The 144,179-nt window shown below is 31.5% G+C and overlaps 13 protein-coding genes across 18 annotated transcripts; 5 read left to right on the top strand and 8 right to left on the bottom strand.

Annotated features, from left to right (window-relative positions):
- Positions 1–10,498: 10,498 nt before the first annotated feature.
- Positions 10,499–12,746, bottom strand: LOC105646628 (transcription factor DIVARICATA). Its single transcript, XM_012232513.4, has 2 exons — positions 11,507–12,746; positions 10,499–11,255 (listed from the first exon to the last, which is right to left on the bottom strand). Exons 1-2 carry the CDS (start codon positions 11,938–11,940, stop codon positions 10,784–10,786), a joined length of 906 nt encoding a protein of 301 aa, XP_012087903.1. The 5' UTR covers positions 11,941–12,746; the 3' UTR covers positions 10,499–10,783.
- A 10,957-nt stretch (positions 12,747–23,703) lies between these two features.
- LOC105646629 (laccase-4) lies at positions 23,704–26,402 on the bottom strand. Its single transcript, XM_012232514.4, has 6 exons — positions 26,205–26,402; positions 25,756–25,907; positions 25,428–25,672; positions 25,206–25,334; positions 24,175–25,101; positions 23,704–24,052 (listed from the first exon to the last, which is right to left on the bottom strand). Exons 1-6 carry the CDS (start codon positions 26,298–26,300, stop codon positions 23,922–23,924), a joined length of 1,680 nt encoding a protein of 559 aa, XP_012087904.1. The 5' UTR covers positions 26,301–26,402; the 3' UTR covers positions 23,704–23,921.
- A 3,861-nt stretch (positions 26,403–30,263) lies between these two features.
- LOC105646631 (laccase-4) lies at positions 30,264–32,806 on the bottom strand. The gene is made up of 6 exons (XM_012232515.3): positions 32,625–32,806; positions 32,322–32,473; positions 31,992–32,236; positions 31,768–31,896; positions 30,728–31,654; positions 30,264–30,621 (listed from the first exon to the last, which is right to left on the bottom strand). Exons 1-6 carry the CDS (start codon positions 32,715–32,717, stop codon positions 30,491–30,493), a joined length of 1,677 nt encoding a protein of 558 aa, XP_012087905.1. The 5' UTR covers positions 32,718–32,806; the 3' UTR covers positions 30,264–30,490.
- Positions 32,807–38,678: 5,872 nt separating this feature from the next.
- LOC105646712 (protein NRT1/ PTR FAMILY 8.1) lies at positions 38,679–41,616 on the top strand. The gene is made up of 4 exons (XM_012232633.4): positions 38,679–38,784; positions 38,876–39,093; positions 39,452–40,005; positions 40,791–41,616. Exons 1-4 carry the CDS (start codon positions 38,679–38,681, stop codon positions 41,608–41,610), a joined length of 1,698 nt encoding a protein of 565 aa, XP_012088023.1. The 3' UTR covers positions 41,611–41,616.
- A 4,191-nt stretch (positions 41,617–45,807) lies between these two features.
- Positions 45,808–50,622, top strand: LOC105646632 (protein NRT1/ PTR FAMILY 8.1). Its single transcript, XM_012232516.4, has 5 exons — positions 45,808–46,006; positions 47,838–47,973; positions 48,110–48,327; positions 48,829–49,379; positions 49,638–50,622. The coding sequence occupies exons 2-5, from the start codon at positions 47,868–47,870 to the stop codon at positions 50,467–50,469; spliced, it is 1,707 nt and encodes a 568-aa protein (XP_012087906.1). The 5' UTR covers positions 45,808–46,006; positions 47,838–47,867; the 3' UTR covers positions 50,470–50,622.
- A 492-nt stretch (positions 50,623–51,114) lies between these two features.
- Positions 51,115–56,115, bottom strand: LOC119370607 (Pentatricopeptide repeat (PPR) superfamily protein). Its single transcript, XM_089718325.1, has 5 exons — positions 53,946–56,115; positions 53,127–53,803; positions 52,953–52,997; positions 52,016–52,134; positions 51,115–51,622 (listed from the first exon to the last, which is right to left on the bottom strand). The coding sequence occupies exon 1, from the start codon at positions 56,042–56,044 to the stop codon at positions 53,972–53,974; it is 2,073 nt and encodes a 690-aa protein (XP_089574451.1). The 5' UTR covers positions 56,045–56,115; the 3' UTR covers positions 51,115–51,622; positions 52,016–52,134; positions 52,953–52,997; positions 53,127–53,803; positions 53,946–53,971.
- LOC105646633 (8-amino-7-oxononanoate synthase) lies at positions 51,285–52,318 on the top strand. Its single transcript, XM_012232519.4, has 2 exons — positions 51,285–51,620; positions 51,761–52,318. Exons 1-2 carry the CDS (start codon positions 51,285–51,287, stop codon positions 52,196–52,198), a joined length of 774 nt encoding a protein of 257 aa, XP_012087909.1. The 3' UTR covers positions 52,199–52,318.
- A 4,223-nt stretch (positions 56,116–60,338) lies between the features above and the next one.
- OPS (LOW protein: UPF0503-like protein, putative (DUF740)) lies at positions 60,339–62,927 on the bottom strand. The gene has a single exon (XM_012232520.4). It carries the CDS (start codon positions 62,620–62,622, stop codon positions 60,580–60,582), a length of 2,043 nt encoding a protein of 680 aa, XP_012087910.1. The 5' UTR covers positions 62,623–62,927; the 3' UTR covers positions 60,339–60,579.
- A 14,755-nt stretch (positions 62,928–77,682) lies between these two features.
- LOC105646636 (Transducin/WD40 repeat-like superfamily protein) lies at positions 77,683–88,381 on the bottom strand. Of its 3 annotated transcripts, XM_089718170.1 has the most exons (21): positions 88,207–88,381; positions 87,874–88,092; positions 87,028–87,136; positions 86,557–86,913; positions 86,400–86,455; positions 85,775–86,027; positions 85,643–85,698; positions 85,220–85,469; positions 84,842–85,005; positions 84,546–84,688; positions 84,369–84,470; positions 83,760–83,898; positions 83,443–83,529; positions 83,185–83,346; positions 82,250–82,600; positions 81,468–81,664; positions 81,251–81,369; positions 80,084–80,415; positions 78,858–79,058; positions 78,188–78,323; positions 77,683–78,100 (listed from the first exon to the last, which is right to left on the bottom strand). In XM_089718170.1, the coding sequence occupies exons 1-21, from the start codon at positions 88,249–88,251 to the stop codon at positions 77,844–77,846; spliced, it is 3,735 nt and encodes a 1,244-aa protein (XP_089574296.1). In that variant the 5' UTR covers positions 88,252–88,381; the 3' UTR covers positions 77,683–77,843. The 3 variants fall into 3 exon arrangements, with proteins under 3 accessions (XP_089574296.1, XP_089574292.1, XP_089574295.1); XM_089718166.1 differs by having other exon boundaries at positions 77,683–78,323; XM_089718169.1 differs by having other exon boundaries at positions 77,683–78,323; positions 85,787–86,027.
- Positions 88,382–98,138: 9,757 nt separating this feature from the next.
- PHT4;2 (phosphate transporter 4;2) lies at positions 98,139–105,421 on the top strand. The gene is made up of 8 exons (XM_012232523.4): positions 98,139–98,843; positions 103,525–103,751; positions 103,838–104,186; positions 104,285–104,329; positions 104,441–104,587; positions 104,671–104,808; positions 104,911–104,944; positions 105,028–105,421. Exons 1-8 carry the CDS (start codon positions 98,454–98,456, stop codon positions 105,195–105,197), a joined length of 1,500 nt encoding a protein of 499 aa, XP_012087913.1. The 5' UTR covers positions 98,139–98,453; the 3' UTR covers positions 105,198–105,421.
- Positions 105,422–117,828: 12,407 nt separating this feature from the next.
- Positions 117,829–118,826, top strand: LOC105646638 (transmembrane protein (DUF962)). Its single transcript, XM_012232524.4, has one exon. It carries the CDS (start codon positions 118,258–118,260, stop codon positions 118,594–118,596), a length of 339 nt encoding a protein of 112 aa, XP_012087914.1. The 5' UTR covers positions 117,829–118,257; the 3' UTR covers positions 118,597–118,826.
- Positions 118,827–119,837: 1,011 nt separating this feature from the next.
- On the bottom strand, positions 119,838–125,777 carry DEX1 (defective in exine formation protein (DEX1)). 2 transcript variants are annotated; one of them, XM_012232525.4, is made up of 13 exons: positions 125,377–125,777; positions 125,128–125,238; positions 124,964–125,046; positions 124,661–124,778; positions 124,380–124,540; positions 123,195–123,685; positions 123,021–123,091; positions 122,602–122,858; positions 121,818–121,999; positions 121,201–121,484; positions 120,997–121,114; positions 120,666–120,848; positions 119,838–120,576 (listed from the first exon to the last, which is right to left on the bottom strand). In XM_012232525.4, the coding sequence occupies exons 1-13, from the start codon at positions 125,520–125,522 to the stop codon at positions 120,259–120,261; spliced, it is 2,523 nt and encodes an 840-aa protein (XP_012087915.1). In that variant the 5' UTR covers positions 125,523–125,777; the 3' UTR covers positions 119,838–120,258. The 2 variants fall into 2 exon arrangements, with proteins under 2 accessions (XP_012087915.1, XP_089574114.1); XM_089717988.1 differs by having other exon boundaries at positions 123,195–123,679.
- A 1,255-nt stretch (positions 125,778–127,032) lies between these two features.
- LOC105646640 (mRNA capping enzyme family protein) lies at positions 127,033–140,872 on the bottom strand. 3 transcript variants are annotated; one of them, XM_012232529.4, is made up of 19 exons: positions 140,524–140,872; positions 140,229–140,320; positions 139,882–140,112; positions 139,061–139,199; positions 137,759–137,910; positions 137,476–137,559; positions 137,321–137,383; positions 136,945–137,073; positions 136,649–136,855; positions 134,670–134,789; positions 134,229–134,278; positions 130,956–131,118; positions 130,711–130,848; positions 129,138–129,260; positions 128,944–129,042; positions 128,538–128,627; positions 128,325–128,409; positions 127,796–127,926; positions 127,033–127,716 (listed from the first exon to the last, which is right to left on the bottom strand). In XM_012232529.4, the coding sequence occupies exons 3-19, from the start codon at positions 140,008–140,010 to the stop codon at positions 127,588–127,590; spliced, it is 2,031 nt and encodes a 676-aa protein (XP_012087919.1). In that variant the 5' UTR covers positions 140,011–140,112; positions 140,229–140,320; positions 140,524–140,872; the 3' UTR covers positions 127,033–127,587. The 3 variants fall into 3 exon arrangements, with proteins under 3 accessions (XP_012087919.1, XP_012087920.1, XP_012087918.1); XM_012232530.4 differs by having other exon boundaries at positions 140,251–140,320; XM_012232528.3 differs by lacking the exon at positions 140,229–140,320.
- Positions 140,873–144,179: the final 3,307 nt, after the last annotated feature.

The raw sequence follows: 144,179 nt of genomic DNA, 5'->3' as shown, positions 1-144,179 counted from the left end.
TTTAGTTTGGGTTCGTTTTTAACGTATTAGATTCTATTTATTTTTCATAGAAAAATCAAAATCTTTTTTATTTGGTTTGATTTAATTTCATGAAGCCTAAAACCCATAAAAAACTAACTATAAAGAAAAATAAATCAATTTAATTGAACTAGTTTGGTTTGGTAAATATACACAATTCGATTCTATTCAAATTTCATATTTCATTTCAAACAATTTTTAGTTCGTTTGGTTCATATTCAATTTGAACCAAATTGAATGCTCGCCATCAATTTTCTGTTAGGTTTGGGATAGGGTTCGATTTGATTCTTGTATTGAGAATTTGAATTAGCTGAAAGTGGCTAGACCGGTCTATTTTGACAGTAAAACTATAAAGAAAAAGGAAATGACACTGAAACTAGCCCTTGTTGAAAACGACATTGAAATCATATTAAAATTGAAATCGATAGGCTGAAACCAAAACTACCAATTTAAGTCTAGATTCCAATTTTTTTGGGAACAAAACCGTTAGTTCATTGAATTAAAATTCACGACTCAATGAACTAGTCACATCTATTGTTAATCATTATTCTTTTAAAATTATTTTTCTCAATGAACTAGTAATGAACTAAAATGAAAGAAATCAACATATCAATTTTGAAGTCACTATCCGAACTCTAAGTGCTTTCTACGAATTAACTGTTTTCTATGGAAGTAAAACTTTACGATAATCAATGATGTAACCAAGTGATAGATGAGAACTATTTAAAATTAGATTTTTTTTTTCCCTCTTCAATAATGTTGTTTCGAGTTTGGGTTTAAATTCTAGTTAAATTAACCAAGCTCAGTTATAGGTCCCATGAAAATATATTTTTTATTGTAAATCAACCCTTATTTTAATTGTGGGGTGTCAATATACTCAACCTTTTATTTTTAAAGTGTGGTTGTCACAAACTTTAAATTAGAGTATAAGTGCAACGAACTCCAATGTTTAGGATATAAATATATATTAAGCCCGATCGTTTCTGCTAAGCTTTCTGGAGCATTAGTGGTAGAAAAGACTAAAAAATAGAATTCCTAGAATTAAATTCATGAGAGAAAGATAGAACAAGCATGTATGGCGTGCGAGAGACAGAACCATGGTGGCGATGGAGGCTATAAGGAAGTTTACAGTGCAGCGATGTTTCATTAAATAGAGTTACGGAGATTTGTAATGGTGGTTTAGTTTCCTTTTGCAAACGATGTCATTTTGTTAGCATTGTATTAAATTAACCTAAGGTTATAAAAACTCAGCCTACTAACATATTATCCACTTTAGATCAAGCATAATTTCACCTATGCTGATTTATAGAAAATTCATACAATTTTATTTTCAAGCAGAGCATTAATGCTTCACTTAAAAGTCCTTGCAATGTTTTAACGCTTATTCAATTTTTTATCCGCCTTATCACTCACACACTGACCGATGTAAGATTTGCTTTAGCGTTTTAAAAAGGTATTGATATGAAGTGTACTTTAGTATTTTTTTTTTTATTCAAAATCTTAATCCTAATAAATATTTGATGCTAATATATGTTTAAGGTTAAAATTGCGACGTCCATAATTTTCAGTAGTTTTATTCTTATTAAATATTTCAACTCGTAAAATTATACTCATTGAATATTTCAAGTTATAATATTATACTTATCGATAGTTTTATCAAACCATTAAAAAATGTAAAGTGGGACAAAGTAAAATGTTTATTTATTACTATTAAAGTGAAATGGAAGGAGTATTATTTAGCCTCCTTATTTACTATCTAATTATTTATTTCGTCTCTTACTCCGCCGATAAAAATTATAATATTTAGTTGATGGGTAGAACTAAATAGTTTGACGGAGTTCAATCTCAAAGGCGAATCAATTATTTTGTCAAACAATAGGAATGTAATAATAATTTGAACTAGGAGTTGGAAACTAAATGATTAATTACCCCTTCATTGGAGTTGATTGAAAATGTTCCAATTTCAGAAACTGCAAACAACATATGGCCAAGTCTGCATGATTGGACTAGCTAAGCAATAGCCTACCCAAAACCATCATCAGCTGCAACAACCAACAACTATTATATCCATCTGTTATCACTAACAACTAAATAAATTTAGCTGATAATGAAAGAATATTCATTAACTTATTAAAATTTAATTTAAATAAGTATATCCTTAATCATAATTTAACTTCAAGTTAAAAGAAAAAAAAAGCGCCCCAAAACCCTTCTCTTTTTTTTTTTTTAAAAAAAAATTTATCCTTTAAAATGTTAAAAAAATTCAATTTTAATTTTATCTATAAAATAGTGAATTTTTAATTTTGCTCCTATATTTTTGAAAATTGTTTTCACCTCATCTCTTATGTCTGGCTCTGGTTACTAGCTGTAGCGACTCTTCTTCACTAAGAACAGCTGCTGTGGAGAGAAAGTGTGAAAGATAAATGTACATGCAGATTTAAAGGTCATAGTGAGAAAAGCATTATTGAGAGAGATGATGGCATTTCATTCAACCCTACAACTTATAAGTGACAATAAGGGTCCATGTGGGGCTAGGTGGTTGAAGCTTTCTTATATAACCACAGGCAAGTTTTTTTAGCTTTGCTCTTACAATTTTGCCAGTTTGAGATTCAATGACTCAAACAAATAGGTGATGATGAGCACATACAATTCACCATTTTCTCTTCTCTATCTCTCACCATATACAATTGAGTAGCTGGCAACCTGGCATATCCCCTTCTTCTACATGTGCATACCTTCCCTATAATTGGATATATTATATGTGTAAGCAAGTAGGAACTCTCTACCTACATTAATCCTTTCTTTCCTTTCTCTTTCTTAGTTTTATATTACAGTTATATGTAACATCATCTATGACTGCCATTATCCTCCTAATAAATTAATTTACTTTATGGTGTTTGGTTACCAGGATTCGATATTCTTATGGATGGAAATTTACTTTTCTTTTTAGGAAACAGTCCTATAGTAACATTAAAATATCATGTTTATATGATTATGAAATTTTTTAGAGAAAGTAAAACGGTTACCTGCATGACTGATAAAGTCAAGAATTTGATTTTATTTTTCATGATATTCCGGTAATCAAATGCTTCAAACTACCGTATCAGCAATAGATTCATTTAATGAAATAAAGTCACATTAGCAGCTTGTCTAATTAAGACTTAACAATAACGGGTCGATCAAGCTAAACTAAACCAATTGAATGATTTATTGTTTTGATTTTTAAGATTTTCGGTTTAATTTTGATTTTAATAACAAAAATGAAATTTTTTAAATTTTATATCCTAAAAATCAAATTCTTTTTAATCCAAAAATTAGGTCAATAGTAAAAATCAAATCAATCAATTTAACTTTTTTTATATAGAAATTTGATTAATTGAATTTATTCTGGTTTGATTTGGTTTTCAAATCAAATGCATTGAATGGTTGGACCACCGTATCTATTTGCGCGCGATGATATTTTTTTTTGTGAGCTCAAGTTTGGGCCACGTAGCCGAAGTAACATATGATCAGAGAGAGGCGCCACCGATTTTTGACAAGTAATTGCTCTGCACCAAATTTTGGCTAATACATGTCAAACGCTTGAGTCCATAGAAACACATTGAGATGGGAAACTCCACATCCATGTCTTCTTATTTGTCGTTTTCTCTGTTATGCTCTCTGCCACATTTATATCTCGTATGGATAAACATGTTAATTTATCTCTGCCACTTCACTTCCTTTTCACCATGTTTTTCCTTTTTTTTCTCCTTCTTTTTTCTACAGTAGAATAACATTACAGGCCAGTTTTTGAATAGGCTTGTTCAATTCACCCCAGTTGAACCCGAAATAAGCTTTTAATATTGGCTTTTAGGCGTATAGGAAGGAATGTTGTCCGCCGGAATTTTCTTCGTTTACAAAGATCGACTCAACCTCTTATTTAAGAGATCTGAATCCTTTTCATTCAGACCAACTCTTATTGGTTTGGTTTTCAATTTTTAAATATCACTCTTTTTATATGTTTGTATTCAAACGATAATTATATATCATGATGTAAATTGGATGAAATGGACTTGACTTGAACAATTTTAGTGGCTACATGAATGGTACTTCTACCTCGAGTTCGAAGACACACATGTTAAAAATAATACTTCATTTCACCTATTTTGTTTGCTTGTAATTTTTTTTAAATGTCCTAAAATATTTGTAAGTCTAAATTTAGATATATAGATAGTTTTTTTCCCATAATAACCTTTGTGATTATTCTTTAAATCGACTTTTATTAATATCTTAATGAGTTAAGGGTAAAAAGGGGTAAAATAAGTTTTGTTAACTAAATTTTTAATATGTGTATTTTGTCAAATTATACAAACAAAATGGGATATGCAAACAAAATGGGACGGAAGATAAGTTACTATTTTTATTCTATAATACTTTTCACATTTGGAATTTCATGTCCCTTAACAAAATCATTAAATTTGTCTAAGTTATAATAAATTACTGAGTAATTGATTATATTACCCTTAATTCAATATATCCAAACACCAAATTAAATTTTAAACTCTTCAATTCTCATGTTTTGTCCAATTTAGTGGTGAAGAGATTTTGAAAACACAAAGAGGTAGAAATAAATAAAGAGAGAATTAATTATTGGTCATACACAAAAGGTAATCACGAAAAAAAAAAATTATTACTCCTTGAAATCACAAATGTGATATGTAGTTTAGAACAAACTACTATTTTCTTATATATGACAAGTATTACGGAACGTATAAAGTAATATTTATATTATAATTAAAAATATTATGATGCGACTTTGAGAATTCACTTATAAACTAATCAACTATTAGAATTTTTTTTTTTTTTTTTTTTTTTTGAAAGAGAACTATTAGAAGTTTTTATCATGTTTTTGTTGATGGGAATTTTGGTCAATTTATGTTGGCTAATTAATTAATTAATTAATTATGTCCAAAACTATGAAATGAGATATAGAGCCGAACAATGTGGTGGCGGCGGCGGCTCATTAGTCTTTCTCTTGTCAAGTGGTGGATTTCAGTTCACAGGTGCTTTGACCAATCACTAGGTTTGTGTTTGGCGTTTATACAAATTAAAAACGTGAATATATATATATACAATTTGAAGTGTAATTTTTATCATATGAAATTTAACCTAAATTCATCTTACAATTATCCTTAAATTTTATTCCGTATTAAAAGAAATGTATAATATTGGAACTTAGTACTAAGTTTAGTGATTGTATAAGAAATATATAATAATTTTTTAAAAAATAAATATATTATAGTTTGTGACATGGGCATAAGACCACTCTCTTAAAAATCAGACATGAAACAAATTATCATAAACCATAAAAAGACATAATAAAGTTCTCTATTTTATAGAAAATACAAATGAAAATTTAGATGACGAGGTTGAGAAATATATATAAGACCAAAACATAATGTTGGATTAAGACCAAAACATCAAGGATTATGTCATGCCTCATCCGTCCTTGCAGGTATGGTTTGACTATGTTTCTCTTACATCATGCAAATTGATTTTCTTTTTTCCATTTGGTTATGATGATAGGGTTATTACATCGTGTAAATTGAGGGAGGCTCTTAGTTGGATTAAGGTTTAAAAAGAAACACACACACACACGTATGATTATATATACCCTTTTGACAATTTACTGTATTTAACAAATAAATAAATAAATGGTAAAAACATGCTTCAACACGTAGTAGTTCAACTATATTACAAAACCCTACGTGTATTTTAAAAGGAACAAAATACATTTTTGGCATTTTCATTACTCTCCACTGATAGTGATATTTACAGCGTAAAAGTGAGGTTATGAATAAAATAAATAAATTATCATGTCCAACTAATATGTTAATTGTTTTTCATTTTTACACTAATTATATTATGGTAATTTAAATATTTCTACCCATAAAAATATTTAAATTTCTCTTATGACAAATTTAAATATTCACTAACACTCCTATAGGACTGGACTTGTGGCTTTAAGCCCACTAAAGTAACTTACAAAATGGGACAACCAACCCAATAAAATTATTCGCAAGGAATGCACTCTAAATAGTTAAGTTCATATTTTCTTCTCTGGGCCTCTTGTAAGTTTCATATTCTCGTGAAACCGTTGCGTTTCCGAGGGGAACTATACAGTGCGTTGAGTGTGTGGTTTTGGTCTTGCCAGTTGCCACTATTTTTATTTCGCACTGGGCCTGAATCAAATGGCTCATAGGCTAATATCATCTTCCCTAAGCCCACTGGATTACAAATCTCACGTTGGGCTTTAGTATCCATTGGGAATTTTATTTTATTAGTTTTTAGATGCCATTCAATTTTCTGGGATTTGTTTTGTTTTTATCATTTTTTTTTTTTTTGGTAATAGAAAATAGGGATATTATAGTACATGTCATATTTTGAAACTTTATTTTTTAAAAATGTCAGTTTGACCTAAACAATTAAAATAATGTCAGTTATATTATTTATTTATCTAATTACCCTTTTAACTTACCGTATATTGCATTCTTTTTCATTTCTTCTTCTTCTACGTTCTATTTAGTTTTTTCTTTTTCTTGTTTCAATGGCTTCTTCTAATTCTTGTTCTAATGGCAGATGTGAACTTTGTCTCTGGCAGCAAGACCGGCGTGAGAGTCGTCATTGCAGGCGATTGCTTCACCGAATTTGATTCTGTTTCTGTTCTTCTTCTTTTTCTTTTTATTGTCCTGATTTGATTCCATTTTATAGGATACATTTTGTTAAGTTGTCATATGCATTCTAAAATGAACTTAAGGTCACGAGTAAACCAAGTATTCTAACTAAGGGTTCAATTCTCAAAAAATCATAGCTAGAACCAATCACATACAACTATCGTTCGTTTGGAATAGATGAATCATAGTTATAGAATTCATTTGCAAATAAATTTATCATGTTTGATATGCTATAATTAAAATAAAGAATTTAATTGAATTTCATAAAATTATGTTTGAAATAAGATTTTAAATGAAAATTCATTTGTCTTTATTTCTTATAATACTCTTGACATAATAATTTAATAAAAATAAATAACAAACACCAATTATATTTATTATATACAATATAATAACTTATCATTTTTTTATTAAAATCCAAATAATAAATTTCATATAAATAAATACACTAATATTTTATATTAATTAATTAATTAATTATGTAAACAGTAACATTCATCCGAACCGATCTATTTAGATCGAGTCAAATCAAATACTGGATCAAACAGGTAAAATGAAGCATCCTTGTCCAATATCTAACAATGAGCATGTGTAATTGTATGTATAGTTCGTTGATGTCAAAATTCTAATGTCAAGTCATCAAGGCGTTGTATATCTCACTTGATTGTATCTGAAACAAAATCAATTAAATCATTATCTGACAGACCAATCAAAACATAGAAACTGCCAATTATTCATTAACCGTCTTTTCGCACTTTGCTTTTTTTAAAAAAATAATTGATGGTAAGAAAAGGAATGAAAATAGTAGCTTTCACCCTTTCTTAACTTTTATGTCTAATGTTGTTATGTAATTGGTTGTACTAATTAATGTCCAAGTTCCAATAATTAGTGTCTCTAAAGAACTAATACCTATCCACAGATACTCTTGTCATAAAATTACACTGCAATTTTTTTATATGATATAAAACTAATAACTTGTAGTGATTTACCAAATGCAGTTGTTTTATTATGAGCCAACATTCCATTTGTGGGGTAGTAGCTTTCGGGTTTGACGGTGTTTTTATATGCAGTTCGAAAAGAAAATAAGTTTTTTCTTAGATGAATTTTACGTGTAAAATTAAGAATTTAAAATCAAAAATCATTAGTGTTGAGAGTGTTTTACACGAATAATTGAAATCACTGTAGATTATTTTAATTAGTATCCCAGAGGGAAGGCATAGAAAAAGATTCATGCTTACATTGCCTACTCTAATCGAACATATCAGTACTCATATAATTGACTTTAGAATGCATTGGTCTTTCCCAACAACCACTTTTTGTGGTTTATTTTTAAAATACGTATCAAATAATTGCTGATACAGCAACCCATCATTTTGTGTTTGCATATAATGCAATGCATATGTGAAATTTGTTTCTTTTGTTTTGATACAAAATTTAATAAAGTAAATTTTCTACCTTTCTGTCTTCTTTTATTGTTACCTTTTCTATTTTCTTTTTCTGTGCATATGCATCAAAAGAACCCATGGGGGCTATTTTTATATAAACAATGAAAGGAACATGATGATGCACTACTTGAAAATAAAGAAACAAAGATAAGAAAAAAAAAAAAATGAAATGGTGGCTCCATTTAATCTTTATTCAATGAACTCAATTTCTTAATTAGAATATAAATTCGTTAACGAAGAAGAAAGGATATTTGCTATTGTATCAGTAATTTAATAATCGAGCGCCTGATTCTATATAGAGAAGGTCAGACATTTATCTAAAACTTGCCGATCCATCTCATTTATAAATTTCAGAAATAGTGTTTGGCGCAATGTATAGAAAATCACACATTTAAAACGTGGCAATCCATCCCATTTAAAAATTTCAGAAGCAGCGAAATAAAAGATAGAGAAGGAAGGACTGTGTGGTTTAAATTCAAAACAATGGGTGACAAAAACCAGAATAAAGTATCCAAAGTGCTCCCTAATGCAAGTTGCAGAAAAGTTGTTCCTTTTGAAAAGAAAAGTTGGACAGTTTTGTCATTTACAAAAGAAAAAAAAAAAATCTCAAAGACCTTTTTTTAAAGAATTTTTTTTTTAAAAAAAAATTGGTCATATTGCCCTGAATTGTTGTCTAGTGGGGGGACCATGCATGAATAGGTGCAAGCAGTGTAATGGGGCACTAGGCTTTTTTCATGAAAGTATTGCATAAAGAACAAGGATGTTAGTGCCAACAATTACCAACATCAACAACAACAAAAAGAATGGGACAAACAGAACATGGAAGGGTAAAAAAATACCTACTGCAACATGGAAAATGTTGTCATTGGTTTGTTCTAATGGCTTCACATCAATTGATATTTTTTCATATTTTCTTCAAGAAATTTAATTTTGCCTAAATTTGTGTCGAATTTTATAATGACAAATCCAATTAATATTGTTAAGACAATTGCCTAACATACTCTTAAAATACATTTCAAATATCTAAAGTTTTTCGGTAATGAAATGATAAATGAAATCTATTAAATGTTGATTCTGGTTCTTTACTATGACCCTTTTGAGCTAGTTTTTAGCGTTTCGATTAAGATAAGACTCTATCTTTAATAATTGAAATGTTCCGTAATATAATTTTTAGAGACTGAGTGAGCTTTTTATGAAATGTTAAATATTATTTAACAACTTTAATATTTAATCCAAATGGGGTAGCTTAGTTGCAAAGAGCACTCATAGGTTTATCACCATGACTTAGATCATGAGTTCCATCATTTGCAATGCAAATTCTCTCGGACCAGTCCCTTTGCCTCCGAGTACGAGCTATGCAAACCGCATAACCAAGAGAAATATTCTTGCTATGAACTACTTTGATGAAAGTGACAAAACATCACTAACAGAAAGACAAGAATCTTCAAGAACTTTTGGAGCATTGGTAAATTAAATTTAACTAAGAGCTTGGAAATCTCATCAGCATCAAGGAAATAGTTAGATTCTATTTTAACGAACAAGATCGTAAAGAGAGCATTTTCATACTTAAAAAGAATCATAAAACCATGATTCTCTTGATGACTAGTTAAGTGCAGGAGAAATCAAAGTCTTTGCCACAATTGATATTATGTTTGAAAGATATCATAAACAAGAGAAAATAAGTATAATTTTGCTAATTATTCTATTTATTTAGTAATTAAAACGTCTTAGGGGATCTTCCACCTTTTTTTTTTTTTTTTTTTTTTTGAAAAGGAAAATTGTCATCCTCACAAAACAGAACAAAGCAAAAAGAAAACAGAATGACGCGTGAGATGCTTGAACTAGTGGCCCTTAGACTCAAGCTTTGGTCAAGATTCCATTGTCAAATTTCAGTCAAACTCATAGAATCAGATGTTAAACCTTATTTAAAAAGGCATATGATAAATAATATGTGAGATTATAAACATTAAATTATGTGATTAGGGGAAGAGAAAACAACACTTTATGACAAAGCAAAATTTTGAAATCTAAGCTTCTAATACCATGTAGTGTTTATTGTCCAAATCAATTGCTTCAGCTTGCTTTATATATATATATATATATATATATATTAGGAGTCCAATAATTGATTAATTATTAAATCAAATTCTACTTTGTATGAGCTTGTATTTAGAATCAACCAAAGCTAGTGGCATAATAATTGGAGGGTGTACCTTTTGGTCTTGACTCTTTCATTCTCAACATAACAACACAAACAAGTTCAAAAAGAAAGCTCATTGCACATGGAATCAATTGCCAGAAAACACAAACAGGAAGGAAGCATTATTTAGCAATCAATCAAAAGATGAGAGCTTCACATAAATAAGCTTTTCTTTAGGTTCAATGATCCAGACTTTTATATGGAATCACAACATAACTAACCCATAAATCTGTGGGAAAAAAGAGTAAGAAAAAAAGAGAAAAGGCTAATAACTATGGACTAACATAAGTCCTGATTAATATATTCACATAGATTCATGATCATATGGTATAGACAAATGACCGTAACAGCACTTTGAATAACATTTTAGCTACCTCAATACCTTGAGAAGTCTAAGTCCTCATAGCTTATTGAGGTTGCATCTGAAATATCAAATTGTAAGGCCCCAGTTGGTATCCTGGAAGAGTTCCTCTTAGCAGATTTTGCTCTTGTAGTTTTGGCATCCCACAAAAAGGTGGCATCAACAGATTCCCATTTGCTGCTGCTGTTCCTGCATCATTTTGGGGTTTCCAATCTAAAAATCCTTTAGCCATAGCACTCATTTTTGGCTGTGCCTGTGAGTTTAGACTTGTGGTGGTAGAATGATCAGGAGATAAGGATTTCTTATGATCTGGAGAAGGTGATTTAGTATCTGGCAAATTGACTGTAGTGATATCATGAATACTGGATCTCCTCTTGTCCTTCCCTCCAGTGCTTTGCCTTATAAAATACTTTTGAGCATGACTAGCAACCTGAGTTGGTGTTCGAGTAGTCACAAAGTTTCTTGATATATTTCTCCAATCTCCTTTACCATACTTTTGAAGACCCATTAGAAACTGTCTGCAATTAACACCAAAATGTATAGAAAAGAACATAAATTACAAAACAGATACACTATTAAAGTACAATTCCAAATTCCAACATTCTCAATCTATGCAAGATCTATTGTAAGCTAATAATAAAATGTACAAACATGTTAATAATAATGACATTATCTCATTATAGCACTGACCACCGACCTAATTAATAATACAAATGTAGATTAATAGCTCTACAAACAATTAATATGAAAGAGAAATGAAAAAATTTACCTATGCTCCTCTTCAGTCCAAGGAACTCCTTTCTTCCTTTCTTGCTCACAAGGGCGAGTAGCAGTGGTTCTTTTGCCTCCAGGAGTATAGAAATGTTTGAATTCACCAAAACTATGATCAATATGATTATTAACCCATTCTAATGTAAAAGAATCACTACTATAGCCAGGAATTGGGATAAGGCCTGCTTCAATATCACTAACATCTTCTTCCAATTCTCTGTAATGTTTGATTATATCGCCTACAGTCTTGCCTGGAATGACAGAAGCTACTTTGTGCCATCGATCAGGATCATCTCTGTCATATAAAGCCAAAGCATTTTCAAATCGCTTGTTTTCTTCGGGAGTCCATTTTGTAGCTCTGCTTTCTGGAAATAACCAGTTGGAATTTTGAAAATAAGAGCCTGGAGAGAGGATTTCAATTCCCTGATTCATAGTTTAAACTATGCAAAATAAAAGCAAATAACAGCATATATATAATTTAAACAATAAAGGTTATGCTGTATATTTCCCTCTCCCTTTGAAATTCAAAGAGAGAGAAAATACAGATAGGAAATGAAATGTAGCAGAGAGAAGTGGAGAATTTTATGAGTGAAGAGTAATCAAATCAAGAAGCATTTCTTGAATAGAATCCGAGAACATTTTTTCTTTTTTTTTTTTTTTACATAAGCATCAATTGAGGAATCTAAAAAGTCCCAACTTTCCAAAATCCGAGGAGAATTTGGGAAAGGGGAAAAAGCAGATCTTAATTATCTGTTTTATATGATAAAACCCTAGATTATAATTCAACAATTGATAAAAAAAAACCAGGAAAAATAAGCATCAAATCCCATAAATTTTACAACTTTGAACCTCACAAAATGAATGAGATTTAATCCAATTCAATTAAATTAAATTCAGAAAAACAGAGAGAGATGGTAAAAGGCCATTAAAAGTAGAAAGAAAGGAAGAAAGGAAGCCAACTGAGAAAAATAGAGAAAAACAGAGGATTCAAATGGTGGAAGTGGCAAGCAATTTATGCTTTTGTTCCCTTTCGGACTAAAGGCCAAAAAAGCAAAGCAGTGGGGTGAAAAAGGAAGTCAGTACAAAACATATGCCAGCTCCTTTCTTACTACTTCAAAAAAAATTATAAGAGAGAGTGAATTTTGGAGAGGATCTATAATAAAACAGGAATGACAGAGCAGAGCAGAGAAGAGAGAGAGAGAGAGAGAGAGAGAGAGAGAAGAGAGGTCAAAGATGTTGAGTTGTGATTGGTGGATATAGTGTTTGTGGGCGCTGTGGCCAGAGAGAAAAAAGAACGAAAAAAAAAAAGTAGAAGCTCCCTAATAATATGTGAAGACACAAAAATGGTTGGCCCAATGCAAGACGCGAATTGTAAAGGCTAGCTTTGTGATTGGCTAAATTTTCAAGTCTTCTAAAGAAGGTAGTTATGGGTATTTTTGTAATTTTCTACAAAAAGGTAACCAAGTACCAGCTTTGACATTGTTGACGTTTAGCTCAAGCATGTCACGATAAGTTTTTGTTTGTCAATAATAATGCTCTCTCTCTCTCTCTCTCTCTCTAAGTTCATTTTCAATAATCTCCTATCAAAACCCATGAAGGTACTACAATATTAATGTTACCTAGCTTGTATCTTGCACAGAATGTTCCTATGCCCTATTAACACATCTATCACTACTATAATGAGCTTTGATTTAATAATACAACCCATTAAAAACAGTCAATGACTTTGTGAGATCTTGAAATTTCTTTTATGCAAAAGGAAGATATCTTTTTATCAAACTACTAGTTAAAATGACTTCAAACTGTAAACTTAACTCAGACATCAAATTTAAGCTAAGAAAAAAAACTCAAGATCTCAAAGTCAGTTTTGCTACAATATTAGAAATTCAAGTCCGATATTAAAATTTAGGTGTCAAAATTAAAATGGCTCATAGGTTATAAGAAGGTTTTGAAATTTTTACTTAGGTATAAAGAAAAGATAGAATAAATTTTTTAGAAAAATGTTTTAAATAGGAAATTTGGAGTTACTCACAAGATGAAAAGTCGATCAAGATTCATTTCTTTTGTTCTTTGTTTCCATTCTATGAGAATTCAAGATCTTACATACGTAAACATGGCACCTTTAAGACTTTATTAGATTTGCTTAAAAGACATGAGATATATTGTAATAAGCCACAGTTCACTATTTCATAATCATCATAAGCATGGAAACGTGAATATAAAAACAAAATCAATCAAATATGTGCATTAGAATTCAGTCTTTTCATGGAAATACTTTGAGGGAATATTAATATGTATCGCATTAATCCAGTGCCTTCTTTAGGAATATCGAATCATGATTGATGAGAAAAAAAAAACATTTTATTTTTAATTACCAATTGAACTTGGATAATAACATTTTTCTTTGAAATATCATAAAATTAAAAAAAAAATAATAATTTTTTTTTTTAAATTTGAAAGTATTGAGCCAAATTTTATGACCGTTTGGATCTTGGAATCTATAGAACAAGTACCTTCCCAGTTAGTTCCTACATCAATAACCAGACCGCATGAGGCAAATATGGGGCTCACCATCTAAAAAATGACAATAATGCATTTAACACCACTCCCTGTAATGCAATGCTAGGGTTCATCGATCATTTATTTTCCAACTTCTATTTCTTGGCTTTTCTCGATTCCATCAAATGGCCCATTCATTTCTCTCTTCTTATCTTTTTATTTTTTATTTTTTGTATATCTCCTCTCTAGAAGCCAGATTTTGTACCTTCCGGTACTTGTTTATCAATGAAATAATAAGCATGCATGCAGCAATATAATTTTTCTTTTTTTCTTTTTTTTTTTGGTGTTACCACGGGCTTGTCTATCATTAGTCTAAAACTCAGTCATGCTCGCATCGGATGGGACCACTAAAGAGTAAAGTGCTTCTAGCCAATATTTATTATATACATAAGTATCAAATAATCGATCTCACTTAAGGAACAGAGTGCTGAAATACTAATCCTAACATATGACGATATAATTATTCTTTTTTTGACGAAGAAAGAAAACAACAATGAAAATGCAAAGTTGTATTTGATATGTACAATTTTCCCCCATGCATGCTTGTAGTCACTGAAGGTAAGACTCTGTTTTGAGTAAACCATGTTATAATATAGAATTGAGAATCTTTTTAAATGAATTTATATGTTGGTTATTGTAAGTTCAAAACTGTTTATGTTTGATATAAATTTAAATTTCAATTCAATATATGCTAATTGTCTAAAATATTTTTAAAAATATAAATAATAAAATAAGAAAGAAAATGAAAATAAGAGTTACAGATGGGATAGAAAAGAAGAAAAGGAAAGTTAGAAAAGCAGTAGGAGAGGGAAAAAAAAAAAAAGACAAGGAAAACATGGGTAAAATTAGGATAAATTTTAAAAGTATAAAATTTGTGATTTCAATTTTTAATTTGGAGACTTTTAATTTCACAAAATTGAATTTGTGGAAATTAGATATATATTTTGCAAAAAACTAAACATTCAAAATTGGGAATTCAATTAAATTTAGGTATAAATTTTTTTTTTTGAGAGGAAAAGTATAAAATTTATTTATACTTAAAGGAGAGTAATATTATTTTAGGTCTGAAAATACATTCTATATTTTTCTAGATTCAAGAAATATTCCATATATGGATTCCAAGTTAATATAGTTGGTTTGCTCAATAGATAAATTCTGCTTGGTAAAAATGGATATTTCTGGCTGTTCAACAAATTGATTTGAACTACATTATCTATCTATCTATAATGATAATAATAATAATATAAACTACATATAAAAATAAAAAATGGGTGGGAGAATATTTGGATTGCTAAAAATGCCCCTACTAAATTTACGGATTGACAAAAATATAATTAAGAACTTTAATTTTATTAGTTGAAAAATAAATTTAATTAATCTTGATTGGTCATGTTAATTTTCTATTTAAATCTAAATTTTATTGTATAAAATAAGAAATTATATTATATACTATATAAGGTATATATTAAATATGGTAAGAATATTAAATATAATTAATTTTGATTGGTTATTATTAATCTTCAATTTGAATCTAAAATTTATTGGATAAGGTATATATTAAATATGGTAATTATATACTATTTTTAAGGATTTTAATTGTATTGTTTGAAAAAATAAAATTAATTTAATTTTGATTGGTTTTTATTTAAATATAAATTTTATTGGATAAACAAATTATATTATATAATAAATAAGAAATATATATCAAATAATTACATTTAAATAATAAAAATTTATAAAAATTATATTATATTATTAAACTTTTTTATTATTTTTCTAATTTACAATAGAGATATTTTTTTATTCATTATCATGGAAATATTATTTTACTTGAGTTATTATTATTTTTATTTTTTCAATAATTTTTTTTTTACCATATCTATTCATTTTGTTTATAAACATAGTAAAAAATTATAATATAGTGGAATGCAAATAATCTATTATGTGTCATTAAATATTAATTAATACTCTCTCAACCCCCCCCCCCCCCCCCCAAAAAAAAAATAATAACAAGTTAATGATGCTTAATTAAATAGAATCTTGCAAAAGCCTTATCCATTAAGAGCCTTAATTTTGGTTATATAGCTTAATTAAATAGGGGCCCAGGGAAGTGAACCAAAAATTGACAAAGTGCATATTTATAATTTCAGCCAGCTGTAGCATAGTGACGGTCATTTGGTCAAACTAACATTTAATGCATTTTGTTCAATGTCAAATTGGTGGAGAGGATGTATTATTATTATTATTATTCTTTTATTAATCTATTTCTACATTTCTACATTTTTTTATTACCGTCAAACCACACGTTGATTCCCTCATGAATCGACAACCAATAATCAGGTTCGCTGTTTTTAATCAAAATAAAATTAAAAAAATACTTCCAATTTTTTATTCTGATTTATTTTGCACATAAATTAATATAATTAAACTATTATTTTTATTTTATTTTATTTAATATATCATTGTATTAGTATAATTAAAATTAATCAAACTATAATTGTTTATCTAATAATCCAGCCAATTGGTTAACGAATAAGTGGAAGATTAATTGTTGATCTTTAGTTTTATTTATATTAAGATTTAACAATGATAATTATTATAGTAATTTGATTAATACAATATTTATCGAGAAAAATCATATTAAATTAGAGAATAATAATAAAAATTCAAAATTATTGACTTCTGAAAAAATATGACAATTTTTTCAAACTGAAAAAAGAGAGATATAACAAAAATTATGAAATGAAAGAAATATAATATTTTTTATTATTTATACGACACGTGTCTCTAGTTCATTAGACTATAAAATTCTCTCTATTCATAATAATCTAATACTCGATCAATTATTTAAAGGATTCATACCGACTCCCGTTGATTTAAATACAATATTATTTTATGAAATGGTTGGAAGAATCGATTAAAGAAAAATGAAAATGAAAATTACCATAATAGAATAGGATACACATAACAACTATTTGGCAGACAGAAATAAGTTGGACTCCACAGTAAAATACACACAAATACATATATAGTAAATGTAATTTTTGGCCTTTTCATTTTACGTTTTATTGAATGGGAGATTGAAGAGATGAATTTAATCAAGTGTCAAAATTGTCAATAACATAATCTTTCCATATAAATTTATATATACAAATTCTTTTCAAACAATAAGACTAATTAATAATATATAGTAAAATTACCTTACAGCTCCGTCATAAAATTTTGTGGAATTCATTTATTTCAAACAAGGCCTAAAGGTGTAATTACGTGCACGGCCACAACTTATGCATTTAACAAAACTCTATTAAACTGATATTGTTACAAGTTAATTGAGCTCTAACACAATAACTTCACATCAATACAAACTACCGTTGTTAAAACCTTATGCCTTTAATTGTTAATAAAGTAAAATGAATTATTTTTTAGTTCTTAATCTTTTTCTCATTATTTATATTTAATTAAGAATATATTCAATAGAATTTAAGAATTATTTATCAAGGTTGCAAATTTTAACCCCCAACACAACAAGCTCAATGCATAGTTAACCTTGATCATTTTTCAGTTTTCGTTACTCTTACAAATTTTTTTTTTCTTTGGAGCATTGGAAGAGAAAAATTTGAAACTAAATATATCTTCAGGTCATATATGTATTTACAACTAGATTATATTTAAGATAAAACAATTAACTGTTTTTCTTTGTTGCAGCAATATGAGTTTAAAGAGCATAAGCTATCATTATATATATATAAAATAGAATCTAACGTCAATAGCATGAGATTAGGTAAAGAAGACTTTTCGATATTTTTGGCAAAGCATAAACATTGGCCTAGAAGAAACATATTAAAAACTAAAAAGGTTTCTTAAGGTTGATGTTTCTCATATATATATATATACACACATTCTTATTTATTTATTTTGATCATTTTTATATAATATTTTATATCAATCAATGGATTCCTTTTTATATAATAGTGAAAAAGAAATAATATTTGAAGTAGGTGTGGACGGTTCCACTTGTAATTATATGTATATTGGCATATGATTTTGTTGGTTGAATAAAATATTCCAGATTACTTTATTGAAAAATGACAATTAAAATATTAATTGATTAACCCACATATTCATTTCATATAATTAAACTATTTTTCAACTTTTACTATGATTAATTTTTGTGGGAACAATTATGTTTTATGAGTTAAATATAAAAAAAACATACATCATTATCAATTATGAAATATATAAAATAATTTTAATAACCGACTAACAAAACAAATAAGTTCGTGCTCCATCGTAAATTTAAAATGGGAATTTAAATTCATTTAAAAAGAAAAAGAAAAATTCCTATTTTATTCTTATATTTTTCTAAAACACATAATCTTACTTTTACATTTTTAAAAATACATAGCTTTATTCTTATTTTTTGCCTCATTTATACTGTCATATCATTTTTTTTTCAATTTTTTATGCTTTTACATTAAATATAGCAAGAAATTAATTAAATTGGACAAATATAAGGACAAAATTATGAAGAAATACATGGACAAATTGTTTACAGAAAAATATAAAAAAAAATGACAAAAAGATTTAATAGTATAACAAAGGCAAAAAAAAAAAAATCTAGGATAAAATTATATATTTCTAAAATTGCATGAATAATTTTTTTTATCAGCGAAATTAATTTATTTTATTATAATAAAACATATCAGGAAAAATTTAACTTATCGAAATAATCTAACCCGAGCCGACATACTCTCCAAAACACTCGAACCTAACCTGAAAAAGTTAAGTGAAAAAATCAGAGATAAAATAAAATACAGAGGTAAAATCATAATTTTTTCAAAAAAAAAAAAATCTTAATCTCAATAGCTATACAAAATCAGAAATTAAATTTACAAACTAACCAATAAAATAATATACAAAAATAACCAAACAAATCTAATTTCAATTGGATTAATGTGCAATATGAATGAAAATATGGAATTTTTTGGTACTAATCATCAAATAAAAAATGGACAACCACTTTCTATTGAAAGAGTCTTTTTAGGGTAGCGGACAAAAGAATTCCATATTACACATACATTTTTAGAAATATATAATTAGATTCCTAATTTCTACCTTTAGAAATAGTGATTTATGTTAATTAAATATGAGTATTTATTTTTCTAATGAGTTGCTCAGTGGTTTGACATTATTTGGTGGAGCCTGGAGCAGGGAGTAGTTATTTATTTAAGGAATTGTTAGATTTGTTTATTAGCTACAAAAAAAAAAAAAAAATGTAATCAAAATTAGTGCGTGCTATAAAACGACATCTCACACGAAATTCGATGGTATGAAAGTAATGGACACCCTCGTGGGGGTCCCCTACCGAGTTTGCACGCCCGCCTGCTTGCTGGCGCCTGGCGGGGTGGGGGCTCCAGGTTACCCAGATAAAACTTACCTACGTCTGATTAGATCTGGTGTAGGTAGGAGCATTATATCTACCTTGAATATTAGGGCCCACCGCCCCCAATTTCTCAAATGAGACATAATAATAATAATTTTTTGAAAAAGATACTTTGTATCCTTGATTATATAAAAATTAATACAAATATGTTGCTATTTTCAAATATTAACTTTTGAAAACTAACTTTGAGTACGGGGTTCTTAATTTTACATCTGTCTCAATTTAAGTCGTTTCATTCAAAAAGTGAATTTCTTTTTTCACATTATGAGTATAATAAAAAATTAGAAGTTAAATTGACTCAAAATGTCAAATATAATTTTTTAATTATTTTAAATAAATTTAAGGATTAAATTAAACTAAAAAGTGAAACCAGATCTTTTTAATCATTTTATATAAGTTCAATAGATAAATTAATCCAAAAGGTCAACTCTAACCCTTTTGATGCTGATAAACAAAGTTAAGAACCATATACCTTTAATCCATAACCATTTACATTCTTCACCATTTTAAGCATTTTCATTCACCATTTTCGAGATTCTTGAATAAAGATATATTTTTATTCATCATCGAACATTAATGACGTGATATTTTTTTTTTTAAGTAATGGAACTTAAGTGTTAATTTTAATATAACGAGGTTCATTTATAATATTTTTCTCCCTCGTCGGGAGTGGTTTATCTCTTAATAGACTGATCCAACGTGATCAAAATTTATTTCTAACTTAAAGATACTCATTTGGTTCATTAAAAAAAAAATTAATAAAAGCACTATTGCAACTAATTGAATTCAATAGACTATCCTTCTTTCCAAAGAGAATGAAATCTCATTTGATTTGCCTTTCCATAGAATTGGTATTAATTCTTATTCTATTAAAGCAATTGTTTTTAATAGAAAAAGGGAAAATGAATTAGAAATTCAAAAGAGTCTTTGGTAAAGAATCTTCAAATTTGAGTGCAATCTAATTGTCAAATTCTTATAAGAGATTGATATTCTAGGTTCAAGTCAATGAAAATGATACATGCACATTTATTTATTTATTTATTTAATAATAAAGTTATATCATAACATTACTTTTATATATTAAAATAAATTCACTTTTCTAATATAAATAAAAAATAAATTATTCATCTCTACCCATCCAATTTGAAAATAGAAATCTTTACCAATGAATTTTTGTCAAACATGAGAGAAATAAATACTAACTTATCTTTCTAATTATTGGCCCCTTGTGATTGGAGAGTTAAAATCAGATTAGTATCATTTGATTTTTGTTTATTATCTATTTGCTGATCTCTTGTGCAATGAAATTTAATATTAGTTGTGTTGTCTTATGTTAGAAGGAATGACCATTGTTTGACAAACAAAAAGTATTTCAACAATTTCATTTATTTATAATTATACATGCTAAATTATAAAATTGAAAAAAATAATTTAAACATTCCTAAGAGGTTTCCTAATTATTAAGTTTTAACATGTTAAATTTATGAATGCTTCATCGCATAAAAGTGAAAAATTTCATAAAAGTTACCTTCAACATCATTTGCCTTGATTTGAGAAATCTGAATTGATCCCTAAAATTTTAGTGGACTTCTTTTTTAAGAAAAAGAATAACAATATCAAATATATATATATATATATATAAAGAAAATTGAATGGGTTATTGAGCAAATCTGAATCATATAATTTATTAAGTTACATAACCTATAGGAAGATCACTAAAGAAAACAAATATTTCCATAATCTACAATTTCATTCACTAATTATAGAAATTATTTTTTGAAAATAGACTTTACTTAGTTGTCTACTAATTTCTTAAAATTTAGAAAAAGTCAAAGTCCCTTATTCCATTATATAAATTAAAATAACCAATCATATTTTATTTTTATTCTTTCATAATATACAATTTCATTCACTAATTATAGAAATCTATTATTTTTTATTTATTTTGGAGATTCAATGGGTTGAAAACTCATATGGTCAAAAGAAATCAAGTTCAAGATCTCCCACTAATTACATTAGTAAGAAGAAAAACTAGATCACTGCACAAAAATTAATTCTATCACATAACTTAAAATTACTCCTTATATTTTCTTTTTTATTCTTCCCTTCCACTTGTCTCAATTGTCAACATGTTCTCTCAATTGAATTCTTAAAAGTGCTTTAATCCAAACATCACAATATTTTGGAGGGCACAATATTCCTCCATCTATCACCTTTGCACGTTATATATCTATTCAGTAAAATTAACTGTTTTAAAAGTTATTAGTTGTTTTAGTAGTATTTAACTATTTTAGTAACTTTTTATAAAATGCTAAAAGCTAAACGTTATATGAATTGCCATTAAAATTTTATTTTCCTCTCTCTATTGAAACACAAAATCAAGCATGTAGATACGGGGAGAGGTTAATTTTTGTCTCTTGTGACAGTCCCTTCTCATATTTTTAGTATACTTTTAATTTTTGTTGCAAATTTTATGTTTTTTGTTAAATAAATTACAGATCTATGTATATTCTGATATAGATTCATGTTATTTATGTTTCTGCTACTTTTTGTGTTTTATCTTCATCTTGTGTGGAGTTTATGATCTCTCTATTTTACGTGGAGTTTTGTTTTGTTGTTTGCATTTGTTTGGTTTATTTGGATATGTTGCAATTTATAGAGAATTTTTCAACTATACAATGATTTTCATCTTTTGGAGTCTGGTAGTGCGGTTTGTTCCTCCATTGGATTTAATAATTCAAATCCTCTATGTTCGTAATAAGCAACTAATTCATAGATAATTACGCACTGTATAGAAGATTCAAGGAGTTCATCTAATCAACCACTTTTGAAAATCTATCTATTTTCTTCAAGTTCACCTTCTATTTTTTATTATGATTTCTTATTAGATCAGGAAACAATAATTATTTTATAGTTTTTATTCTATGTCTAGTTTTTAGGAGAGGGGACATGTCTTGCCTGTAATATTGTATTGATTTGAAGTTTTTTTTAATGAAATCCTAATATTATCTTAAAAAAAAGCGTTATATAAATTAACTTTTTATAAAATGATACCTTAAACTCTAAAAGCTATATTACCGAATGCTTTGAAAAACAGTGTTCAGTGTTCTGATCAAGTACTTAAAAAGCAATTGACGGACACGTACTACAGGCTGCAACCACATCCTCCAAAATGACGGTACGGATTGGAAAGCCATTTCGGGCTTTACATGTTTGCAAATTTATTCAACACAGCCCAGTTACAATGGGCCTAACTCCCATTCTTTGTCTCGGGCACTCAACTAATGAATAAGTCATACTTTTAAAAACGAGTTTATTGAAATAAATAAATAATAAAAAAAAATACTAATTTCTATTTTATATTTTTTCCTTCACCTATTATTATCATATTAGTAGTCCTTATAAATTATTATCCATCATATTAATGCAATGTATATAGTATATACCCATTGCATATAATTAGTTGGCAAAAGAAAACTTTCTTTAACTTTTTTTTTGGAGTAATTCCAAAATCATTAGAGAATTTACGTTTATTACAAAATTGATGGGATGACTATTACAAGTCAATAAGCAATATTCCATTTGTTTCCGCACTGATAGTTGTTTTAGTAGCTGTTAGCTGTTAGTTGTTCATATTATTATTTGGAGCAAAAATGTTCGGTGAAAATAACTGTTTGATTAGCCGTTGAATTTAAAATGATAAAAAAAGACATTTGAGTATTCAGTTAGAATTTTAAATTATGACCGTAGAAGTGAACTCAATATAATAATAAAAAAAAGAGATGATTTTGTGATGTGTTATTAATTTTTTATCAAAAGAATATCAATTTATAGTGTATAGTCAAGCTATATAAAAGGAGATATTGTTGCAGTATCATAGCAATCAGGTTTTGAACAGTTTAATTATTTCTTGACATTTAGCTAATTGAGAAAGGGATTCACTCAGTTATTGAAATAATAAAAAGAGTTTTAAATTAAAGGCAAGACTGTTAATAAATTTTCAATAAAAAAAAGTGAAACGCGTTTCACTAAATCCTATGTTATCCATTGAAAACTTTTTTGTAAACTACCTCAGCAAAGAATGTAATACATCAAAGCAGTGTTTTAAGGTAGTCAAAACTCTAAACATTCCTTCAAACGCTCTTGCTGAACAGAGCGCAATTGTTAACCATTCAACTTTTGACGCATAAAAATTCATTTGATTTCATTTTTTTATTAATAAGATCATCAAAATGCTCTTACAATTTTATTCAAATTTGCTTGAGCAAATTTTTTTTTTTTTAAATTTACTCAAGAAACAAATAGGACCTTCATATATATGAAAGTCTCAATTTCTTTTTGTTTTCTTTCCTCTCTCTTTCCGCATATTGTCACTTTTCCTGTAATTATGTGTATGAAATATTTAGCCGATTTAACATTTGGGAAGATCACTTGGAGGTGGTAAGAGTGACTCATTAGGGCCTTTCCCATTCTCCACCAAGAACGCCATCTTAAGTCCCCATGTCGTGTGTATTTCTAGATGGCAATGCATGAACCATACTCCTAATGTAACAAAAGAAACCAAAATTGAATTTGTTAATTAGTTTTCAAGAATGTGTATCATCAAACTATATTGTTTCTATCATTTTATAGAATGGGCGGAAAGTAGAAACTTAGAAATTTACCAGGATTATCTGCACGAAATCTTATGGCGACCCATCCACCAGTAGGAACTCCGACCGTATTTCTCTCAGGAGGATCAACAAGATTAAAATTCTGAGGATCAGTTTTTGGGTTATAGTTCCCAGTTCCTCTACCAATGGCGAAGAAATTGAATCCATGCAAGTGAACAGGATGGTTCTCAGGAGCTATAATTCCAGTATCTTGCATAACAAGCTGAACTGTCTCGTTGTACTTCAACCTATAAACCTTAGTTCCATTTTTTGTTTGCAAATTTGCAGGCCCTTTTCCAGTAAAATTAAAAACATGAGGTGGGTTCGCAGGAAAATCGGTAGTAAAAACCCCATTAATATTAAAGAAATGAGCTTGAAGAAGAGCAGTAGTTGGCATAACAAATGTGACATTGTTGATACTCGCAACAACCCTACTACCGTTGGCTGCCTTGCAAGTGAGGCAAGGGTTAACGCCCAAACCAACAGTAAAAAGAAGATTATGGTCAATTTTCAATGGGACCTTTGCAGGGTATGTTTTAGAATTTAAACTACGTAAGGAATTAGTAAACTTATTAGCGATAGAGGTGGCATTTTGGGGGGGTGGTTTGGTGAGAATGGTGGATGTGCTACTAAGCGCGCCGGAATAGTGAAGGGTGGCGGTCGCCGTTTTATTATCAACTGCAACTGGTGCGTCCATGAACGGTGCTGCTGCTACTAAGTATTTGCCGGAGTTTTGATCAGCTGTGATGAGAACATTGGTGGTCTGGCCTGGAGCAATTAGCACTGTATCTGTTTTAAAGGGTTTTACGTAACTGGCATCAACTTCTACAACTGTAAGTTGGTGCCCTGCAATTTTGAAGAAGAGCTCTTCATTGAGTGCAGCATTGACTAGTCTTAGCAGGTACGTCTTGCCACTTTCTACTGGCAAATTCAAGCCGTCTGCAAAAGATTTTATTTAATTAATTCAATTCAATGAGGCCTGTCGCACTACCTCAAATATATGTAAATTAATTATTAATGTTTGATTTTTTTTTTTTAAATACCTTGGGAAGGACAATTGGTAACAGCCCCAGGATGTCCATTGATAGTGTGGGCATCAGAGACATTAGGTGCTAATCCAGACTTTAGAGCTTCATTGATTACAGCTTCAGCGTCTGATTTCCACCATTCAGCTGAAGTTCATTTCAAAAATTTAATTAGTATCAAAATTTTATTACAGAATTAAGAGTAAAACTTTGGGAGTGTTTTTTTTTTTTCGAAGTTACCTAATACAACCACCACTTCCTTATGGGGAGCTGGGAATGGGTAAGGAACGCCACGCTTAGGCAAGATAACAAGGCCGCCATGGACAGTGGACCTTAGCCAAAGAATGTGTGCATGCCAAAGAAGTGTTCCTCTTTGCCCTGTAATGGTGAAATTGTATACATAATTTTGCCCCGGTTGAATAGGGCACTGCGTAATATATGCAGGCCCATCTGCCCATCCAGTTCGCAATTGTCTAATGCCATGCCTGTAAAAATGAAATAATAACATAATAAATTTAAATCCAAATATCACATGTAATAATCTGTTTTTACAAATGACAACTCTTACCAATGAATGGAAACATTATATTTGACCTTGTTGACTACCCTGACAAGAACTGTATCATCTTCCCTGGCATAAAGAGTTGGTCCTGGAAATTTCCCATTCACTGTGACAATTGGCTTGCTCGAGCATAATCTTGTAGTATTTTTCATCACCACCTGTGTACAATGTTAATTAAATTAATCTCGCAATTAATTTTGGAATATTTAAAGAGTGGATTATAAGGTTAATTAATAATTACAGTCTTCAATATAATCTTATTACTAATAACCGGTTAAATTTTATCAGTGATTTATTTTCTAAATTTTACATTATAAAATATGAATTGAATCATTCACGTTGATCTTAAACGATAACTTTTTTAAATAAAAGTATGTACATCATACACTTATATACAATAAAAGAATCTAAATGCATGTTCATATATATATATATATATATAATTTAAACTTTACCTTGAACGTGTAACGTCGAACCTTGCATTCGACAAAAGCGGTTGAGAGAAGAAGGAAAGCCAACAGCACGAATAAACGAAATGAGGATTCTTCCATTTGGTTTCTTGTTTTCTTTTTCTTTGTTTGTCTTTATCAGAACGTAAATCTTGGTGTTGGCCTGCTTGTTGTTTTTTAGGCTTGTTGCAGTCATCTATGACTAGCTAACTCAAGCTTTATAAGGGGAATAGGGTGATAAGGGAATTGCTACAATGTCGTTTTTGCTATGTTAGGTGGGTTAGTGGACTCTTCAAAAACAAGATTTTAAGCTCTAATTCTTTTCTTACATGTTACATAATGTTTTTGTTCCTTAAGGACCAATGTAGATTTAGAACTAAATTATCAAGGCCTTCCCACACCCACTCTCAACTAATTTAATTCTTAACTGGGAATTTGCCGTGTGTAAAACCTTAATTTGTAGGTACTTAATCGTGGAAATTGTCACTTTAAAATGTTTTCATATAATTAAAAAATTGAAATATTTATCTTATAATGCCAAAAATTTAAAATTTTATATAATATCGATAAAATTCCTACCTCAAAAAATTTACAGTTTATTAAAAAACAGGAAAGAGCTTTGCATTAATTAAACATCTAGACTAAATGTAATTAGTACTTTTTAGCAACAATTTTCATTTTTCAATCATAATAGCCAGTTGACTAATGTAAATTAAGTTGCCTATTTTAGTCTTTTCTGGTAATGAAAGTGACATAAGGTTTAGCATTTATCCAATAGGATTACATGCAAAAGTCCTTGAAAAGGTTTAATAGTCATTTACTCCTTTATAGATAATCAATTAAATTTACCTATAATTACTAATAATTACTACTTTCGTTCTATAATACTTGTCATATTTGAAAAAATAGCTTATTTCAAAATACTTATCACATTTGTGATTTTGAGGAGTAATAAATTCTTTTTTCCCATGTACACCCTTTGTATATGTGTTTCCAAAATCTCTCCACCACTATAATTGGACAAAACATGAAAATTGAAGAGTCTAAAATTTAATTTTGGTGTTTGGATATATTAAATTAAAGGTAATATAGTCAACTTAGTCAATAATTCATTGTAATCTAGATAAATTTAATAATTTTTTTAAGCAACGATAAAATTCTAAATGTGACAAGAACAAAGGTATTAGTGGAAGCCATCTTCTAACATTATTAATTTACATGTTTCTTGAAAGATTTAGACATTATTGTGTTCCAACATCCTAGGGAAATGCTAATTAATTTTCAAACAATGACTTTTCATTTTGTAATACACCATATTTATGAAAATATTTTCTTATTAATTAGTTAATTTTTTTATTAAAAAATGTTTTTAATCATCCTTTTTTTATATAATTTTAGAAAAAAGCTCTCTTCTAAAATTTTTATAACTCAACATATGTTTTTTTTACTTCTCTAATTTTCTTGAGATAAGTGATTTTTTTCCAGATAATTTCACCCTCAAGCATGAGGTTCTAATTCTTCTTTTTAGGTAACATCTTCTATACAAATCATGAATCTTTAATTTAAGTGGATTCAAAAGTATGAAACTAATATAATACATGAAATTGGTTAGGCAAAATACTGTGGATAGTTTGGTAAGGTGTGAAATGTTAACATACTAAAATATTTATATGTTGCTTGGAAGTGAGGATGTGAATGGGTCCAATATACTAAAATTAAATAATTTATGGCAGTTCAGGTTTTTTTTTTAATTATTATTTTTTGAAAAAACAATAAAAAGTTAATGTGGGTTTGTCATGTTTCTCTTGTTTGCTTCTTTTAGTTAGCTTTGGAAGAATGTCAAAGTGAAGCATCATTGTCAATGTAGTTTGAATGTATATTTTATAGGGTGTATATTTAGTTGGTTTGGTTAATCGTTTATTAAATTTTCGTTTTTCAATTTATCGATTGAATATTTATCGTTTACTAATCAATTTATATATAATCGAATTTATCATTATCGATTTATCGATTTACTAATATAATTTTACTGTTTACTGAATTGATCAATTTATAAATTATTTTTTCTTTAAAAAAATTAAAAAAAGATATTTACGGCCGTTTACTGAATTTTGTCTGAAAATTTATTGACCGTTTACCGATGTACCGTGTCATTTTTACCGAATAATTTCAGTTCGGCGCAGTAAATCGGTGATTACCGAAGTTTGACCACTCCTAATAATTTCAATTTGAGTCCCTCCAAGTAATTAATTATAATTGCTTTTTAGTTTTTTTATTAATATTTTTAGAATTTAAACTTCATATTATCATATATATATGAAAACGGAGGGCGGAGAATTTAAACCTTAGAAAAAAAAAGAGTGACTAATATATTAATTAAATTAATTAATTATGCATCAATTAAATTAAATTAATATTTAAATAATTTCACTTTCATGATAGAAATAAAATATAAGACTTTACTATTTATAAAAAAAGACAATATTCTCAGCTAAATAACAAAAATATAATACAAACCTAAATAGCGAAATGAAGCTTGAGTTTTGCTAAATTGATAGATGTAGTTATTGAATAACTAAACTAAACTAAATAAGGAATATAAAAAATATTTTAGAATAATATTCTAACATCCCCACTAAAACTCAAGATGGTAATTATTGAACTGAAATTGAGACTTTCAGAATTGTTGAAACAAATTTAAGACAGTTGACAGATAAAACTGTCCAATTGAAATTCAGATACCTGAGACTGTTGAATCAAAATTTGTTGAATTGAGATATAATATAAATAATTATCAAATAAATCCAACTTAGACAGACACAATAGCTATACGTCCAATGGGCCTAATTTCCATGTTTCATTCTTTGGATCATGATTTTAGCCTGTTTTGGGTTCCCATATATCTTTTGAAGAATAAATTTAAAACTCTCAACTGTTTTTTTTTTTTTGGTAATTCTAATGGATGTCACATTTTTTAAACTATGGTCAGAGATTGCTGGTTAGACTTTTCAGTTTAAATTATTGTTAGTTTGGGTTTGTTTTAATTTTTATACTTTTTGTTTTTATTTTGTTAGACGTTTGTGTTTTAATTTAGTGTTTCCTTTTTCATTAATTTCCTAATTATCAGTGTTTTAATTGTTTAGTGTTTCTTTTTTTTATTAACTTCTATATTCTTTTTCTGCTGCCGTCTTTTTGCAGCCTCCATTATTTTCTTATCGTTATTTCTCTCTTTGCTCTTATTATTTTCAGCCGTTAATTATTCTTCTCATTATTGGCATTGTTCCACGGTTTTTTTTTTATTTTTTTTGATTCTATTTCTCTTCTGCGATTTCATTTTTATATGAGTGACTTAATTTTTGCTGAAAAATTTTTACTGTCATAGATGTTATTTATGCTCTGTATAGATAATGTATGACTCTCGATTCTGTTTGGATTATTTGGATTGATACTGATACAATTGTCATCGCCGATCATCATCTTCAGTGTTGAATCACATAAATTGTATAGGGATTTGCTTTTACAAATTTATTGTTTCCCTGTGTTTCTGTTTACTTTTTGACCAAATATGTTAGTTTCATGTTATTTGAGGTTACTTTAGATATTTTTATTTTATTTTTATCAAATATATTAGTTTTTTAATATTTAATATTTTATGACATTTACTAAAAACTTAAACCTTAATCGCCTCACTCCCTTTTTTCTCCCAAATGAAGAAGCCCAACTTTTTAAAGCAGAGAAAATTTACCTATGCGAAACTCTGTGTCATGCACATAAATAATGGATGGATTGTAATTTAAAAATGAGTTCTATTGAATGAAACCTATATTTTTTTATATATTTTCTCAGTAGAAATTTATATTTTTTTTCCCTCTCATATCTGTTATCGTGTTTATCCCCATCACAAATAATTATTTGGCTAAAAAAAAAGTTATCCTTTAATATTTTAAGGAATTAATTGTTTTCGGCTAGAAAGAAATTAGTTGTCATTCAACAGGAAAAAAGAAAAGTTAAAACAAAGAAAAAACAAGTTAACAATTCAACTTTCAATATGTATAAAAATTCATGTAATAAAAAATTTTCATTTCTATTTCATTTTTAATAATCATCAAAATGCTCTTACAATTTTTTTCGAACTCCTTGAGCAAATTTTTTTATTTACTCAAGAAACAAATAGGATCTTTGTATATATAAATCTCAATTTCTTTGTTCTTTCCTTTTCAATGTCTTTCTCTTTCCTCATATGCTCTCTTCTCTAAATATACATATTTATATATATGAAATGCATTGCCGATTTAACATTTGGGAAGATCACTTGGAGGTGGTAAGAGCGATTCATTAGGGCCTTTTCCATTCTCCACCAAGAACGCCATCTTAAGTCCCCATGTCGTGTGTACTTCAAGATGGCAATGCATGAACCATACTCCTAATACAACAAAAGAAACCAAAATTGAATTTGTTAATTAGTTTTCAAGAATGTATAGCATATCATTATAAAAAAATGGACGGAAAGTAGAATTTTAGAAATTCACCAGGATTATCTGCACGGAATCTTATGGCGACCCATCCACCAGTTGGAACTCCAATGGTATTTCTCTCAGGAGGATCGACAAGATTAAAATTCTGAGGGTCAGTTTTTGGGTTATAGCTCCCAATTCCTCTACCAACCGCAAAGAAATTGAATCCATGCAAGTGAACAGGATGGTTCTCAGGAGCTATAATTCCAGTATCTTGCATAACAAGTTGAACTGTCTCGTTGTACTTCAACTTATAAACCCTAGTTCCATTTTTGGTTTGCAAATTTGCAGGCCCTTTTCCAGTGAAATTAAAAACATGAGGCGGATTGGCAGGAAAATCAGTAGTAAAAACACCATTAATATTAAAGAAATGAGCTTGAAGAAGAGCGGTAGTTGGCATAACAAATGTGACATTGTTGATACTCGCAACAACCCTGCTCCCATTACCTGCCTTGCAAGTAGGGCAAGGATTAACGCCCAAGCCAACAGTGAAAAGAAGATTGTGGTCAATTTTCAACGGGACTTTTGCGGGGTACTTTTTAGAATTTAAACTCCGTAGAGAGTTAATAAATTTATTGGCAACTGCAGTGGCATTTTGTGGTGGTGGTTTGGTGAGAATGGTGGTTGTGCTACTAAGGGCTGCAGAATAGTGAAGAGTGGCCGTTGCCGTTTTATTATCAACTGCAACTGGTGCATCCATGAACGGTGCGGCTGCTACTAAGTATTTGCCAGAGCTTTGATCAGCAGTGACGAGAACATTGGTGGTCTGGCCTGGAGCAATTAGTACTGTGTCTGTTTTGAATGGTTTTACATAAGTGGCATCAACTTCCACTACTGTAAGCTGGTGTCCTGCAATTTTGAAGAAGAGCTCTTCATTGAGTGCAGCATTGACTAGTCTTAGCAGGTAGGTCTTGCCATTTTCTACTGGCAAATTGAAGCCGTCTGCAAAAAGATTTAATTAGTTAAACTGGTGATTTGGAGAATATTTTAATTACCCAATATTTTTAGAGCCGAACCCAAACTAATTCTTAATATTTGATTTATTTTTTAAATACCTTGGGAAGGACAATTGGCAACGGCTCCAGGATGTCCATTAATAGTGTGAGCATCAGAGACATTAGGTGCTAATCCAGATTTTAAAGCTTCATTGATTACAGCTTCAGTGTCTGATTTCCACCATTCAGCTGAAATGCAAATCAAAATTTTCATTAGTATAAAAAATTTATTAATGAATATTTAAGAGTAAAATGTTGAATTTTTTTTTTTTTTCCTAAGTTACCTAGTACAACCACCACTTCCTTATGGGGTGCTGGGAATGGATAAGGAACGCCACGCTTAGGCAAGATAACAAGGCCGCCATGGACAGTGGACCTTAGCCAAAGAATGTGTGCATGCCAAAGAAGTGTTCCTCTTTGCCCTGTAATGGTGAAATTGTATACATAATTTTGCCCCGGTTGAATAGGGCATTGTGTAATATATGCAGGCCCATCTGCCCATCCAGTTCGCAATTGTCTAATGCCATGCCTGAGAAAATAAAAATAGTAATATAATAAATTCAAATTCAAAATATCACATATAATAATCTGTATTTATAAATGACAACTCTTACCAATGAATGGAGACATTATATTTGACCTTGTTGACTACCCTGACAAGAACTGTATCATCTTCCCTGGCATAAAGAGTTGGTCCTGGAAATTTCCCATTCACTGTGACAATTGGCTTGCTCGAGCATAATCTTGTAGTATTTTTCATCACCACCTGTGTACAATGTTAATTAAGTTTGTTGTAGCTAATAATTAATGTCACTGTAGTCTACTCTCTCTCTCTCTATATATATACATATGGTAAAAGAAAATTACTATATTTTAGAAATCAGTAAAAGTAAAATAGTTAATGCTAATTAACTTACCTTGAATGTGTAACGTCGAACCTTGCACTCGACTAAAGCAGTTGAGAGAAGAAGGCAAGCCAAAAGAATCAAGAAACGAAATGAGGAATCCATTTTCTTTTTCTTTGTTTGTCTTGATCACAATGTAAATCTTGATGTTGGCTTACTTGTTGTTTTTCAGGCTTGTTGCGTTCATCTACGACTAGCTACCTCAAGCTTTATAAAGGGAATAGAGTGTGATAAGGGAATTGCTGCAATGTCGTTTTTGCTATGTTAGGTGGGTTAGTGGATTCTTCAAAAACAAGATTTTAAGCTCTAATCCCTCTCTATGGATTTCTTACATGTTACATTATGTTTTTTTTCCTTAAGGAAGAATGTAAATTTAGAACTAAATTATCAAATACCCATTTTCAACTAATTTAAACCTTAATCAGGATTTTTTTTGTTTTTTGAGTGGAGGAATTTGGTTGGTTGGAAATGCTTAATTTGGTACCTACTTTGTTGGTATTAATCTTGGAAATAATCATTTTTTCCTACTCTCATCTGCTAATTTTCTTTTTTTTTTTTTTAATATTAGGGGGAGATAATTAAATCTAAGTATACTATCTAGGTCAAATATAAACTTATTCCTAGAATATATACCTAACTTTGCAATTTAAAATATCCTCATATATGAAATAACATACATTTGTAGAAAAATAAAATAAAAAGAGGCCTCTTGACATAGCATCCAACCACAATCTTACTTAAAAAAAAAAAAAAAGTTCTTTTGTCATCAAAAAATAAATTAAGACTAATAGCAAGAATAATCAAGTATTTATCTTATAATAATACAGGAAAATTTTAGATTATATATAACACAAAATAATTCCACTCTTAAAATATTTTAGTGTTAAAAAAAGAAAAAGAAAAAAAGAAGGTTAGCTTGCATTAATTAATATCTAGACTAAAAATAATTAGTACTTTTTAGCATACTCATATTTAGCTAACTTGCTTTTAATTACTTAATCATAATAACCAGTTGACCAAAGTAAAGTTTTCCTTAATTTTGTTGTTTCTGGCAATAATAAAAACAAAAACGCCTAAGTAATTTCAAACTTGAACTAATAAGCAGCTTGGAAAGTTTCTAACAATATTCAAATGTTTGAGTGATTTGTCAAATAGCAAGCAAAAGTCCTTTATAGACATGTTTACATGTTTCTTGAAAGATTTAGACATTATTATGTTCCAACATCCTGAAGTAAATGCTCATTAATTTTCAAACAGTGAAATTTTAATTTAATTTTGTGTTAATATATAAGAAAATAATTTTTTTTCTCACTAATTCTTTTAATATGAAACTAATCTCATTTCGAGGTTCATAATCGTTCCTCTCCAGAAATGTGTTTTTTTCATGGATTAAATCCATGATATTGTAGATATAAAAACTTAAGTGTTTTTTCTAGTAAAAATAAGTTCTGAGCCATTTTTGTTCTTCCTTTTGAGAATTTTAGAAAAAAAATTAGTCTTTTATCTAAATTTTTTATTAATTTTTCTAATTTTTACGGTAACTGAATTTCTTTTGTCATATAAATATAATAATTCCACCCTTGAGACTGAGATTTTAATATCTTTCTTTTTCATAATAGCATATTCTATTTAAGTTGATTGAAAAAAAAATAATAATAATAAAAGCACTACAGTACATGAAGGTGGATATTGGTCTTTGAAAATGGCTGGACAAGAGACAATAGGTAGAGTTTGGTAAGGTTTGAAACGTTAACATACTAAATAGTAATGTATTGCAATTGCTTCAAAGTGAGGATGTGAATGGGTCCCATATTATATATATACTAACATTAGGAAAATCATATATATATATATATATATATATATATATATATATATATAATTAAAAAAAAATTAAAATAATATGTTTCGAAAGATAAAGAAATTTTTATTTTAAATGAGTAATAACTATAAACTAAAAATAATAAAAGGGTCGAGCTTGAATTTGACGCATTAAAAGTATACTAAATTTAACCTTGCTCGAACTCTATTCAAGCTTGAAAAATCGAATTTAAACTTAACTCGCTTACAATTTATAGATAAAAATAAAACTCATGGCTCATTAACAAGTTTAAACTCGGTTATTGAGTTTAAATTTTCTTTTATTTTTACGTGATAGAGAGGTAAATCAATAAAAAAAACAAATATTTAAAAAAAAAACTAATATATGATGGAACAGTATAGTAATTTTTTGTTTTATAAAATTAAAATGTATTGAGAATTTTGGACCTACTTAAGTCCATCCCTTCAATCTCATGTACATGAACATGGAAATGCTTACATGCCAAGGGAATGAATGGTTAAGAAATGGTTTTCATGTCATGTATCAGACAGTAACCCATTCGGACGCATATTATTTTTTGTTTGAAAGCAAAGATTAAACCAACGGTGGGTAAGTAACAACTCACATCCCACTCCCAAATTTATCCATTTTAATTGGGTTTCTAACAAATTAATTGACAGCTTATCAACCTTAAAATTATCCCTTTTACACTCATAATCATAATCTCTGTCTCTAAACACATACAAAATGAGGAAATTGTGGGTAAAAATGGGACCATTTTTCCCCATTTGAATTAACTCACCTTCAAAGATAAAAATTATCCCAAACTTGTTTAGAAAATGAGTCTATATCACCTTATCGTAATTTGGTTGATGCTTGATAGCTAGGGAACTCAACTGATACTCGATAACATCACTTATCCACATAGCTAGATCACCTCAAAACTCAAGAAAAATTTTTTTTAAAAAAAAAGCAGGTTTAATTATTTTCTTTTCAAATTTTAATTAGTTAACTAGATAAAAAAAAGCAATAATAAATAGATTAGTACGATGATGTGGAGATTTGAAGTTGATGCCCTGCAGCAAGGATTAGCATCAGTCGATTTGATTTGAGTATAGTCAAAATTCAATTATTTAAATTTTAAAATAAAAAATTAAAAAGACTGTAAGTTAATGAAGGAATTAAATTGAATCAATTTATTTTAATTCGATTCAATTTATTTCTTGATTTTGTTAAAAAGATGTGGCAAATTTTTTTCTTTTAAAAAGTAATTAGCCAATAATTTTTTTTATTTTTAGATATATATATATATCATCATTTATAATTTGTAGATAACAGAATATTTCAATATATAAATTTGACATTGAATTTTGAATAATTAAAAACAATTTATTTAAATCCATATTAAAGTTTAGAAGCAGCACTTATTTACCACATCTGTTAATAAGTAATCATCCTTGGTAGATCGTAAATTACTAAATACACTTTACGATAATTAATAGTAATCAATTACTATTAATTAGTAATATACCACGTGAGACTTTTTCAATAATTAATCAATAGAAATATAATTACAAACATCATATCGAAATCAATCAAATTATAAGAGTATTAACCTTTAATCAACAATCAATTGTGACATATTTCCATCAAAACCGATTACTGCTCGTACCTACAAAACATCTATGTACGTCAGAAGCATATTGTTGAAAGGAACATGACAAAACTCCCTTTTTCTTTTTTTCCTTTTTTTTTTGTAGTAAATTGCAAAGCAACCGATGACGTCGATCACCACATTTGTTTTTTCCTTCAAAAATGATAGGAAATTAAATTATCAAGTTTCATTTTTCTCATACAAGGAAATTTTTAAGAAGGGAAGTTCTCTTCTATTTTATTTTTTTATTCGTTGGGAAATGCAGGAATTATATTATAGACTTCGTAACAGGAGAATTTACGTCGAATGGGTAACCAAATATGAACAGGTATCATAGGAACTACCTTTCGAATCTATATGAAGTACTAACATTATGAGAGGAGACACATTATGACCAAATCAAGTTATCATGCCCTTTATGCCCTAGATGGCACACGTGCTACAATGGCTGGGACAAAGGGTCGCGATCCCGCCCGAGATGACCTGGCCCAATAGGGAAATCTCAATTCATTGGGCCTTTCGATACAATCAAATAGAAAACCCCTTTCAGAAAAATTTGGCGCCGCTCACTGGTTTGCCAAAGAAAAAATAGAATTTTTTTCTTTGTCTTTTCAAAAAACAAAAAAAAAAAAAGGAGAAATTAACTGTGACACGTTCACTAAAAAAAAAAAACCATTTTGTAGCAAATCATTTATTAAAAAAAAATAAAAAAGCTTAACACAAAAGCAGAAAAAGAAATAATAGCAACGTGGTCACATGCATCTACCATTATACCCACAATGATCGGCCATACTATTGCTATCCATAATGGAAATGGACATTTACCTATTTATATAACAGATCGCATGGTGGGCCAAAAATTGAGAGAATTTTCACCTACTTTAAATTTCCGGGAACATGCTCGATATTTTTTGGAGATAAAAGCCAATCGAAAGGTCTAAGACGACCCAAAAAGCATTTGTATTAATATATGGCTCAATGCATAAATTCACTCTCATACTTTACGTCAAAAATCTTATAGCACCCTCAATTTTTATGTTGATCTATTGAACACTTCAAATTATAAAAATTGAACCTTTTAAAATTCTTCAATTTGCAAAAATTATTTTGCTGAACGCTCAAACTTATAAAATTATATCAATTAAACACTTATTAAATAGTTGAAAATGTGAAAATTATTATTATTGCTAAAAGCATAATAAAACTGTTATTGCTAGTATAGAGAAAGGTACAATACAATTAAAATTCGTAACTTCATAGTCATAATAGGTTACTTGTTAAGTTTGAAATACCACAAAGTTTGTTTAGTAAAAAACAGACTCAAATTCATTTAAAATTTTAATACCCGTACGGGCTACACTTAGACTCACCAAATTGGTGTAGACACTTGTGGTGAACATACCATACTTAATTGACACCCATTTATATTTTTAGTACTAGGGATGGAATTGATCATGTATGGGGTGGATTTTAATACTCACTATTCTTTCTATAAGATTTTAAAATTTGATTATCTATTTATAATATTTTTAAATTTGTATAACAAAAGCGGATAGTAGATGTTCATAGTTTTAAACTCACACTTAACTCAAATTTATGGGGAACTATAGATTAAATACTTATATTCATTTCAAACCCATTCAATTAATACACATACCTATTTTAATGGATTTTTACAGATTGAAAATTCATTTCAAACTCAAATTTGTGTGCATTTAGGGGAAAATTTATTTGTAAATCAAAAGAAATAAATTTTACCATCCCAACCCAACTCGGGGAAGCCTGAAAAGTGGTTGTAGCAGAAGCCCATTACTTATGCAAGTATAGTCAAAGTTCAACTATAGGTACCCACAAAGTAAGAACTATGCAATAGCCTCTGCATATTTTCTATTTCACAATTTCATATTTTTCACCTGTTTTTCGTTATAAATTTCTTTTAACTTGTAATTATACTAAACTCCAAATGATACAGTAATGAATTACATGCCAAAATATAAAATCAAATGGATAATAAGCTGGTTACTCCTCTGTCTCAAAATAAAAATCGTTTTTGGGTGATTATTTTGTCTCAAAATATAAATTATTTTGAGTATTTTAAGGAGTAATAAATGACATTTTTCCAATGTTACCCTTGTTTAGATTAGTTACAATAAATATTTTCACAAATAACTATTGATTTTGAAATAAAGAATAATTTGGTCAAATTACCATTGAATTTATTAATTGCTTCCTTAATATTTGTATAATAAATGAATTATATTTTGAAATAGATGGAGTATTATGTAAGGAAAGCGCGGTAACTCATATTATTTCCTTAGAAAGTGTGCCAATGGCATTAAAGAACCATTTCATGGGTTCGAGAGCTCCTCATGTAATTTGAATTAATGGCATTGATACATCTCTCATCAGTTCCATAACCTCAACCTATAGAAAATGACAATATGTCAACAACATAATTGAAGGTTGATTTGTGTGCCAAAAATTAAACCAGTAAGAAATTAAAAATGTCAAATATATGCTTTATATGCAAAGAATCTGTCTCTTGGTGAAACAAAGTTGTAAAAGAGATGAACCAAAAATATTAAAGTCAATGGCAGAACAAGACATCTACACAAGAGATGGTACAATTGATTTTCATGGCAATCCTGCAGACAAGAAAAAAACAGGAACATGGAAAGCTTGCCCTTGTATTCTTGGTGACTTTGCATTAAAGAAATTGATTAAATTATGTTAATTGGATTCTTGATATGCTTATCTACTTAATTAATTACATTTCTGGAATTGCAGGAAATGAATGTTGTGAAAGATTGGCATACTATGGGATAAACACAAATTTAGTTAACTATCTGAAATTCCAATTGAACCAAAGCAGTGTTGAGGCTATCAACAATGTCACAAATTGGTCTGGCACTTGCTATGTCATGCCATTGCTTGGTGCTTTTTTAGCTGATGCCTACTTGGGAAGATATTGGACAATTGCAAGTTTCTCCATCATTTATGTTCTTGTAAGTTTCCTTAAAGCCACAAATTTCTTTCTTTCTTTTCTTTTTGTAAATTAAGCTCAATGAAGGCTTTAATTCCAATTTAAAGTTTGTTCAGCAAAATTAGCTGTCTTTCAATAGTTTTTAGTTATTTTAGTAGTCTTTTAAATTGTTTGACTAGCTAATATCTGTTTGAACAGTTTTTCATAAAATGCTAAAAGCTGAACCTTTATAAAAATACCAACTTAACCTCCAAAAAGTTAATTCAAACGACATATTACCGAACAGTATAAAAAATAGTTAAAACGCTACAAACTACCCAAAAAGCTGTTGCCGAACACGATCTTAGTAGTCCTGAAAATGACTTGAATTTTTATTGCAGGGGATGACATTGTTAACATTATCAGCATCAGTTAAAGGACTAAAACCATCCTGCAACCATAGCAATGTTTGTCATCCGACAGGAACAGAAACTTCAGTATTCTTCTTAGGACTATACCTTATAGCATTAGGGACAGGAGGGATTAAGCCTTGTGTCTCTTCTTTTGGTGCAGATCAATTTGATGATTCTGATGAAACAGAGAAGAAACAAAAGAGTTCTTTCTTTAATTGGTTTTATTTTTCAATTAATATTGGCGCTCTTATTGCTTCTTCTATTCTTGTTTGGATACAAACGAACGTTGGGTGGGGGTGGGGTTTTGGTATCCCAGCTGTGGCTATGGCAATTGCTGTTATGAGTTTTTTTTCTGGGACTAAGTTTTATAGAAACCTGAAACCTGGAGGGAGTCCTTTGACGCGTACATGCCAAGTGATTGTTGCTTCCTTGAGGAAATTTAGAGTACAAGTTCCTGATGATGAGTCTCTTTTGTTTGAGACGTCTGATGAGGAATCTGCTGTCAAAGGAAGCAGGAAGCTTCACCACACAAAACAACTAAGGTATAGTTTCTACAATTAATCAGTTTTAAAGCTAATAACAGCTAATGTTAGGATTTTTTTTTTTTGTTTTTTTTTTTTTTGGAGTATATGGGAGGGAGTATAGTATAGGGGTCAGAAAAGTTCGGTTAAAACCAAACAGAACTAATTTAGTTATTCAGTTAATTGGTTTGATTTCGGAAATTCTAGATAACTTCGGTTTTGATTTTTGGATAGTTTGTAGAAAATAAACTGACGATTTTGATTTTGGTTTCGAGCATAGTTTGGTTTCGATTGGTTTAAGAAAAATGAAATATGAATTTTTGGTTTTTTGATTTGGTTTAGAATTAAACAGACTACTTGCACTACCATGAGAAGGGAGAATATATATATATATATATATATATATATATATATTCTTCCTTTCATTCTAGGGAGCTAATAAATTCTATTTTTCGATTTGAGCTACTTCTTCCTATTTGGTTTGATTTTGATTTTAACATTAAAAAATCAAAAAAATTTCATTTTGATTTAGTTTCTAAAACCATAAAATAAAATGGATTTAATCCAATAAAAAAGTTCAAATTGAAAAATCAAAACGAACTAAATCATGTTGATTTGATTCAGTTCAGCTCAGTTTGGTTCTATAGAAAATTCAATTCAGTTTACTTACAAAAACAAAAAAAATTATTTATAGTTTGTACTAATTGGGTTCAATTCAAACCAACTGAATGTGCATCCCTTAGTATGATAATAATTTCGTAATTGGAGACATATAACAACATGTTTTATCTTCAATGTCTTGACAGTTTCTTTGACAAGGCAGCAGTAGAAACAGAATCAGACAGAGTAAAAGGCTCAATACACCCATGGAGACTATGCACAGTAACACAAGTAGAAGAACTAAAATCCATAATTAGATTACTTCCAATATGGGCAACAGGAATAATTTTCTCTGCAGTATATACTCAAATGGGAACCTTATTTGTTCTCCAAGGCAACACTATGGATCTCCAAATCACTTCTTCATTCCAAATCCCTTCTGCCTCTCTCTCCCTCTTCGACACCGTTAGCGTAATCTTCTGGGTTCCAATTTATGACCGTATGATCGTACCAATAGCAAGAAAATTCACAAAACAAAAAAATGGGTTCACCCAACTTCAAAGAATAGCAATTGGGCTAGTCATATCTATTTTTTCAATGGCAGTGGCAGGAACCCTGGAAATGGCCAGGCTTCACCAAGTCAGGAAATATAATTACTACGAGCTTAAGCATATTCCAATGTCTGTATTTTGGCAGGTTCCTCAGTATTTTATTATTGGATGCGCAGAGGTTTTTACTTTTGTTGGGCAATTGGAGTTTTTCTATGAACAGGGGCCTGATGCTATGAGAAGTCTTTGCTCTGCTTTATCACTCACTACTGCTGCTCTTGGGAATTACTTGAGTACATTTTTGGTGAATGCTGTGACAGATTTCAGTACAAGAGGTGGTAAGGAGGGTTGGATTCCTGATAATTTGAATTATGGGCATCTGAATTATTTTTTTTGGCTTTTGGGTGGTTTGAGCTTGGTTAATTTTGGGGTTTACCTTTTGGTTGCCAGGTCTTATACTTATAAGAAAACTATTTAGGTTTTGAAAGACAATAATGGTATGTAGTGAAATAAATTTTCAATTCATTGTTTTTTGTTTTTCGTATTACATTGTAATTATGTTCTTTCAATCTTTATATAATATTTAGAAGTTTTTGTGTTTGAGGTTTTATTTTGAATATTCTGAGTTAAAAGTTTTTATTGGCTTTCTTTGATTAATAAGCTATATTAATATTAAAAAAAAAAGTTATTTAATGTAAATGAATTTCATAAAATGCTCATTATTTTTAGCCTCTAAAATTTTCTATGGATTTTAGAAAACTTTCTATATACAATTAATTTCTTAATATGAGAAGAGAGAGTTTTCTTAATCTATTATTAAATTTACTTTTTTTGGACTTGGAAGAATAAAAATGTCTCAATACAAAAACTAATCCTAATTGTGACAAGAAAAATTTAATGATAGCCACCGTTTTTTAATTTGGCTAATTAAATTATTCAATTAATAAAATTACATCTATTAAATATTTCAATTTATAAAATCACATTTATTGAATATAATTTTATACTTTTATTTTAATCATCGGATGTTTGTTCAATAAGTGTAGTATATCATGCTTCTTTTAATAGAAATCATTAAATAATATTTTTATTCTATAAGTATTTAAAAAGTACAAATTTATGAATTAAATAGTTAAATAATAAATATAATTTTACAAGTCAGAAAGATTTAGTAAGTCAATATAAACGTTAAGGTATCTAAATTTTTCCAATAAAATGTGGACTAATAAAAAATAATTTTTGTAATTTAATTTAAAGAATGAAATTTTAATCAATTACATTAAAATAATAAACCTATTTTAATCATCAGTTAAGTCAACCAACCAAGGCTTCCTTTATTTGCAATATCAAATGATGAAACTAAGGTTGTTCTTTTCATAGTTGTGTCAAATCAATTAATGACCCAAAATGATTTAAAACTTTCCATCAAAAAGTCAATTGTGGATTTTTCTTTTCTTAGTTGTATCAATTATATATATATATTTATATATATATAAATAAATTAAGGGAAATGGAATGATGATAATAATTAATTATCTCTCCTCTCTCTGTTAAGAGATAAGTTGTTGGATAAAATTACTTATTTTGATAACCATTATTTGTTTTAGTAGCTTTTCATAAAACGCTAAAAATTAATATTATACAAATTAATTTTTTATAAAACGTTACTTTAATCTTTAAAAGATAATTCAAATAATATATTATTAAACACCAAAAAAAATAACATTTGACATTTTAATCGGTCAAAATATTAAAAACTATGAAAAAAATTATTGCCGAACGAAGCCATAAATATAACTATGGTTGAGACACAGACACTGAGCATAAAACTCTTTTATGATTCTTCTATTATTAAAATTTAAATGGGACTTCAATCATTTAGTTTCAGAATATTAAGCTATCGCTTTCAAGACATAATTAGTGGATTGAGATATAGCACCAAAAATGGACCCATTTAGATTATGTTGGATCTATAATATGATATACTCCATTACTTTTATAAATTGTTCTCAATTGAATCATATGATAAATTGATGACATAAGCAACGACCTTTTTTTATTTTTATTTTATTTTTTTTAGAAGGAAAGGAACTTTATTCATAAATCTAAAACAAGAACATCTGAGATACTATTTGGAAGAAGATTCCAAATTTTATTAAATACTTGTTTAAAAAAAATTATATGTAAATAACTATATATTGACTTATTTGTCATTTATTTAATGGATTTAATTAATTAAGTTTTAATTGTGAATTAAAGATTTTGATTCTTTTGACTTGATTTGTTGTTTTTATATGTTTGGTTAATAATAGAAGAGAAGCTAATATAAGATTCCAACTCTGAAACTATGCTATAAAACAAAAGGAGGCGTGGAAGCAAACATTAATCATGCAATTGAATCTTTAGCAATCACTCCAAACTTATTATTGATGTAATAATTTAATATACCAAATATCAAAAAGAACTTTTTTTTCAATTTTAACAAAATAATTAAGAAAATGATTCAATTTACTATTTCAATTTTAGAAAAAAATTGAATAAGTAAATTACCATAATTCAATGGAGATACTAAAAGTTACAGGTAAAATTGAAAAAGAATAATTAATATTTACTTTATTTTTTGAAGTGATAAATAAAATGAAAAGAATAAAGAAGTGTTAAATTTAATGAACAAACCGAATATTGAATTAAAGTCAGCTTAATAATAATAATAATATACTACTACTACTACTACTAATAATAATAATAATAATAATAACTATATTTTCTTATCAATTTCAAATCAAGCCACAACTAGTATTGCACCTGAAAATGAAATAGTAAGTCCTACCGGCCTTATTTCAAAATCCAACGACACCTCATATTGACTATCTCTTGCATAATATGGAAGATAAAGAGCTGCTATGGAGAGCTTCAAGAGGGTTTTTGGGTTAAGGGAAAGGTACCAAAACCGTGAGTTTTGGATTCTTGGGTTGAAGCTATCGAAGGTAAATGGTTCAAATTAAATATTATTTTAGCCATTTTTATGGCTTAAAGATTAAATTAGAGTGTAAATATATTTAAATTTTAAAACGGCATTACTCAAAATACAAAGTTCGATTTAAAGTGATTTTATAATAAATCGTATAATTGGGGTTAATAAAATTTAATCTTTATGCTGATAAAAAAAAAAAGTATGTGCTTTGCAAGCTTTCAATTGCCTTTATAATATAAGGAGGAAGGTACCATTTTGAGAAGTTTGCTATGTTTTCCCTTGGAGAAATAAATACTCTGCTATTTTCTCTTCTACCATATCCTCTCTACCACTTTCCTTTAAAAGACACAGGACAGCTGTTCTTTATCTGTCATTTTTTATTGCAACTTTTGCTGGAATATAATGATATTTAACCAATTAAGTAAAATATCATTAATGAAATGATAAATTAGGTTTTACTATGTTAAAATTTCTTATTTGACAGAGTTTGAATTTAGCTGAATACATAAATTCGTCCCTGAATTTTGTTATTTTAATTTTGTGACACATTTAATTTTTATTTTGACCAATTAAATATTTTAATTTATAAAATTACAAATATTAAACATGTTAACTTGCAGAATTATTTTATTGACATTTCAACTCACAAAATTAGATTAATTAAATACCTATTACGTAGTTGAAAAATACAAAAATTATTATTGATAAAGTTCTGTTAACTACACATCAAATAAATATTGTATATAAAAGTTAAAAATCCTAAAAACTACTGCTATAAATATACAAAGGTGTACGATATTATCAAAAATTGCAAGTTCAAGTGCACCATAGATCATTCACAAAGTTCATGGTGCCAGAATGTTAAAATTTTAAAATAGATAAGTGAATTTATGTATTTAGCTGTTCAAATTTAGATGAAAATGTCTTAATTGGTTTGATATATGGACCATATATACACCATTAGCCAGAAGTAAATCTTTCCTAGCACTTAGCAAAAGAAAATTACTGACTTAAAATTAAATTAGCAAATATTAACTAGTAAAATAATTAATATTTTTAATAATATTAATTATTAATTTACTCGCATAAAGGAAAGTGCTTTTAGCATATATTTTCTTTATTTATAAAGATTAAACACTCATCTCTTTCTTAAGGGAGCTAAAACATTTTGTCAACCAATTCTTTGTTGGCGAACATTGAGAAAATATTAATATTTTTTTTCAACTTTAATATCTTCTCTAAGTATTAATTAAGGGTAATTTAGTATATCGCTGCTATTTTTTTCTAAAATTGATGTGCTTAATAATTTTCTCAATTCTTATATTATTTGAGATTATGAATTTTTTTTTTGAAAGTAACTTGTAAGATTAATTCCTTTGAGGCCATAGAGCATAAAAGCTTTTAGTCTTCTTAACAATTACACTTTCTAAATTAAATTTATATTATCACCCCACATAGCTTGAAATTATTTATTAGCTTAATCAACACGTTACTTGTGAAAATGTAATTTTTAATGAAACAGAGAGAGAAAAAAGTATACAAACATCAAACTGCACAAAAACAAAATACAAAAAAGTAGAGGGGTACAATTGCAAAATGCCAAAATCCCAACAGTCTCGTTAAGTACTTACCTACGAAAAAGACTGTATTCGTATCTCATCTGTCCATTTACTTTTTATTTCTTTTCTAGTTTTTTTTTTTCGCTCTCTTTTGTAGAGTCGTGCAGGAGTAGGAAGCGGACTTCGTCTCCTTTTTTGGCTCGCATTCATTTCCTTTCTTTCTACATATTCTATTACTTATATGCACCACCACCTACACTCCCTTTACTGCCACCGTTACCAACCCCAAAACACTCTTCTTCAGGATTCAGAATCTCTCTCTCTCCCTCCTCCAACAGCAGGTTTTTTTTAGCATTTCTTCTTGTTCTCTGTAATTCAATCCGATTTGTTTCTGTTTCTTCAACGAGTTTTTTTGTTTATTTGATTTCCAGTTTTAATTAGAGCTATTATATTATGATTCTGTCTCGATCCTGATTCCTGACAATGAGTGTTAAAACTCTTCTTTCGTTTCTAATTTTAAATTTGATTTTGTATATCATTTCGTTCGGTTAAACGAATATGATTTGTGGTTTTGAATTGAATTCTGATTTGATTTTGGCATAAATGATTCAATTGAATGCGTTATTGTTGAAGCAATTTTTTTGGTTTGGTATTTAGTTTCTAGAGTATATAATCCATGGTACATTTGTATTTTTAATTTTCGGAAAGCTTAAAAAGTATGGACTGTTGAATTTAAGTTGTGAGCTTTTCGTGGCCATTGCCTGTACTACGAGACAATACTCGCACATATGGCAAAATTTTGTATTGTTTGATAATGAACATTTTTATATCGGTGCCTTCTAGCAGATAAGATTATTTTGGATTCTTACTATCTGAGTCTTACAGTCCGCGGAACCTCTGGTTTTGGCTTTGAAATCACCAGTTGCGGTTCTAAGTGTCGATTCGAAACTGAAATGCTCTTAACTTCTGGTGCCCTTTGGTCTGGTTTGGAACTTTTGTAATTTTATTTTTTTAAAATTTTTTCTAGAATTTGTTACTCTTTAGCATGACTGAAAAAACGTAGTAGTGGTAATAATAATGAAAACAAAAATAAAGAGATCTATTGAAAAAAATTGTAATAAAACATAAAAAAATTATTTTATAGTTTTGACCAGTTTGGTTTAGTAGAGTTTGGAACCAAACTGTGGTCAGTCTTTTTGCTGACTTTTTAAATATAATACAAAAAAAGTCAATGAATAAATTTTTTTAAAAAAATTGTAATTTGATGTTTGCTGTGGATAAAACCAACGCTGTTCATTTCAAAAGTTGTGGTCCATTGACATCTTTGCCCCCTTAAAGAAGTAAAAGGAAGTTCTTCTTTAGGTTTATTACTTTATGGTAAAAATCGTTTCATCTTCTTTCATTATTTGATTCAATTTTTGCCGGCCCTAGTATTTAATGCCAGAATCATATAAAGTTGCTATGGTGACTTGGACTAGGTGTTAAAGTTTAAATTTCTACTCATCTGAAGAAATCCTTTATCCTTTAAATGTATAAAATAGAAAACTGAAGTACTTAGAGGGCAAACCGTATGGACTCCAGCTATTGTTTGATTCACTATTGATTTCATTTTTTTTCGCAAGTATGTCGTTTTTCTGTTTTCCATTTAGATACATTTTTTCCAGCTGGCTGCAAGTTGTGTCCACATAAGTAAGTACTCATGTTTCCTAATTGAAATAAGTAATATAGTTACCAAATATATTTGATGCAATTAGAAGTAGTCATTAACCCTCAACCACACCCAGAGAGTGACAACTTTTTATTTTTACCTTTATGATGCTTTAGTGGTGCCAAGTGAATTAGTTACAAACTCCAATTCTTATGATCAGATTCTTCATTATGTTTGTGTGTGTGTATGCACAGGGTTATAACTGAAATATTGAACTAGTTTATTTGCAAAGCATAATGTTTCCTAAGAAGTATGTTATATTGCACACACTTAAGGCTTATGATTACATGCTTACTGCAAATAAAATTTGCAGATAATGTGTTATTATTCTCTGTTTTGGAAGACAGAGGAATAGAATCTTGTAACAACTGAAATCTTGTTATGATGGTTATGATTCAACATGGATGTGTTAATGATTGTGGCAGACTGACTTTCTAAGTTTGAGTTTATGATTCCTTTTGTAGGTGAACCATTAGCAAATCTTTGAGGAAATTATGGCAGAAGACGACCTGTTCACGAAGGATGGGACAGTGAATATAAAAGGAAAACCTGCTAATAAAAAGAAAACTGGAAACTGGAAAGCATGCCGATTTATTCTTGGTATGACATTCAATCGACTTGTCTTTAGCTAACTGCAAAATGAAATGCTACTTTTTCAATTTTTCTTTCACGAGCGTCATAAGATGGCACAATTTTGTTTGTCATAATCCATGTCAACCCTGAAATTTCGTTGCAGGGAATGAATGCTGTGAGAGGTTGGCATACTATGGAATGAGTACCAATCTAGTCAACTATCTTCAGGAACGTCTCAACCAAGGAAATGTTGCTGCATCAAACAATGTGACTAATTGGTCAGGAACTTGCTACATTACACCACTGATCGGAGCCTTTCTAGCTGATGCATACTTGGGAAGATATTGGACAATTGCCAGTTTTGTTATCATCTATATCCTTGTAAGTTTACTTCAACCAATTTCTTACCTATAGAATATTAAATCCAAATTCACATAAATTTTAATCAATGTCTTGAGTATCAACTTTTTTGTTTATGCTTTTCTCTCAGCCATTCTAAAAAGTCCATAAAAACTTCAATGGAAAAAGGTTTTAACTTAACATTATTAGAGGCATAACACAGAAGATTGCATTGAAAAAGCATATTGAAGAAGTAATAATAAAATTTTTGGGCAAAAATTTTGACAAAGCTTTGTTCCTTTTCTGGACAAATTATACAAAGAATGCCAGGCTGATGAATACCATTAATATTACAATAATTTTTTTTTTTGGCAAATTTTGTAAAAGAAAAAGTTTCTGCTTTGTTTCGTTTTCACAAGGTTTAGTGTCAGTTTATAGAAATAATGTGACAGCATTAAAACCAGGCTATCGATTCTTTTTCCGCTTAGATCATGAGGTTGCAGAACATGCCAAATGCGAATATAATACACACTTTTCTTGTAGGGGATGGCACTCTTAACATTTTCTGCTTCTCTCCCTGGACTAAAGCCATCATGTGATAAAGATTCTTGCCACCCAACAGGAACACAAAGTGCAGTATGCTTTGTTGCACTTTATTTAATTGCTCTAGGGACTGGTGGAATCAAGCCATGTGTCTCATCCTTTGGTGCTGATCAATTTGATGAAACTGATGATATTGAAAAGGAAAAGAAGAGCTCTTTTTTCAATTGGTTTTACTTCACAATCAATATTGGTGCCCTTGTTGCCTCTTCTGTTTTGGTCTGGATACAAATGAATGTTGGCTGGGGGTGGGGATTTGGGATCCCAACAGTTGCAATGGCCATTGCAGTTGTGTTTTTCTTCTCAGGAAGCAAGTTATACCGAATTCAAAAACCTGGAGGAAGTCCTCTTACCAGGATTTTTCAAGTTATAGTTGCATCCTTCAGAAAATTGCATGTTAAAGTTCCTGTTGACAAGTCTCTTCTTTATGAGACTACGGATGAAGAAAGTCATATCCAAGGAAGTCGCAAACTTGAGCACACAGACAAGCTCAAGTAAGTATTCTGAAGCATATATTGAAACTACAGGTTCATTAAAGCAAATTTTTTATCAATTAGTTATCAAGGGTATGTTCCGGAAATTGGTTATTAATTAATTATCATTGGATACCCTACATGTCTCATATTTTAGTTTCTTTTAGTATTTTCTTCTGTTGCAATGCAATATCTGATGATCGCTGGGAAATGTTCTGGAATTGAGTGAATAAGGGTTCGCTTTCTAATTTTGATCTCATCAAAACTAGCAAATTTCAGGTTCTTTGACAAGGCAGCTGTGGAGACCCAATCTGACAGCCTCAAGAGCACACCAGACCCATGGAGACTATGCACAGTAACTCAAGTTGAAGAGCTCAAGGCAATTATTAGACTGCTTCCAGTATGGGCAAGTGGAATTGTCTTTTCCACAGTATATAGTCAAATGAGCACCATGTTTGTTTTACAAGGAAACACCATGGACCAACATATGGGTCCAAAATTCAAGATTCCATCAGCATCCCTCTCGCTCTTTGACACCCTTAGTGTCATTTTTTGGGCTCCAGTATATGACCGATTCATCGTCCCATATGCAAGAAAATTCACAGGCAATGAAAGAGGCTTCACTCAGCTCCAACGTATGGGCATTGGCCTTGTTATATCCATTTTCGCAATGATTGTTGCTGGAGTATTAGAGGTTATTCGGCTTCAATATGTCCAAACGCACAACTACTACGATCTTGAGTATATTCCAATGTCAATCTTCTGGCAAGTTCCGCAGTACTTTCTTATTGGATGTGCAGAAGTTTTTACTTTCATCGGACAATTGGAGTTTTTCTATGACCAGGCACCTGATGCTATGAGAAGTCTATGCTCAGCTCTCTCACTTACAACGGTTGCTGTAGGAAATTATTTGAGTACTCTTTTGGTTACTATAGTGACCAAAGTTACTGCGAGGCATGGTAAGCTTGGCTGGATTCCAGACAACTTGAACAGGGGCCATCTCGATTACTTCTACTGGCTCTTAGCCATTCTCAGCGTCTTGAACTTCTTTGTCTATCTTTGGATTGCAAAATGGTATACCTACAAGAAGGCTAGTGGGCGCGCTCATTGAGACATTCTTAGTCATTTATTTTTAGCGGATATTTCTGTTTATTATATCTTAGGTGCTTGTAAATATTCTTGGACATGTTAAGGAATTTTTATGTGTAATGCAAACTTTAATGTTCTTCTTTAAGTTTATGATATTCATAGATGATTAGAGCCAGTGGTGGAGCTGTATAGAGAGATCTAAGGGGCCCCGACCCCAGAAATTTCTTTTTTAAAAAATCGCATTTTGATCTCTCGAAATGTTGAAAATTATATTTGGCCCCCTCTAAAATTTGTAAAAATTTAAATTGGCTTCCCCTAATAATTTTATAAACTAAGCTCGATTTATATATTTCAATGAACAATCTTAAAACACTTTAAGCTCGGTTTAGTGTTAACATAATTTTTCTTGTAAGGACATTCTTCAAAATAATGTTTTGTTATTTCATATAAATAATTATTCTAATGCACAATGTTTAGATAAAAATGAATTGTTAAATAAAAATACTACCTAAATTATTGAATTTTTACTAGGCAGTTGAACTTGTGAAATGCTGAAACTCATTCTAGAAATTAGCAAATCAAGCTTAAACCTGAGCTAGATGTTCAACTAAATTTGATTCAAAATTCAGGAGGTGAATTGATATCATAGTCCGAACTTTAGACACTGTTTTACGCACTTAAAGCCCATACTTCGTATGATTTTACGGCCCAGCCCATTTCAAAAATCCATAATAACATGTCAGTGTAAAGATTGGCCACACTCCACAATAATATCCACCAAACGAAAGGTTCAAAATCCAACCCCCTCTCTCCCACTTCTGTAAGGGAAAGAAGAAGATGATGGCGCTCAAAGCCATCAACACCTCTTTTTCACCTACAAAGCATACCCTTTTCCGTACAAGAAGACCAATTAACCAAAAGAATTCAATATTATACCTTTGCAACTCCAGTGATTCTAATTCTGATTCAGAGGCGTCTCCACCTCCTGAAGGTGATACTCGTAAGCAAGAGCTACTTGCAAGAATAGCTATGCTTCAAGCTCAAAAAGTTCGTCTCACTGATTACCTAGATGAAAGATCAGCTTATCTGACTCAATTTGCTGAAGAAGCCAATGCCGAGTTCGATAAAATTGGAGAAGATGCTCTTAAAGGACTCGATGAAGCTGGTACCAGGGTCTGTCCAATTCAATTCCTTTATTCTCAATGCCATACATAGGGAAAATTTAAAAAACAAAAATGGAAAAAAAAAAAAAAAAAGTCTTGCTAGGGAATTATCTCCTGAACCCACTTATTCATTATTTTTTTCATTAGCAGATAATGGAGAATATAGAAAGCCAGATGCAAGCTTTTGAAGAATCTGCAGAGTTGAACAAACAAGAAATTGAGAAGAACGAAAATAAGATAGCAGATTTTGAAGGTCAAATTGTTAAAGACAGGAATGAGGGAATGTTCTTTAAGAATTTAGGGCAGAAACCGCCTGTTGATAAAGCCAAGGCTAAAGTGGAAGCAGAGAGGATTAAAGAGCTTATTAAAACAAAAGCTGGGTCCAAAGCTAGAAAGAATATTTACCTTGCTTTGATTGGGGTGCTAGTCATTGTTATTGCTGATTCCTTCATTTCTTCTTCACCAGATTGGCGAAAAGTTGCAGTTCTTGGAGCAATTTTAGTGGGTTTGATCACTCAGTTGAGCTATGAGCAGAGATTGTCATCAGAGATTGAAAGTATGGAGAAGACAGACAAGGAAAAGAAATAAGTCACTTAAGCCATCTAATTCAATGAAATTATGCTGTACAATCCTTAAGTCATAACAATTCTCAATGAATATAGCAAGATTCAATAGCCCCAAGTGAAAACTTGCAACTTGGATTTGATACATCAAGCAGTTTTCTTTTGCATCATTCACTTTGATCTTGGCAATATTACTTAAATCACCAAGAACCATGTAACTAAGTTAGTTACTAGGCTTGATGCTTTATGAACTTATCCCTGTCACTGTACACAGAAACAAAGAAAAAGCGTAGCCTTTTATTTCATTATGCATATAACAGAATGCTTTTGTTTCATGGCTTGTATTGTTGACATCATATACAAAATGGAAATCTGTTGCTACAGTTCAACTGGCCAAACTAAAGAGGAAAAGCATAATCGAGGTGTAACTGATGATCACAAACTTCAGGACTGGACTTCAAGAACTGAATTGTCATTCTAAATAAATCTCACTGGCAGATAACATGAACATGACAGTTATTCATCTTATTTGCGAGGCTTATAGGCCAATTGTTACAGACCAGTTCAATGGTAATGGTTTTGTAGTGGAGTATCACAAAAATGTGTCAGTAAAAGCATCCCAAAATCCATATACACCTAGTTTTTTACATCCTAGACCATCTTTTCATAAAAGCCTTTCTATCAAAATAAACTAACAAAACTTATGGGCCCGGAATGAGCTGATCAAGTAAACAACAAGATTCTGGTGCAACTTGATAATCAGAATGGAGAATACTCACCATATGCCAAATTAAGCTCCGAGGTGGTACTCAGGATGTGAATGCCTGCAAGGATTTGCAATATAAGGAAATAATGTTTGCAACAAGAGGATCCTTCAGAAACAAAAATAAGCAGTCTATATTTGTTCATATCTCCTGGAAATATCACCTCAAATTAAATATTGGACACCCTACCTGGCGCTTGGTTGACGCCCGCTCCCGAACCAGGAGTTTCCTGTTCCCCAATATAGTTCTTTAAAAGATCCGATCCTTCTTTGGATAGTCTTAATTTATTTTTCAATTCTCCCAACGTAGTAGTTGGGGTTCCGGCCAAGCGAGCATCTCAATACAATACCCAACTTTCTGTTTAAGCCCACTTCATTGACTGATAGTTTATCTTCCGAACCGGTTAAAGACCTAGCCACGAGACCAACTCCGGCTCCGGGCAGTCGTAAAAAAAAAGAGAAATTCCCAGATGCTCTTCCTCGACGTCCCACAGCGCATTCAATGGCAAACAAAGCACCGGGGAATTTCATTCTAACAACAGCGGATGCGTTGAGGAGACCAAGAGCGTCTAGAGCTTCTATTGCACCTGCACCAACAGCTTATTCTCATACTCCCACACCGGTTACTGGTTGACCGGATACGAGAACTCTTGTACCGGGAATTCAACTAACTGCTGATTCCGGATATTCCCACTTCTTTCTCTTCCTCTTTCTTTGCCTTCAACTGCTGATGCGTCTCTTGGATTGAAATGCCCTTCTTCTTTCTTTTATTTCTCGTCCATTCAGAGTGATCCCATAAGAGAGTCCATTTACTTGAATCCAGGACTTCATGGTAGCTTAGCATCTCCTCACTAGGAGTTGCAGGACCTAAAAAAAATATTGTCAACAAAGAATTAAATAAATTATCCAATATAAGCTGAAAAGTGCATCATAAGAATTTAGCTTCATTTGTCACTATAATCAACTGAGGAAAAGGAAAGACACAGAATTCGACAAAAAAAATACTTACTTCCTGGTATTTTAAACTCTAACAAATCAAGAAGTCCCACAATTAACTGCAGCTCTGACAAGGATATTCCATGTAATAGCAGTAGGAACTATTCCCCGATTCAAAGCATCATTTAAAAAGCTGATGGCATCTGTTATTCTATTGCAAGAGCAAAGTCCCTTAAGAGTGATATTATATGAGATAATATCTGGCCGTAGGCCAGCATCTAAAATACTTTGCCAAATCTGTAATGCCTTTTCACAGTCACTGGCTTTATACAGCCCCTCCATGAGGGTATTGTGAGTGACAAGATTGGGAACACAGTTTGATCGCTTCATAGTTGAATAAAGCTGCAAAGCATCTTCAATTTTGCCTGCAGAGCAAAGCCCATGCATCAGAATATTGTGCATGGTCACATCAGGCTTAATACCTTTTTCAAGAGCTTGTTGCCACAAGTTGAGGGCCATGTCAATCTTCTTTACTTGACAAAGGCCATCCAGCAACAAGCTACATGTGATTACATCTGGCTTCAACTCTTTCTCTAGCATCTCCTTAACAAAAGAATATGCCTCACCGAATCTTTCTGCTTTGCATAAACCATTTATAAGTGTGTTATAAGAGACAATAGTAGGAGAGCAACCCTGACGCTCCATTTCCCTCAAAAAGCTTATTGCCTCCCCGAGTTTGGAAGCTCCAACAAATCCAAAAAGCAGTGGATTGCAAACATAAGGATCCAGCTTATAGCCATGTTTTTCCATCCGAAACACCATGTTGATTGCTTCATCTAGTCTCCTGTCTTTGCACAAACCATCAACCACTGAAGAATATGCAAAAGCATCCAACTCAGCACATCCATCTTCAGCCTCTTTCAATATCTTCAAAGCCTTATTTACACGTCCATTCTTGCACAAACCATTAATTAGAACACCATAAGTCGTGGAATCAGATCCACCATCATTCTTACATAATATTTCCCAAATGAAAATTGCTTCTTCCACCTTTCCATTCTCAAACAACCCTTTGATCAATATGTTATAACTAACAATATTCTGACAATTTTCCTTATCCATCACCGCCCACAATTCAAAACTCTCCTTAATCTTCCCTGCTTTACAAAACCCATCAAGCATTGCATTATAAGTAACAACATCAATAACTACACCACTTTCAACCATCTCTTTATAAACTCTTACAGCCCCGTCAATGTTCCCTACTTTACATAACCCGTGTATCAAACTACTGTATGTAAACATATCCTTTTCACGTTCATTCTTTTTCATTCTTTCCCACATTTCCAAACTCTCATCAAACCTCCCACACTTGCACAGCCCACTTATCATAATGTTATAAGTAACTATATTTGGATAAACCGAAGGCGCCTCCAATAACCTCTTCCAAATTTCTTTAGCCTTATGATAATTCGTTTTCTTTAAAAAACCATCAATCATTATATTATAACACCTTACATCAGGTATCACTCGTCTTTCAAACATTTCATCAAACACCTCCAACGCAAATGACAAATCCCCACCTTTCACCATCCCACTAATGACAGTAGCATAACTATACACGTCAGGCTTAAAATCTCCTCCCCACATACAATCCAACAACTGTTTCGCCTTGTTAAATTGCTTCTTTCTACACGAAATCTTAAGCAAAATATTATAAGTCTGCAAATTTGGCAATATACCCATGGTTTCAAAATAAGCGAAAAAAGACTCGGCCTTATCCCACTGATTGAACTCAATAAAAGCATTTAACAAAGAATTATACGACCTTATTCCAGGCTTACAACCAAAAATATCCTCCATTTGTTGAAAAGTATCTAAAGCTTTATCTACCATTTTGTTCTTTGTATAAGCTTTGATAACTATTAAAGCAACATCTTCTGTGCATTGGCATTTCTGCGTTTTTATGAGTTCAACGATCCGAGATACGTGGACGACGAGTCTTGAATCGATGAGTCGACGAAGGATATGTTCGAATACGTGGGTAGAGTGGGTGTAACCCGGATGTCGGGTCGCGGAATCGAACAGGGAGAGTGCGGACAGGGAATCCTTCTCGGCTTTGAGAAGCGTGAGCAGTCGCTTCCAGGAGAGGGGCACGGGGAGCTTGGCCATGGCAGTGGCAGGCAAGGTAATTCTCAGAGTTTGTGTGTCTCATTTTTTCATGGCAAGTTCCTCTGGCGGAGCAATATTTTTCAGACGCTATAGCTGGCGGCAACGGTTGGGTTTTAAAACGAAGTTCTGTCCTTGGAAATACTACCTAACACTGGGCCTGTAAATTAACATCTGAACCGACATGGTTCGGCCCATTAATTCTCGAGATAGGCTTGAATTTTGCTACGAACCCATGAAAGACAAGGTGTTACCACTTGCCACCAACAAAGCCCATAACTAGGTCAAAAATGAACATTCATTTTGACGTCGACATATCAATTATGATTATTGAAATTCAATTCACTGTGAAGCATGCTTTTAAGGATTTTGGTTTTGTTCTTGTTTCTCATGTTTATAAGAAAGCCAACATATGTACAGATTGGTTAGCTAGTTTTGTTTTGTTGGATGTTCATGATCTGGATGTTTGTCCGTCAGGCTTATTGACCTGGATTTCTCATGATGCTACACGAGTAGCTTACTCTAGATTCTGTATTTCAAGCTGTTATCGTCTTTTCTACCCCAAAAAAAAAAACAAAAAAAAAGGAAAAGTCAATTCTAACCCAATCCCATTTTAAAAGTCCCAAACGAGGCATTTCAAATATCAATTAAGTATTCAAATTAGGTTCCGATTCAATCCGATTTGAACACTGTTAAAATCAATTATGACTATTCAAATTGAATTTCAATACAATCCGATTCAGTAATCCCAATCAAAACATTCAAATATCAATTAACTATTTGAATAAATTTTTATTTATTTAAGACTAAATTGTTTAAATCAGATTCCAATGCAACCTGATCTGAACAATCTTAATATTAATTTAATATTATTCAAATTCAATATAAACGATAATTAAAACCCTTCTAAGCCTCAGCTTTGGTCTTATTGTTAGACCAAAGACTTATTATCATTGTTTGGTTATTTAACATAGTAATATTAAAAATTAAATTAGCCTAGATAATTTTTACATTATTTCAAATTAGCAAATGCAAAAAAAAAAAATTACAAAAAGAACATTTCATTTTCATTTCATTTTCAAAATAATACAAATGTCCTATTTCGATTCATTCATCCACGGGACTACCCAAATTCGAAAGTGTTTATGGGCTTTCAGTAAGCCCAATACTTGAAGGGCTTTCTATGGGGTTTGTACTCCGGATATGCCCTCCACAAATAGTTGGGTCGCAGTTGACCCCGTTGCACATTCTATGAATTAAAAACAATCATATGATATACGACTCATTTAGTTCAAAGTGGTGTATTTTCCGGAGTATATTTTCTGGAAATTATAAACTTTTAAATAAATATTTTTTTAGGAAGTATAATTTGAATTTATTTGATATATTAATTAACTTTGTGAAAGTAAATTACTCTCAAATTACAAAAGACAATAATGTCTATAATATAAATGTAAATGTGATTAGATAATAAAACAAATTGGTAAATTTATTGCACAAATCAAATACAAATATTTTATGCACTTTCGGAAAAATTACACTTTTCTAGTCTACTTATCCCAAACCAAACATCACCATAATAAATTTTGGATCATATACATAATTTCATCCCTCATACTTAATATTGAAAAACTTTATAGTATCCTAAATTTCATAAAAGTCCTATTATGCATCTAAAATTAGAAACTTTTAGGGTTTTTGGTTTTAACATATAAAATATTTATATGTGGTTATTATAATTTTTTGAATAATAATTTTATTTAAATTCTAAAAGCTTCAAATTCAAGTGCATATATAACTTGAGAATATATCCAAGTTCGGATTTTTTTTTCTCCAAATATTTAAAAACAATTTGAAATCTTAATTAATTATAAACAACAAAATGAACAACTAAAGAATTGTAGGATTACTTTCAATTTAAACTTTAAAGCTTGATGATTTACTATAAATAATTTAAAATTTTCAGTGCAAATCCACGAAGAAAATATTTATGAAGTACAATGAGTTAATGAGGTTACTTACATACACAACATCAATGTAATTTATAGTTAAAATATTCATCATATGTAATTAATTAATCTTCTATCCGTCCATTGCATTACAATATAAATTTTTAATAAAAAAATAAATAATTTCTTAATTAATATAATTATTCTCCTAAAAAATTTAATAATTAACAATTAACAACGATATTAATTTTATTTATTTGAAAAAGACTTAAAAGATTCTCTAATTATAAACATAATTAATTAAAATCTTGAAATAATTTCCTAAAACAGAATATTGAATGAGGGGAAAGTGCAAGATAGAGAGAATTTGCAATTCATATTGAAATCTAAAACTAAAATTTAAATTCAAACATTTCAAAAATACTAAACTTTCAATCAAAACTATTTTTAAATGAAACTAAAAAACATCAAACATGTTGAAATAAAAAAAATGAAATGTTAGGCAGGCAATATAGTGTACTGTAGAGTAGCACACAACACAACCGTTGACAAATAAATAAGGTAGGCAATTAGCTTAAACAAAATTATTACCATCGAGGGCTAATGGGAGCAAGAGCAACCGGGCACTTATTGGGTTGCGAGCCTCTTCCTTTATTTTTTTCTTTTTCTTTTTCTTTTGCCTCTCTTTTCTTTCTTTCTTTCTTTCTTTGTTTATCTCTCTCTCTCTCCATGAAGAAGCATGTTGGGATGTTTTTCCTGGTGACTTTTTGACTTTGGAGGCAAATTTCGTTGATCATGGAGCTTTTGCATATGTAGAGAAAAGCACAAAGCATCATCTCCAACTCATTAGTTAGATTCCTTTCCTTTGATTATCTAAATTGCAAAATTAATATTCTTTCATTTCATTTCCATATGAATTAATCATTACTTAGCTTGATTTCTGTTTTTTATAATGGGATTTGAGCCCTACTCACAATTACTCTTCTAATCACAATTACTTTATTTTCCCTTCTCAACATTTTGGATCCCATTTGTTTTTTTTTTTTTCTTTCACACGAAATCTTGGTATTAAAAAGTTTTCTTCTTCCCTTGAAATAGCATATTTAGACTTTTAATTATCAATTATTCATAGATTTACCACTCAAATCAATCTAAAAGTAAAATTGACGAAAGAGAATTTGTACAGTCAACTTCAATTCATTTTGTCTTAAATCTCTTCTGAGTATTAGAAGAGACATCCAATGGACCGGAAGGCATGTTTGCAAATGTAGTTTGAACTTAACACTCATTTGTATTGAAAAAGGAGAAGTTTTACTCATCTTTTTGTTAATTACCTATTTACCTGTAATCCTTTTGTTCCTGTTAAATTTAAACGGAGTGCATAAAGCCCCAGGAAAAATGTAAAATCACTCCTTTTCCCATAGCATTTTGAGGGCAGAAATATAGATCCTCAGCAAGGAATCAATTTGATTTTGAAAAGATAAAAGTTCCTTTTTTCACATAAAAAAAAAAACACAAAAGAACAAGTGAGCGAGCAAAATACTATTTGAGATTTCTTCATCCAAGCACACAAGAACAGACTTCAGAGTAATGACAGACAGTAACTAATCATTATGAACTAAAAACACTGTACAGGGGCATCTTCCATGTTCTACACGAGTAAGCTTATTGAACCATAATCTGTCCTTTTCTGTTCAGCAGCTTATATCAGAAACAAAAACTTGCTGTCTATTAAATGCAGGTTTCTCTATGGCTACCAAATTCCTCTTCTGCAATTACCTGATTAACCAGGCTCCTTCCTTAATATGATCTCCAATTATCCATTTAACCAAAAAAAAAAAAAAAAAAAAAAAAAACCAATGAACCAAAAACAAAAAAGAACCACCAAATGAACTCCGAAAGAAAAACCTCCATTAATTGACACTTAAAAAGGAAAAGGCAGTAAATACATTACTGTCTTATGCCCATTAATTTTGGGACCAATAACAAAGGGGACATAAATTCACATCATCACTCTTTTTTGTCCCAAAAGAATATGTAATATGACAAAAAACATTTTAGAGGGTAAGAGAGAAAAGCATGCAGGCTGCAGCCTTGACCCCCTTATAGGCTATCAGGGAAATTCTATGTAGGACAAGAATGAAAAATATACAATAAAACACTCAACTGAAACCATAGACAAACCACAAACATATTCTCTCATGTCCTCCCTACCCAGTTCTGGTAAACAAAAGAAAGAAAGAAAAAAAAGAAAGAATAATAAAATTAACAATAAAGGCAAAAACTTTTTTAAAAAAATATTTAACCATTAAACAACAGTATAGTTGGCAAACAAGGAAAGAAAATAATAACACAAGAAAAAATCTTGTTATTTGAATAATTTGAGAAGAAGAAATGCAACTCACAGGAAAGGCAACAAATTTAAGGATGCTTCTGTTTTTGTTTGTTTTTTTGTTTTTTTTTTTTAATCCAACCAACCAACCAACTCATGAAGAATAATACATTAGGCATGTGTGCTTACACAACAAATGCAGCATCAAAATTAACAACATTAAACCAAAGAAACACCTTATGGACTTTGTTTGGAATTCAGTACAATCGCAATACACTCCTTGCAATGGATTGTGCATGACTGGACTTACTCTTTCCCCAGCCACCTCTCCGGCTACTCCTCAGCGGTGTCAAGTAGAACCTTAACAGTCCATTATCGATGTTATTTGGCGAATACCTTGCACTTCTATTCCTCTCCAACACAAACTCTTCTCTTTTCTTTCTTCCATTCCCATTAGTTTCAACATTGCTCTTTCTTGCACTACCAAATGATCCACCACCAACACCACCACCACTAAAGCCAAAACCATTTGAATTTCTCCAACTAACACTGCTATTGCTCCTCAAAATCTTTGGATTAAAACCCCCTCTCACCTCACCATCACGTTCCCCTCTCAATTCTTGCCAAGACTCTGAAAATGACCTTTCAACTCCATTTGCTCTGCTATACCTATCTTCATCTTCATCTTTGTTCACATTTCGCCGGTGTATAAACCCCAAAATGTTCCATGCCTTGCCCCATCTACGCGACTTCTTAGCCCCTTTCCTTTCACCATTCGCCACCACAGAGGCATTATCTCTAAAGCCCATTTCAAAAGTCTCAGAGCAATCATCTCTTAAAGAATTAGAATTGGAGTTGGAATCCCTATCCGGAACAACCAATTTAGGTCCTTGAAAGTAGTCAACAGTTGCTGGTGACACTTTTGCATTAGAAACAGAAGCAGAAGAAGATTTTAGCTCATCGATCTCAGCAACAACAGCCGCAGCAGTCTTCCTAATAGAACTAGACCTGTCAAGACTTCTTCTCCTCCTAGAAGAAGAATCAGAATAATAGTCTCTGGTTTGAGCAGAGCCACCAGGAACAGTTTCATCTTCATGGATTGAATTCATAGGCATTGGCTGCGGTGGTTCTTCAACTGGGATTTGAGTATCAGACCTTAAAACCATATTAACAGGAGCATCTTCAACAACAGAAACCATAGTAGGCATTCTTGGAAATGTTCTTCCAATCAAATACCCGTCCCACGAAGCACGGGGCTCGTCGAAAGAATAACGAGGATCATCAAACGATATCCTTCCTGCATCGAGCGAGAATCTCGGATCCGTGTCGCAAGATCTTCTACCGAACCCGTAATCCGCAATTTCCGACTGGGTTTCTCTGTATTGACGCCCAATCGGCTTCTCCACCGGCAATGTGGCCGACCCTGGCCCACCATTCCTTCGTTTTTTCAGCTTCTGTTTTTGCCTCCATTTCTGCAGCTTCTTGCTGAAAACTGAAGCAGCAGACCAGAAACTACCTGCAATTTCTTTAAAATCTCTTCCTGAAGGTTTCTTCGTTTGCGAATCGAGATCTATGTGGTCTTTCATGGGCTTTAGCTCCTCCTCTTGCAGTTGCTCTGGCTCTATAACAATGGCTTCTGATTCCGGTTCCTCTTCTTCAATAATTTCTTCAATTGGGTTTGCGTTGGAGTTCCTTGCAGTTAAAATGGGCTCGTCTAAAACCCTGATAATGTCTCCGCTCTCAGTTCCCCTCTCATTATCACTGTCGGATTCGATTTCGTCTTCTTCTTTAGACTCAAAAACTGTGTCGTTCTTTACACTGGAAGAAGAAATTCTGGACTCAACTTCAATCTCAGGACCTTTAAACGACTCCCTTTTAGAAGGGTTTCGCTCGTCGTCTTGATAAAAAAGTGACCAAAGAGTGCTACGAACCCTAACGTCGCAGGATTTTCTCTGCGGCTCAAAAACACCAGAGAATCCCTCGTTTTTAGAGGCGGAAAACGACTTGGTGCGGCGGAGCTCGGGGAAAAACGAAGGCTTAGAAGTACCGCTCCCACCAGAAGGCTTAAAAATGGCTTTAAGAGCAGCGGTGGCGGTGCTGGTAGTAGGGATGGGTGGTTTCCGGGAAGAAGAAGAAGCGGAGTTTGAAGAATGATCGAGCACGGCGAGGCGCTCGCAGAGGCATGAGGGGCAAAAGCCAGTAAAATGCTCGTCGGGATGACGGTCACAAGAGGTGGAAGGACGGTGGGGCTGTGGCGGTTGTGGCGGCTGAAGTTGTGATGGTTCGGTGGTGGGATTCATAACCGGTGGTGAAATGTAATGCGCAGTTTGCTCATATTATTTTCAGCAAGTGTGAGAGAGAAGCAAAAGCAAATGCGCGATAGTTTAGAGAGAGAGAACTGTTTGGTTCCAACGGACAGTGAGAAAGCGAGAGAAAGTGAAGGGAGTGAGAGAGAAAAAAAAATGATGGAAGCAACGGGAAAATTAAAGAAAAGGAAACAAAAAGAGAAAAAAGAAAATCTCCGCGTAGAATTACATTGCCCCACACAAACACTCCCTACTTCTGGACTGGACCCTGTCTCTCTTTTTTCTGTCTACTAAGCTTTTTTTTTTTCTTTTCGGTTTCTGCTTTCTTTTTCCTTTGCTTTGCCTTCTCTTCTCCGTCTTGGGGCACTCGCTCTTTGAAAGGACCGTTTTGGGCCTACTACCCTATCTATATCTTCACTCTAATTAAGCCCAGCCTGTTTGACAATAGGGAATCCGTTCTATTTTATTTGGAATAAGGTTTGCTTAAACTAGCCTGGGGTATCTTAATCGTTTCCTATTTTGGGTAATAAATCATAGTTCTTCTTTTTTCAAAAAATTTTAATGCCTATGAAAATAAATTAATCCATATATCAAACAATAAGTAATATACTTCAATCCAATTTATATAATTATAAACATTGATATAAATGTTTCGCTGCAAGAATGGTGTAAATCGTAAAAATAATGTTTTGACCTTGTCAAAACGTTAAAAGTAAAGTTAAAAACTGTTATAAGATGCGTTAGCCTTTTTTATTAATTATATTTATTTGGATAATATTTTTCTCTGATGATAATGTTTTTTTTTTCCTTTGATTTTTATTTTAAAAAAAAATAAGTTAATTAAGCTGGAAAGGATGCTTTCAAATTTCAAAGATTCCTGTCGAGAGAAAAAAGCAAAAGCAAACCACGCCATCACTAGAGGGAGGTGGAAATGCTTGCTTGCTTGCTGCTACTGAATTTAATTTAATTTTCTCTTCTTTCTTTCTCACATTTCGCTTTCTTTCTTTTAATTTTCCCGGTCTCTCCTTTTTCTTTTTCCTGTTTGGGTTTCCTTTTTGTTTTTCCAATCTGAATCTACAGTTCTATGGTTTTCCCATTTGGATTTATTTTGGTTTTGTGATGAACTGAACAACAACTCTGTCATAAACCCATCCACGTCATGTCTCACCTGTGGGTGAACATATTCTCTGTACACTCCTTATCAGCCTCATACATTGGATAATGAATGATACAAACAAAAAATTCCAAAACCATGTAAAACGCTGTCGTTTTACTTTTTCTTTTTTGTAATTTTCTATTTTTAGCTTGGAAATTTTAGTCCTGAGCTTAGGTTTCACTTTTGCATTGGTGTAAAAAGGAACGTGAATGATGAGCTTAATATCAAATACATACACTATTCAGGAATGACATTAATGCCTGGTGAAAGCTATAGGTTCCTTCAACCTATTCCTTTAAAGGGGAATGTTCTTCTTTTTTTTTGCCTTCTTTTTATTTTTTTATTTTTCTTCTTTTTGGCTATTGTAAATTCACTTTTCCAAAAATAGTGATTTTTTTTTCTTTCTTTTTTAATCATCAATCAAAATTTGGTACGTAATAGAGTGTTCACATTGCTTTCTCTCTAATTTCTTTCACACACCAATCGTAATAATTTTAAGGGCAATGTCTGAATGCAAAATTAAGGAGACCGAAAAAAAAATTTTCAAAAATTAATGAGCTAATTAAAAAATTACACCATTTTATAAATTAAATGGAATTTGGGAAGCCCAAAATTTTTCTAAGTCCCTTGGCCTTCGTCTTACCACAGTGTTGCGCCTTAATTTTTGGAGTAACTTTTAACATTTTGACAAGTCAAAATTTTACATATTATTTTTTATAGTATTCGATAACAAAGCGTTTGAATTAACTTTTAGAGGTTAAGGTAATATTTTATAAAAAGTTACTCATATAACGTTCAGTTTTTAACCCTAAACATCTAAACACTACTAAAATAACTAATTTTGCTAATCAGACCCACAATGTATTGTTGTTGTCTATGTTTTTTATTTATTCCTATTCAATCTATATCTATTTTGGAATAATAAATGGATATTCTAAATTATGATACTATATTGAGCTTTAAATTATTGTTATGATTGTGATAAACCATTTTCAAATTAATTTTAATATAATTATTTATTTCATTTATTAATAAAAATGATACAATTAGCAAGCATATTATAACTTAATGTTTTTTTTTTTTTTCCTTTTTTGAAAAACTATTTTTCCTTTTCATTTTCGCCGTTACTTTATACTAACATTGCAACTCACCCATGCGTCACTTCCTGTTCCCCACTCCGCATTTGCAGGCTGTTTTATTTAAGAAAGACCAAAGGGCTTCAAATATTTTTAGTCTGAGGTTCAAGATTCTTTCTAAAAATAGAAAATTTCAAGTAGTTTATAAAATGCCAAATCTACATGCCACTGTATATTTGGACTGCACACCACTTACTTATTTTTTCTATCTTTTTAAATTATGGGATTAAAATTAATTTTATTTTTCACACTTCTTGTATTAATATTAATCACCCTTATTATTTTATACTTAAAGCACTCACAAACGTGTAATCCTAAATTAATTACGCCCAAATTATTTCATACACAATACTTACTATTTATAGTAAATAAAATAGTTTGTCCATTATATTCTCTTCTGAAAATAAATTAAACTAGCTTTGCATCTCTTAAACTAATTTTACGCAAAAGCTATCCCATCGTCGTTTCGCATCAAAATAAAAATAACTCTAAAATAGAAATTTTATACTATGTGAAAACAATCCTATATCAAAATCAGAAAGACTCTGGGATTGTTTCTTCTTAATAAATAACAAAACATCTCCATAAGAATTTGGAGTTGAATATTTACTATAAAATTTATTACTCTAATCTAATTTAAGATAAAATTTATTAATAAATTCTGGTCTAATTAATTTTTAATTTGATATTCTTACTTCCTTTGAAAGTGTGATGAGTATAATATATATTTCAAGTTCGAATCTTCTTGTTTATGAGTGTTTTCATTAATTTGATATTAATCATAAAAAGAGAAGAAATGTTTTTTTTTTTTTTTGCTATAATATTATTTTGGTCAATTTAGCATTACGTTAATAAAAAAAACTATTTGGATAATTCAAATCGAAGCAATTGGATGTCCAACTCAAGCCTATATGACATGACCGATCATTAGTTGTTAAGATACAATAATAAATAATATTAATAATGATATTAGACTCTTAAATAAATTCAAATTAACATATAGTAGAGGATTCATAATCCTTATCCTAGTACAATTGTCCTAAGTCCAGTATATGTACTAAAAAATTATCCCATTGAGGAATTAATTCATAATTTACTACACCTCAAATTCTCAGAGTTTAACAATTGGTGCGATGAGCCTGAAACGCACCTTCAATCCTAGAAATCACCATAGTTTCTTCTTGATTCCCATGGCCATCGATCCCACTGAGCATCCTACCATTGAAGGCCAAGACAACACTCATGGCGAGGCCAACCAACAACCCACATTCGTTCCTTCATTAAATACTGATCCTCAGGTTGCAGCCACAGTAGCTTAGGCTTATTCGCAATTTCCTATCGTGCTGAAATGCCTCTTGGAGAACCCTCAGCCTAATGGCAAGCCAATACTACTTCCTAGGCCAGCAAACCCTCCTCGCCCAGAACATAGCTTCCCTCCAACTTCACCTAGACATCGAAGTCACTTAATATTTGATCGATACTATCAAGCAGAATCGAAGCTGGATCCCCCATTGCCAAGAGCTGAGTCACACCTAGCCGATCTTGGACGAAACTAATTTCTGAAATGTTGTTAAGAAGCTGGTTCAGGATAGGAGATTATGGTTTCTGACAAGACTCACCATTATCAACTGATATCTTAGTCGTAGTTTCTCCACCAAAGTTTAAACTCCCTACTTTCCAATCCTATGACGGATGTACCAATCTCCGAAGCCATTTGGGGACCTTTTGAACTATGATGTATCTGCAGGCTAATTCGGAAGATTTAATGTGTAAGGTTTTTCTAACTACCCTAAAAGGAGTAGCCCAAGAGTGGTATCAAACACTCAAAACAAGATCCATTCGTTCTTTCTCCCAATTAGCCACGATATTCCGTGCTCGCTTTATAACATGTATACCATCTAGAAAAATTTCATTTGACTTGGTGGATTTAAAAAGAGAAGAGGGCAAGTAGTACCCGATTTATTACATTAGCAAAGTCCTTAGGGGTTTCGAGTTACAGTACCCAAATATTGAAAAGTTAGGGTTCGCAATCCTGACTTTGGCAAACTGGTTGCGCCACTACTTCCAATTTCACACTATCATCTTTCGAACTAACCACCCCCTGAAAAAGATCCTACACCGAGCCAAAACTTCTGGGAGATTGGTGGAATGATTGATCAGTTTCGGAGAATTTAATATCAAATACGCCCCTCATACCTCAATGAAGGCACAAGTACTTGCAGACTTTGTAACCGAGTTTTCTAGCGAAGAAGAGAAGGGTGAGCATGAAGCCGAACAACTGAGCCCCAATTATAATACTTGGAAGTTGCACACAGATGGGGCCCTAGGGAGCTCAGGAGCAATAGCAGGGGTAATCCTATAAGGGCCAGAGAGGATAAAATTCAGTACGCTCTAGCTATGAGAAGTAATGATTGAACACAAAACTTGCCCTAGCTATGAGATAAGAGAAGTCCTGGTATCCCAACCTAACAACAGTTGGATGAGTCTAATCGTTGATTTCTTACAGAATGATATTCGACCAAGTGATAAACAAGAGGCGATCAAACTTTGCAAAAAAGCGACGAACTATGCAATTGTAAATGGAGAACTCTACAGGAGATCAAAATCACACCCTTGGGCAAATTGTGTAACCGAAGAAGAGGGGAATTATATCATAAGGGAGACTCATGAAGGTGTCTGTGGGGCATATGAGGGCTCGTATGCTATACTTTGAAAGATTCTACTATTAGAATACTACTAACCAACTATGAAGAAAAATGTTCGCCAACACGTTCGCCATTGTAATGCTTGCCAAAGATATGATCGGATTCCTGGAAAACCCTTCTCAGAACTACAACCTTTAGGTTTAGCCTGGCCTTTTGCTCAATAGGGGATAGACATTCTAGGGCATTTTTCTGCAATAACTAGGCAAAGGAAGTTCATGGTAGTCGCAATTGATCACTTCTCCAAATGGGTAGAAGCCAAAGCCCTAAGCACTATTACACTAGCTCAGGTTATTAGTTTTTTCAGGAACAATGTGATATTCAGATATGGCATGCCCCACAAGATTGTTACTGATAATAAAAAATAATTTAATTTAGGAGCTTTTAGATCTTTTTCTGAAGACTAGCATATCAGACTCCACTTTACATCAGTAGCTAACCCGCAAACCAGTGGCCTTGCCGAAGTCACCAATAGAACTATCCTACAAGGCTTAAAGAAGAGGTTAGATAAAGAAAAGGCTAATTGGGCGGACGAGCTAAACAGTGTACTGTGGACTTATAGAATTACACCTCAGCAAGCAGCAGGGCAAACCCCTTTCTCTTTAGTATAGGGGGTGGAAGTAGTAATGCCAGTAGAAATAAGCATATCCAGCAAAAGAACAAGAGAGTATGAGGAGCTCGACATCAATGAAAGCTTAAAGATCAACTTAGACTTGGCAGAGGAGCTTAGAGGCGATGCTGCAGTCCAAGCTGAAGCATATAAGCAAAGGGTGAGGAGATACTTTAATAGGCAAGTTCAAAATAGGCAATTCAGAGAAGGAGACAGAGTGTGGCAAAAGCAGAAATCACCAAAGGTTCGGCAGGCGCAGGCAAATTAAGGCAGAACTAGGAAGGTCCTTATGAAGTTTCAAAGCAGCTGGGCTCAAGCACATACAAACGGAGGAAGATCAAAGGAGCCGAGTTACCTCGGACATGGAATGCTGATAATCTAAAAAAGGCATATTGTATCTCTACTCAGTAATATGTAAAGTAGTTTTATAATTGAATAATAATAAGATCTCAGATTTTTTCACTCAATGTATCATGCCCTTCAAAGATATAAGGGGCATGATACATTGAGTTTTTCTCGAAGGATCTTACTTAAAAAGTTCTTCTATATAGCTCGGACATACCTCGCTTGTCCAAGTGACCTAAGCGGTCTTATTCGATAATAGGGTAATTATTGAATAAAAGGAAAAATACATACTCAACCCTCTCAATTTTACATATTTTACTTATCAAGCCAGATAATTTATTTATTCATGTTAAAACCCTTGAACTATTATTTAGTCATATGTCAAGGACTAATTTTTGGATGCTATAGAATGTGCACATTGAACTTAAATTGTTTGATTGGGATTAAAAATATTGACCAAAGTTCTTACTAGAAAAATAATTGTTTAAATTCAATAAATATTGTTTAGTAAAACATTATGGCTCGTATTTTTCACTTTTCACCTCTTCATATTGTTTTTGAAATTCAAAAGCTTAATACGAGGATCATAACTTTACATGTTTTTGTTTTTCACATCCAACTCTTTCTATTAGTAATTAGTTGACCAAATATATGTGTACTAATTTTTTTTTGAAAAACTCAAATAATTGTATTTTTTTATAATAAACAATTTTTTTAGTTAGTATCTTAGTCGACATGTAACTAAATAATAGATTTAATGTGATTAATAAATAAAAGTTAGGGGCTCCATAACAAAATATGTAGAGTTCAAGGGTTTTCCTCAAAAAAACCTAGGTGGCAGATTGAGGATGATCAATGACAAAGCTATCATTTTTGGTTTTAGCAAGGGGGAAAGAAGAAAATAAAAGAAAAAAGAAAATTAAAGTAAGCATTTTTAAGTTTTTGTGTCTTCTTTGTACTGAATGCAAAACAAAAGGCTGGGCAGAAGAAAAAGATATTGAAGAAGCAAGACACGTGGTACTAATTCTAAGCCAAGCTTATTAAGGTTATGGGCTCCGTGCTAAAAAATACAGAAAAAAAAAAAATTGCGGAATGTATAAATTCAAAAAAATTTCTGGTGCCTTAATTTTTTACTTTCATTGGTTAAATATTGTTAACTATAAAAATTAAATCTAAATACTCCAATTATAAAATTAGATCAATTAGATATTTATTATACAGTTAAAAACTTATTGTTTCAAAATTGTCTAAATTCAAATTTTATTAATATTTTTTCCTATAAAAGCTAAAAATTTAAAAAACCGCTATTGCTCATGTGAAAATTATGTGCAATATTAATAAAATTTATGATTTTAAAGGCATAAATTTCCTACAAAGTTTTGAATGCTGTATCTTATAAGATCCTTTTAAAAAAAAAACTACACGAATAAATTTATGTATTTTGCCAAAAACAATTAATTAACTTTTGATTTAAAATTTTTCTTTCTATTTTTTTTCAAATTTTAACTTATTCTTCAATTGTTTTGTTACTAAGTCTATCAACTTTTATTTTTTTAAAAAAATCTATTAATTATTTCAATTTTCGGGCAATTAATAATTTATTTAAATATAAAATAAAAATAAAAAACTAAATGAGAAATGTGTTAATAATGATAAATACAGCAACATTTAAAAAATAGCATTTTCATAAAATTGCCTTGCTCAAAAATAGGCAAGACTCAAAAATTGAAGGTGACAAAAAGTATTTTGTTCCTTTTCTAATTTCCTAAGTTAATACATTCCAACAGAGGAAAATCAATGCTATATTTCTTTTTTTTTTTTTAATTTGTTAATTCAAGTTTGTCACATTTTTTTCTATCAAATAAGTTTGAAGGATTAATATATAAAATTAACTCATAATTATAGAATGAAAAGTTAATAAATAAAGCACAAATAGATAGCTTATTTTGTTAAAAATGAATTTTCCCTAGTAGTTATTTACAAAATGTGTGAAATTAATGATACAAAACATCTCTTTTTATAAAAATATCACCATTTTAATGCTGAGCAATAATTTTCTAAAATGATTATAATCTCTTAATTGGAAGTAAAGGTTACTCGGATAGCTATTCATGAAAACTTTATTTGCAATTAGGTAGGGATGAAGAGATTATATTCGTTATCACCCTATTCATTAATAATTTTTCATGTTGTATTTAGCGTTTTGACTAAATTCAAAATTTTACTTATATTATTTATATCGTTCGATGGTTTAACATCTATACTAGTGTTTAGTGTTTATATTGTTCACTATCATTTGGCTCCTCTTGTTTTTAAATTTTTTATATATAGTTATCTAAATTAATTTCATTACATTTAATATATTACTAATTACTTATTTGATTCATCTTTTCTTTTTAAATTATACATTTGACCTAAAAACAATTCGGATCTGCAGTTGGAACCTAGTTTCAGCTTGCAAGACCCCTATGAGGCACGCATGGTTGGCATCTATACAAAGTGCGTATAGAGTGTTAATAGCATGGTAATAATTTATCAACCGAGGCCTTAAAGTACTGTAGAGGATTATATGTGCTACAGGAACCTTCTTCAGTAGTTAACAGGTTGATCAAAGCAAAATAATAGATATATAGTTCTGGGGTCTTCTATTCTTGCCCTGTAGTTATCGCTAATTATATCAATTTAATAGTGAACTTTGTTACTTTACTTATGATACTGTAAATTTTTATTTTGACTGATCAATATTTTAATTTATAAAATTATATTGTTAAATACTTCGACTTGTAAAATCATATTATTAAATACTATAATTCGTAAAATTAGATCAATTTAAATTAGATAGATGTGAAAATTATTGCTCTAAAATTTATGCTAACTATGCATCAAATCAATATAGTGTGAAAAGGTCTGAAATTACTAAAATTTACAAATTCAAATGCATAATATGTCATTTACAAAATTCAAGAGTTCCGCATGATTGAAATTATAAAATTTAAATATAAATTTATATTTGGCCATATAATTATCAATGCTTAGTTTTGTATAGCGGTCCTTTTAGGGGACAATCAATTTCATGAAAATTCAAAAAAAAAAAAAAGATTTGGCATATGCTTTTTTTTTTTCTTTTGAAAGACGAGCAAACACAATTTCACTATTAAGTTAACAATTTAATATTAATATATACGTTATTTCATAATATGCAAGTTGAAATCGAAAAATTTTGCAATTCATGCGTGATTTGATTGGTCTTCTTACTTATATGAGAAGAGATTTTAAGTTCAAAATCTCTCGATTGGAAGAGTTTTCATCAATGTGCTAAGTAATGGAAAGACTACCTATTGTGTAGCCTATCAAATTCTTTCGACTCGTTAGCCTCTCTATATTTTTTAATTTGCTTACAAACAATATGCGTGAATTATGCAATAATTTATGGAGAAGGCTACCATTTACTGCATAGTTCATAACGTTATTTCCACCGAATTAAGTATTTTGAGTATTAGAAAAAAAATATATATATATATATATATACACACACACACGCCCACAATGCTACCTCAGTTGCGGTGGGTGACCTGGCATGGTATGCCAGCATGGAAAATACGCTTTAGCGAGATTTAAAAAAAAAAAAAAATTAGCGAATGAGTGTGCACGTGTCTAAGTACGGAATACTTCTAAGAGGGTAGATTGGTACAGTACATGCACGTATCGTATTTTGGTTTGGAGTTCAATTTACAAACACGTCATTAAAGATTGGACAGACAGCGTGGGTGGGCCCTACCTGACATGTAAATGACCTTTTGATTTTTTATTTTTGATAGGGGCACTCTAAAATACTACTCTACAATTGCATTGAAGTCTAGTTTACAGTACACAAGAGTCCAGGGTAGCACGTGTATAGAATAGCGGAGATAGGTCACAGTACAGGTTACAACCATCAATATCAATATCATACACGTGATTTGATAGCTGAATTTAGTGTTCCCACGTGTGGAATGCACTCTACATTCATGTTAATTATAAAAACTCGTATAGGTTATCTGTATTACACATTTATTATTTCAAATGGAAAAAAAAGAATGTTATATGCTAGCATTGTATGGTCCGCCCACACGATTCAAATTACTCAAAATAGAGATTTAAAAAAAAATTATTTTCATATTTTCTTAGTTAATAAGCGAAAATACATTCATTTAAATAAAAAATTATTTTATCTTGATATGATCTATGGATGAACTTATATATTGGTTCTAAGTAAGTCAATCTCATATTAAATACTAAATTTACATGCGGCCAAAACTTATAATATATCAGGTACAAAAAATAAATAGTCCTGAGATGAAAAAAGAAAAATTATTAGCATAAAAATGTCAAATGTCATCAAAATCATTTTTAGGCCATCAATTATTATTAATTATTTATACAATTATTCTTTAAAAAAATTAATTATACAACTATAGTTTATTATCAGAAATTGAATGAAAGATGTGAATTAGGTAAGAAATCATGAGGTAAAAATGTGCAATGTGGATTTATTTGGACTTGAGCCAAACCAACACTAAAAGGTTAATACTAATCAATTAGTTAGCTAACTTGTCATCCTTATATGCCTTTGTAGATTTGATATTTAATTGATATGAGATTCTTAATGTAGTTAAAATATTGGTTGAGATGAGAGTATATAAGAAAGTAATAACTACTCATAGAATTTTAAAAACTAAATATTTAATCGTAAATGTAAAATATTTTATCAATTTAAAATAAAAATAATCTAAAGTGTGTTTATTTAAAATTTATCATATGATTAAATTTTTTTATTAATTTTGTTCAAATCTAAATTTTTATAAATTTAATATACAAATCTAAATTAAAAAGTTTTAAGATATGAACTCAAACCCAACATTAATGAAGTTTTTTTTCATGATTTGCAAGTGATTATGAACACTGTAATAAGTAAATGAATGGATAAAAGAAAACTAAGTAAAAAGTAATTAATCAGTGAAGGTTATCATTAAAACAGAAGAGGAAGCATGACAGAAGATGCAGATGCCCAGCTCCTTAACAACTTTGGACAGTGCGTTTACATATTAGTGATCGATCTCTAGATGCGCATGTGTGTGTAAATTAATGATTTTTCTTTTCTTTTCACGAGCCAGAACTCTTAATTCATTGAACCGGTGAAATAAATTATTCAAGAATATTCTTTTATTATATTAATTCCTTTTTTCCAAGGGTATAATGACAGTAAAAGATACCAAAAATGTAGTTATGTGTATCAATTATTTCTTAAACACACACATATATATATATATATATCAGATGCTTCGTGCACTGTATGCTTTTTTTAATTTAATATATATATATAGAGCCGGTGAGTCACGAGATATATCTTTAGGTACTAATTTAGTAATTTGTGATAGTAAATAGAAGAAGAGAGGAGCAACGTGCATATGTATAGTTGAATGTGTAAGTGGGTGAAAAAGGGTCCACCTCAGCATGCTCTTTCGGTTGCACATCACGGGGTCCCATAACCAATCTCTTCCATACTCACATGAATGGTTTTTAATATTATCTATCAATATTGTGAAAGAGAATTAGATTTGATGGAATGGTGTTTGGTTGGTGGCGGCGGTGGTGGCGGTGGAGGAGGAGGTGGTGGTGGTTGTGGACATGCTTTATATATTTTTATATATTTATCACTGAAAGCTAAACTAATGTATATGTAGTGATAGTAGTGTATTTGTGCATGGAAATGAGTCGTAAAGTGAAGCTGTGTCCTCTACCTTTTCTTTTCTCAAATTTTTATATAATTAATGACATACAAACACAGGGTTTAAAATTTGTTCTATATATAAATAAATAAAGTCTGAGTAGCTAGGGTTTGTCTTTCTAGGGTTTGGTTTTGTTTTGCTTTCTTGATTGATAGATATATATATTATCTAAAGAGGATATTTTTGTATGCAAAAAGTTATAAGTGGGGAAGAAAAAGATTTGCGACAAATATTCTCTCCAAGTGGTAAGTGGCCCCATAAATCATATTTTCCAAGTATTTTAGTTTTTGTTTCCACTAATAGCTATCGTTTTCAAATCCAATGATGTGTATATATTTTTTTTTCTTTGGATATTAATTAGTTCATGTCTTTATACTATTATGGTCCAACATATATAAATATATAATATATAATATAGTCCCCACCGTAGTTATTTACATCAGACAACTTGACCCATCAATCACATTTTAGTGTGTTGAATCATAACATTATTAGTAAGCTTCATGAGTCAAATTTGTATCATTATTCATACTTTTAATACTTCTATTCATTCAAATTTTAGTGGAAGTAAGGAATAACTAGTGACTCTAATTTCTGACACTCAGAAAATAAAGCCACATCCTTTATGGTAAAATGCACCTGAGAAATATTCCACAAATGGTATACTCAAATGGTAAAATGCACATAATTTGTGTTCACGAACTTACGAAGATTATAAAGATTAAGGATTGAGTGACCAACTGTTCAAATGGGTATTTTTTTTACCAAATGGGTATTTTTTACTCAAGTAGAATATGTAAATATAATTGTATATAGATATACTTATTTGCATGCATTGGCTCCTGTATATATTATATATACGAGGGATGCAACATGCAGGCAACAGCAGGACCTAAGCAATTGGAGAGCTCATATATATGTCTGAAAAGTGCAGATATGTTTTCTTTATATATATATTGGCAAGATATATGAGCAGGTGAGGTGGAAAGATTAATACTGTTGAAGCATGCAAACGAAAGATTAGGATATGAATAGTTCTAGATTTTGGCGAAGCAATTTTTTAAGATTAGTTTTGTGTTCTTCTGTGAACAATTGAAGATTCAGTAGTCAGATTAATAGTTTTGTGTTTTGTTACTCTCTCTGCAAAAGCTTCATGCAGTGAGAATGAGCTTTTCTGCTATTCCTTTTTTTTTATATTTTTGTCATTTTCTCTATCAGAACAACAAGAAAATAATAAGTTTTTTTTTACCCTTTTTCAGATTTATTAATTTAATTTGAAACCCACATGTATAATTAGTACATTTATTAACTGGTACAAAACCTTAATTATATATAAAGAACGGTGGGACAATACAACCTTATTATTTATTTTTATGTTGTTATTCCTATGATATCATTAATTCATCATCCATCACATCTTTCATGGGGGTTAATTTGTTATAATTTGATTAAGCTGATAGACAAGTAAGATTACTACTTAATAATTTCGTAAAAATCTTAATTTAAGATTGTAAATACTCATAAAATAAAATAATAATAATAATTAATAGATCACATATAAAAATGATGAAGAAGAAATATAAAATATGTAAAAAAAAATAATGGAAAGAAAAACATGCGCACCCATAGATTCCACAAATTTCGCCCAAAGCCATTATATCCAATAATGTTGTCTTATTGTAACCCTAAACAATTATAGTGCATAATTGCTTCAAACCATATTCATATCTAAAGTTATATATTCATTTTTTAGAAAATGAAATTAAAAATAAATAAATAAATAAATAAAGCAAGTCCATCATTACAAAGATTGATGAGTGCAAAAGGACAATCTAATTAATTGAGTCCTTTGCCCCACACAGACATACACCACGTATTAATCAGAGGCTTTTTATTTTCCCAATTCAAAAAACAATACATAGAACAGAATGATACTTCACTTTAAATAAAGCCTCCATTTTGGACCCAGCCCTGCCTATTGCTTAATCTTCTTTTCCTATTTTCTTCCCTTTTTTTAATTATTATCTTAATTATTCAAGGAAAAAAATTTCTTTGTGGATTAATAAATTCCTGTTTATCAACTAATCATATGTTTTAATCAATTAATTTCTTTTTTTTTTTTTTTTTATCTTAGAGGCTATTATCCTAATATAATAAGCCTCTTCAAAAGACCCTAAAATGGTCATGATTAGTGTAATTTATTGGCAATTAGGGTTTTACACATGAGGTAGGTTTAGGTATAATATTATAATAGGTGAGTTCTAATTCCTTAAAATTTCCTTTGTTGAAACATCTTTAATGAATGTAGCTCCAAAAAAAAAAAAAAAAAAAAAAAAAATCCTAGTGTAGTTATTCTTGTAGAATATGGAGTGAGTGAAGGAATCCCAAGAAAGAAGAATTTAGGGTTTGGCATGTTACTAAAGCAAAGACAAAGGTGTAGTAGATGCATACAATACCAAAATTTTTAGGCATACCTTATTAGGGATTTACAAATATTCTACCATATCTTTGTTATGGTTTAATTATAAGTGGTAGGAGAGCTTCATCATTCACTGACAAATGCCTTCAAAATTAGTAAAAAATAAAGAAAGAAAGCTTAGGCACTAAGCTCTATACATTTTTTTTTATATATATTAGAATTGCAAAAGAATTATCACTAGCAAGAATTAGTTTCTGAAAATGAAGTAGAGGATGGGAAAAAGCAAAGAAAAGAAAAGAAAAGATTAGTGTTTGCTCTTTTTCCCTTTTCTTTTTTTAATTAATACGTTAAAAGTAGAGAGAAAGAGAGGTCCATTAGTTTTGTAGGGAAAGGAAAAGGATGTACATGAAATAAAAGAAGAGTGCTTAGTGTTTACACTAGAAAAGCCCATAAATTTTCCTCTTCCTTTATAGGAATTTTCCTTTTAGATGGAACCTGGCCTCTTCATTTCAGTGTCACTCCTACTATTTAGACCTGTTCATAGTTGGCTTAGACCAGAGAAATTGCCATATTTTGACTCATAACTCTCTTTTTATAATATTCATTTTATTTCCCTCTTGTGGAAAAGATAAGCAATGCCCTATGAAAAATGAGGCAATTAATGGGCCCTAAATAGGGATTAACAACTGGGCCTCTCAGATGTATGAGCTTGGACCATTTACCCTAACTTTTACCCATTTCTCTAGTTGATCCTTTTCGTCCAGGATCCAGATCTACTGCAATAATTGTATTTTCTATTTACTTGGCAAATTATTTTTTTGAGAAATATCTATTTAGACATTGCGAAAGGTAAAAATTATCATTTAATTATTTTAGAATTTTAGGTATTTAATCCTATTCCTCATGTCCATGAAACAATTGGAACATCTGAAGATTATTTACCATATTCTTATATTTAAGATTATTTATTTACAGAATCATCCTGCTGCTTCCTGAGGAAAAAAAAAATTATGGAAGAAACAGAATTAAATGGTTTAGAATTTAGAAGGCTGATATTTACAAACAGGAAAATGAGATAGTCAATCCTTGTTAAGGTTCTTCTCTACCATCTCCATTACCCTTTTTGATAGATTCTCTGCAAATGTTTCTAACAGAGGTTTGAATCCTGAAACTTCAGCCCTACTTCTGCAAGAATAGTTGTTTCTGCATTGCACCAATTCTGCAACTGCATCTAGTTTCTCTGCAATTGATGGAAGTAATTTTCCTGCTTCATCATACAACTCAGCTTCAGGTCCACTTGAAATGTCGTCTTTAGAGACCAGAGTTGCTCCTAATTCTGCAAATAAATTGAGAACATTCTTAGCAGCTTCATCCAAATGGAGTAATGCTTCCCTGCATGCAATTGTTCTTTGCTGAAAATTACTTTCTTCTTGTGTAATTTCCTTCTGATCCATTGTTTCTCTTAATTTCATGTGTAAAGAATTTTCTGCTTGGGAGAATTTAGTCCATTCATTTTGTGATCGAGAAAGATTTGATATTTGTACCGAGCTCTTTACCCCCTGCATGAAGCATTTGAAACCAGAACATCTTAGCATAGTGAAAATGTGTTTTTTTTTTTTTTTTTTTTTTTGATAAATATCACATGAATTGAGAAAAATAGTTTAATAGAATTATGGCTCTATTTAGGATCAAGTTTGGAAATAATTTTCAAAAAAAAAAAAAATTAAATTTTTGGTTGTTTTTGTAAACCATGGTTTGTGAAGTTCCAAATACTGCAATACAATTTGTCAAAAGCAGTTGAATCACAATGCCAAGAAGGCACCATATCACTTGCTTTCCATAAATTTAAAGGCTTGGTTAAGGCCATCAAGTAGCTCAACTGGAAAAATAAAAATAAAATGTTTCTAAAATAAACCCATGCATAATTTTCCTCAAGAAAAAAAATGTTGCTTAATTAATTGCTAAATAGGATATTTATCTATTTATTTATTTTCAGATTTTCTAGTTTTCCATCTTTCAAGAAATCTGTCAGTAAATTTAAGCAGAAGGAAGGACATGAACCAAGAAAGTTTGAGCAACATTGAAAGGCAAACCTGTTTACAAGAACTTTCCTGCTGCACTTCTTCCAGATTCTCTGAGGTGTTGTGGGGCACAGTTTCTCCCCCATATTTCAAGGTCTTACCACCTTCACGGTCTGGTGTGTCAAATAGTCTCTTGCAATCTCCATGATAGTCCCGCTGCAAAATGTACCGTGCAGAGTACCTTCTTCTCACTGATGATCTACTTCTCTCCACCTGCAAACAAGATACTAAATGATAACAATCACTGGCATTGGATAAAGCCTCATATACCTGTTAGTTGAGTCAATGAAATCAGTATGACTCATATATTATTACATTTTCATGTTTCATTTGAACATTTTCTTTTCTTTTTTTTTTTTTTATCTAATTTATGTGTTATATTTGGTCTGACATTTGATTCTATCTGAATAAATTCCTTCAAATTTTCCTCTCTGGCATACTGTTTCTCCAGAAATAAGGATTGAAATTCTTTCCACACTGTGGCTCTAAGACGCTGAAAAAGTTGATGGAATCAAGGGTTATTAATCGCAGAGGTCTCGATCTAATTTAGAAACAGAAAAAAGCTACAACATAGCTGTAATAGCTTAATAACCATAATACTCCATCCATTTTTATCTGTCGGTTTTGAAAAATAGTTTTGTCCAAAATTGTCTGTCGTATTGAGAAGATTAAAGAGCATTAATTAATTTTTTTCCATTTTACTCTTACATGTACTTAAACACATCAACTACTTTCTACACATTAACTATCTTATCACCTCCCTCTTATTTCTCTCTTAATTTTTGTGGCAGACTAATAGATAGAGAATTGTGAGATTGGAATATTATGTGAGTTTTGAGATAAAGGGCAAGTCAAATTAATAAGTACTTTGTTACAATTTAGCTATTTGATGGCTTCCTTAATCACTTTGCAAAACCTTAACCAACAGATAAAAATGGACAGAAGGAATAGTTTACAAAACTCCTTTAATTGAACATAAATTGTATAAATGTATTCTGCCAATTGAATTCATACCATTTGTATTGACACCATAATTGCAACACTTAAAATCTGGAACAAAACTTGAAATTAGCTATAAGATTACGGTAATATTTTATGGAAACTTCCCTTATTGAGCTTAAGCGTCCTCCTCAATGTACCCTCTTCCAAGAGAGACAGATGGAAGAAACCCCTACCCAGCCCCCCCAAAAAGAGTACAACTTGCAATATGTTCGTTAATTGCATGAAAGAATACTGACCTTGCAGCAGCTTGTTGATAAGCTGCCAAAATTTTGCTTGAAAAGCTCGTTGTCCTCAGACTTCAAATGGCAGCAATCACCTCGTATAGGCTTTCGCATTTGGCTTCTAGATTTATCCGTACTCAGCTGCTCTGCCATGTGAGTAGAAACTAATCTATGGCACTGGCATGTACTTGTATTATGCAAGCCAAATCCATGATCATGATTATCCAGATTTTCACATCTACCAGAACAGGCGTATCTTTTTGGAACTTTGTACCCATCACTCCTAACAATGAAAGCTTGCTCTAAAGGGAACTCTCCATCCCTTGGTAATTTGGCTGGGTTTTGTACTGCGGGCAACCATATAGCCATAAGAAGAAGGACTAATGACTTCTGGAATAATGACATGGATAAGAAGAAAGGATTATAAATTGAACAGCTAATCATGCAACAGTAGAATTTGTGATTCTTGTGCTAACTATGTAATGCCCGTGACACCATCCTACAGGTTTCAATGTTCTCAGCCAAAATGAAGAAATAGCAATGAATAGCTGCCCTTGCTGTATCCTGTAGGTTATATTATACTTCAGTACCAGAATAGATTATGCTAATAGATTGTGAAATGACATTTGCTGAAATTTGACAATCCACAAGTAGGATACAAAGGCATGGTTAGACATAGCCAATCGTCATGAGGGTGTTGGTATGCACTGTTCTACATCCAGTCATGTATTAGGAAGATCAGGCTACATATCCAGGGTCTACAGCCAACCTTTCAAAGCATTTTTTAAGGGTAAAGCACACATAGGGAAAAGCAGACACTGGTCTACATAGGGCATTACTAGGGATATTATCCGGGCCACAGGCAAACAGTCCAGGGCCTGAACATGCAAGGTACTTTCGCGAGGGAAAAGCCGTTTAATGAGCCAAAACAGAAAATTTCTCACAACAGTTATGTGCGATTGTTATACTCATGAAGCATGCCAGGTCATGGATAAAGCACGTACAGGTCTTAAACCTGCATTCTTGATTATCCATATTTCGTTTTTCTATTAAAATATTTTCCACAAGAAGTTAGAACGAACTCGATTTGAAAAAAATTTAATCATTCCAATCCTCCATTCTATCTTCATGGAAGAATAACTGAGCATACTATTATTGTGTGGAAATAGATATCAGCCTTACACAAATGGGATGATAAGACCGGCATTTTCAGATTTGTTGAAAGATGGGTCTCTGGGGAATTGAGTACATCAAGGCATACAGTATAAATGCTAAGCCAGTGGTTGTCCTTGGCAAAATATCTAATACACAAAACCAATGCAGTTAGTAGGGAGAAAAACAAAGCAGTAACTATTTACAAGATTTGATAAATAAATAAAAAAAATTGTTGAACACTCACTTGAGGTTTTCTTGAGATATTGGTGAAATTTGGCTGCTATTAGTATCAGGAGAAGTTCTGGACAGGCTACTCAGGCATGATGCATTGCCTCGCACATCAAGACTGACTGGAGTTTGAGCTTCATGGTAAAAAGGACCATACTCCCTTCCATCACTAGCCATAGGAGATAGACTTTTTTCTTCTAACTGTTGTTGTGGCTGGAGTAAACAGCACTAGTTATCATATCATATCAAACTAAAAAAGATGCATCATATCAAAGATTTCTGAAACTTATTACATTATTAGGAACAAGAGGGGTTGAAAATTGTATTTCTGGATGCCTTGCATGGATAGAATAATTGATATGTCAAATGAAAATAAGTCCAAGTAAAAGGTTAGGAGTGAGGAACCAACAACAGTCGATGAATCACCAGAGTCAAAGGTAAATGTTACTTTAACACACAATTATCAATTATCAGATAATCAGTTCCTTACTAATACTATCAATTTATTTTCTATGATTATACAAGTCTATATTTATGCAAACATCTTAAATATAGAAGATCATCATCTAGAGTAAATCTAAAACCTAAATTGGGAAATTGATTGAATTGATATTATATAACTGGAAATCTTTCCACTTAATGACATGCTGAATTGAAAAACACAATGAGGAAATTCTCAAGTGAAATTATTATCTTTTATGAGATTTTTAGATAAAGGACATTATTTTGGTTTAACTAATAAATCAAAAACCTTGGAAATCACATGTGTTTTCATGTTCAGGACCTATAGTAGAGTACCTGAGATGAAGTGAAATCAGGATTCAATAGAATATCAGAATGTGCAACCTTAGCCTGTGCCCACATGGGAAGTCTTGAAATGCTAAATCTAAATGTTGGTGTCCTTCGAGGCCCACCAACTTTGTCAAGCATGTTCTGTACAACTTGGTTTGATTCAGGAAACAGATCATCTTCAGGATTGATTCTGCACAGCTGGTCTTCCTCTTCAGAAATTATGATTCGATTAAAAGCAGATGTTAGGACCGAGTTTTTGGAACTCAGCGGACGAGAATTTTCCTTTATTCTCTGTAGCATCCTGGAAGAAATACGAGCAGGCAGTTTCCATACAAATATGCAACCATCGCCCCCAACCTGAGTGTACAGGCAAAGTTAGAAGTGCATTTGGAATGTAGGAAAGGGAAGCCTAAACTTGGTTTTTCCTATCACATTACTCATGGTGATTATGGACAGCCATTTTCTGGTGAAATCATATAAGATATTAGGCTGCCAAATACAGTTTGCAAGTTTCAGACTTGAGATTGGGCATAGCAGGATTCTCAAATTTTCCCGTCCATCCATGTGCAAGCACTGAGATAACTTCTTTTCCTACATCAGCTGCATTTTAGATTCTTCATAAGCAGATAACATTTGGCCCTATGCCTATAGTATCCGGTATTTGTTGTGCTAGGAGTAAGAGCTCAGTAACTGGGTGACAAGCCAAAATGCTTAGCAAGATATGACAGACTAATTATATGCTTCAAGAATCTGATAGATCATCTTATATAAATCAGAAAAAGTTAATGCGTGTCAGTAAAGACTGCATTTTTGCTCCTTTAGAGTATATCAGTCTGATGGATGGCAAAACTGGATTGTGACCAATGGAAGTCTACAATCCAGAAATTTCATAGACATGATAGATTTACCAACAATGATAATCAGGCACAGCATAAACTCACAGATATCACATGCTTGCAGTCCGGTAAAAAGATGACACCAGTTATAACTTCACCATGTCCCATGACTTGCACCACCATTTCTCCACTGATAGAGTCGTACATGCACATGGACTTATTAGAGTAGGAGCACACCAGATAACTGCCACTGGGGTCCATAGTAACCTGTCAAATAAAAGAAAAATAAGAAAAAAAAGACTACGCCTCAGCATAAGGACATGATAATGTCGAATTGCCTAACTGTTCATTAACATATTCCACCTTTATTGGGTCTCCAAAATCTTTATCCTGTTTGAATGATCGAATTGGCTTCCCAGAAGCAATGTTGAATGCATTGATCTTCTTATCCTATGAGCAGATTAAATAAATCATCAATATTCCGATTCCTGGCATTCAAAAATCTGAGAATCTACTTATATCATAAGACAGTTCGTCAATGGAGGTCTGGTTGCATGTCATCCATAAAGGAAAGCTTTCTGTTTAATTGAATTTGAAGTGGAAAATGGAAGCCCTTGCCACCAACCCACTAAAATCATATTTATTTGCTTATATCCATTAATTTTTGAGATGCAGATTACCTGCCCAACTGTGACAACAAACTCCGTTGTTGGATCTAAAGCCATATCATAGACAGTTCCATGAGATGCTATTTGATGATGACGACGCAAAATCTTATGACCACTATCTGTCATAGAAACATCACGGAACACCAGAGACCTATAAGAAAGTAAAACTAGGTTAAGTACAAAAGAAAACATGTCAAAGAATGCAAAACTGATAGGATATTATCTCATAAATAATGAAACTCAAGGAGAAATGAAGGCCATTATACATTTGAACCACAACAATAACAACAAGTAACCTTAATTCCAAGCTAGTTGGGATCAGTGAAAAACATTCAAACTAACACACATTTTTATAAATGCAATTTAATAATAATTACAACAACTACAGCCATGCCTTCCTCCCAACCTAATTGGGTTGGCTAGATGAATCCTTTGTTCCCGTTCTGCCGCATTCATAACTAAGTCCAATTCAATAATAATTATAATACTGAATTGTCCATATATCTAATGGAGAAGAAGAATAAGAAGAAGTAAATATTAATTTTATTTCATTATGTTCTCAAAGAACACTTTGGGAACAGTTCTAGAGGCTCATAATGCAAATAATTTATAGCAGCATACCTATCAGCACTGCAACTGAGAATCTTGCAATCACGACAAGTGAGCTTTACAGAAGTCACAGCAGCTGAGTGGTCATCAATACTTTCAATGAGATCAAAATTCCTAATAAGAAAGGAAACCTAATGAACATACAAGATGAGTTGGCAAAGAAAATCATTACACTAGCAAACTTTAAACCTTTTGACGTCATAGAGGTGGATAATTCGGTCCCGCCCTCCTGATGCAAGGAAGTAATTATCATCAACAACTTCTTCAGAAATATCACATTTGTTACTAGACAAGCTGAAGCTCAATGAGAGGATCTCTGTGTCATGTACACCCTGCCAAAAAAGCATTGTTTTATTTATGAAAAATTCAACATCTAATTCTAGAGTCCAGTCATCCAAAAATAAGGTTTATATTACTTTATGAGATTATATTGCTTTGTTTCGGCAAGATAAGGTTCAAAATTACATTTAGTTTCGAAGTTTTACCTTAAAGCAAGTATAATCAGATGTGTGTAGGTTATAAATGTGAAGGTTTCCCTCGCAATCTCCAACAGCCAGATACTTTCCATCTGCACTAGCAGCCATTGACCGAAATCCTTGAGTACTAGTGCTTGCCTCCATGATATCTCGCTCAAAAACCCCAGAACTCGCTGGAGTGAAGGAAAAGATAATGAGCAGGTGAGGCACAAATGTGCAGATGAATTTCAGAAAGAAATTATTACAATGTTTGACATAAAAGGCTATTACTATTCTTATATTTATTTACATGTACATACGGTTTGGGAACAAAGCTTAGTTGTTGCTGTATGTACATATTAGCGAATGGCCAAAAAGTGTGAGATTTCTCACAGTAATAGAACTTACCTAAATGTGCAGTGACAGCTGATTCAGTATTCAAAAAATTATGGCCTGAATCGTCATCTACCAGATCAAGTTGCAATGCAAGATCCCATAACCTTATAGTGCCATCAGCTGAGCATGTTGCAAAGGAAACTCCACCAGAACAACCTCTAGCAACACATGCAACAGATGGATCATGCATGTTTTCACAACAAAGATTTTTGACATCCCAAATGCAAGCAGAATGTGAAACTAGCACGTAGCACCTAGTGGCCTGGAAGTATATAAATGTTAGGCTGCAATAATCTGCAACTATTTGTATGCTCCAATAAACTTGGGGAATAGAATTTGAGCAACAAGAAAACCATATTTATTGAAGAGTATTTTTGACCTTTTCCAACAAATGGCCAAAATAATCAATCATCTAACTTAAAACAAAGCAATCACCTTGTTTGTATCATGAATATCCCATACGTGGAGACTATGATCTTCATAAACAACAACTGCAAAGCAGACATATCGAGTATGTTAACTTGCAATTAAAGATAGAGTCCCATTATTAACAGAGTCACCAATTACTTGAATACTTGCCCAACTTTTCTGAAGTAGAGAACTGACAAGCTACTGCATCAGGAAGACCAGGTTGAAAATCCTTTTCCATGGTACTAGAGGAGTAAACAATAGCAGCTTGCTCCCGGCAAATTTTGGCTCTAGAGTATAGCAAACTTCCAGCATAATTGAGAGTCTCACTCATAAAGAGTTGTACAATGCCATTACAACATGCACAAGCAACGAGCTTAGCAGATGCAGATAATGCAAAGCCTTTTTCAACCTGAGATTTAAAATGGGAAATCGTAAATCAAGGAGGTAAAATTAACAAAATTAATATATATGACCATTATTATTGCAATTCACATACAAAATCCAAGCATTGAGTCCATGACGTTGTTATTTATGACCTAGTGTACACAACTTTTCCATCTAGGCACCCAACTATGCCTTCCCAACACAACCATTTAGAAGGCCTCACATCATGACATAAACATTCAGCATTGCCAGGGAAAATTTACAATGCCGTCACCTTTGGCATCTAGACCAGCAAGTTAACCAGCCCATTACAGCTCAACTATGATTTCCAATTTTAATAATACACAAGCTGGCTTCATCAAATCTATCATGAACTATATAAGATAATTAACTATACCTTTAAGTCCACTGACTTTCTTATTGACAGAGCACAATCCACAAGGCACAAAACACCTGTAAATAAAGCAGAATACAAATGCACTCTTTGTCATGGAACATTCTTCAAAAACTCCAATGCACGTGAACTTCTCAGACTGATTGTAAGAGAATCCAACCTTCATCAGTTAAGGCATAGATAGGAAACAGATCGATGGCTTGTTTACTATTAAGAGTCACCGATATTGCAGATGCGACAGATGTAAATGAGCTTCCTTTCTGGGGACCGAGATTAACAGGTTTTCCATGAATTGTCAGCGACAATGTCCCTTTGTTTAAGCATGACCCTGGAGAGGATCCAACTGCCCAAAATTTCAAATGCTTCTTGCCAGCAGTAATAACAAATTTTGCATCTGCTGAGAAGCTCACGGAGGTAACAGCAGAACAAGATGAACTTGCTTTTAGCTTTGTGACCAGCATCCCACTTCGCCAATTCCAAAGATATATATATCCTCCAACAGACACAAGATGCTCCCCTTGAAAAGAAATTAAAAAACAACACGGAAGAAATGAACAAAAATAAGAATATTTAAAGAAGAAGCTACATTAATGGAAAACAGTAAGTGTTCAATTCATTGATGTGAACTCACCGTCAGGTGAGAAAGCAATGCATTCAACTCCATATAGATGATCCTTCAGTTCAGACACAAAAGTCAGAGTTGAACAGTCCCACACTAATACTGCAGGTTGATTCCCTGACTGCAAAACTATGTTAGATACATACATGTATTAAAGGACATCTAAGATCTTTGAAACTTCTTCAGAAGTACACTTACATAAATTTATAATATGAACTACCAGGATTTTTTTTTTTTTTTTTTTTTTTGAAAATCATTGTAGTATTTGAGGTTGTCTAATCTCCCCATAAATTAAGGTTTTCAAGAGCTTCATTTTTTTTTTTTTCAATAGTCCAATCAACAGCCATAAGTCCTATGTGTAATACATGCCCGATAAAGTCCTTAAATATCTCCGAGGAATGCATGTTGACATTCATAAATTTGAATTCGAGGAACTTGGGAGTGAAAAAGAATCATTTTTGCTCACACCAGAATTGAAAATATAAAATTACAAACCAATTCCACAAATTCTTATGGAATTCAACTCATGTATATCAAAAAAGGCTAATCAGGAAAATACTCATCTGATTTGTCAACCATTTCAGTTGGTAAACTTTCTTCCTAAGTCATAAAAATGCCCCTTAACTTACCACAATGAATTTTATGTTATAAAATCGATGATATCAGCTCGACACATTTTGCCTAAAACTGAAACTCTGTATCAGAGAACCACCTAGTGAAAATTACGAGAAACGACTCATTTTCTATTTTTGCGTCGAAACTCAATCTAACAACAAAGTGCCTTTTTGTACGTAAACCTTCATCCAAAGTGACCATAGTAGTGATTTTAAACGATATAAGTAAAAAAACAATTAATACCTCTCCGGCAGCTACAAAACGCCCGTCCTGTGACACTGCAACACAGCGCAAAGGTTTCGGTGATCTATGAGAGACCATGAGGTGCGATTGTTTACCAGAATCCACATTGTAAATAACTACTACGCATCCTGCCAAGTAAGCACAGCTTGCTGTGGATATATTTGAAGCCAATCCATTGGCATTCTTCGTTGTCAATCCAATTATCTCTTCCAAAATTAGCTGCAATTTTCACCGAAAATGATTAGCTAGTACTAAATTTTTTCTACTTTTCCTCGGTTTTGTATGAGACCAAACGCAAACTTTAGGGTTACAACTAGGGGATCGGAAATGTACCTTGGAAGAAGTATCTTGTTTCTTGGACCTCCGATTTGCTTTCATTTTGAATTGAGAAATAAAAACGCAAAATCTAGAGACAAGAATGAATAATGAGGAAGGGTTTTTCAATTTTCGATATTTGAAGATGGAGACCGTTAGGTTGGAGAGAGATGAGGCGGGAAATGAGTACAAACACAAACGCATTTTGATTTTTAAAAACGCTTTGTTGACCTTTTATGGATTTAGCGAGAAGTGGGATGATGAGAATCCCATCTTGGTCCTACAGAATTAGGCAAGTTGTTTTAGTAGCCATTATTCATTAATTATTAGCTAAATTTTAAGAAAGTAACCTATAAAATTCTATATCATTAAACTGTATGAATAATAGAGATAATATTTTTTTTTTTTACTGATCCTAAATATTTTGATTAATTCGCACACCAAAACATAGTCTAATAGTAGATGCATATACAATCTGACAATAAATTCAAATTTGAATAAATGAGTTGGAATACATCCTCTATGGATATTATTGAATAAAAAGTAAAATTGGGAGGACCTATATGGAATATAAATATTGTTGAATATATATATATATATATATATATATATATATATATATGAAACTTAGGGAGAAATGCTAACTTTCAAAAAATTTGGGGGACCAATATAAATGTTTTTTAAAAAATATATAGAACATTTTGGAGAAAAAAATTTAATTTTATAAATTAAGACATAATGTCTCTTTAATTATGATTACTAGAGGTGTTAAAATGAACTATAATACAATACGAGAATGCGACTTGCCTAATATGAAAATTAAGCGGATTAGAATTGAATCTGAATACATTAATATCATAAACGAGTGACCATTTACAATACGAGTTTAAACGGATCAATGTACTGATTGACTTTCGTAACCGTTTAACTCATTTAATTAAAGATAAAAGGTTAATTTTATATATGAAAATATATAAAGCGAGTTATACATTTTACATATGTTGGATTTCTGATTTGTATACAATCCATTTAATTAAATTGGTTGGGTGTTTTAAACTCATATATGATCAATTTAATTAAACGGATAATCCGCGTTGTGTTTGTATCATTTACATAATTTTTATATAATGTTCATGTTTAAAAATTGACATGATTATTAAATGGATTGTGTCTGTGCTAATCCTAATTGTGTCACCTGTTAATCATTTCTTGTCAAATCTGACATGATGTTAACAACACTAAATACAATAATAGGGAAAATTGAAAATAACAAAATTGAAGCAAAACCAAATAATATTGAAAATTATTTCAGCTTTGCGTGGATTATGCAATTTTATTATATTATTTTTAGAGATTCAATTAGCAGAACATGGATTTAATATTTATATTCTTTTCATTACAATCCAAAGTTTTAAAACATAAATTGTAATGCTCTATATGTACTGATTGAATTCGATAATTAACAATTCCATAATAAGTTTATTATATTAATAAAAAAATTCATCGCTTTCTTTTGTTTCAATAATCAGCAACCTCAATAATAAATTTATCGCATTAATTAAAAAAACTTTTCAGTTTTTTTTTTTTTGTAATTAATAACATTATATAAATTTTAGATTTAAAATTTTCAGTGTTTTTTCCTCTTCATATGCACTTTACAAATTTGTAATAGCATAAGAAAAATATTTTGAAATTTTTATTAATGAATTATTAAATAATATTAATAATTTCATTAATTATTGAAAAAAGATAAAATATTTTATTATTTGAAATAATATTTAATGATATTATTAAAATATTTACTTATTAAAAAAGTTGAAAAATATATTATTATTATTATTATTATTAATGGTATTAATACTAATGTTAACTTAATTAATATTTAAATTAAAAAAATAACACAAAAATCAATTTTCATTGCCAACTCACTTCAATTTATATTCATTTCACAAATTTTTAATGGTAGAAGAAAAATGGTTTTGAAATTGTTATTAATGGCAATATTATTAATGATATTAATATTATTGTGAACTCAATTAATGTTAAATTGAAAAATATTCATAAAAACCATTTTTCTTACCAACTAGCACCTTAAAAATTATTATTTTTTTATTATCTCAGCACTTCAATATGACAAGTAAAAAATTTAATAACATTTAATATTATTAAATTAAAAAAAAAGAGATTGAAAAATTTTATTATTTGAAATAATATTAATGATGCTATTAATTATTAAAAAGTGAAAAAAAATTAATAATGTTAATATTAACATTAACTTAATAATTTCTAATTAAAAAAATAACCTAAAAACAAATTTTCTTATCAGTTCAGTACTTTAAAAATTATTTATTTTGATCACCTCAACACTTCAATGTTATCATATTGTGACATGTAAACAAACAGAAAAATATTCGATAAGGATGAATACTAGTTAGTCCTTCAGATTTTATAATCTTTATTATCGCTTATTAGGCTCTTACTTTGTACATAGATTTATCATCTTCCATCGAAAAATTACTTTTTTGCTGTTAATTTTCAATGGTAAAAAATAAACTATTATTATCCTATTCTTTTACTTTTTTACATCTCTCTCTGTATATATACCGGATCGAATTTTTAATGAATCGAAAAAATCAAACCAAATCAAAAATCATCCATGATATATCAAATTTTTAGTAGCAAATTGCTTTCTACTAAAATTCATTAACATTGATACTACAAGGTTCATAAGTTAATAAAAACAATTATAAAGAACAAAGAGAGGTTGATTAAAACATATGATTTTCTCCCTAATATTTTTTTATTTTTCTATTAAATTAAGGAAGAAGAGACTATCAAAATTTAAATTTTAACTTTTTATAATCTAGGAATGATCTTTCATGAAAAACGAATCTTTTATTTTTTTTTTGTTAAGATCATTTTAAACAAGAGTAATTCCAAACGTATCTTATCATATTTTCTTTAGTATAATATTCTTAACTTAAATATTTAATGTCAAATTTTGACTTAATGATCTTTTTTTTTTTTTTTTTTAAATCCATGAGATATTCAGCTCTGTGTCCATTTGATGGTTTACAAAATTTGATTAGTCTTGTTTGTGCCCAGTGAGTTTTCTTAGCGATAAAATGCTCATTTCGCCATTCATATGACACACTCTTCATGTGTCCTTATTATTTATTTATTTATCATTATTATTTATCAAAACATCATCATTTTTTAATTGTATCATATTTTAAAAGTTTAATACCCATTTTTTCCTTGTCAAAGTTTTTTAAAAAATTAATACAATCCTAGCACAATAAAGTGCCATTTGAACTTCCTATTTTCCTATATCATGTTATTAATTTCATTATTGATTTATATTGGACTTTTTAATCAAAATTCAGTTAGGTACTAAACACATGAGCTCAACTTTTTTTTTTTTAAAGTAAATAATCATTTATCATTATCGAGCACTTTCTAATGTTGGGATTATAACTTATCTTGAGTGAGGCCCGCGGAAAAATACCGGTGGTAAAAGTAAAATTAAATTACTACTACCACATATACCTCCAATAATTTCGTATTGGATATTGACGATCGAATCCACCAGAAATAATAACCACAGTAAAAAAAATTAAATAATTACCGTAAATGCCAGATAAAAAAAAAAAAAGAACATCGAGAAATTTACGTGGTTCACCCTCAACTGTTTATGGGCTACGTCCACGGGACAAAAACTCCGAATAATTCTTCTACTAAAAATAGTAGGTACAAAAGAGATTACAAAAATAGTGGCACTCTAAGTGTTTTCCAAAAACACCCCAAAATTACAATCCTTACTATTTTCTCTCTTTTCCCAATTTTAAGAACCCTTTTCCTAAAATTTTCTACACCTAATTGTGTATATTACTTCTATATTTTGTACGCCTTAATGAAGGAAAACCTTCTCCTTTTTATAGGAGAAGGAGACGCGGTGGACGCGTTAATCACGTGTCCACTTTTCCCTTTTTTTTTTCTTTCTTTCTTTGGCACTGTCCTTTGAATAACAAAATAAACATGCTTGCTTTTTTTTTTTTTTGACCAACAATAAAAAACACATGATTGTTGTTTCCTTTTTTTTTCTTTTCTTCAAACTTGTGTGGGTCCCACATGTTGGAGGGACCCTACAACAATTCTCCCCCTCCCGACTACATGGTGGGACTCTCCATCCTTGCTGCTTTGACACGTAGCTCGAACTTCTCCTTCGGAACGACCTTTGTCAATATATCTGCAGCATTTCTGTCTGTGTGGATTTTCCGCAACTGAAATTGCTTTTCTTCAATGGCAAGTCTAAGCCAATGATATCTTACATCAATGTGTTTCGTTCGTGCATGATACATAATATTTTTGCTCAAGTCTAACGCACTTTGACTATCACAATAAACTATATATTCTTTCTGCTGCACACCCAATTCTTAAAAGAATCGCTTTAACCAAAGCATTTCATTTCCTGCTTCCGTTCCTGCAACGTACTATGCTTCAATCGTTGATAACGAAACATATTTTTGTAATCTCGACTGCCATGAAATAGCTCCCCCTGAGAATGTAAATAGGTAGCCTGATGTAGATTTTCTTTCATCAAGATCACCGGCCATATCTGCATCTGTGTAACCAACAAGTGCAGCCTTTTCACCTCCAAAAGTTAAACATAACTTTGAAGATCCTCTTAGATATCTGAAGATCCACTTCACTGCTTCCCAATGTGTCTTCTGGGGATTTGACAGAAATCGGCTCACAACGCCAACTGCATAAGCGATATCTGGTCTTGTACACACCATTGCGTACATCAAACTTCTGACCGCTGAAGAATATGGAACATTTGACATATCTCCTTTTTTCTTTCTTTATTGATGGGTAGGATTTCTTACTCAACTTGAAGTGATCGGCAAGCGGAGTGCTAATTGGTTTAGCATTCTTTATATTGAACCTCTCTAAAACTCGTTCAATATATTTTTCCTGCGATAACCATAACCTGCAGGACTTTTTGTTTCGAATAATCTCCATTCCGAGAATTTGCCTTGCCGATCCCAAATCCTTCATGTCAAATGCTTTTGACAAATCACTCTTTAACTTGCTAATCATATGTGCATCTGGTCCAACAATTAGCATATCATCAACATATAAGAGAAAGATGATAAATTTACCATCAGGGAATTTCTGAACATATACACAAGGATCTGCATCTGTCCTTTTGTATCCTTGATTCACCATGAAAGAATCAAACTTTTTATACCATTGTCGCGGCGCTTGTTTCAACCCGCACAAGTTCTTCTTCAAACGACAAACCATATCCTCTTTTCCCTTGACCTTGAAACCTTCTGGTTGTTCCATATAGATTTCTTCTTCTAGATCCCCATGCAAGAATGCGGTCTTTACATCAAGCTACTCCAACTCAAGATTCAAACTGGCTACTAGACCTAGCACCACTCGAATAGAACTCATTTTCACAACCGGTGAAAAAATCTCATCAAAGTCAATACCTTTCTTTTAAGTAAAGCCTTTGATGACCAATCGAGCTTTGTATCTTACTAGGTTGCCATCATCTTTCTTCAGTTTGTACACCCATTTGTTCTTTAGTGTTCTCTTCCCTTTTGGAAGTTTCACCAGCTCATACGTGTCATTCTTTTTCAAAGAATTCATCTCCTCTTACATGGCCTTTGTCCAGCAATCTCTGTCTTTACAAGATTGCACATCTTGGAAGCTCTCTGGCTCCCCCTCATCAGTAATCAAAATGTAATCAGAACTAGGGTACCTTGTAGATGGTTGGCGCTCTCTGGTTGACCTTCTTAACTGAGGTTCAACTCCTTCTGGTGGAATGGGGTTCTCTGGCTCCCCCTGCTCAACACCCTTTGCATCACTGTTATCATCTACAATTGTCTCTTGATCCCCTACAACTGGCTCTTCTTCTTCTCGTTCTAATTCTGGCATTCCTCCTCCTGTGGCATCATCTGTAGGAATGCTTCCTGGTGTAATGTCAACAACACCATCACTTGTGGATTCTTCACAAGTTGTATCTGCCACGATCTCATTCTCATGTAATACTACGTCTCGGCTCCAGACAACTTAATTTTTCACTAGGTCCCATAACCTGCAGCCAAACTCTTCGTCTCCATAACCAACAAAAGTGCAAGGAACTGACTTGTCATCAAGCTTTGATCTCTGCTCCTTTGGAACATGCATAAATGCCTTGCAGCCAAATACCCTCAGATGAGAGTATGAAATATTTCTACCTATCCAGACCTTCTCCGGGATATCAAAATCCAATGGTGCTGAAGGTAGTCGGTTGATTAGGTAGACAGCAGTATTGACAGCTTCTCCCCAAAATGGCTTAGGTAAGTTGGCCATTTTGAGCATGGATCTGACTCTTTCAATAATAGTGCGATTCATCCGTTTAGCAACGCCGTTGTGTTGAGGTGTACAAGGAACTGTCTTTTCATGCCTGATACCGTGCTGACTACAATAATCTCTAAACTCCTTAGAGATATACTCACCACCATTATCCGTGCGCAAACACTTCAATGCCACTTCAGTCTCCCTTTCCACCATCGCATGGAATTGCTGAAAGTGCTTGAAAACTTGGTCTTTTGTGCACAACAAATATATCCATGTTTTCCGTGAGAAATCATCAGTGAAGGTAAGAAAATACCTACTTCTTCCAAGTGATTCTACCTCCATGGGACCACATACGTCAGAGTGTACCAACTCCAACTTGTTGTCTCTCCGTCTAGAGCTTTTCAAAAATGAGACACGATGTTGCTTTCCAAATAAACAATAATCACAAGGGTTTATTTTACCTTTGGCTAATGGTATGAGGGACTTCTTAGCCAACATATTCAACCCTTTCTCACTAATGTGCGCCAACCGCCTATGCCACAAATTTGGTGAAGCAACATCTGCAACTGTATTCAGTTGTCCCACACATATTATTGCGTGCGTCTTATACAGCGAGCAACATAATTTTCCTCTCGTCACCACCAAAGACCCTTTGGTGAGGTTCCAATTATCGTCACCTGTATGATGGTGATAGCCTTCCTTGTCCAGTACACTCACAGACAACAGGTTCAGCCGAAGATCGGGAATATGTCTCACATTTTTAAGTGTTAGTGTGCACCTGACACTTGTCTTTATGCAGATATCACCGATTCCCACCACTTGCGAGACACTGTTATTTCCCATTCTGATAGTGCCAAAATCTTTTGCTTTATAAGTGGAAAAATATTCTCTTTTTGGACCACAGTGGTATGAAGCACCGAAGTCTACTATCCACTCGGTATCTGCATCTCCAACATGACAGCAATCTGCATCATGAGTGACTAAAGTCACGTCACCATCTTCTCCTGAGACTGTAGCAGATGTCTTTCTGTCATTCTCCTGTCTTCGGTCTGTATTATCCTGTTTGAGTAAATGACAATTTCTTTTGAGATGACCCTCCTTACCGCAATGACAACATTTTCTCATCTCTCTGGACTTGGATCTACCACCTGACTTTACATGCCTTGGACCTCTACTCTTACTCCAACCCCTATTCTCTATGACAAGGGCTTGAGAACTGGTACTGGCAACATCTCTTCTTCGTAGTTCTTCATTAAGTAGTCTATTCTTTACCATAGACATTGTTACCACACCATTTGGAGCTGAGTTACTCAATGACACCATAAGAGTATCCCAACTATCCGGTAGAGATCCCAACAGTAGGCATGCTTGCATCTCGTCTTCTAAGGACATACCGCTAACTGCTAACTTAGTTACAAGTCCTTCAAAATCATTTAGGTGTTGTGTAATTGATCATCCCTCTGACAGCTTCAAGTTCATGACTTTACGCACCATGAAGACTTTTCTTTGAGCATTCGTAGCCTCGTACATATTCTCTAATTTCTTCCAGAGAACTTGGGGGTTTTTTTCATTTCTTACATGGTTGTACAGGCTAGCATATATCCATTGGCGTATTGTACCCAATGTCTGCTTTTTTAATTTCTCCCACTGCCTTTGTTTCATTTCTTCTGGCTTTGCACTATCACCTTCAATTGGATCGTACAGATCTTTGCAATTGAGGTAGTCCTCCATTCTAGATTTCCACATTAAATAATTCGAATCCATCAATTTGATCATTGCCCCGTCGTTAGTCATGTCAAATTCTGTATCTGACAAAAAAATTCACTATTCACATGAATAGTAACTTTTTAGAAAATTGACAGAATTTACCAACCAAAGGCTCTGATACCAATTGTTAGGATTATAACTTATCTCGAGTGGGGCCTGCAGAAAAATATCGATGGTAAAAGTAAAATTAAATTACTACTACCACATATACCTCCAATAATTTCGTATTGGATATTGACGATAAAAAAAAATCCACCAGAAATAATAACCACGGTAAAAAAATTAAATAATTATCGTAAATGCCAAATAAAAAAAAATAAGAACACCGAGAAATTTACGTGGTTCACCCTCAACTGTTTATAGGCTACGTCCACGGGACAAAAACTCCGAATAATTCTTCTACTAAAAATAGTAGGTACAAAAGAGATTACAAAAATAGTGGCACTCTAAGTGTTTTCCAAAAACACCCCAAAATTATAATCCTCACTATTTTCTCTCTTTTCCCAATTTTAGGAACTCTTTTCCTAAAATTTTCTACACCTAATTGTGTATATTACTTCTATGTTTTGTACGCCTTAATGAGGAAAACCTTCTCCTTTTTATAGGAGAAGGAGACACGATGGACGCGTTAATCACGCGTCCACTTTTTCCTTTTTTGTCTTTCTTTCTTTGGCATCGTCCTTTGAATAACAAAATAAACATGCTTGTTTTTTTTTTTCTTTTCTTCAAACTTGTATGGGTTCCACATGTTGGAGGGACTCCACAACATCTAATTTGTGTAGCTCATTTACATTTCATGCTTACAACTTTATTTGTTTAGTATAAATAAATTTAAAATATAAAATTTATTTATAAATTAATTTTAGATAGAATTTACTGTTAAAAATAATTTTAATATTACTTATATCTTATAGTTCATAAAATTTGTTCAATAAAAATACACAATAAGTGGAAGGTACTTTGATCCATAACAGCAGATCTATGTTTCTTCACTTTGGCTTTTTGTCCGTAAGTGCTCTTAATGATTAGAAAATTATCAACAGCACGGAACTTTTCTTTTCACGCTCTCTCAAACAACCTATCCTATCACAGTATATGTTTGAGGTAGCCGTCACACTCTCTTAACCTACGCTGTTGATTTCCTTAATCTTTTATAAGGCAGAGGAAGAGTATTAAAATTTAACTGGTCCTTATCCATTAAACCCAATAACTATCATCTTAGGTCACATTAATTAGAACCAGTCTTTTAATCACACGGGCCACACATAGATTATTAAATAATCTAACATTTATTTGTAAATTAATTTTTTATATTTGAAATAAATTTTTAAAAAATTAATTTATTTATATTTTTAAAATACTTTTTAGCATAATAATTTTAAAAGACTCAAAAAAACATAGAATTTTATTATAAGATTTTAGATCGGTTAAGTTTCGAAAATTTATTTAGAAATTTCAGTCTTTTTTTAGTAGAATTTAATTTAAATTATATTTTCATCTTTAAAATTGAAAGTGTAGAATTAAGTTTTTTTATTATTACTATATTAAACACAAAAATTTTTGAATTTTATTTTGTAGCTCAAGCAGTGCCCGAAATGAGGGCAACTGGCTATCCCGGTGATCGGTAACAAAAGGGGGTAGTTGCCTTGTTGGCTCGAAAGCTTAGAGCGAGGTAGGTGACCATAGTTAGCGGCTACACGTTTTGCCACGTAAGAATCTTTAACTCCGGACTACTCAACAACGACTGCAACGACAATTTATAGATTGAATTACTAAAATACCCTTTATTTTTCCTATGTGGTTAAAATACCCTTTATTTTTCCTATGTGGTTTGCTTTAGACCAATTCTTCAGCCCCCTCGTTCTCAGTTCTGATTTCTTCTGATTTCTCACTATCTCACCAACCACAAAAACAACTACTCTATCGGTTTTATTTTCCTTTAATAAACCAAACAATCTCTCTTCTTTTTCTCTGCGCTTCCCATGTTGTCAAGCTCAAAAAGGTCTCACGAACCCACATAAATCTTTTGTTTTTCTTTTTCCAATGATATTACTCGTAACGTCCCAGCTTCATATACCATTATCAGTTTGTCGCAATTAATGTCTGTTAAGGCAAGCGACTGACGTGCTCTGTTTTTCTCTCCCATGGCGTCTAAATCTCTACTACATTCTTCTTCACCAAACTCTACTCGTTTCTTCAATTATCAATCAAATTTGATCAGTATTAGAAAAACCCAGTTGAGATTTGAGCCTAGAATATTGAGAGAGTCGATAAAATGGGAAAACAGAGGCGAGAAAAAGATGAAACAGAGCAGAGGATTTTTGGTGGCGTGTACGGCGGAGGGTATTGAAAGAGGAATGCTAATGGGAGGTGAAGGTCGTCAAGTTAGCATTATATCGGAGAGGTATAAAGTGGTGGCTCTAACGGCGTGTGTCATGTGCCTTTGTAATGCTGATCGCGTGGTTATGTCTGTCGCTGCGGTTCCTCTTGCTGCAAAATACGGTTGGTCCAGTTCTTTTCTCGGCATCGTTCAGGTAATTAATTGCAAATATATTATATACGGTAAATTATTTAATATAATATAATATAATATTTATATTGACAGTGTGTTGGATTCGGATCGTTTTTTTTTTTAATTGGGATACTGTGAATTATTTTATAGCTGTATTAAAAAGATTTGAACCGAAATATCTCGCTCTATATAATTTTAAATATTAAATGAATCACACGTGATTTGTCATGTATTCGTTTGATATAAAATATGATGAATTAATAAATACTATTTTATTATAAAAACAATTTTATGTAAAAGTTAGAGATAATATCATTATTTAGAGTTACGTATTGTTTAAGAATTACCAATTATGTGTAGTTTTCCCACACGAAACAAAGTAGAGCATCTAGTTTAACGAATTTTAAGAATTGATTTGCTCTTAATATTTTTCTAAGATAAATTATACTAATCAATTGGAATTATGTTTTTTTTCTATTTTTAGCATTTACAAAATTACTCATTGACTTAGCGTTTTGATTAGTCAAATGATATATTTATTATATTCCTATTTTCTCCATAAAACAAAACGTAAATATATATAACACAAACAAGAAAAAAAAAAAGTCAAAGGTCTGGTGGGTTAAACTTTATTCTAAGACCACTTCATTGTATAAAAATAGAATTAAGTATATAAGAAGTAGCATTGCAACTTGCAAGTATTTTATACGACAAAATATAATACAAATTAACCACTTGAATTTATTTTAATTTAAACAAAACTTATGTTTAATATTATATAGATAAAAAAATGAGTATATAATAAGCATAGTAAAAGTGAAAACATAGGGAGAATTTAAAAATCCTAAATATCTTTAGTAATTAGATAATTGATAATAGTTTGAGTTTATTAAATAACTTGAGTTTTTAAGAATTGAAAAATTATAATTTTTTAATATTTTTTTATTAATTGATTAAAAAAATATATTGCTTTAATAATATCATTTTTAAAGGAATATTATTATTTTAATATATTATTTTAATTGAACTTTCAACCATTGATTATTTACGATATTAAAAAATTTATTATTTTAATTTTAAAATAAACTTCAAAATGTAAAAAAAACAAAAAATAAAAACATCTATAAAAAATATTATTTCACACGTTTATATATATATATATATATATATATATATATATATATATATATTAAAATTTTAAATTTTTTCTTATTTATATCTATTTATCTATATCTAAGTTTTCCATGAACTCAAATCAACATTGAATAACATAAGATCATATTATTTAGTTTTTTTTAAAGAAGATATTAATTAAAGTTTAACCTTATCATTTTCAAAAAAATTGAAGTCTAGTCTTATAACTAATATTAATTTTTTCATTTTATCGTCTATAATTATTTTATTAAATGTACTTGACTTTTAATGTTGTCCTTCATATTAAATTTAATTTAAGAAAAATATTATTCGCTTATAATATGAGTATTATTAATCGTTAATATTATATAATTCTCTAAAGAATATAAGAGAAAAATTATAATCATACTTAATACTATACAAGAATAAATTAATAAATATAACGTGCAACGAGTAATATCAAATACTAATAACGTGCAACGCACGTTACAAAAAACACTAGTATATATAAAAGTACGAACGGGGAAGATTGGATATATAAAATGCCCCTATGCACTCTAATTGATTAAAAATATTATTAAGGATAATTTAATCTTATTGTAATTAGAAAATTTTTAATTTTATTGATATTTTATTGGCAATAAAGATAATTTAATCCTATTTTAATTAATAAATTTTTAATTTTATCGATATTTTGTTGGTTGATTAAAATTATCGATATGGATAATTTAATTCCATTCTAATGCGACTAAAATTCTGAAGAAAAGCTTTAAAATTTTCATCAAATCAAATGTTAATGAAATCATGCACTTATTATTATTATTATTATTATTATTATTATTATTATTATTTGGAAAGGAAGCAGACTATTAAAAAGAATAGAAGGCCATTAAACAATCAAGGACTAAAGTGCAAACCTTAATGCGAGCACCGGAATGGAAAGCTCTAACAAGACTACGAACAACCATATTATCTCACCTTCTAATCCATCTCACACAAATATTTTAGTTACAAAATAAGTTGTTATTACGAAAAAAATTGGAACATAAAAATCCTATTTGAATATTAGTGCACGTTGGAAAAAAAAGCCTACTTGAAAAAATATTATATTAAATCCAAATCCTAAACTAATTCTTTTAAGAATTTTATTAATGATTTTATAATTATTATTGGCTAAAAATAAAACAGAAACTTATTAAGGAAATCAATCAAGAATATTTATATCCAATTAGAAATTTTAATATTAAAATTAAATAATTTATGGAATAAAATTATTTTCTAAACATGACATTTCAGACTACAATGAACAAAATTGTTTAAGATTTCACTTCTTAATTTTTAGATTTTAAAATTTTAAATTAACATAGTAAAATTTAACCTTCAATAATTCCTTTAACCCTCAATGGATCCTCTACTTTTTCTTTTAGAGAATATCTATTTTTTTTCTTTTTAATCTATTTATTAGAATTAGTCTTTGGAAAAGGTGAAAAAAATTTTCGAAACAAGTTTCTATAAAAGAATTTAAATGATTCGTTTAAAACCTATGTCGTGTACTTCCTATTATATTCCTCTCATACTTCTTATAGAAGAATTATTATTGTATATTTCCTGAATAATGCTATTTAAATTTACAAGATAATGCTTTATTTTTATTAATATCTAAATTAGGAGCTATAATTAAGTAGTTTAATTTTATTAGTTAAATTTAATATAATTATCCTTTGATATATGTTTATTTTATTCATATATAGTATTAGATTTTTAATTAATTTTAATATATCATAGACAAATGTTGTAAATAACCTTATTCAAATTATGATATTTTGTATAATTATTATTATTATTATTATGTTAACATTAGCTTTTATCAATGTTAAACTAATAACAATTAGTAGCATCGGTAGTAAGTCTAGGAGCTGCAAATCAAACCATATAAAACAAAACCATAAAGCAAAAAGATAATTTAGTTTTCTTTTTCAACAAATATAATTAAGTTTGAATTAAAAATACTATTTCATGGATAACAACTACCAGAAAAAACAAATTTCAACATAGTAACACACCGATTGAAAAAAATGAAATTTTTTCTTAATCACTCGTTTATATTTACAATTAGGTATCTTTTTATTGGATTGAATAAATTTAGAAGATTGCATTCAATAAGAATTTCTCAATCCTTATCCCCAACAATGAAAAAATATATATTTTTATTTATTTTGTAAGCAAAAACTAACGTAAGAAATATCAATTTACATAAGAAAAACCCTAAATTCCCAATATTCTCAGAGCAGAAATAGGAAACCCCACAAAAATAAGATGAAAAATGAAGTAAATGTGCAGTTCTAATTTCTAGAGTTTACATATACAATCAACATTCAACCATCAAAATTAGAGTCGAATTTTCTAATTAGGAACTCCACGAATAGACAAATAGGCGCAAACATAGATTTATATATAGCAATACTATAGATTCTAAAGTTTGGGGTACTAACAGGAGAAAGCAAACGAATCAGAACAAATACGATGTTAGAAGCTACAAATAATTTTACAAGGGTCAGTACCAATAACATTATTAATAATCATTTTTATTATATATTTTACTTTTTTAGAATTATATATCAACTTTAATAATATATCGTGTTGTTTTTTCAATTATAACTTTTCTTAAAATGTTATGTAATTTTTAAAATTTTTTATTTTATTATTTCGTAAATGCTCTTTTGATTTTTAATAATATAAATTATTCATAATATTATAATTTATAACAAAAATTAATAATTTATATATAAATTAAAAAAAAATTTATATATAAAAATTAAATTACTACTTGAAATGAGTAAAAATCAACGAGTAGAAATACACAAATATAAATAACGAGTACAAACAACGTGCAATGCATGTTCACAAAAACTAGTTTTATTAAAAAATAATTGTAACAATTTTCTATATCTAAAATAATAATATTTATGATAAAGCTATTTGTACAAAGAAAAATTACTGTACGGTGCCTGAAATTTGTTACGTACAACTAATCCGTTAGTGTGTTTTAGAAAAAAGTTATTTATTTATTTTTTTTGTTTTGCTTTTGTTTCAATATCAGAAAAATTACACACGTCAAAAACATAAAATAATAAATAATGAATTATTTAGTGATTAGTCCTCCAATATCGCAAACGCAAGTAATAAATTGTTTATTTATCGATTTAATTGGAGGGAGAGCTGTGACGATTAAGTGCACAAAACAAATTTATTGTATATAAATATTGTTTTTCATTTCTTTTCATAAAGAGATCAAATGGGTATTAGCTATATAACTGGTAGGATTACAAGTGTAAAATCAAGTTTGATATTTGTTTTTAATTAATCCAATTAAGCCAAAACTCAAATATCTCCAATAATTAGTTGAGCAGAATTCGATTATTATAATATTCGATTCGAGTTATTTATAAATTTAAAATCTGAGTATTTTAAATTTTTAAATTTATTGTATATTTTTATATATAATTAGTGATTTACAAATTCAAGTGACTGACAATTTTTTGTTTTGTTGATTATCATATGAAATGAAGTCATCGTTTCTGTGGGGATACATATTCTCATCAGTAATAGGAGGAGCTTTGGTAGACAAATATGGAGGAAAAAGAGTAATGGCATGGGGTGTAGGGCTATGGTCTTTGGCTACTCTTCTCACTCCATGGGCTGCTAACCACTCCACTGCCAGCCTCTTGGCTATTCGTGCCTTCTTTGGACTCGCAGAGGGTGTGGCCTTGCCTTCCATGAGCACCCTCTTATCAAGGTAATGCACAAGTAAATGCTGCTAACATTTGTTGATGGAATGGAACTTATATAAGAGGAAAAGCCCTGAACTTTATATTTGATCAGGTGGTTTCCAAGTCATGAACGAGCAAGTGCAGTTGGATTATCTATGGCTGGATTTCATCTAGGCAATGTTATAGGCTTACTTTTAACTCCAATTATGTTATCAACCATTGGAATTTCTGGTCCTTTTATTCTCTTCTCGTCCCTTGGACTACTATGGTTATCATCATGGGCAAATGGTGTTACAAGCGATCCAAGAGATAGCCCTTTTATCAGTAAATCAGAGTTGCGGTTAATCCAAGCTGGCAAAACCGATTCTTTGTCAAACAAAGGACAACTTCCACCTATTCGCCTTCTGTTGTCAAAACTACCAACTTGGGCAATTATTTTTGCTAACGTAACTAATAATTGGGTTAGTAATGCTTTGTCTCGAAATCCTAAAGATCACTTCCGGATGCTTCTATAAGTTTGCATCTAATGCTCTTTCTTATGTTCGTCTGAATTTTACAGGGGTATTTTGTTCTTCTCTCGTGGATGCCTGTCTATTTCAAGACTGTAAGTTACTGTTTCCTCGATTTTTTTTACGAGACTGTAGTTTAGGAAGTTTTAGTATTGATAAGAGTTTGTTTGGCATTGTTGTATTTAGATGAGTTTTTCTGGATATAGGTATTCAATGTGAATTTGAAGCAAGCAGCTTGGTTTAGTGCTATTCCGTGGGGAACAATGGCGGTTTCTGGGTACATTGCAGGAATAGTATCAGATTACTTAATCAAGGCAGGGTATAGGCTGACATTAGTCAGAAAGATCATGCAGGTAACTAGTACTGAATTTAATTTTTTATTTTTCTTGGAATGGCAGGCCTTTTTATGACAATCACTACTTATATATATGAACAGTCTATTGGTTTTATCGGACCTGGGGTGTCATTGCTTTGCTTAAATTATGCCAAGACACCAATGGCTGCTGCTGTACTTATGACAGCAGCCCTGAGTTTGAGTTCTTTTAGCCAAGCAGGCTTTCTTCTAAATATGCAAGTAAGTTCGTCCATTCTACGAGAACAATATCATTTAACTTCTTCGCATTTTATTTGTCGGACCACATCCGAATTGATCAATTTTTAACTTTTATTTGATCAGGATATAGCACCTCAGTATGCAGGATTCCTACATGGTAAGTTGTCAAGTGAATTTGACTAATGAAGTTTATTGATAACAAGGTTATGAAATAAAGTGAATTTTGCTTGTTCAATGCAGGGATTGCAAATTCAGCAGGTACATTGGCAGCAATAATTAGCACAATCGGAACAGGTTATTTTGTTGAATGGCTGGGATCCTTTCAAGCATTTCTGACTGTCACAGCAGGGCTTTATTTCATCACAGCAATCTTTTGGAATTTGTTTAGCACAGGAGAAAGAGTTTTTTAGACTAGACTAAATATTATTCATGAAGCTGCTAAACTGGTAAAAACAAGATGAGAGTTGATTGAAAATTTATATATGTAGGCATGAAAAATATGTTAGGAAACAACCTAAATAGAGTGATTGTGAAGAGATGAAATAGAGAGAAAGAGAGAGGAGAATAGAATAATAGCAGAATTTATTGATTTTTCAAAAATTTTAATGATATCTATTCAATAGCCTATTATATATATATATGAGTCAACTCTTTAACTAATTACCATTATATCCAAATAATTACCCCCTCCCTTTTGAAATCATTGTCCCCAAGGATCAAGCTAAGCAATTAAAGTTCCAAGGAGCTGCCAGTTATTTTGAAATGTTTAAATTTTTATAATAAATAATTAATATAAATAATATTTATTTTTAAATTAGTAAATAAAATAATAACAGCATTAACATTTTCATTTTCCAATAAATATTGTGATTAATATTTTTAAATATTAAGAAAATGAAGACCTACTCAATCCACAGGTATATAGCTAGTTTTTAAATAATTTTAAATCTAAAGCTTTCAAAATAAAATTACCGACATTGACATTATATATATATATATATATAAGAGCAGAGTAATTTACATTTTATGAAAACCAAGTGTAAGCTTCTGAAATTGCCAAATACAAGGAGAAGAACAATTATTTAACACGGTTGTAAGAAAATAAGGTATAATGACAGCAATTGTAAGAAGATAAGTTGTTTTATATTTTTAAATAATGTCTTTATCATGATAATATCAATTAGTTACACATCTCATCAAAATAATGCATTAAATTCAATTAAAATTTAATTAAATTACAAATAATCCAAACCATAAAATAAGAACTATTTAATTTCTTATTTTAATAATTATTTTGGTGTATAGGATTGTCTTATATACCAAGAGTTAAGTTAGACGAATACGGAAGACAAGATACGAAACATACGGGATATATGATAATAAATAAATAATCATTTATAATAAATAAAAATAAAAAAATTAATTTTTATTTTACTATTATTAGTTTAAATTAAAGTTAAATTAAAAATATAATCCAAACTATAAAATAAAAAATATTTAATTTCTTATTTTAATGATTACCTTGACGTATGAGGCAGTCTTAGATACCAGAAACTAGGTTGCACAGACACGGGACACAAAAACTTATGAGATATGATAATAAATAAACAATCATTTATAATAAATAATAAATAATAAATAAATAATCATTTACTATTTTTTATTTTAAAAAAGGTAGGACATCCACACACTTAGAAAATAATACACTAAATAAGTAATACATTAATATTTGAAATAAATAATTAATTATTTATAATAAATCATAAACATAAAATAAAAAATACTTAATTTTTTATTCAATAACACAAAAGCAAATTAAAAAAAAAAAAACACTTCATTTTTATTGGTAATAAGAAAAAAAAATCTTGATTGATTAGTTTAGTGTAAGGAGTAGTTTTATATACCAGAAGCTAGATTGCACAGACACGGAACACGAGATACAGGAACGTACGAATATGATAATTTTTAAAAAGTAAGACATCCATATGCTTAAGACACACTACACTAAATAAGTAATACATTAATATTTTATAATAAATAAACAATCATTTATAATAATTTATAACCATAAAATAAAAAAATACTTAATTTCTTATTTTAATATAATTAGTTAAATTCTAAAAATTATTATCACTATTGAAAAATATATTAATAGTGTGTATGCCTTTTTTTATGTGGGTCATATCATACATGGTTTTTACTATTACATACCTTATGAAAAGTTTCGCATGATACTTAAGAAGACATATCTTAGCATCGTAACTTTTCAGCATATTTCAATAAGATATAATTTATCATTTTATTATTTTTACTATTTTTGAATGGTATTATAAAATACTATTTCATATTTTAATATTACTTTGCGCTTCGTACGGATTATAAGAGAAAAAAAATTATATTTTCAGATAATATCATATATGAGGAAAAAACTAAATTAATATTAATAAGCAAAAACTATTTTATTTGGAAATAAGAAAGGAATACAAGGGAAAAGAATTCCGATAATTTTCTCTTCAAATTAGAAGGAAAATAAAAAATTATAAAAATAAATTTGTAGAGAGAAATTAATTTTTTTCTTTTATATCAAAAAAATAAATAATAAAAGTTTTTCTGAAAAAAAATTAGTGCCATCTCATTTTTTCTGATTATTCATTAATAAAAAAGATAAAAAAATAAATTAAAAGAACACTTCATCATATGATACATAAACATAAGCAACATGTTAATTTTTGAAAAAGTAGGAGATCCACACACTTAGGACACACTACACTAAATAAGTAGAATACATTAATATTTCAAATAAATAAACAATCATTATAATAAATCATAAATATAAAATAAAAAACACTCAATTTCTTATTTCAATATAATTACTTAAATTCTCAAAATTATTATCACTATTGAGAAATAAATTAATAGCGTGTCTGTATTTTTTTATACTAGGAGTGTAACAGCCCAGCCCATGGTAGATATTGTCCGCTTTGGGTGCCAAACCTGGCCTGAACCCTCACGGTTTTGTTTTTGAGCCAGGGAAAACCTCCGCTCTGCCAGCCCAAAACGCGTCTACCATGTTCAAGGTTGCCACCCTTTATGTATAGGACTTCCACCTTGTGCGTAGCCGATGTGGGATTCGCCTAAGGTGTTGTGCCCCAAACCTGGGATGTCACATACACCCCCCCTCAGGGACTCAGCGTCCTCGCTGAGGTTTGCCCCACCACCGGCCAGAGGGACAAGGCTTGGCTCTGATACCAAAATTTGTAACATCCCTTCCCGGTCCACCCGTAAACCCGAATAAACCGAGTCGAGACGTTACAAACTGGTTGACTGTATGGCCTGACATGCCGAAGTCATAATGTATACTGAATATAATAACGTGCTGATGTTGTATACAAAAATAATGTAATTTATATTTACAAAACATGATACTAGTGTCAAAATGAAATGGGCCCAACTGTGTGCCCTGTACATGCCATGAAAAGGATAGACAAAAGATACATATTAAAATGAGTAGCTACCCTGAAGACTGAGTCTTCTACAGATGAACTGCAGCAGTTGTAAGCCGACTCTCTATGGTCCAAACTCAGAGCCTGCGAGTTAAACAGGTAACTCGCTGAGCAAATAAAGCTCAGTGGATATCTCAACAGATAAAGAAACAATTAAACACATACATATATAGAAAGAACCATGTAAACACATATGGCACATATAAGCACACACATCATGATACTTTCATGATACCTTGATTATCTTTTGTACTGTTTATAATACTGTATGATTCATGAAATGTTATGTCAAGATATCTGTATGGCTCCATAAGATTATAGTGAAACCGAAGTGATAAGAAAAACTGTATGAAACTGGATGAATACTGTATGCTTGGCTGCTATGGCCCATATATAATCATATCCACTCAACGGCCTGTAGCCGGAGTATCAAACTGTATGAGGTGCAGATCTGCTATCCTATGTCGCGACATAGCCTTATCTACATGGTTTCTACCTAACCTCAATGGAGCATAATGTTGGTATGTCAATAATATAACACAACATCATATTAATAGTTCATAATTGAATCATTTGGTGTTATTATTTTAGAATTCATAAGAATTCTTATTTATAGGTGAAGGGAGTTCTAGGAGTGTAGAAAAAAGAAGTTAAAGAGGAGCTCAAGCTTTTGGAGTAAAGGTTTGATATCTCTTTTCCTTTACCATTTTCTTTGTATGAGAATTGTGTGGTGTGTTGCTAATGAGACAATATTGCTTCATGTTGAGTGGGAGGACTGGTAATGGTGAGAAACATGGGAGAACAGGGGAGGTATTGAATAAATGAAGTGAATATTGAGTTTATGTTGAAACAGGTTTTGCTGAAAATTTTACCAGTAATTTCATCTTGATTTTGACCCCATTTAATGATGGAATTAGGAAGTGTCATAGAAGAGTTATTTGTTCCTCTATGTGTTAGCTTTACATGGGTTTTTGAATCATTCAAATCGGAGTTGTATATTGAGAGATATGACCAAAAGAGTACAGACTGTGCAGGCTGGAAAACGCGAAGCGCGCGCGAATCGCATGACGAGCTCGCGTTGCCTTCTCGCGCTCGCGACTTTCAAATGCGCGCTCGCGACTTTCACCTGAAAATCTCTGACTCTCATTTGGCACATCTCGCGCTCGCGACTTTCAAGTGCGTTCTCGCGACTTGTGCTCGCAAACTCTCTGTCTCTCATTTGGCACTTTTCGCGCTCGCGACTTTAAAGTACGCGCTCGCGTACTTGGCCCTTGGCCTGTAAGCGCTCGCGTATGTGACATCCCAGGTTTGGGGCACAACACCTTAGGCGAATCCCACATCGGCTACGCACAAGGTGGAAGTCCTATACATAAAGGGTGGCAACCTTGAACATGGTAGACGCGTTTTGGGCTGGCAGAGCGGAGGTTTTCCCTGGCCCAAAAACAAAACCGTGAGGGTTCAGGCCAGGTTTGGCACCCAAAGCGGACAATATCTACCATGGGCTGGGCTGTTACAATTTGGTATCAGAGCCAAGCCTTGTCCCTCTGGCCGGTGGTGGGGCAAACCTCAGCGAGGACGCTGAGTCCCTGAGGGGGGGGGTGTATGTGACATCCCAGGTTTGGGGCACAACACCTTAGGCGAATCCCACATCGGCTACGCACAAGGTGGAAGTCCTATACATAAAGGGTGGCAACCTTGAACATGGTAGACGCGTTTTGGGGCTGGCAGAGCGGAGGTTTTCCCTGGCCCAAAAACAAAACCGTGAGGGTTCAGGCCAGGTTTGGCACCCAAAGCGGACAATATCTACCATGGGCTGGGCTATTACAAGGAGTGTCAAAATGGGTCATGATACGCGAACATGATTTGCCTAACACGAGAAATAAATAGGTTAGGGTTGAGGTTAAACGAGTTAGTGTCATAAACGAGTCACCTATTTATGACACGAATATAAACGTGTTGTATCGCTGATTGACACACGGGTCAGGCGAGTGACCCGTTTATTTAAGAATGAAAATGTAATTTTAGTGTTAGATATAAATACTCTAACTAAAACCTATTTAAATTTTATTGTTGTATTACTTTTTTATTTTAATTATGAATCTTGAAGAATTTATATATTTTACCTGTGAAAATTTATTTTAAATATGATTGGAGTTAAATAGGTTAAAAGTTCAAAATACTATAAACAGGTTAGGCGGGTTGTATATAGGTCAACACATCTACTTAATCTATTTATAATATTAAGCGGGTTGTATATGGGTCAATACAAACTACTTAACTTGTTTATGATATTAAGCGAGTTAAACAAGTCGTGTTTGTATTCGTATTGTGTTTGTATCGAAGTTATAAAAAATCATTTCATTCTTTAATTTGCTCCGCCTATTATGCGGGTTTTAACACTAATTTTATAAATGGAGATTAATTTCATTATTACCATACAAATTATCAAATGGTTTATTTTTTATCATTTATTTTCAGTTAATTAGAATTGAAGTGACTTACAGATATGATTTCACTTTAACAATAAATTTCAATTATAAAAAATTTTGAAAACTCGACTGCAAATTTTTCCAATAAAATTACCAATTCACAAACTTAATAATAAAAAGTAATAATACTCCTGCGGCAATGATATTATAGATAATTTTTAAATTGTTTTAGTAAATAAATTTTGCTTAAATAAAACTTTAAATTGATTCTAAAGTTGGAAACCACGTTTCGCACGTAAAACGAAAAAAAAGGCAAAAACATGAAATGATGAGTTGGTAGGTTTGGAAAAGCAAGTCAAGTTATAAATTACTCTAATTTAACTTTGAAAAAGATTTAAATCTGACTTAATTTTAGTCAAACAACTCATCTAGTGAGTCAACAAAATTTGAGAATTGAGACTCACGACTTTAATTAAAATATTTTTAGTATATACATATTTTAAATAATTCATGTTATGTTGGAATTTTACCTGTAACCTCGTAGACTCTGAGAATTAAAAATTTAAAATTCTCAATGATGAAAAAAAAAAGAACACACCAGATTAAATTCAGTTTGGAATTCTAACATTTTAACTACCTTTTCATGTACAGTATATCTAGACATTACATATGAAATAAACACAATGACACAATTAAATTGTTTAGAGACAATGAATTGAATATTCAATTAAAATGCATTATCTAAACCCTAATTTAATTATAAATTTTGCATCTGAATTCTTTTGATAATTTAAATTTATTTTCCAAACTCGCTTATAATTTCCTATTTAATATTTGAATCTATTAAAATATCCTTTTAGGTTAAGAATAGGTAAAAATTATACAATTTTTTTTTAACTTAATAAAAAAAATATAATATTAATGCCAAATGTAAGTATAGAACTGATTGTAATTACAAATATATATATATATATATATATATATATATATATATATAATATTATGTTAAAAATTTAGAATATTAATTAAACGGATAACGAATAACGGATAATTAAATTTTTGAACATAAACTCAACTTGAATAATAAAAATATTATATGCACTTATTAATTAACTATTCGAATTTATTAAAATTAGATCGGTTTGGGTAAAATTTTACTATTTTAAATATTATACATGTATATTAAACAAAAATAATAATAAAAAAGTTATAGTATCAAAATATATATAAGATTAAAGCTGAGTATCAAAAAATAGAAAAACAGCACAGTCACTGCGTAAATTACATCCCGCCCAACCAGAAAGTACTTTTCAACGGAGTCGGTCAACGCTCAACATAAATTTGATGAGTTGGAGAATTGACGTGGCGTGTTGGGGATCGATAACTACACTCCAACCAATCACCTTCCTACACAAATATACAAGCAAACCTGGCCGGCAGTTTTGTTTTACTACCATTTTTGTCTTACATTATTACATATTTGAATAAGAATATTCCATAATTCATCCGACAATTAACTTTAGGAATATAAACAGATTTTTGTTTTTCAGAATATATAGGAACTTGAATTTACAAAATACTCTTTCAGTTTTCTTACTTTGGAAAAAATTTTCATTTTGATTGTTTATTTTATATAGAAAATTTTACTCTAAATAAAAATTTTGGAAAGAATATCAAATGAAATGGCTTAAAATGCACTTTTATAACCTCTCTTGCTACTTTTATTTCAGTTCAATTAACAAGCATAGTGGCAAATAAAATGTGGATTGAGCAATTAATGAGCTTATATTTCCAAAGCATGAGTAATTGCTACGTTTATGAGCAGTTCAATAGAAATTTGCTCAACTTTATAAATTTGAACACGAATAAAAATATTGCACCAACTAGGTACCCTAATATGGCCACATATTTTAAGTGTTGTGCACTAATAATAAAAAGTCTTTGGATTCAAATTGATTTGGTTTCATTTGTTAATGGCATAGAGGTGAGGATTAACGAGGCTGTGTTGCATAAAATTACAAATGTGCCATGGTTTTAACTCTGTTTTAAAAGACTGTGATTTGCCAGAAAATATGGATGTTCTTGATTTTGAGAAGCATGAGTTAGCAAAGGACTATTCTACTAAGGAAGTTGTAGGCATTACAATGAAAGCAATTCCTAGGTTGCTCCATTTGATTGTCTATTCCAATATTTTGCCTAAGTGGGGAAAGTAAGGATAATGTAACTGGTGATGAGACATTGATCCTGTGGCATATTATGAAGCATGTGCCTTTCAATGTGGCCTCTATTATTGTTAAGAACATAGCAACTAACCACAGACTAATGAGTTCAGAGAAGTATAAAGGCAAAAAGAATTACATCCACTTTTCTTGTGCAAGACTGATTTCAAGTGGGGTTGACTTGATTGGAGAGAAAGAAGAAAGCATTAAGCAAAATGAGAAAATAAATGTTAGATACCTCAACAATTGCAACATTGTAATGACGAAAAATAAAGGGGGGTCTCTCCTTGAGTATGTGAAGCCTGACGATGAAATAGAATGGGGTAGCAAGGATGAGAACCATACTGTGAAGCCACAAACAAATGTTCCAAAGAGGGCTGTAAGCGTATCCTTAAATGTTGATATAAACTTGGAAATTCTGAAAAAAGTCGAGGAAATGAATTCTCTGCTCTATAGTTTAGTTGCAAAAGGTTGATAAAAATTGTGCGCATATTGAAGAACTGACAATAGCTATGGCAAGCATTAGACACTTTGTCCACTCAACTGGCCCCTATTCTGAGATTCCAGATGCATATCTACGTGTGCATAATGAAGAAAACAGTGACTAGATATCGGAAAAATAGGGTGAGGATGGTGAACTTGTGCCCAATCATGCTATGAATGCAAAGACTGTTGTGCCCAAAAATGCATATGCAACTTTGCCAGAAGATAAGAATAGTGACCAACAAAATGATGGTGATGATCACAGCAAGAAAGGAGGTGATGGTAGTGAGGAAAACAAGGATGATCAGCATGATGATGACGAAACCCAACCTCCCTCACAAGAGAAGGAAGCTGAGCATGATAATGATGAGATGCAGCCTCCCTCACAAATGCCATTTGCAAGTGACAAGTATGAAGACTCGTAGGATCCCTTCACAAGTGACCAGTTGGAAGTTTCTAATGTTGATGCATATCAGATTGTGCATGACACACTTGTTAGTATCGATGCATTTCTTGACAAGAATTTTAATAATGAAGATATGGTTTAGTTTTTAAATCTTTATGTTGTCTATTTCATTTGTTTTCAAACTTTACTAATGTATTGTTGGGAACATTTTAATTATGATGTCATTTGTTTGTTTTAAAACATATATTGTGCACACTTGTGTTGTATTGTGCACATTTAGATATAGCTGTAATCAAATTATGTTATGGTTGTGAGCATATAGGACGCAAATGTTCACTATTTTAGTAAATTGGTTTTTTTTGTGTTTACTTTTGAATTCTGACTTTTTCGCGAGGATTTAGTTTAATGTGTTTCCCATTTTAAAAAATGGTTCCCTATGTTATTCGTAACTACTGGCAACAATTTGTTCCAATTGTGCCTATTTCACTCTCATGTACCCAAATCTATTGCTAGAAAAATAGTAAGCATTGCACGGTATTTTGGAAAAACTTCACTTTACTATCCAAACAAATTAAGTCAACCTAAGCATGAAATTTAGTACACTTGAGCTAAATTTTTTATACCGTAAATTATAAATTGCGCATAAAATAAAAAATGTGCAATAAGACTAATCAATAAAATGAGCACATTTTATAACTAAAATGGTACTATGATAGTGTCCTCAGAAAAAAGAACATATAATTGAGATCATTCATCAAAATTAAAGTTCCAACATATTCACATAATACTGCACTTTTTAAATTAAAAACAGGGTTTAATCTTCAAATTCTCTTACAATTGGTTGGTTGACACTTATAGCTACATCTTTAACAATCTGTGGGTCAATCTCAATTATTGTTGGTAGAGTGTCATTCCTTAACAATCTATCCTTGGACATGTACTTTATCCGATTATGGTTGCCACCAAAACACTTGAGAATGTCAACCATGCAAGTTTGCAAAGTTAAACACCTTATTCATTGAAAATGGTGGAAACAAATCATATGTTTTCAAAACAGCAGCAATAAGGTCACTAATGGTGCTTGGAGCCTCTCCATGTTTAATTGAATCTATAGCCCTAAAAAATCCAAGGTCAAGAACATTCAAATCTGGACAGTTTAGTGGCTGACATAATAAACTGATTTCCAATCCTAGGTCAGTTGCGACCTATGCAAATTCAATATCACCAACTTCTATATGTGGCTTAGCATTATTCTACTGTATGAAAATAGTGGCTGGACCACCATTCTGCGACCATTTTTCTTTTATTGCAGGCAAAAGTTTATGAATGAGAATGTCACGAATTACATCTAATATTATTGACATTAAGGGCTTCATTTCGATAGTATCAGTTGAGCGATTCTTACTGTTCCTTTTAGCTGGTACACTGTCAAAAATCGGTCATATACCAATCTTGCCATCGAATAAGAGATTTGAATTAACATCGAACCTAGGGCATGCAATAGTAGCAAGGAACATTATTTTCGGGATGAACCTTTTGCTTTTGCATTTTCTCAAAAGTTCCTCTTCATCTATAGCTAAATAAAATTTTTGTGTTTCTTTACATATGTAGAACCACTTCTCATCAATGTAGATTAAATCATGCATATTATTGAAAGATGGTTTTCAATTTACTGTACCTGGTTTGATCGTTGACAGACAAAAATGAATTCTTGCAATTTTATTTTCATCTATCAACAGAGGCTTTATTGCATTAGAGTGAGGTCTTATGTCCCCATTTTTAATCTTTTTATGCACACATGAAATAGATGCACCCAGTTCAGCAGCTAGAGATCGAATTGTCATTCAATGTCTAAGTGTAATTTCTTTTTATCCTTTCTGCAAGTATTTCAACTCGTTTTATACCCCTATTCCAAGGACGTTTCATGCCATTGTAATTTCTCAAGATGAAACCTTGCGTTTCCCCATATTTTGTATACTATCTTAACATAAATGTTAAATGTGGCTGCAACTTTTTCATAACTCTGTGCATTTAAGATCCCTTCTTTCTCAGTCGAAAGAATTGTGCTTACAATACATCATCAGATATGTTTTTTCTCTTGTTTTCTTTGTTATTGTTGATTAGAACATCAATTTGGGATTGGCTCAAGTTAGGAACAAGCATAATGCCTTCTTCATCTGGCATGAAGTTCAAGTCTGACGGTTGTAAAATAGTGGTTATTTCTTCAGAAACTGTGGAAGAGTCTATAGGAATTTCATTGAGATTAATTGAAGAAGGTGAGTTCATAATGATAGAAGCCATGATTCCCTTCTTAGTCGTGGTAGATTTTTCGAAAACAACTGAGTAATTATATTTACTGATGTTCTAATTTGTATGGATATTTATATTTATCCATATTATAGAAGTTGAGGAAACTCTTGGATTTCTTAAAACTTTTGGCTCCAAAAATTATGTAAATATGCACAAATAGCATAAAACGTCCACCAATTTGATTATTTAAGGGAAACTTAAGCTCCAAATGTTAAAATTTTGATTTTGGAAAGTTTGAAATTTTAGAGAAATTAGCACCAAAAATATCGACTTTCTTCCTTTTTTTGGGCCACAATCTTGCTAATAAATGCATTCTTGAAACAATACATGGGTGACATGGCTTCATCGCCATTAAGTGTGTGTTTAATGCTAATTAGGGATATTTTAGTCTTCATTTAGACTAAATATTCGAATAAACAGAATGCTTAATCAAAATATAGCCACACATTTTATTGTTGCACCCTACTTTAAAAAAAAGTCTTTATGTCAATGTTACACCTCATTAATCTGGACACAAATTTAAAATTTATCGAACAAATTGAATTGAAACCTTTCGTGGACCATTTCTATACGCTTTATATAGAAGTAAGCTCAACTTTATACATGTGGACATGACTGTGTCTATTTTTCTTGAAAAGTTTTCATAATACGGTCACAAATTTGTATCATTGTATCGTGCCTTTAAAAATTGCCTTTAAATCGACACTGCGCCTTATTAATATGGGCACAAATTTTCATCATAGCGAATGCCCTTCTTTTTGGACTTAGCGTATGAAGAAGATGAGTTCGTCATGTATGAGGACAACTTTTTGCTTACTAGAACCCTAATTTTGAAAACAATGTAAATATACTGAATTTGAATTTAAGGAGACTTTGCAATCCTCAAAGATTTTAACTAATAAATGCACTTTTAAAATACTATAGTAATGAGTTGACTTCCTCACCATTAATTATGTATTTAAAGCTCATTAGAGGTATTATGGGCAAAGTTATGTTTAACTAATTTCTTACCAAGAGTTTTTTCTGTTTTCTCTAAAGTAAGAGAACAGAGGGAGTACGTTATTTGCATATTTAATTCAATTATTATCAATAATAATAATTTTTAAAACCGAATAGGGGTAACTTAATGATAAAGAATATTTACGGAGTTAATCACCATGATTTATGTTATGAGTTCGATTTTCCACAACGTAAACTCTCCTGAACTAGCCCATTTGCCTTCGAAATACCTGGTGCAAGTATTAAAAAAAGATAATAATAATAATATTTATTAGTTAAATGGAAAACATAGAATTTATAAGATGTTAGAGTCATTAATAAATACTATATAATTTAAAAAATTTTATAAAAAAACTAACGACTTGATAAATTTTGAGTTTTTCCTCAACTTAACAATATAATAATCTCATCTCATGGATTAGTAAATATCAAAATATTAAAATTACTGTAAATGTGATTAAAAAAAATAAAAAATACATTATTTGAATAATTAAAAACTAATTTGAAAAATACAGTTCATTTGGTATCCATCGAATCTCTTTAATTATTATTTTCTTTTTAAGGCCTATTGCTGGAATTGGAACCTGCCAAACAATAAGCAGAGAATTTGGAAGCTTGAAACGTGTAAAATTAATTACTAAAATATTCTCAAAGTGACATGTAAACAAAATGACTAAATTATTAATAAACGTAATTCTTGCACAAGACACCAAACCAACTTTGGTTTCTCCGTTAAAACAAGGAGAGGAGAAGACAGCAACGATTCACCTTAAGTTTTACTTCTTGTTGGATCCTAAACTACATCAAAAACAGCGACTGCCCATTACTCTCTAATACTACATCGCCACTTGAATTGAAACAATCCAATCCACTTTATTAGCCTTCAAAATTTTTTTTTTCTCCAAAAATTTACAGTCAACCCTAGCCGCACAATCTCTGCTCTTTCTTTTTCCAATCACTATTGAAGCCTCTTTTTGAAGCTTACCCATAATCTTACAAGCCCTAAATCCTTTTTTTCTTTCTACCCAAACACGACCCAGATAGAATTTCGGCTTAGTTGAATTGGGTATTTCCTTTTTTTTTTTTTTTTTTTTTTTTTTTTTTGGGTTTATTCAGAAGATATGAATTTCAGGAGCTTAGAAGAATTTTGGCCTTTTTATGTGACACAACACTCAAAGCCATGGACAAGGCGTTGGCATTTTGTGGGTACACTTACAAGTATTCTCTGTTTGATATACTCTGTTTTTTTCAATTGGTGGGTTTTGTTTTTGGTGCCTTTGTTTGGGTATGGTTTTGCTTGGTATAGCCATTTCTTTGTGGAAAGGAATGTTCCTGCAACTTTTGGGCATCCATTTTGGTCTCTGTTATGTGATTTTAAGATGTTTGGTTTCATGCTTACTGGCCAAATGGATAGAGAGATCAAGAGGCTTGGAAAGAGGCCTGTGTTGCAGAGCTTCTAGTTAGTATAATTTGATTTTGAAGGCATTTTTCTGTTTTTTGTTTTTGGCCAAACAAACAAGTACATGAAATTTCAATTTCCCATGTAAACATGTTTCTTTTCCAAATTAAAACAGATGCTTGGCAGAACAAGCTGATAAGGGAATGGATTTCTGTCTTTTTGTGGTTTTTCTGGTGTGAAAAACAGAGAATGGATTTGTTACATGAAATTCACCATGCTTGTTATCTAGAATCCATTATTACAAAGCAAGTACTCTGACTAACAGACTTTTGCATATCCTTGTAAAAAAATTACTGTTTTGGAACTCCATATTAGTAGTATCACAAACAAGAGGCAGTTAGAGATTTTTATTGACCATTTTAAGTTTTAATTGGTAAAACATGTTAAATTTACCCTACAAAAATTAGACTCGAAAAATAAAGTTTAATTAGTTCAAATAGTATTTTAAACATGGTGTTTTTTTACTTAATAGCAAAGCAATTTAGATGATATTGTTCACTACGGTTTATTTTGTGCTTTTCTATAGAAGAGCCTAATTGAACTTTTATTTTTATTTTTAGAATGAGTCTTGGATTTGATTTCTTTTTAGGTCACTGGTCAGCTTGAAACCTAAAGATGGTTGGGGTAATGTGACAAAATTACAAAGCCTTGACGAGATGAAAGATTTAGATAGATGAGCTAATTCCTATTTTAATGAATTGATTAAGCAAAGAAAAAGCTTGCTAATTTGTTTTTCTGTCAGCTGGTATCAGATCACTTGTCATAGAACCCAGATTATATTGTTGAACCAATGTCAGTATCGGATCACTTTTCAGCAAAATTAATTATTAACATTTAGTTTTGTAGTAATTAATAGTTGTTCAGCAAAATTAATTGTTAACATTTAGCTTAGCAAAATTAATTTTTAACATTTAGCTTTTTTAGTAATTAATAGCTGTATTTTGTAAAATGTTATATTACTATACACTGTTGCTTTTGTTAAGACGTTCAAAGTTAAATTGTTGCCAATACCGCCATAGTTGAGCCAATAGCACAGGAGGGGAGGATGTTACGATCTTGGGTTAGCATAACTCATAAAAACAGAGCTGACATTTTTTTATTTTGGATACAATAGGAAGTTTCAACGAGGAAAAGCAAAGAGGCTATGATAGTTCGAATTTTTCACCTCTTCCACTGCTAGGTAAATATGCAAATTGTTTCTAACAAATTAGCGTCTAACAATGTCGAGCTCAAGCAATGCGATTAACTAAACACTTGCACAGCTAATAGACGTATCTATTTCATCATCTTATGCAGCTCCAAAGATTGTCTCTATTTCGTCATCTCGTATCTAAAAGAATTTGTGAACCGAGTATTCAAAACTAACATCTGATTTAGGAAGGAAAAATTGATTTCCCTCCCTCTTTTGGTATAAGAATTTCAATCCACCTACTCAAATTCAAGTATGATACAAATTCCGATCTTACACAGTCCAAAAATCAAATTCTGTTGATCTTCAGGATAGTCAAAGATCCACTTTAAGTATGTGGCCAAAAACTTCTATTGAGACCCGATCTTTTCTCTTGCCGCCTGAAGTTCCCGACATTAGTTCATCTGAAAACTATCTATCAAACTTCAGTCAACTTTGGCATACATGACAGGTTGACACAGGAGGAGGATATATTCACAGGTCAGTGTTCCGTGAAAATGATGGTAAAGGCATAGCCTCTTGCGGGCGAAGAATAACTAGAACACCAAACATCCCAATCATTGGGAGGACAAGGAGCCACTTGAGCAGTTTATAGTAATACATATGGAATGTGAGGGAGAACTCATCTGAGAAATACAGCCCATTCTTGTCAACCATTTCTACCAGTACAGTCCCTGTAGTCCTTACTCCAACTGTCGGAAGTTTTATGCGATATCTTCCTGGCTGATTGAAGGTTTGGTTTTGCTTCATCGTTCTCTCACCTTGGTAATTACCTGGAACTAATAAGCTTGTCTGAAACAGTCCAATTGGAAAATTAGACTCATAAGACATTTCCTTGGATTTTGGAAAATTGCAACATGCATGGAGGAGTAGCAACTTACAGTGACTTTATAAGGTGCTTGAGAGCCAGAAGGAAATCTGTATTTATCAACAATATCAATCTCCACCCAGAAGTACTTCCCCTCCTCATCACGAAAAGCTCTTGAGGAAGGTGTAACATAGATCCCTTCACGATTGAAGCGGTTTGCAACATTGTTTCTTCCTTGATTGGCTGATCTCCAGGCCTGAAAATGCACAATGGTAAACATTTAAAAGTTAAACCACACGGAATGTATTGCACGTTATAAGGTATACATGGCAATTCCTATTTTTATCAATGTGACGAAATAGCATATGGGAAAGATGCCACAGCTCAAGTACAAAGCATCCTGCCTTAAGGGGATGATGCGGAACTGGAGTTGAGAAGCAAAAGACATTTCCATTCATTGTCGTGACAACAAGATCAAGGTCATCTCCGCCATCAACATTGTCTGCCAAGACCATGCTATATCTGAAAGGAAGAGATTCAAAATTTAGATACATTATAGAAAAATGAGAGGAAGCATCATAATACTTGAGGATAAATTAATGTCTTACGATGTTTCACCAATATCAACCACATCAGCGCAAGATGTAGGCCCATCTATAAGGTACAGGTATCCATCAAATGATGTTGTCACAAGGCTAAGTCCCTTGCTTTTTTCCCCACGTTTACTTAAATCAAGAAGAAGAACTTGATTCATCACCCTCCCATGAGTTCTGTAAGGGTATGGCCGAACATTTGAACCATCCTTGCCACTAAGAACATATATGTTCCCTGATAATGTTGGAACTACAACATCAGTATGGCCATCCCCATCAACATCACCTACAGTTGGCCCCTGAGAAATGTCATGCATCTGTTAGATCACTATCTTTTGAAGCATTCTTAAAAAGGTATTTGCACTGACTTTGAATTTCCAAACGAGAGCCATAACTCAGCTTCTATTGTAACAAAAACAAAAGATTCCCTTACCAGCAGTTCATCAATCAGTACATCACAACTGATATAAACAAAATGAGTAAATAGGTTCCTAATATTTTCAAAAATTGACATTATTTGCATCAAGCAATAAAACATCCACAGCACAGTCAACAGTCATACACAATTAACAGTTTCCTTATTCATTCACATAGAACACATAATATTAAGAAATACTGAGATAGCAACCAACCTGGGAAACAAGGCTCTTGAGATGCCTCTCCCAAATTTCTTTTCCTTGTGAAGTCCATGCAGCAACATTTCCATGTATATCAGTAGTCACTAGTTCTATTTTCCCATCATCATTGATATCGGCTGCAACTACAGCCCCTTGAATTTCAGCCATTTCAAGAGGAAATTTTTCTCTAATATTTCCTGGAGGAAAGACAAAATTTACGCTCTAATGTCCTCTGGCAAATTAAAAACAGGTAGCTTACACAATATTTAGAGGGCTGAATGAACAAAACATCCCAGCCATTGTGCACTTTGCAATTTTAGCAATTCCTTTTGATTTTACCCAAAATATTTGATAGTTGGCGACCAATTAACTAGAATTGGCAATATAATGTATACTGCTGATTCAAATTTTAAACTTACTAAAATATGGATTGGCGAATGTAAAGAGCACAGAATGTAGTAAAAACATAATACAACAAGGTTACATAGTAACAGTTACAAGGTAATGCAAAACATGATATAAGCATATGGTGTCTCAAAGACTATAATGCATCTCCAAGTAACATTCACAATTGAAAATTCAAGCTCAAACAATTTATAAGCAAGCTCAAATAATTGAAAGTTCAAGCTCAACTAATTTCTAAGCAAGGTTGTTATAGTCTACAAAAGGATGAACTTTAATCATTGAAAATCACATTGATAAGAAGATATTAGCTTTTAAAATCTACAGCGGTTTTAAATATGACAAAGAAACATATTAAGCAAGTTGCAGGAGAGAAAGAAGCCGATAAAATCCTTACCATGATGATCAAGCACATAGAATAAGCCAAATGAGGTTCCAACGACAATGTCCAAATTCCCATCTCCATCCAAATCAATAACTGTGGGAGAAGAATATATATACGCACGGAAGGTTGAAGTATCTGTACTTAGATCCAATTCTCGAGTCCACTTAACTTGCTTTGTATCAAGGTTAAATACAACGATAGAACCGGCAACATATTTTCCAATATCAATGCCACCCAGTTCTTTCAAATGTTCTGGATTGTCATAATACCTGCCAATTTTACAAAACCATTTGGCAGATACTTAAATAACAAACAAATATGAGACAGGTTTGACTTCTAAAGTAAAACATATCTGATACAGCTTAAGCTCATTCAAATAATTGAAATGTAAGTTAGTACATGTACGTGGTGAACCATTTAAGAAAACTCACTCGTGATCAAAGAAATATGAAACAGCAACAATCATTTCTGAAATCCCATCGTTATCAATATCTTCTATGATCTGAAGAAATAAGAGAATAAATTTCATCTCAGTACCATAATAACATCCATGAAGCAAGTTTCATCCATTAAAAAGTATTAATCTAAGTAAGGTCTACACTCACAGGGGTGCACAGGATGTGCGAATCTATGTTCACATAATCCTCCGATTTCTCATGTTGTTCTTCAGTCCACTCCTCTCCTCCCCACAAGGATTCATCGACATAATCATCATAGTCATAACTATATTCATCACCCAGCTCCTCATTATCACGGAATAACTCAAAAGAGGTATCCGCATCTGCATCCAAACCTTCATCATTTTCCACAGTTGCCGCATGATCATCCTCATTGTTATTCTCTTTGGAATCTGAACTACTTTCCTGAGACTCCTTGGAGTTATCATCTTCTAGAAGTCGTCTCCCAGTATTTGTTCCATTCTCAGTATTATTGGTTCCAACTAACGCAGTATTTGTGGGCACTGAGATGATTGGCTCCATCTGACTCTCTTTTATTTTCTTCTCATTCAGAGGAACTGAGACATTTGGCGGTGGAAGGTGACTTTCTATTGACTCGGAAACTTTAGTTTTAATTTCTGGAGTACTTTCTGCTGCTTCTGCAAAACAGCCAACATTAGTCATATGGTCCATTCTTGTTAGAAGAAACACAAGTTCTAAAATGTTACCAAGCCAGAAAACCTAACAGATGGAGTACCTATCAGAATCATACGTAGAAATAAATAATTCTGTAATTATATCATTGAGAAAGGGCACAATAGGCATCTTTGGGGAGACTCCTCAAGAGTCAAGACTCAAACAATAGCAATGAAATAATAAAAAGGGCACAATATCCAACCAAAATAAACATCATTGAGAAAAGGGCACAATATGCATCTTTGGGGAGACTCCTCAAGAGTCAAGACTCAAACAATAGCAATGAAATAATAAAAAGGGCACAATATCCAACCAAAATAAACATCATTGAGAAAAGGGCACAATATGCATCTTTGGGGAGACTCCTCAAGAGTCAAGACTCAAACAATAGCAATGAAATAATAAAATGGGGATTATCAACTCTTGCGCTTGTAGTTTCAGGAAGCAGAATAGAGACACTAGAATTCTATTTCCTACACTATTCCTGTAGCCCCTTAAGAAGATGGTGAGAACCGTGTTTTAGTAATGATCCATTGTGAAGCATAACATTCTGTGCCATATTATCTAAAGTGATAGTGAAGATAGCCAGCTATTCAGTAACAAGTAAAGATACAGGCAGAAGAACTCATTTTGAATTTGGGGCTAAGTTAAACTTACGAGACACTGGTTTCTTCCCAGCAGCTTCTGATATAAGTTGCTCATCATGAACATCTGGATGAGAACGATCCACAGGGTCAGGATTTAAACCTACATGCCAATCTTTTTTAACACTCCTACGAGGTACAACCAGTTTCTCTGTCATCATGTAGCCTGACACCCTAAAATTAATATCATACAGATCAGCTGTTAATTTGGGATCATCAGAGCAGAACTCCTTTAACCGTTAATGCTACACAATAACTAGATAATCCCCACACGAATAATTCATCAACAATTACCTGAAAAAGAGAACTTCACCGTTGTAGGTAGCCAATGCAATTTCTCTCACACCATCCTTGTCAATGTCATATAGAAGAGGACTGGCGTGCACAGTTGACTGGTGGAAAGCAGGCCAACCTGACATATTATCAAACAACCATGTATAGCATTTTGGATTAATCAACAGAAGCATTCTCTAAAAGCTTGTGTTTTTCATACACAACCTTTGCCGATTGAATCATGTGTCAATCCAATTGAATTAAACAAAGTCGTTAAAGAGGATCCATATCAGCCTCCTAGAAGAGAAGGATGTAGCAAATTACCAGGCATTTTGTCTCCATCAGAGCCTTCTAGAACTTCAAGGTAGTGAACAAAAGAAGGCACTACTATATCAAGTTTGCCATCACTAAAGAAACACAAAATTAGAGAGTAAACATACATCCTGAAAGAGACCATAGTACCAAACTCTGCTTTAGCAATTTATCACCTGTTAATATCAGCGATCAAAGGAGAAGCATAAATACTAGAGCTAACTTCCGTCTGCCATCTAAGCTCCAAATTTTTAGGGCACTGAGTATTCAATAATGCATCCTCATCTCTACAAAAACGAGAACACAGTAAAATACATTTCTGTACAAAAAAAATAAAAAATAAAAAAAAGACAAAAACTAAACCTAATTTCAGCTAAAATTTCAAATAGTAGTATGAAATTGATCAAAATGGAGATCGAACTCACATATCAGGGTAACCGAGGGCGTCGTCGCTGGCCTCTCGCTCCCGAAATTTATTCTTCTTGGTTTCTTCTCCATTGACGGAATTTAGAGAAGCGCTCAAAAGCAAAGAAATCAAGAAAATAGAGGTCGTTGTCGCCGAGAATTTCATGTGATCTTTTTGCACTTTGCTCGAAAAAATGATAATCGATCGAGTCAAGGTATTATTTTCGATGAGTTTGATTAGCGTAATCACAAATTGAGAATGTAATTGAAATTGAGGAGAATAGGGAATGATGAACCCTGATAGTGAGCGATAGGGTTCTATGGATCTATCTTCTGTTTTCTATTTGCATAAGGGCTTGGCTTGGTGCTGCAGAGAGTCGAAGACATTTCTGCACAAAAACGACAGTTGACGATTGCTTTATTATTTTCCTTTTTCATATTAAGCAATATAATAATAATAATAATAACAATAATAATAATTTATTTGAGCTTCCCAACCATTTCATTTCCTTTTAAATTACTTGTTTCATGATTTATTCGAGGAAAATGATAACGGTGCTTTAACTTCACATTTTGTCTATTTTAGCATTTTGCCAGGAAATATTTGCAACCGAATATCTCTACATGCAAAACTTTGCAATTAAATGGCTATAATCGATGGTACAATTGGGTGGTGACGCTTTCAATTTCAAAATCGAACTAAAAAATTTAACTCACACAAATATTATTAGGATATCATTAAGATGTTATATAACCATTTAAGACATAATTTTGCATTTTTCGATTCATTTAGTACGGTAAAAGGGACAAGACATCATAGCATAAACAGCGACTTCCGAGTTCCGAGCATGCTAGTGCATAGCCACGACCATTTCAAGCTAAGACTGTAAAGCAGCGAAACAGAAATATAGCATAGCTATTTTCACTCCCTCTTCTTTGTCGTCGTTTAACTTGGTGTTTGTTAGACAATATTAGCTTTTTTTTATTGTTCTGTTAACTTAATTGATAACTATATGACAGTTTAAATTAAAAATATTCAATAAAAATAATTATTTAATTAGCTATTTAACTTAAAATGATAAAAAAAAATTAATTATTTACTCAACTGAAATTCAGAAAAAAATAGATAAAATGCCAAAAAGATTTTAAAAAGCTAAAATTTAGAGTACTTAACATTTTTTATAAAGTTAGTATTATAAAAACTATATTAACAAACATTATAGTTAATAAAAATAAAATTACTTTTGATTTAATAAAATGTTAAAAGCTAGTCCAAAAGCTATTATCTATTATCAAACAGAGCTTTAGCCATTTAGCCATTTCAAACGTCTAAATTTAAATTGATGAGCCAGAGATAAAACAGACGCAAATTACTGACATCCGAGTTGCTCTTTCAATTCGAAAACCAAGAAGAGTCGGCAACCAGAGCATCGAACGCTGTGCATTCAACTAAGGGCGGAATCAGGTAGAGCTTGGGGGACAGGTGGAGGGAACCTTGGAGCATCCTCCATCCCCCAAGCTCTAAGATAAAATATTTCTTAGAAAAAAAAAAAAAAAACACATCGGATCATTCTCCAATCACATTGCACTCCTACTTATTGAAGTACACATCACGACAAATCAATAAAATAAAATACAAGACGATATAAGAAGGGAATATTGTAAGCATACGGGCAGAAACCAAAAAGAAAAGATGGCAACTTACAAAAATGATATTCACATTGGGAACCCAAAAGGCTAAGAAAAAACAACATTCCCAGTAGAGGGAGAGGGAGAGGGAGAGAAAGAGAGACAGAAACTTGGCTCTAATTCTAAAAAATGGCTAACTTTTTAAAACAACTTATAAAACACTACATAAAAAGGGCGAAATATTAATAATATACATGGTCATCCTATTCCTAATTTTCTTTGATCTGGACAGCTATCATTTAGACATAATTTGGGGTCTGATGTAGAAAACTAACTGTGTACCAACCGGATCATAGAACTCACCAGCAGATTACACGCTATGAGGTTATAACAAGGTGTAGCTAATTACATAACATCTCACTGACCCTCCAGATGATATGTCCATCCAATTTCAATGAAGTGAACCACCAAACACTGCCACCATTTATCAGCATCAAAAGTCCACCGTTGGGTTCTTTTAGTCTTGTAACCACTTTTTACCATATTGGACATTACTCGTCAGAAAATAAAAAACCCAAGGGACCATACATCACTACTGTCCATCACCTGCGTCTTGCTGAAGCTTTACTGTCGTTCTTTATCCTATCTGCATACATGGGAAGGCGGATGATCTCATAAATCTCATGCAACAAAATGTCCTCTGTTATATTGTCCTTGATGCTTCGCATCACCTGTTTCAATTAGCAAGCAGTTTATTTGATACACTTAAGCAGGCATACACATTAATACAAAACAAATTATAAGACTGACCTTCCTGTAGGTACTAAAGTCATTTGGTGTAGATTTATCTGTCCGGAGCCGCATACAAACCCATACCTGTTCATCTGAATCCCAAGAACACTCGATAATTTTTCCCGAGTATGAAGAGGGATCTGAACCATCTGTAAGTTTTAGAATTCAAATGAGACTCAAAATATAGCTATGAATAACATAAAGAAGATAATCTAGTTAAAAGTTATGATCAATGAATTACTAGGCATGAATGATTTGTCTAATGAAGATGTAAGAAAAATCAGTTGAAAGCTATTCAAACCAACAAGAAAGGCAATTTAAAGCGCCTAAAATCCTCTCATAAATTTATGCACGCAAGATCATTCACAGCTAGACAAAAGCACCAAAGAATATGCCACAGTGATTTCTTGAAGCCTAAATATTTCCTCCCTTGACGTGTAAGTTTGAGTGAAGTGTAAAGTTCAAATTCAAGACTTTGAATTGCCAGTGAAATAGTAGCATTCACAACAGAGTAGAGAAGCAAGATAAAATAGGCATTCACATCAACCTCTAAATACAACGGTGTTCCCTTCCATCAGCTTCTTTTTCCCTCGTTCATGCAGATAAAGTAATTGACGACCGTCAGCATCCACCTGTAAATACATTTAACTTTGCATCAGGATGAACTGTAAATGAGAAGTCTAGGCCAATAAGGTAGGGGGCAGAGAGGGGAAGGCACACAATGGAACAGCTAAGTTTGTGGTAAAGTTGACAAAAACACCTCAAATAGAAAGTCAACGGAATTCATTTCAGGATATTTCCACTTCAGAAGCCCTTCATGGGTGCGAGGAACATAGGGATCGTCCCAACCCTAGCACGTAAAAGAAAAAGGATCACATTTTAACACCTTAACAGCAAAATGAAACACACTTGAAACAACATGGTCCTTTCCCCTATGGTGTGTACAATACAAATATTCATAATTATTGAATGAGTAGAGAGAGAACAACGAAAAGACTGTGTCAAGATACTTGTTAATAATAAACTATTAAGTGTATAAGATTCTTCCAAGGGCATACAATCAACCATTCATGATTAGGGAAGTTCATTAGTTTAGCAATTTTTAGACTGATATTTTCTCTTTACTATTCTTTGAAAGCGATATTACTAGCATTGATTCCAATCACCTGAAAAATAAGACCATCTGCATCATGTGAAAGCCTTGGAATAAATTCCTTTAAAAGCTTAGTAACAGTAGAAAGCAACCAGAAATCCTTTCTTCTGACCTGGAAAACAATTTAACAAATCATTAGCAGAATATAGAAGGACATACAAAGGGCCAGAGGCACTGCTGATTTAACACTGGGTTTCAATTATATACCCTGAAGGGTTCCAAGTCATATCTGTAATAAGGATTCCTGCTCTGATAAATATACTGCCGTTCATAATTCCGTGGTTCAATCACTTCTTTTTCAAGCATCTTCCATCGTTCATAAAAAGGCCTCTGTAGCAATTTTGAACCATAAAAAACATCAGTAGGTCTTATGAAGGAAAAACCCAGTTGGCTAGCAGTATGTCTTTTGATGACAAAAGGCACTATATAATGTACATACAATTTCATCAACTCGCTCAGTCTAATCATAAAAAAGAACATTTAACTGAAAAAAATATGGCTCTTTTGAGAGAGGGTTTAGTGAAAATAGTTAGGGAAAAAATCTGAGCAGCGCTCCTCTCCATCACCAAGCAAGAACACAAATTATAAAACATTTTCTTTTTTTAATTCAATTGTTACCGTGTATCTCTGTGAAAGATAAGGTCTATCATTTGCCCCAAACTAAATGTGCAGTTGTAATCAGTTTTCAAGATTAGAAGTGTAAATAAGCCCACAAAAATAGATGCAGTCCACACAATGCCTATATCCTTATAATTTCTTAAATTTGCACGTTCAGACATGGTTTGTACACAAGTATGCACAACTTAGGGGTTGAAATGACAATATACAACCAAAAAACAACAGAATAAGATAATATATTAAATTTCCTATCCACGTATGGCACATGATGTACCTAGTGTTTTCATGGTGTTGCAAGGGCATAACATTATTAGATGTAAACAAATTATTGAAAGGGAAAATTATAATCGTTCCCACATTATGCCAAAATTAATTACTGTCCCTCTGTTCTTTAAAATACACTACTTTTTCCCCTATGTTTTTTACTATTATACACTATTGTTCCTGTCAAAAAAGTTCAACTTTTTCCGTTAAGTGGCTTGTGAAACAACACAAATACTCTTAAATCCCTCTTAATTTTATGTTTTCTGCAAACTTAAATAAATTCAAAAATAAAAAAAAAATAAAGAAAGCAAAGATTGCATAAGAAAAGCAAATGGTAGAGCCAAACAATCACCAATCCTTAGGGTGGAGGACCAGTGAAGAGGAGGAACTATGGGTGCCAACAATATGGTTGGAGGTCATGTTGGAGTACGAAACAGATCTGCTGTTAATGAAATGGGACTTGCAGCAGTGGCTCCTAATGTGAACCCAGCCTTCTTTGGCCATGAAATGACACCTAATGGTATGGAAATGATAGGTCTCTCTGCAATGGATAGGCCAAATGCTGCAATGTGGTCTGTTACAAGCATGAGTGGATGGGGAGAAGAGATGGAAAGAGAGAACAAAGAGATAGGAAAGAAAAGAGATACAATGGTTTTCTAGTCTTTTCCTCTAAGTTTAACAGCAAAAAATGGAAATATTGGATGGAATCAATATATGGAGACAAAATAATATATTTCAAAAAACAGGGGGACAGTAGTTAATTTTGGCATAATATGAGGAAAAGTTTATAATTTTCCCTTAATGAAATAATAGCAAGCAAAAGCAAGACAAAATCACAGCAATTTTTCTGGTATATAAAGCATGGCATTATTTCTCGCAGAATTTACTAGAATCTAACCTCTATGACTGACATGTGGTTAATTGCCATTACATCATAGATAAGGTATCTTCTCTCTTGCTTCTGTGAGTCTGGCAATGTATCAATGACCATCTCCCCATCAAGTAAGGTATAGTGGTGAGTCTTCTCAGCTAAAGGCTTACAAAAACCAGAAAAAGGAATTGTGTTGGAAATGATGATCCACAAGAAACTGTACTAATAAGGTCTTAATGTCAAAATCCATTATAAAATGCTTAGACACATACTTCATTTGTGCCTCTGCAAGGAAATCTCATCTGGACCCTCCGAAAATTGAAACTCCTATCAATCAAATAGCAGCCATCCATCGTAATCAGCATCATGTAACGAGTCCCATCAGCTTTCCATGTTGCATAATAATATCGCTGCCTTAACAGCTGCAAATTGTCCCTGCACCCCAAAAAAATTGAAAATTCCACAAAATTAACCTTGTAGTTCCACAAACTGAGACCAAGACAATAATTGAAAAAAATTGTCAACATCAGTCCCATGGCATGAGCACTCTTGCACAAATTAAATAAGCAAAAACAAGTCACAAACCAATAAAAATAGACTTTTTTGTTATGAGGGAGAAGATAGAAATAAGATGCATCATTTTTTGCCTTTTAGTTCTATAAATTTAAGATCAATGCACCATAGCATTTTACTTTTCATAAATTTAAAATAAGTGCACCATAACAAGGCCAGAAGATAACCGTCACAATCACAGCATATCACCTAATCTAGGTGCACATAATATGTTCTCTGGAGGGAGGTGATTTTTTCAACTTAGCCCCTCCAGGATAATGAAGCCTGCACAATTCCACTGCCACACATCCCCGCTGATTGCATCAGGTGAATATGCACTTGCAGACACATTGCAAGATTGCTTAAGGTCAACATAAGGACCATAATTTCGGAAAATAACACATTCCATGCTGGTACAAAACAATATTTAACGCAGTTTCAAAACAAGGTTGAGGTGGTGTCAGTCACTGTTGCATTTTTAGACATGTCAGTATGTCGCAGCAAAAATGTAGCGATCACAGCCAGTGCTATAACATTTTTTTTAAATCACACTAGTAAAGAATTAAATGCAAAATAATTATTTATTAAATCTTTTAAAAAATTAACTTCAAGTTTTAACCTGAAATCTTATTTTTGTTCTAACTTTTCTTTTTATACTTTTCTTATATAAAAACTCATATTATTCACTTTAAAAATTTAAAATAGAATTTATTTAATTTAGAATCTCAGATTATGGAAAAGCCCAAAACCTTTACACTTGCTCCTTAATAAAAACAAAGAGAGAGAAAGAAAGAGAATAATAACAAAACTGCATTGTCTGAATTAAACTAACACCTGAAGGAAAGGAAATGTATAAAATCCACAAATCTCCTATTATCCTGCTTATATCACTATGCAAAACCGCCAAAGCCAAGAGAATTCCTCTGTTCCACATTCAGACAGACTGCTACAACCAACTTCTATTCTCCACACTATTTTTTTTTTTTTCTTCTCTTCACCATTCCTTGTGATTTTCCAATACCAAATTTCAACTTTTGTATGATTCCGCTAAATTTTGATGAAGTAAAAATCAAAATACAATCTTTATCAGTTGGGTAGTTCTAGAATCTACGAAAGTGTAAAGTTTTGGAAAGAAAACCAATAAATTGGGAAGATGTAGAATGAAAAGATTTTGAAGAGTTGGAATGGAAACAGAAGTTTTTGGCCAGCGAAGCAATTGTTGATGACTCAGTGATTTCAGTTCAAGATTTTTGAGTCTAACCATTGTATTTTTATTCCCTAGAGAAACTGAACCTCTTTGGTAAAAATCTACTATATTTTTCGTATCTGATTTAGTAAAAAACCTCTGTCAGCATACTTATCTGATGGCTGTTCATTGTTACATTGCGTTAGTCTCGCTTGAATCGTCAATACCATAACGGACAATTCACCTTCATTCTCAAACTTTGGGTACCAACATGGAAAATATCATATCATTGCCCTTCCAAACCATTACGAATCAGTCTAAACATAACACATCCACCAATATTTAAAACCATGATACCAAAGTTAACACTCACTAATCCATTTTGAATTTACCACAAACCTCTAGCTTACCACTTTCATGTACCTCTTTCAGGCAAATTTAAATAGGGTAGTCTGAGATTCACATCATATGCACTAAAAAGAACTTTATTAAAAGAGCCGTAACTGTAAAGCCATCGTATCTCCATGGCTGCATTATCTGTGATCTGTAGGTAACTTTTGTTATAGTTACACTTTTTATTCTCATTCACCTCCATGGCTGCATTATTAGGAGTGATATCGTTGGTTGTTTTCAGCCTCCAACAAGTCCAATAAATTTGATTGAGATAAAAAAAGCAAACATCTGAAGTTCCAACAATGTTTGAATAGGGTATTTATCTATTTTAGCTTTACACTTCTTTTGCAAAAAATCATGCAGTAGAGTTCTATTTGATTCTACATAGACTTCACATGTTTGAAATAACTCCTAAAAAGATAGAATTCTATTGCTTGAAGAATTGGAAAAATTGTTGTAATTACCCAACATTGCGCCTGTTCACAAAAGGTTGCTTTTAAGGTATTTGTTGTTTGGGTTGGGGGGGGGAGGGGGGGGGGGGGGGGTTTGGGGGGTTGTGTGTGGTGGTGGTGGTGTTGGGGGGTGGGCTACCAACTAACTAAAGAAATTGAATTTTTGCAAAATCACCCACTTTTTGAGGTATGTTCGATTCTTGCAAAAAAGGCTCCCTAAATTGAAAATGAGCAAATAGAATTTGAATTGAATTCTAGCATAATAAGTCTTTCCAAACACAATATTAAGAAAAGGAAAAATATCATTTCGATTAATCTCAATGATAATGTGACTAAAAAACTAGCCAATTTCAAACAACAGTATAATAACACAAAATAGACACATTTTTTTTATATAATATGAAGCTTATTTAGTGAAAATAATATAAAGTGTTCAGATGAAAGTTCAATATTAGTTCACCAAGTTGCTTCAAATTGTACAAGATATAAGAACTCTCATTTTCCATTCATTTGTTCGTCATAAACAAGATTTTTTTTCTCCTGAGTGTTCCAACTTCTGCCTCCAACAGCATCAACATTTTAAATAACTACCATAAGATGTGAATCCATACAAGATAATTTTTAACAAAAAACTATAACTACTAACCATCTAAAAGAGCATAGGAATTAGGTATTAAATTTTCTTTCAGATTCCACCATGCTTAAATAATAGGTGAAAACCCATTCCATCGGAAAAAAACAGATCTAACCTTCTTCAACAAGGGGATAAAACACACACAAACCAGCTCAAATTAACAAAACATTTAGAGAGCACAGCATAATTATCATCAAGATCTGTATGGCTTTGCTCAAGTTAGAGATGGAAAAATCTCCTTAACCCGTAGGGACCTTAATCATAGGGATAAAAAATGGAGGGGGATGGGTGGGCACAAATTATCATCAAAGGAAAATGCCGAACAGACCTGTTGAGAGATACTGGATGCGACCCCGGAAATTGTGGATTTCCTCTTACCTGAAAATTCACGGAGAAAGACGTAAGCTCCACGCCAACCAAAGTAACAATGAATTACATAAAAAATATGAGAAATTTGGAGCTTTGAATATCTTATCCGTTCCTCATTCAGACAGAATAAACAATGAAATTCATGACCTTTCTACTAAAACAACAACAGGCTGGAACATCTAAAGAGCCATTTGACAGGGGAAATATTAGATGTAAGAGAAATCTATCCAGGAGAAAACAAAGTAACTCTTGAGTAACACAATAATGTCAATATATTTACACGCATGCTTATACATGTAACTTGTGATAAAATAAAACTCAACATGCTCAAGATCTTAGATGTCTCAAAAAAAAAAAAAAAAAAAAAAAGTGTGAAGAACAATCGTAAAAGAGTCCTTACTGGGATATTCAGCTTAAGTGTTTGGTAACAAAACAGTCGCAGAGCATCCAGTTGATCAGCAGGTATTTTATCTCCTAAAACATCATCATTTGTCATTGTAGCATCTGCCTCATGGTTGTCCTGAAATGACATGAAGCATAATAGAGTATTATTTGTTTTGGTACATCAGCATCAAGATATCATGTCTTTGCTATGGGAAAATAATTATAAAAATAGAGATAAAACTTAGAAATTTAAAGCCAAAATAAAAATGCAAAGGAATTAGTCCAGTAATGTATAACCAAAGCATAGTAAACATTTTCCTTAAAAAAAAAGTACAGCATACATCATTTCACTGATTATCAAGATAATAGATTACCACCATGACATTTTAGACATGTTATGTAATGGAAAAGCAATATCAAAACAAAACTTTTGATGCACAGTTAGTGCCAGAATCTAGATCAAAAAACTTTGATGCCGTAAGAACTCTTACATGGGACAATTGAAATAACCGTTTTCATTTTCTTCTGAATGATAATCAAGAAAATATATATTTTCCTTTTCCTTTTTGGAGATCATTACTCCAATTTGCAACTAGAACATGCATTCATGGCTTTTGTTTCTACAGTAACAGATTAAATGGCAGAGTCCAGTAATATATGCCAGATATCAGCTTCAAGCATATTACCATAAATCATCAGCAACAACCCACCAATATATGCTAGCATTTTGGTAAAGGCTACCACCAAGCATCCACTATGCTGACAGATATCACCAAGACCACATATTACACTCTACCGACATCGAATGATCACATCAACTAAATTGCTCTAGCCATTTACCACCTAGTGAAGCACCTTTTCTCATTTAAGAATGTTCAACAACCTCCAACATCTGTCACCAAATTGTTTTACCTCACACACACATGCGCGCGCACAAAAAACAAGAACAACAACAACCAAGCCTTAGTCCAAAAAAATAAAAAATAAAAAATAAGAAAGTTGATATTAAGATCTAGTGTAATGAAAACCTAATCGCATGTATTCTAACTGAAAAGTGCCAATCAAAACCAAAAAAAAAACAAGCAAAAACCATTCTACACCATATAACAGAGATTGACCAAATGTTGGGATCAACTTCACATAATTTGTGTCTAGATCTAGTACATCAAAAACATAATAGCATACATGGAGGTCAATTTCATATATTTTAATGTCTACACCAACATCTAATAAATATTACTAAATACAGCCTATACGCCTTTCGGTGAGTCGTATTGGCTTTTTTTTTCACCACCTCAACAAAAGTAAATACTTGTCCAATTTCATCATACTGACAAGAGCTTCATGCACAACTCCAGAGCCCTTCACAATTAAACCAATCTTATTCTCTTCTTTCTTTGCCTTTTGCCTTTAAATAGGCGGTTTAGCAATGAGGCAAGTTTTCAGTCATTGCAAGAATCAAACCAGACCTTAATACAGCCACCACCAAACTTGATGGTTTCTTCATCATGTAGCATGGTCTTTGTTGCCAATTCTTTTTTCTGCATCATGTTCTTTTAAAAGGTCTGCTACTCGGTGCATCCCAGCATACATTATTTATAGATGTTTATGTTGCTAAACACCATTTTGTTGAATGTCATGATTCAGAGGCAAAGACCACCTATCAGGTTCTTCTATCATAACAGATAACAAAATTGTTTGTCTAGTGCAGTACGTATGCTTTGAATGTAACGGCATATACCCAAAAAAATGGAATCCAGAGAAGCTTTTCATGATGAGATTATTGACCAGTTGAAAGGCCAGCAACCTTACATACAGATTTTAACATTCAATGTTCCAAAAGCAGGCAACTTCTCGGCAAACCAAATATCTTCTATAAAAAATTCATTCTCCACTAAGCATATATGTTGCAAGAAAGAGCAGTTTTGTTCATGATTTCCACCGATACAGTATATTAAAAAGAATATCATAGATAAATTCAAAGACGACGCATACATTCAAAGGAGCAGCTGGACCTCCATCATCATCGTCATCTGGCAGTGCTTCACCATTAAGATCTAGGTCAGAAGATCTCTTCCATTCTGGAGTCGATGGGCAAACAACCATTTCAGGCTTTGTTTCATGATAAAAATCATACAAGGCCTTAATGTAATCTGGTTTATAGATTCCTGGAGGACGTGCATCAGCAAATAATTTTATTGCCTGCACATGCAGCAAATAAGAAGAGGTTCTAGAGTAAGAAGCCTGTGGAATTGGACCTACTAACAAAATACAAAGTACTGCAAACAAACCTGTGTGACAGACATTGGCATTGTACGCATAATATAATGGACAATCATATATCCTGTGCGATTATGCCCATGCGTACAATGAACAAGAATAAACTTCTTAGATTTTTGACGAAAGACAAATTGTGTAACCTAGAACAATAAGAATTACACATTAGATCTGCGCACAAACAAGCATATTGTGGTTATATGCTATGTCCAAGAAAGAATATCCTATACAACAAATAACCTGGCAAATTACTGCATGCCATTCTATATAATGGTCAGTACAGCACATAAACAAACAAGAAAAAAGGAAAGGAGATAGGCGTTTAAAGAAAAATCCATAGGAGAAAACATACAGAGAACACTAAATAAGGATATTATGGAAGAAGCATACCTCATAAACAAAGCTATTTACAGATGCATTATCAGGTACTGCATCACGCCCTTTACATGGAATCTAGGAAAATAAATTAGGAAGTCAATTTAACTACAAAAATACAATACTGTCTGAGAGTTTAGCCTAAAAAGAAATGCAATATTGCAACTTACCTTAACATACTTAATACCCTCTTTTTTCAAATCTGTAGTTGTATAGTAACGAGAAGTATTTGTCAAATCAATAACCAAACCAAGCTGAAAAATCATTGAATAAAACTTAAATATCATCCAAATGAAATATTCTATGCTCACAGAAAGAACAAATCACTTCATATTGAGACCAATCAATTAGATAGAAAGGGGCAAACTAGCAAGTTTCCTCATTTTGAATTTATATATACACATAGGAATTAGAAAAGGGCATAAAGAGCACTTTTAACTCCAAAGTACTTACTTTTCTTCCTAATACTCTCTGTTGATGAATCACTTGTTTAAAAGAGTATCGTCTTCCAGGAGGAATACAGTCGTGATAGGTTTCACCAAGTGGAACCTTTGAAGGAATAATACCAAAGATTTCGTGACCAGATGCAGGGCAATCCAGCCAGCCTAGCATTTTGAAAGCAAACAAGAGTTCAAAGGCACATACATTACTATCGCATTTGAGATTGTACAATCATATTGTCCTCAGATCATGGAAAACACAAATAAAATTTCATCAACCTGGCCCAGGTAAATCAAATTCTCAGATATCTAGCAAAAGGAGAAAGGCCAACCATACTCTAAGAAGATACAGCATATCGCACCACAAGTTGATATGATGTTTCCCAAAATTGGCCTAAACAGATTCTTTATATGGCAAATGATATTCCACTGTATATAAAACAACAACAACTAGGCCTTAGTCCCAAACTAGTTGGGGTCTACTATATGAATCTTTGTTCCCAATGTCCGCTCTGATCAATATCAATGCAAACCAAAATTTAGTCAGAAAAAAAAATGAAGTACTTTTTGCAGAAAAGCTTTTTGAAGGAAAATTTTAAAACCATTTGATAATATTAATAAATAGAACAAAGCATAAAATTGGTAATAACAACTAACTAGGGTCTGTTACATGAATCTTTTGTCTCCGCTGTATATGAAAGATGAACTTAAATGGCTTCCAAGTGACAACCTTAAATTTACAGCCGTGCATTCATCTAAAGCATACTTAGTTAACAATCTCGAGTCTTAAGCATTTATATCTATCTAATAGCAACTGATAACAGCAATAGACGACCAGTCCCCTAGTGTGATCTTCTACCTAAACGTTTTAGATTTCCAGCCAGTGGAATCATTGCTCATGCATTATGCCTCTCACCAACTACCATCATCGCCAAGGCATAGCAAGGTACAACTTGGAATCACATGCATCACAAAAAAAATATGAAAACAATACATTTCTTAGACTCCTAGATTCCTAGCTGAGGGCCATCATTTCAATAACAAGATATAATTCAAAACTGAAGGGAAAAAATTGATGTATAAAATTGCAAAAATAACTTAGCGATGTTTCCTCACATGTAAAATCCACCAATGCATGGAAATTTGACCAGAAAAATTCAATAATGAACTGTCAACAGATCGCTAACATCAACTTACTATTCTAAACTCCATTCCACATAATGTGAGTGTAAACATTGTCCAAACTAAATAAATAAATGATGTCATATTCACTGGTAAACTATATCTATTGAAATCAATTGGACAAAAAACTTACCAGGAGGGAGCTTAGTTTTATCATAAGTTTTGAAGTGTTTAGTTGGAAAATGTTGATCATGTGCTGGTTGCCGAGACACATGCATAGGTCTGTCTTCAGAACGTTCATTTCTCAATCTCTTACGTCTTTCTTCTCGCTCCTAACCAGAGATGCAAAGAAAATATACAACAATGCGTGAGGGCAAATACCTAAGCACACACAGCACATCAGATACCATAGAGACATGCATGAAGACCAGCATATATTGCAAATAAGGAATTAAGATAACAAACTATCACAGAGAAAGAGCGAGAACAAACTATCGTCTAATCTCAAAACTTATTTCTATATACAGCCAGCAATTAAAAATGCTCACTCATAGATTGTCCAGCAATACAAATAATGATATAGTCTAGCTACTTTTATATATTCAATCTCAAACACATTAAGCCATATATCTGTTGTGGTCCTGCGGTCTTCCAGAATTTCTAGGAGAGCCATTCACACAACTATTTTGAAGACAGTGAATATAAGAACGACAAACATATGTATATACTTTAATCAGATAATAAAATATTTCATCAACAACAGTTCCACAGTTACTCTTCATTGCCGTTTATGCATTCTTAAAATTTGGCAGAAGAATAATTCCTTACTCCACAGAATCTTAGAGAGGGGCCTCCAGGTATCAATATACTCATTCCAATTGAAATAAAGTCCAAAATTTAATTACAATATTCCTTTTCAGTGATTTATTCCGGTAAAAGGATAAAATTCAGACCAATAAATATACTCTTCTACTGCTAATTGCTCAGAACACAAAATCAGATAAAACTTAATACCCGGCGTGCAGTTTCAACTGCAGATTCAAAACGTTCTTCTGGAGCAGTATATTGTTCTATGTGCTCTTCAAAATTCTCTTCATCATCTTCAGGTAAAGGCGATACATTTAAATCCATGGTAACAACCATTCAACATCCACCAATCAGCATTTACCAACATGAAAATCTCAAAATTTTCAGACAGGCCGCTTCTTATAGCAGTATTTACCACAAAAAATACAACGTATCAACCTGTACCAAAAGAGAAAATAAGCAGCATTGCAATTTTAGCCATTAACATTCACCAAGGAAAGGAACAGAAAATGGTGTAAGGGGAAAGGAACAGACTACAATAATAAAAAACTTACACATCAAGCTAGATGCCATTACCCTTTTCAAGAATTAGACACCAACTTCCATGTAGTTATAATTATGCTTCATTTTCACCATTAGTTCCGCGCTATTCGAAACCCCAAAATTTGAAATTGAAAAACTCAATTCGTCACATTTTTTTGCCAGAAACATATAGCAGACCAAATGACTAACTCAAACCCTAAATACTAAATTTAAACACGAATGCCATTGTCCTGTAGCTCTAAATCAACCCAAAAAAAGGCATAAAAAAAGTGAAAAATCGAGAAAGAGTTCGAAGCTTGCATTTACCACGTAATCAAAGACGAATTCTAGCCAAAACACGAAAAACCATGAAGTGACAGAGAGAAGCTGATTCCTTCTGTAGCAAAGAAATTGATATGCGCGCGATCAAAAGACCATTGAGGAAGTTTCTCCTGTCTCGCTTTGGACGCTTGAAAAGCCCACAATAATAGCACGAGAGGTCTTCGTCGTCGTCACTTGAACTCTTCGAAACCCTAGAGAGAGAAAGAGGTGAAAAGGTTGGTTGGCTTAGAGAGAGAAGTAAAGGTTTTATTTAATGAACAATCCATGTCAGGAGAGAGAGAGGACAGAGGAGACGAAATCCACGAATCGGGGGTTAGAAGCTCAACTCAAAGTGAATACATATTTATATTTATAAAAATAACAATAATGTAAAAATGGATTAATTAAATGAAAGTGAGAATATTAAATGGAAAAGTAGTAATTAACCCTTTCAAAGAAAAGCACTGGGTCGGTGGTTTTTGAAATTGGCCCTTCTGGGGATGCAAACTTGACGCGGTGGATCGGCTGGTTTGACGAGGGCAATATGGTCGTTTTAAATAAAATAAAACCTTTTTTTTATACAAAATAAAACCCAATTTAGTAGTATATGTTTGGATAGAAGTAAGGAAAAAAAAATTAAGGAAAATATATAAGAAAAGTCATTTATTTGGGAGAGAGGAGGAGAATATGGAATAGAATAATACTGTTAACATTTTGTTATTTTTGATACTTCTTTGTTTACTTGTGCTTTGTTTGGGAAGAGGGGAAGTAAAATAAGGAGTGGAAAATTTTAGTATTCATTTTCCTCTCAAAATGGAGTGAAAATGAGAATAAAATGGGTGTAAATTTTGATATTTTACCTCAAACCAAACAAGGGATTTTGATAATCCCAATAAATTTTCACTATTTATCTTACATCTACTTAAATTTTACACACATCCAAACAGAGGCTTAGATTTTTAGAAAATCAAAGCAATATTAATTATTTTATTCTAACTTCTCCTTTTTTTTTTTAGAAAATTATAACTTCCATTTTATTTAAATATCTCCACTAAATTTTATCTCTATTAATTACAAAAAATTAATAAAAGAGTAATTTAATCAATTATTCTAATTCTTATTATTTTTATAATTGAGATGTTGAGTCACTTTCTTAATTCTCATGAAGAGTTAAGAAGTATAAAAATTAGCAGAAAGAATGGAGTATTTCATTTATTTTTCATCGGACTCACATGCTTTGAATTCCTCTTTAATTTAGAGAGAATATGATAGAGAAAAGTGAAACTTTCACTTATTTTTATTAAAATAATGAAATACCCTCGGTTAATTAACAAACTTTAAATTTTTTTTAAATACCTCGTCATTTAAGTGATGACATAGTTATCAATTTTTAATAATAATATTTTGATTTATTTAAAATTTTCATATAACTCTTGAGTATATAAGAGGTCTTTACAAGTTCTCTATAAGAAGGTTTTGAACATCCTAGGTAGGTGGAGGTTCTATAGCTTCTTCTTTTAGCCTAAATAAATTAAGTGGTGTGTATTGGATTAGAGCTCTGTTGAATTTTAAAAGATTTTAAAATTTCAATGATATTTAGAGGAATGTATTTAATTAATACTCTATTAGATTTTAAAAGATTTTAAAATTTCAATGGTATTCAATATATATTTATTGGAGTCCATTAAAATTTTATGATATTCAATTTAGACTCTTATAAAATTTATAAAAATCTCATGGTTTCAATAATGATTTTTTAAAAGTCCATGTAAATTTGATGATATTCAAAAAATTACTAATTTGAAAGGAGTTTATAAAATTATAGATTTCATTAAATTTTAGAATACTAAATATGAAAAGAATAGTCATTCACAAATTTATTCTCCAACCCAAAGATTTCAAAAATTTTTTAAAATCTAATAGAGTTCTAATCTAACATCCCTTAATAAGAATGAAAGCTAAGTGGGTACTCACGAATTTTAAACTACTTATATAAGTATCTGTTTAAAATTTTATTATTCGTATATGTTCCAAACCCGTTTAAATACATTTAAGTACCCATATTCGAATCCGTTTAAATTTTTACTAACTGCATATGTCTAAAACTCGTTTAAAGTACCTCTTAAACGAGTACGGTACTCGTAAATCTTAAACTATAAAAATTTTGAATTTATTTAAAATATATTTTTACTAATGATGAATAAGATACTTGCGAGTACCTATAACCGAACCCATTTAATATAGTAGTTAATGGTTAGCAAGTATTTAAATATTTATACATGTATCATCTCCATCTATGTTACAGGTAGTAATTTCACTATTCATATCCGACCACATCGCAACTGTTCTGGGAGCATAGGATCGCCGCCAACGACGCTGGCCTTTCACCATCGACGACAGTAAGGTTTTTAATAAAGAAAAAATGATTTTTGAGATGTTTGCTTTTCGGTCCCTTATTGTTTCAATTTTTCATTTGGACTCCAAAACCTTTTAATTGTTCAATTAGGTCCTCAATTTAATTTTTAATTAGATATATAAAAATCATTATAATTTCATCAAAATCTATAAATTAAGTCTCACTAATTCCATAAAATTCTATATAGAATTCTATTGGAATATATGAAAATCTTAGGAAATCCTTCAATTTTGTCAAACTCCATAATTTTTTTAAAAATCTAACACAATCTTAATTCAATATACTCCTTAATTAACATAGATTTCTTTGAAGTATACTAAAATTTTATAGTATTCAATTTAGACTCTTGTAAAATTCATAAAAATCTGATGGTATTCAATTATGACTTTTTAAAAGTCTATACAAATTTAATGGTAAAAAATTGCTAATTTTGATAGATTTTATAAAATTTTGAATTCGTTGGATTTTAAAGTGCTAGGTATAAATAAAATAGTCATTCACATATCCATCCTTCAACTATAATATTTTGTTAGATTTTAGAGTGCTAGATATTTTTTTTAATTTAATTTTAAATTAAAAAAGATACATTTAAACTTGCGATTCGATCGCTAGGCGTGTGCGAACTTATGCACAGAATCGAACTGACTCATTTCGATCCAGTTAGGTCAGCTAAATCAAGAAAGGTTGATTGTTAGTTTATTTAGTTTGAATCAAATTTATTATTTAGCTCGAGTCAATTTCATAGAAATCTATCGATTAGGTTTAAAATCAAATCGAAATGGCAAAACTGATCAAAATTGACTAAACTGATTGGTTTAGTTTGGTTTGATTCAGTTTAAAAGGCAATTTGGTTTGATTCTGTCTATTGATAAAAAACTTTGATTGTCTTTTTTGATATCGATTTGATTCGATTTGAACCGAAATGGCCATTTGCTCACCCTGCAACCATTCTAGAAGCACGGAATGGCCGGCAATGACGTCACCTATTGCAGGCCTATCACTGTCCACAACTTTAAGTTTTAAGAAAAAAGAAATGATTTTGGAGAAAATGACACGTTTTTTGGTTCCTTATTGTTTTTCAGTTTTTCAATTGGGCTAAAAAACTTTTTAATTTCTTCAATTAGGTACTAAAAATTATTTTTAATTGGATATATAAAATTATTGTAATTTCATCAAAATCAATCAAAATATATATAAAAAAATCTCATCAATTCCATAAAATTCTAGGTAGAATTATAGTGAAATC

This window comes from Jatropha curcas, chromosome 2, assembly GCF_041381405.1.
Source record: "Jatropha curcas cultivar XTBG-Jc1 chromosome 2, XTBG_Jcur_1.0, whole genome shotgun sequence".
NCBI lineage: Eukaryota > Viridiplantae > Streptophyta > Magnoliopsida > Malpighiales > Euphorbiaceae > Jatropha > Jatropha curcas.
Note: the sequence above shows the minus strand (reverse complement) of the source record. Positions and strands in the feature narration are given on the sequence as shown.

Coding starts and splice junctions, on each gene's coding strand:
- LOC105646632 (XM_012232516.4), top strand. CDS start 47,868: ATGGCAGAAGACGACCTGTTCACGAAGGATGGGACAGTGAATATAAAA. Junction 47,974..48,109: donor AGCATGCCGATTTATTCTTG/GTATGACATTCA, acceptor ATTTCGTTGCAG/GGAATGAATGCTGTGAGAGG. Junction 48,328..48,828: donor TTGTTATCATCTATATCCTT/GTAAGTTTACTT, acceptor CTTTTCTTGTAG/GGGATGGCACTCTTAACATT.
- LOC105646636 (XM_089718166.1), bottom strand. CDS start 88,251: ATGAAAGCAAATCGGAGGTCCAAGAAACAAGATACTTCTTCCAAG. Junction 87,137..87,873: donor GTTTTGTAGCTGCCGGAGAG/GTATTAATTGTT, acceptor ATAGTTTTGCAG/TCAGGGAATCAACCTGCAGT. Junction 83,899..84,368: donor CTCAGTTGCAGTGCTGATAG/GTATGCTGCTAT, acceptor ACTTTCTTATAG/GTCTCTGGTGTTCCGTGATG.
- LOC105646712 (XM_012232633.4), top strand. CDS start 38,679: ATGGCAGAACAAGACATCTACACAAGAGATGGTACAATTGATTTTCAT. Junction 39,094..39,451: donor TCTCCATCATTTATGTTCTT/GTAAGTTTCCTT, acceptor TTTTTATTGCAG/GGGATGACATTGTTAACATT. Junction 40,006..40,790: donor CACCACACAAAACAACTAAG/GTATAGTTTCTA, acceptor ATGTCTTGACAG/TTTCTTTGACAAGGCAGCAG.
- LOC105646628 (XM_012232513.4), bottom strand. CDS start 11,940: ATGAATCAGGGAATTGAAATCCTCTCTCCAGGCTCTTATTTTCAAAAT. Junction 11,256..11,506: donor TGGACTGAAGAGGAGCATAG/GTAAATTTTTTC, acceptor TGTTAATTGCAG/ACAGTTTCTAATGGGTCTTC.
- DEX1 (XM_012232525.4), bottom strand. CDS start 125,522: ATGAAATTCTCGGCGACAACGACCTCTATTTTCTTGATTTCTTTGCTT. Junction 124,779..124,963: donor TGATGGAGACAAAATGCCTG/GTAATTTGCTAC, acceptor ATAATATGTCAG/GTTGGCCTGCTTTCCACCAG. Junction 122,859..123,020: donor TCATATTTCTTTGATCACGA/GTGAGTTTTCTT, acceptor TAAAATTGGCAG/GTATTATGACAATCCAGAAC.
- LOC105646640 (XM_012232529.4), bottom strand. CDS start 140,010: ATGGTTGTTACCATGGATTTAAATGTATCGCCTTTACCTGAAGATGAT. Junction 137,384..137,475: donor AGGGTATTAAGTATGTTAAG/GTAAGTTGCAAT, acceptor TTATTTTCCTAG/ATTCCATGTAAAGGGCGTGA. Junction 129,043..129,137: donor ATGACTTGGAACCCTTCAGG/GTATATAATTGA, acceptor ATTGTTTTCCAG/GTCAGAAGAAAGGATTTCTG.
- LOC105646638 (XM_012232524.4), top strand. CDS start 118,258: ATGAATTTCAGGAGCTTAGAAGAATTTTGGCCTTTTTATGTGACACAA.
- LOC105646633 (XM_012232519.4), top strand. CDS start 51,285: ATGATGGCGCTCAAAGCCATCAACACCTCTTTTTCACCTACAAAGCAT. Junction 51,621..51,760: donor TCGATGAAGCTGGTACCAGG/GTCTGTCCAATT, acceptor TTTCATTAGCAG/ATAATGGAGAATATAGAAAG.
- OPS (XM_012232520.4), bottom strand. CDS start 62,622: ATGAATCCCACCACCGAACCATCACAACTTCAGCCGCCACAACCGCCA.
- LOC119370607 (XM_089718325.1), bottom strand. CDS start 56,044: ATGGCCAAGCTCCCCGTGCCCCTCTCCTGGAAGCGACTGCTCACGCTT.
- LOC105646629 (XM_012232514.4), bottom strand. CDS start 26,300: ATGGAAGAATCCTCATTTCGTTTATTCGTGCTGTTGGCTTTCCTTCTT. Junction 25,908..26,204: donor TTCGACGTTACACGTTCAAG/GTAAAGTTTAAA, acceptor CATTGTACACAG/GTGGTGATGAAAAATACTAC. Junction 25,335..25,427: donor GGAAGTGGTGGTTGTATTAG/GTAACTTCGAAA, acceptor AATGAACTTCAG/CTGAATGGTGGAAATCAGAC.
- LOC105646631 (XM_012232515.3), bottom strand. CDS start 32,717: ATGGATTCCTCATTTCGTTTCTTGATTCTTTTGGCTTGCCTTCTTCTC. Junction 31,655..31,767: donor TGCCAATTGTCCTTCCCAAG/GTATTTAAAAAA, acceptor ATCTTTTTGCAG/ACGGCTTCAATTTGCCAGTA. Junction 30,622..30,727: donor ATTCCGTGCAGATAATCCTG/GTGAATTTCTAA, acceptor TTGTTGTATTAG/GAGTATGGTTCATGCATTGC.